General features: G+C 45.0%; 1 protein-coding gene across 1 annotated transcript; it reads left to right on the top strand.

Moving 5' to 3' along the window:
* Nucleotides 1-71,440: 71,440 nt before the first annotated feature.
* Nucleotides 71,441-136,991, top strand: LOC143764471 (tumor necrosis factor receptor superfamily member 5-like). The gene is made up of 7 exons (XM_077250067.1): nucleotides 71,441-71,627; nucleotides 109,688-109,769; nucleotides 111,386-111,514; nucleotides 111,803-111,949; nucleotides 120,176-120,266; nucleotides 122,729-122,892; nucleotides 131,726-136,991. The coding sequence occupies exons 1-7, from the start codon at nucleotides 71,589-71,591 to the stop codon at nucleotides 131,836-131,838; spliced, it is 765 nt and encodes a 254-aa protein (XP_077106182.1). The 5' UTR covers nucleotides 71,441-71,588; the 3' UTR covers nucleotides 131,839-136,991.
* The last annotated feature ends 7,188 nt before the right edge of the window (nucleotides 136,992-144,179 follow it).

Here is a 144,179-nt window from a genome sequence, read left to right as displayed (position 1 = left end):
TTTTCACATTAATGTACACTCTGCACCCCATCTTGACTGCAAAAAAACAGAAATTTCATTTTTGTTTGCAAATTTATTAAGAAAGAAAAACAGAAATATCACATGGTCATAAGTATTCAGACCCTTTGCTCAGACACTCATATTTAAGTCACATGCTGTCCATTTCCTTGTGATCCTCCTTGAGATGGTTCTATTCCGTCAGTGGAGGCCAGCTGTGTTTTTAATTAAACTTGATAGGTCTTGATTTGGAAATGGGCAGGACAAAATTGTTGGCAGCTTTCCAAAATTGTGGGTAGACCACTTTGTTTCAAGCATGTGATGCCCGGTCAAACTCACCTGTGGCAAGTAACAGGTGTGGGCAATATGAAAATCACCTGAAACCAGATAAAAAGTGGAGAAGTTGACTCAGTCTTTTGCATTGAGTGTCTGTGTGTGCCGCACTAAGCATGGAGAACAGAAAGAGAAGAGAACTGTCTGAGGACTTGAGAACCAAAATTGTTTAACAATATCAACAATCTCAAGGTTACAAGTCCATCTCCAGAGATCAAATAAATAAGGCAGCACACTGCGGCGCCAAAACATGCAAACATGAAACATGAAAATTGAACTGCATTACTGCACTAGAAATAATGCAGTTCAATTTTCATGTTTCATGTTTGCATGTTTCAGCGCTGCAGTGTGCTGCCTTATTTATTTGTAAACGAGTTGGTGACTCTAGGTTCAGCACCTGTTCACACTTAGTCTATGTTTGGATGTGACGGTCAGTTTTTTGAAATTTAAATTCATCTTCAGAGATCTTGATGTTCATTTGTCCGCGATGCGCAACATAGTCAAGAAGTTTTCAACCCATGGCACTGTAACTAATCTTCCTGGCACAAATTGGTGACTCGGAGCCATGGAGTCATAGATTGTTCTGAACATTTTAAGTTAAGAAGTTTAGCTGGTTGTGGGAAGCTAAGATGTTCAGAAGTGAAATGTAGCAATGAATGTAGGTGTGAATACTATACGTGGTACACAATAGTCATATCTTGGTGTTTTGTGGTTTACACCCTCATAAAGGTGTAACACTTATACGTTACTGCAGTTTATTCTAGTGTGAAATGTCTGGTAAATTTACGTTTTCTTCTAGTTTGTGTATTTATTTGAGTAACAGGTGTTTCACGTGATTTCAGAGCTTTTTCCTGCTCCTTAGAACCTTTCACTGTATTTTTTTATTTTTCACACAGTCCCTCCTCCAATTGCCGCTGCTCAACTGACTCTGTAACATTTTTCTTTAATCTGTGCTCCTCTCTTACAAATTTCTTCTGGTCTTTGTTGTTCGGCTGCAGCGGTGACATCACGACGACAGCTATAGCCAATCACTCTGCTCACTGGCGCTGCTGATGTAGACAGCATTAGCCACTGACCCTGGTATTGGCTGCAGTGGTCAGTGCACTGTAAGCATGAGATCAACGCTTCAACCTTCCAGTAAAGACAGGATCAGTGGCGGAGACACAACACTGGACCTGGGGAGGGTGAGTAACACTTGAGTCTGTTATTATATTATTGTCTGATGTCGTTTCTATCACATACAAAGTAAAAATGCCTGTAGTGAGTCAAGGATGGTCAATAAAAATGGTTTGTAAAAAAATGAAAATGTTAATGATAAAATTTAAGTGTGAATTGCCGTAAAAACGTCTCCAAGAGTCCGGCTCCCACAGACAGTCGCTGTGCACGTAACGGCATGTTTAAAAAAAGCAGTACGACTACAAATTACATTGCACGGACCGGCTGAGGGTAACGTGACCTGAAATCAACAGCCTCGTATATACCTATAAGTCCACTAAGTTCAGGTCAGGAGCGCACATCTCCTTCCAGAACTAGATCATAATAAACAAATGTGTGAAATCAGCCGCAAGATTTATTTTTCACATCCGTTAAGAAATGGGCTGTTTTTCATGTGTGCTATCGTTTCTTTTCTCATATGCAAAAAAAAAAAAAAAATGGATGAAGGTTTTCTGAGGGTTAATGGCGGCACATGCAGCCCTCAGCGGCTCTATGGTACTCCATCTGCTAATATAAGGGGCTGTATGACAAAGATACCCCCCCATTCTTGCATGGATGTCTCCTTAGTATAACGTCTACTGAAACATGACGTTTATCCATACAAAGTTCCATATGAAATCGGAGCCATGTGGCGGCACCGAAGAGTCCTATGGAAGTCTATGGTGCCTTATTCTGGTTTCCTTACAAAGATGGAGTAAGGTCATGTGCAGCACCCCAGAGTCCTGGTCGTTGCAGTAATGTAGTTATTCCACCAGGGGGAGAGATGTTACGTCTGAAGGCAATAAAGGAGATCTCTTTACCAGGTATCACAAACAACACAGCACACTTCACACTCCAGCCCACCAGGGGGAGCTACGCTCCTATTACTAGGGCACTCCTCACAATTAGGTAAAACTGGTGGTCTGGACAGGAAGTTAGGCAGAAGCTAGCTGGGCTTCACCCAGTGAGCTGCTATCTGAGCTCGGCTCGGGTAGTTTGTCCCTGACGGGGGTGGGATCCTGTCAGGGGCCTAGACAGAGGGCCACGGAGCTGCGCCTGCCCGACATGCGGCAGCATCCTAAGAAAGAGACATAAACAGCGAATTGTATTGTAGAGGGTGAGAAACGAAGTCATAGCACAAGGAGAGGAAACCAGAAGGAGTCCTGCCCTGCAAAAGGCTGCCTCCTTTCTGTGGCGCAGGATCCGGTAGTCGGAACACCGAGGGGGGAATCGTCTCCAAGCCTTGCTCCGGAGACCGGCAGGACAGTTAGTTCCATATTAGCTGACCGAGCTTATACCCAGGAGGCACGGTGGCAACTTGTGGGGGCCGGGGCGTGATAGAGTCCCTGTAAAAAGCCTCAGGCCACCAGTCATATGAGTTTGTCCTATCCTATCCATCAGGGGGACAGAGAGAGAGACTTAACATCTAGAACATCTACAACAGTTGTGAGAACCTTATGAGAGGCTCAGCAGGGAGGTACTACAACACACAGGCGCTAGAGGAAGGCTACTGATTTCCACCTGGATAAGGGGACTCTGGATTTGCCTTCAGACCGGCCGGACTCTGCCTACCCTGTGATCTGGTGCTCTGGATTGTGGATGCTGAAGTCATCAGTAAAGGTAAAGAGACTGCAACCTTGTGTCCTCGTTCTTCCCTGCGCCTCACACCATCCACCATCTACACTCTGGGAAGCCCTGGGGACACACTCCACCTGTGGGAAGGTATACCATCTGGCTGCCATTACATCACCCCAGCGGACGCCTAAGCAGCGTTGGTCACCCTGACCGAATACCACAGGTGGCGTCACGAACATTATCCCTTTAAAGACCTTTCCCCCATTTATAACGGACGTCCCTAGGGCCACAGACCAGGTCAGCCACGTGACATCCCCACTGAGAACCGAAGGACCCGGTACCGAGTACCCCATTGCCCTACTGGGGGCATTCCACATGTGCCTGAGGCTGTATAGTTATTCTAGGGCATTTTTTTTGCTTTTTTTAATGCAAATTTTAGCTGCGTTTTACAGTACAATCAAAGTTTATGAAATTTTGGAAATCTCATCCACACAGCTTGTTTTTTTGTCTTCAGTACTTTCTGCAAAACCCGAGGTTTTGCAAAATAGACCGTGCCACTTCTTTTAGTGTTTTTTCAATGTTTTTCACCCATTGAAAGTAATAGGTGGTGAAAAAAACAACATAAAAACTCTTTTTTTGTGACAACCTGATGAAGTAGAATCAGATTATTTTGTTTTAAACTTTATCAGCACGCACAAGAAACAAATGTAGAATGACAAAAAAAAGAGCAAAAAAGCGCAACAACGAAACAAGCAAAGCATGCTTTTTTTGCAGCAAGTTTCTCACAGCCAAGAGAGCGGGTTTTGCTGCAGAAAAAATAATGCAGCAAAAAAGCAATATAGCCTAAGACATAGCCTAAGGGTATGTGCACACGATGCAGATTTGCCTGCGGATTTTTCTGCCCTCAATCTGCATCTCTTGGCAGAAAACGCAGGTGCGTTTTTTATGCGTTTTTTGTGCTGTTTTGATGCTTTTTTTTGCGTGTTTTGTGATGCATTTTTGGATGCGTTTTTGAAAGCTAACTAAAGATATATTATTGAACAACAAAAAAAAAATTTGTGATGTCATTTCTTGTCCAACCTCTTCTTTTACATATGTCCAACCCACACTCCATTACACACACAGATAGACAGATAGATAATAGATAGATAATAGATAGATAATAGATAGATAGATAGATAGATAGGTATATATAAATATAGATAGATCTATAGGTAGAAGGAATGAGATAGACAGATAGATGATAGATAGATAGAAGGAATGAGATAGATAAACAGATGACAGATAGATCTATAGATAGATAGATAATATCCATTGATCTATAGATAGATCTATCTGTCATCTATCTCATTCCTTCTGTCATCTATCGATCTATTCTATCATCTATCTATCTATCTCTCATTCCTTCTATCTATTATATCTATCATCTATCTATCTATCTATCTATCTATCTCATTCCTTCTATCGATAGATAGATAGAAGGAATGGGATAGATAGATAATAGATAGATAGAAGGAATGAGATAGATAGATGATAGATAGAATAGATAAATAGAAGAAAGGAGCTAGATAGATAGATAACAGATAGATCTATACATAGATCGATACATATTTTCTATCTATAGATCTGTCTGTTATCTATCTATCTACAGTAGCTCATTCCTTCTATTATATCTATCATCTATCTATCTCATTCCTTCTATCTAATCGATAGATAGAATGATAGATAGAAGAAATGGGATAGATAGCTAGATAGATAGAAGGAATGAGATAGATATATCTATTCATATATCTATCTATAGATATATCTATGGATAGATGTAGATATATATATATATATATATATATATATATATATATATATATATATATATATTAAAGAGAGAGATAAATCTATATCCATATATCTATCTAACTATCCATATATCTATCTACATCTATCCATAGATATATCTGTAGATAGATATATGAATAGATATATCTATCTAACTATACAAAAAAAGTGAAGCATCACACTATAAATACCTTTCGGGTGCACAGGCCTTAATTGCAATCCATCCACTATGCATAAATCCAATAAAAAGAAAAAATAAGGCAGCACTAAAGGAGTGCTGCCTTATTTTTTCATTATCTATCTATCTATCTATCTATCTATCTATCTATCTATCTATCTATCTATCTATCTATCCCATTCCTTCTATCTATCTATCTATCTATCTATCTATCTATCTATCTATCTATCTATCGATAAGATAGGAATAAGATAGATAGATGATAGATATAATAGATAGATAGATAGATAGAAGGAATGAGACAGATATATGATAGAATAGATAGAAGGAATGAGCTAGATAGATGAAAGATAGATCTATAGATAGATAATATCTATCGAACTATGTATAGATCTCTATTTATAGATCTATCTGTCATCTATCTATCTCATTCCTTCTATCTAACTATCTATTTCCTTCTATCTATCCCATATCGATCTATAGATAGATAGAAGGAATGAGATAGATAGATATATAGATAGATCTACACATAGATCTATAGATATATGAATAGATAGATCTATGTATCTATCTATAGATATATGTATGGATAGATATATCTATGGATAGAGGTAGATAGATATATGGATAGTTAGGCTACTTTCACACATCAGTTTTTTTCCGTCAGGCAGGATCCATTGCAAATAGTGAAAAACTGATGCAACTGATCCGTTTTGTTTTTTTTTTTTACAGAAAGAGAGAGAACTGAAAATGTGCATGATTTGAAAGGAAAAATGCATGAAAAACCAGATTCGGAGGTCGGATTCATAATTTCACATCTCAGTTTCATACTTTTTCGCCGGATCAGTCGCTGGGCGTTTTTTTGGCCGGACAGAAAAAACGTTCCTCTGTACGTTTTCCTCTTCAGCCAGAAACAGCTTTTTTGATGGATCCGGCAAAAAACGGATGAAACGTGATCAGGCACAATCCAGGGCTAATACAACTCTATGAGAAAAAAACAGATCCGGCGGAAAAAGACAGATCCGTTTTTTTCAAAACTCGCCGGATTGTGCCTGACTGCAAAACCCTGATGTGTGAAAGTAGCCAGATAGATAGATATATCTATAGATACATAGATATATCTATCTATATATCTATCTATAAATATATCTTTAGATATATCCATAGTTATATCTATAGATATATCTATAGATATATCCATATATTTCACAAAAGCAGGCAGCACTCCATGTATAGATATATCCATAGATATCCATGTATAGATATATAGATTTGAGCTTGAGAAAAGCTCATTAGGAGCTGAAACGTTGCCTGAATATGTGGGTAAATTAAACCCTGCACGTTTATATTGGACTAATGGAGTGCTGCCTCTTTTTTTGAAACTAGATTTATACATAGATATATAATAGCAAGGCCGATGTTGATTAATGAACATGTTTAGATTAAAAAAAAAAGGAAAAAAAATGGCGTAGGCTCCCGCACAATTTTCTGAGCCAGAGGGGGAAAGCCGGGGACCAATATTTGTAGCATGGGAAGGGGTTAATACCCATGGCCCCTTCCCAGGCGATGAACATCAGCACGCAGCTCTGCGTAGCCTTTACTGGCTATTAAAATAGGGGGACCCCCCCAAAAAATGATGTAGGGTCCCCCTATATTTTATAGCCAGAAAGGCTACGCGACAGCTGCGGGCTGATATTCATAGCCTAGAGAGGGGCCATGGATATTGCCCCCCCCCCGGCTACAAATACCAGTCCGCAGCCGCCCCAGAAATGGCGTATCTGTAAGATGCGCCAACTGCGGCACTTAGCTCCTCCCTTCCCACTCCTGAGTACCGCTGGGATATGGGGTAATAAGGAGTTAAAGGGAACCTGTCACCCCGTTTTTTCTGTATGAGATAAAAATACTGTTAAATAGGGCCTGAGCTGCGAATTCTGCTTCAGGAAAATGGCCGCCGCGATCTCCATCTGCGCACGTGCGGCATCCCGCGGCCATTTTCCTGAAGCCCCGTGCAGCAGAGCGCTCCATCTGCGCATGCGCGGCCTCAGGAAGATGGCCGCCCCCACCGATCAACAGGGAAATACCGCACATCGCGCTCTTTTCACTCCTCTGTGCAGTGGATTCGGGACCTTGGGCATGCGCAAACCACTACGCCACCAACGGAAAACTAAGCAAGATCTGGGGGAAGACACCACGCCCTTTTGACCAGACCAGCCTGATTGACTGGCGAAAACTGCTACTTTGTAACGTATTTTGGCAGCATAGGTGGGGAAGCGGGGTCCACAAAATACACTATTGCAATGCACAGCTCAGGCCCTATTTAACAGTATTTTTATCTCATACGGAAAAAACAGGGTGACAGGTTCCCTTTAATGTCACCTTGCTAATGTAAGGTGACATTAAGCCTGGTTAATAATGAAGAGGCATCAATAAAAGACGCCTATCCATTATTAATCCTATAGTAGTGAAAGAGATAAAAAAAAAAGACAGCCAGAAAAAAGTATTTTAATATTCTTAATTTCACCAAACTTACCATACTCGATCGCCTGCAAAAAAATAAAAATAATAAACCAATCGTATACTTACTTTTCACCGTAGTCCATTTAATAACGAGTGTCCCACGACGACCTCCCCTATAGAACAGTGACATCGGGTGATGTCACCGCTCTATAGACCTTCAGTGACACACTGACAGGAGACAATGGCTCCTGCAGTGCATCACTGAAGAGGTTACCGGAGTTCAGACGCTCCTACTTTATGGCAAAGCTGCGTGGGAAATTTCCCACACAGCAGTGCCACAAGTGAGAGTAGGAACTATTTCTCACAGTGGCGGAGGGATACAGGATACCTTCTGTCATTGTATTCTGGAGCCCCTGGAGAGCGGTCGCATGCTGATGTGGCTGCTCTCCATGAGAGATCGTCGTGGGACACTCGTATTAGTTGGCTATCTGCGGATCAGGTAGTATATTGTTTGTTTATTATTTTAATATTTTTTTACAGGTGAGCAATGGCTTCGGGGATCAAGATGATGGTGAGTATGTATGTACTGTATGTTGCATGTACTGTATGTTGTATGTACTGTATGTCATATGTTGCATGTACTGTAGTATGTACTGTATGTCATATGTTGCATGTACTGTAGTATGTACTGTATGTCATATGTTGCATGTACTGTAGTATGTACTGTATGTCATATGTTGCATGTACTGTAGTATGTACTGTATGTCATATGTTGCATGTACTGTAGTATGTACTGTATGTCATATGTTGCATGTACTGTAGTATGTACTGTATGTCATATGTTGCATGTACTGTAGTATGTACTGTATGTCATATGTTGCATGTACTGTAGTATGTACTGTATGTCATATGTTGCATGTACTGTAGTATGTACTGTATGTCATATGTTGCATGTACTGTAGTATGTACTGTATGTCATATGTTGCATGTACTGTAGTATGTACTGTATGTCATATGTTGCATGTACTGTAGTATGTACTGTATGTCATATGTTGCATGTACTGTAGTATGTTTTTTTTTTTTCACATTCAACACATTACCGGATGATGGGACTACTACTGTCCCATCATTGGCTAATGTGTCAATCACTGTCACTGTAGCAGGCATAGCCCGATGGGACTTGTAGTCCCATCGGACGATGCCTGCACGCACACACACACCCAAAGACCCCTGCAGACCCCCGACAGCCCCGCACAGACCCCTGACAGCCCAGCAGACCCCCGACAGCCCCGCACAGACCCCCGCCAGCCTTGCACAGACCCCCGCCAGCTTGCACAGACCCCCGCCAGCCTTGCACAGACCCCCGACAGCCCCGGCAGCCCCGCACAGACCCCCGACAGCCCCGCACAGACCCCTGACAGCCCAGCAGACCCCCGACAGCCCCGCACAGACCCCCGCCAGCCTTGCACAGACCCCCGCCAGCTTGCACAGACCCCCGCCAGCCTTGCACAGACCCCCGACAGCCCCGGCAGCCCCGCACAGACCCCCGGCAGCCCCGCACAGACCCCTAACAGCCTCGCACAGACCCCCGGCAGACCCCCGACAGCCCCGGCAGACCCCGCCCGCACACACATACATGCACAGTCTCTGCCCACACTCCCCCCACACACTCCCTCCTCCCGATCTGCAGCGTTTCCCCCGCACCTAAACCGCAGATCTTTTTTACATCTGTGGTTTTGCTGCGGATGTGCCTGACTCAATGCAAGTCTATGGGTATATAAACTCTGCAGATCCGCACAAAGAATTGACATGCTGCGCAAAAAACAATGCTGCGTTTCCGCGTGTTTTTTTCCGCAGCATGTGCACAGCGGATTGGGTTTTCCATAGGTTTACATGGTACTGTAAACCGCATAGAAAACTGCTGCAGATCCGCAGCGTCAAAAACGCTGCAGATCCGCGGAAAAATCCACAACGTGTGAACATGGCCTAAATGTGATTTAACACATGCCACTGCAGATATAAGCCCCAGACACTGAGACATGTGTGTGTGAGACTGTACGATGTCTACCATTTATCCTTTACCCTATGTGACAACATTTCTGTTTACTTTCATCATAAATTCAGGTTATTGCTCCAATGGCTCAGTGGTTAGCACTGCATCCTTGCATCGCTGGAGTCCTGGGTTAAAATCCCACCCAAGATGTGTTTACTAGTTGCTTAGTGCAATTTTGGCAGAGTGAAATCAGAGCCTGCCGGGAATTTGCTTTTGGAGTGTTTCCATGAGGCGTATACATATGGGATTTTCCGTGAGGATTTTTCGCGGGGATTTACAATAGCAACGTTGTAAATGAGCCGTCACGAGATCTCATGCACACGATCCGGATAAAACCTGCAGCATAAACCGCCTGCCTGACAAGTCTAAAATCTGCAACGCGTCGATTCATGCCCCATATGTCATGGCTGATTTCCCTGTTTGCAATGCAAAGGGTTAAATCTGCAACATGTAATTTTCTTCTGCGGCAATTATGCATTTTATTTATGGATTTTCCCCATAGACGTGAATGAGATGAGAAAAATCTGCAGATAAAGAACACATATGTTTGTATTGTATTTCTTTCTAGATTGGTCAATGCACTAAATACGCATGTAATCCACATATGATTTAATCCTTAAAGTTTTATCAAGAAAAATACTGTAACAGGAAGTATAAAAAATAAAGACGTTTTATTTAAAACATGATATACCAAAAATAGAAAAACAAATCCAAAAACGAATGTAATCTAAATTTTGGTGCAGAAATGCTCCAGAGAATCTGCAATATCAAAACCTTGTGAAATACTCATTGTGGGAACGCAGACTTAGGGTAAATTACCTACAGTATATGCAAATGATTTAGTCATGATATTTCATATGGAAAATTTACCGTATTTTACAGTAGCAGCATTGTGAATAAGAGTCCCTAAAGTCTCATGGGCATTTTCTCTAGTGTAAATTGACGAGTGCTGTGGATTTGAAATCTGTGTTCATTTATGCTGCAGATATCACAGGAGATTTTACTACTTTCAATGCTTTCGCAAAGGGAAAACTATAAGAAATGAACTTGAGTATAAGTTGGTAAACATGAAAAGTGTAGGCACATGTTCTCACTGGCCACTAAACAAACAAAACCTGAGATAAAAGCAAAATGAGCAAATACCCTGCAAATAAGTATATAAATAGCAATAGTGCATACATAGAGTACTAAGTTAACACTGTTTTGATAAAAAAAAGCAAACATATAAGCTATCCCACCGAGACAAGGTGACCTTAATTGGGACGGTCCTAACATTTTATAATTTTGCAACCAGTGCAAAGAAAGAGAAGGCTATGACCTCTCTTTTCTTTGAGCTGGACATTGTGTTTATATAGCTTCCCAAGGCTGGGTGTCCAATATTAGAGCCCTGGCCCCTGCTAAGCCCTTATTCACATTTACATCAAATGGTAATACTAGAGGTTAGGACCATCCCGATTAAGGGTCACCTTGTCGCGGTGGGATGGCTTATATGTTTTTTTTAGCAAAACAATATTAACTACGGTAAGTACCCTATTTACATGCATTATTGCTATGTTTTAAATTATTTGCCAGGTATTTGCTCATTTTGCTTTTATCTCAGGTGTCTGTGTAAATGGTAAAATGTGCAGAGTTGTCGCAGCTTTTTTCACAATACAAAATGGTTATGGATTTTACATTGTGGGAAGCACCTCTAATGTCATAGATTAGCGTTACTATACATGTGCGTGAATCAGATTTGTTCATTGTTCTTTTTATTTTTTGCGTTATCTTCTGTGTGGTATTAGTAAGAGTTTGCAGCATAATTAAAAGGATTGGTACATCATCATAAATGGGCATTTTTGCCATTTACCTCATTAAAAATCCACTGTTCTCAAGAATGGAGTGCTTTTTAATGCTAATGTTTCTTTCATGCTCTTGCTTCGGTTAGAATCAACCTCTGCAGTTTATCATCGGTGGCCAGTCTCCTGGGCACGGAATGCAGTGCTTACAACCTCTTTCCAGTAGAGCTTGTAAATGCTGCTCTGTTGCTATCCAGCTTCAGTTTCCCGGTGCTTCTCTGATGCTGCAGAGGCAAAACTGCCTGTACTTATAGCAGAGGAGAGAGCACAGCTCAGGCCAGCTGCGCACCAATGCTGCTTGTCATACCTGCCAATCAGTCAGGATCACACAGACTTTAAAGCAAGCTCAATACTGTGTAGCAGCGAAGTGTTCTGCTCTTGATTAAGAACTCGGGACAACTGTTTTAAGGCTAGAATCACACATGCATGCTTTCTGCTGTTTAAGCCAAAACTAAGACTGAAAACAAATTGAAGCACTCATAAACATATTTGTAATAAATCTATCTCTGCATAAAAGGTGAAAATCAAGACTCAGACCGGGCTCCATGCAGTCATTAACAATGACCATTGAATTATCAATTGATTCCTATTAATATAGCAAAATGACACTACAACTTGCATGAAGCAGCTTCTTATCCACTGCACCTTGGACATGCACTACATGCAGGGTCAGACTCGAGCACCGAGACACCAGACGATTCTCTGATGGTTCCTGGGTCCTCGGCCTGCCCCTGGTGGTTCGAACTGAATGTGTGTCCGATGACGCACATTCAGTTGAAATTTATCGAGGTCAACATGGCCACTGACCTATCAGAGGCCAGTTGCTGATGTCAGTGCACATGTTCCGCATTACAGTGACCTTATAAGCCGGCAACAAGGGACATGGGGCCAGGACATGGGACTAGCACTAGGAACATGGGGCTAGCACAAGGGACATGGGGCCAGCACAAGGGACATGGGACCAGGACAAGGGATTAGCACAAGGAGCATGGGGCCAGCATAAGGGACATGGGGCCAGGACATTGGACTAGCACAAGGAACATGGGGCCAGCACAAGGAACATGGGGCCAGCACAAGGGACATGGGGCCAGCACAAGGAACATGGGGCCAGCACAAGGGACATGGGGCCAGCACAAGGGACATGGGGCCAGCACAAGGGACATGGGGCCAGCACAAGGAACATGGGGCCAGCACAAGGGACATGGGGCCAGCACAAGGGACATGGGGCCAGCACAAGGGACATGGGGCCAGCACAAGGGACATGGGGCCAGCACAAGGGACATGGGGCCAGCACAAGGGACATGGGGCCAGCACAAGGGACATGGGGCCAGCACAAGGGACATGGGGCCAGCACAAGGGACATGGGGCCAGCACAAGGGACATGGGGCCAGCACAAGCGACATGGGGACAGCACAAGGGACATGGGGCCAGCACAAGCGACATGGGCCAGGACAAGTGTAACGGGGTCTGCTGTGCTGGAGTACCTCTTTAGTACCACCCCGTGTTTCAGGAGGTCCACTCTGCTTTGGCTGGATTCTGAATGAAGGACGCTGACTGGAATGGCTTCATTACATGGGCGCATATAAAATATCACTGCTTCTCCACGTATTTCCAGTGTGACAACACTTTATTCACAGGACACAGAATATATCACACAGATACAGAGGACGGGCCAATTCAAAAGTGGCAGGCCAGACATACATTACAATAGCCGCAGGTGGCCGGAGCCTGCCGATATTTACTGTGGGAATTACAAAGGTGGGGGAGGTCAGAAGGAGAATATCTTGTCCCCTCTGCCCAGGGAGCGCAGCCTGTGGACTGATGTATTTCATATGGAACCTATTATACATACATATGACTGCATAACATATTCTGGGTGCTGGGGGATTCTGTAACAAAAAGGGACATGGGGGCAAGGGACATGGGGCCAGCACAAGGGACATGGGGCCAGCACAAGCGACATGGGGACCAGGGCAAGAGACATGGGGACAAGGACAAGAGACATTTGGGTCAGGACAAGGGACATATTGGCCAAGACAATAGACATGGGGGCCAGGACAAGCGACATGGGGGCCCAAGATGGGGGGGCATGGGGTCCTTTGATGGTGGACGTAGGGAACCAAGTTGGGGCAACATAGGGTACCAGGATGGAGGACAGTATTAAATAAAGGAGCCTGGTTGAGAGACATAATTACTGTATGGGGGCCAAAATGAGGAACATATATTTTTAGCTTATAGTGACAAGTGGGGGGACATAATTACTATGGAGCAGGGGTCTCAAACTGTATTCCTTGAGGGAAGCAAACCTTTTTTGTTTTCAAGATTTCCTTAGCATTGCACTAGGTGCTGGAATTATTATCTGTGCAGTTGATAATTTAATCACCTGTGCAATACAAGGAAATCCCGAAAACATGACCTGTTTGCAGTCCTTGAGGAATGCAGTTTGAGACCTCTGCTATAGAGGCCAATTAGGGGACAGTATTACTGCTGTAATTTTTAGAATACTGTTTTCCATGGGGGGGAAAACAAAAGGGAGATCCTATTACTGTAGAGTGCGGCACTATGTCGCTCTTTTTCTTCATCTGGTGTAGTGGGATAAGTGTGGAATGTGCTCTATGTTACGCCGGCGCCTTCTGTCTTACCGGTCCCCGCTGTTGAGACGGCGTCTGGTGCCACGATTGCCTCCACTCTTGGGTCCTCCCGCCTGGTTTCCGCCCGCCGTCCTGGGCATCGGGCTCGTTCCCCGATCAGTCCTCCTGCTGTCCGGGGGTCCCGGTGTGGTGTTCGCTCCTCTTCCTCCCTCCATCCTGTGTCTGCTTCTTGCATGCGCCTTAGGTCGTGGACGCGAGCTCCTCCCTCCTCTTAACCCTTCTTGCGCTCCTCCTGATCCTGGGCTCTCCAATCAGCTAACTGCTCAGGCTATATCAGGCGGTTCCTCCATATTGGAGGCGCCTGATTATTGTGTGCTATCGTGCTCATTTTAGACCTTGCTCTTGTCCAGGTTCTGACTCCTTGTCCGCTCCTGTCTACCTACTCCTTCCGGCTACCTACCCGTCTTATCCTCCTTTCTCGCCCCGTCACCTTGCCCCTTCTCCTGTAGTCCGTCATTGTCATTCCTGGTTGTTTTTCCCTCCCCGGTCCTGTCTTCTGTCCCCTGTCTTGTCCTGAGCAGTCCCTCTTGGTGCCAGCTGTTGCGGTACTTGTCCCCCTCGAGCCTGCTCCTAACAATCCCTGTATAGGGGTTGGTTTTCTGGGCCTGCTCGCTCGTGGGTGCGTCAGTACTGTGACCCAGAGGGTCCACTCTCTTTCCACGTCCCTTTCAGACGTCACAGTATAATCAGGCCATGGTGCCTCTGTGGCAACTCAAAAAGAATTGCTCTTTTTACACGAAAACCAGACCCGGATCATGTCCGTAATAGTCTATGGACACCCGGTTAACTGCTTTACAGACTTCCGATCCTGGGAACGCTGCTCTGCTGGCGGGACTTCAGCAGGAGCTCACGCAGCAGCGTGATACTCCGACTCATGTTCTTTCTTACATGGCGTCCATAGATGACCGCTTACTCTCTCTCCAGTCTTCTGCCATCGCTTCTGCCTCTCATCGCGATCCTGCACCTCACCTGCCTCCTCGTCTGGGAAAGCGCCCTAGATATAGCGGTGATCCCAAATTGCGTTGGGGTTTTTTGAATCAGTGCCATCTACACTTCGATCTCCTGCCCCAGCAATACCCCTCAGATTGAGCTAAGGTGGCCTTTATCGTATCCCATTTCGAGGGAGAGGCTCTGGCTTGGGTGAAACCCTTGTGGGAGAGGGATGACCCAGTTGTTTCTAGCATACAGATCTTTTTGGACACATTCCGTAAGGTTTTTGATGAGCCAGGACGGCTGGCTTCTTCCACTGAGTCCCTTTTTAATCTCCATCAGGGAAACCTTACTGTGGGGCAATACACTATCCGCTTTCGGACACTATCCTCTGAGCTGGGGTGGAATAATGAGGCTTTGGTAAGAGCTTTTTGGAGGGGGCTTTCACCTAAGATAAAGGATGAGCTTGCCAGTCGAGACACCCCTACTACCTTGGAGGATCTTATTTCCCTGGCCACACGTATTGATTTACGGTTCCAGGAACGTTCTCGTGAACTGGTCAGGGAGCGGAGAACCTTTAGGTCTAATTGGGTTCCTGGTCCTTCTCCGACCAGGCCTCCCGCTATGTCTGTTCCTGAGCCTATGCATGTGGATCATGTTAAGTTATCGGAGCAGCGGCGCAGGGAGAGGTTAGCGCAGGGTTTGTGTCTCTACTGCGGAGGGGTTAATCATTTCCTGCATTCCTTTCCAGAGAGGCCGGGAAACTCTTCCACCTAGGTCAGGTAAGAGAGGCCTCCCTAGGTGACCTTAATTCCTCTCTACCCCTTACTATTTCAGCACTGATTTTTCCAGGTCGGGAGCGTAGATCTGTGGAGGCGTATGTGGACTAGGGTGCTGCTGGTAATTTCATTCGACTGGAGGACGTGGACAAGTTTCGGATACCAGTTGTGACTCTTGAGAATCTGCGCGTAATTACTGCGGTGGACGGCAAACCGTTACCCGTTCCCATTAACATGGTTACCCTCGAGTTGGAGATGCAAGTTGGAGCTCTGCACCAGGAGAAGATTGGGCAAAACATAAAAAGCAATCTGTCTCATGCTCTGCCCTGGCTCAGGGCGCCTTGATTGGCGCTTGGGAGAAGTACTACGCTGGGGTCATGGTTGTCATGAACATTGTCTGCTATCCGTCTCTTGTTCTGGTCTTCTTCAAGCACCCATCGATCTTCCAAGTCTTCCTATCACTCTTTTGCTGATGTCTTTGATAAGAAGGAGGCGGAGTCTCTTCCTCCACATCAAACCTACGATTGCCCTATCGAGTTAATTCCTGGAGCCACCCCTCCCAGAGGGAGAACCTATCCGTTGTCCCCGGCAGAGACTTTAGCCATGTCTGAGTACGTCCGGGATAATCTAGCCAAGGGTTTCATCCGGAAATCCTCTTCTCCAGCTGTGGCCGTTTTTTTCTTTGTCCGGAAGAAGGATGGATCCGTTCAGCCTTGTATTGACTACCGAGGCATGAACACCATCACGGTCAAGAATAGGTATCCTCTACCGCTGATTCCCGAGCTTTTCGATTGACTGAGAGGAGCCCGAATCTTTTGCAAGCTGGATCTGCAAGGGGCCTATAGTTTGGTCCGAATACGCGCAGGTGACGAGTGGAAGACTGCCTTTAACACACGGGATGGTCATTATGAATACTTGGTCATGCCCTTTGGTCTCTGTAATGCTCCAGCAGTCTTCCAGGAGTTTGTTAATGACATCTTCCGCGACTTATTGTATTCTTCCATGGTGGCATATTTGGATGACATTCTTATTTTTTTCACCCGACCTATCCTCCCACAGGAAGAGTGTTCGACTGGTTCTGCAACGTCTTCGGGAGAATCGTCTCTATGCTAAATTAGAGAAGTGCCTGTTTGAACAGACCTCTTTGCCCTTCTTGGGGTATATTATATCTGACATGGGGCTGAAGATGGATCCAGAGAAATTGTCTGCTGTGCTCAAATGGCCACGTCCAGTTGGAGTTAAGGCCATACAATGATTTTTGGGCTTTGCAAATTATTATAGACAATTCGTTCCTCATTTTTCTTCAGTAACCAAGCCTCTCGTCGCTCTTACCCGGAAAGGAGCGAGAACTAACGCTTGGCCTCCGGAGGCGGAAGATGCCTTTTTTGCCCTGAAACAGGCTTTCGCTACTGCTCCTGTTCTACGTCGGCCTGTAGCCAGCAGGCCTTTCGTCCTTGAGGTGGATGCCTCCTCCTCGGGGGCAGGGGCGATTCTCTCCCAAAAATCACTCTCGGGGCATCTGGTTCCTTGCGGGTTCTTCTCAAAGTCTTTTTCCCCCGCAGAATGCAATTACACTATTGGAGACCGAGAATTGCTGGCTATAAAGATGGCTCTACAGGAGTGGCGTTATCTTTTGGAAGGAGCAGTTCACCCCTTATAATTTTTACAGACCACAAGAACTTAGCCTATATCCAATCTGCTCAAAGACTCAATTCCAGACAAGCCAGATGGTCTTTGTTTTTTTCTCGTTTCGACTTTAAACTTCATTTTCGACTCGGAGACAAGAATTCCAAAGCAGATGCACTTTCCCGGTCCTTGCAACCCCCAGAGATGGAGGAGGTTCCTTCGCATATTATTGATCCTGCCAAATTCATCACGGTAACTCCTACAAATCTCCTTTCAGTTCCACCTGGCAGAGCCTTCGTCCCGCAAGATAAAAGAGCTGAGGTTTTACTTTGAGGACATTCTTCCAAGATTGCTGGACATGTCGGTACTAAGAAAACTTTAGCACTTCTCTCCCGTTATTACTGGTGGTCTTCTCTTCGGCAGGATGTTTTGGACTTTGTAGCCTCATGCACGACCTGTGCAAGGAATAAAGTACCGAGAGAGTTGCCCTCTGGTATTTTGCACCCTTTACCTGTTCCTGAGGCCCCTTGGCAACATATCGCCATGGATTTCGTTACAGATTTGCCTCGCTCCGCTGGGTGCACAACCATCTTTGTGGTAGTAGATCGGATCTCCAAGATGGCCCATTTCATCCCGTTACCTGGATTACCTTCAGCTCCTGAATTGGCAAAAGTCTTCATCCATCAAATCTTCAGATTACATGGGCTTTACCAGTGAATCGTGTCTGATCGAGGGGTCCAGTTTACTTCCCGATTCTGGAGAGCACGCTGTAAGCTCTTAGGCGTATCTCTGGATTTTTCCTATCATCCACAGACCAACGGGCAAGTAGAACGAATAAATCAAGTTTTGACTTCTTAGCTACGTAAACTTTACTAATGCCCATCACGATGATTGGGTAGCTCTTCTTCCTTGGGCAGAGTTTGCTCATAACAATCACTCTAGTGAAGCTACTTCTAAATCTCAGTTTTTTGTCATCTCTGGTCAGAATCCGGGAGTTCCTCTTCCTATATCCTCTCCTTCTGGTGTATCTGCAGCGGATACTCTCTCTCTGGAGTTTTCTCAGGTTTGGAAAGAAACCAAGGAAGCTCTCATACAGGCTGCTGTCCAGATGAAAAGACATGCAGACAAAAGAAGGAGGGATCTCCCACCATACCATCCTGGTGACAAAGTGTGGCTTTTTACTAAACATATCCGCCTGAAGATTCCTTCTTACAAGTTGGGTCCTCGGTACATCGGTCCCTTTGAGGTTCTTGGACATATTAACAACGTGGTCTATAAATTGAAGTTGCCTGCTTCGCTTCGGGTCCCTAACGCCTTCCATGTCTGGCTCCTGAAACCTCTCGTCCTTAATCGGTTTTGCCCTGCACCGCCTGTCACCCCTCTGTCTTTTGGGACTGACAATAATTTTGAAGTAAGAGATATTCTGGCTATGAAAAAACTTAAGAGGAAAAATCTTCTTCTTTATTGATTGGAAGGGATTCGGTCCTGAGGAGAGATCTTGGGAGCCTCGGGAGAACGTTAATGCTCCATGTATTTTGAAAAGGTTTTTGGCCAACCTCAGGAGGGGGAGTCATAGAAGGGGGGTACTGTTACGCCGGCGCCTTCTGTCTTACCGGTCCCCGCTGTTGAGTTGGCGTCTGGTGCCGCGGTTGCCTCCGCTCTCGGGTCCTCCCACCTGGTTTCCGCCAGCCGTCCCGGGCATCGCGCTGGTTCCCTGGTCAGTCCTCCTGCTGTCCGGGAGTTCTGGCGTGGTGTTCGCTCCTCTTCCTCCCTCCATCCTGTGTCTACTTCTTGCATGCGCCTTAGGTCGCGGGCGCATGCTCCTCCCTCCTCTTAACCCTTCTTGCGCTCCTCCTGATCCTGGGCTCTCCAATAAGCTAACTGCTCAGGCGATATCAGGCGGTTCCTCCATATTGGAGGCGCCTCATTATTGTGTGCTAGTGTGCTATTGTGCTCATTTTAGGCCTTGCTTTTGTCCAGGTTCTGACTCCTTGTCTGCTATTGTCTACCTACTCCTTCTGGCTACCTACCCGTCTTATCCTCCTTTCTCGCCCCGTCACCTTGCCCCTTCTCCTGTAGTTCGTCATTGTCATTCCTGGTTGTTTTTCCCTCCCCGGTCCTGTCTTCTGTCCCCTGTCTTATCCTGAGCAGTCCCTCTTGGTGCCAGCTGTTGCGGTACTTGTCCCCCTCGAGCCTGCTCCTAACAATCCCTGTATAGGGGTTGGTTTTCTGGGCCTGCTCGCTCGTGGGTGCGTCAGTACTGTGACCCAGAGGGTCCACTCTCTTTCCACGTCCCCTTCAGATGTCACACTCTAGAAGCGATTAGCTACTTATAACGGTGTGTTATTTTCTGTAGACAAGAGTCCTGGCTGGAACAAGTGATGGTGGTGTAAGTATATATATATATATATATATATATATATATATATATTTTTTTTTTTTTAAATCTCGACCCAAGCGCTGCCCCCTGCAAGCTATCACTCTAAGCACCGGACCTCCGGTGCCTAGCAGCAAGGCCGGTTTTAGGCAAAGTGGGGCCCTAGGCAAAGTTTAAAATGGGGCCCCAAATGCTAACATATTGCACATTATACAGAAGCATTTTGGTTGTATTTACATGCGCTGATCTCAGGCCGCTAAACGAGTGTGATCGACAATACTGAAGTTGTCCAACTTGTTTCCCGGCCTCTTTCCACCATCTGAGAAAGAATGAAGGTGACAGAACGATCACTAATAGATCACTAACAGATCACCATATAGTATCATTTTATCAGCAGCACATCTACAGTTTATACCGGCGATGTGCTGCTGAGAACAATGATTTTTATTCCGGCATAAACAATCCAATCACCCAATGAATATGCAGCATTTTGCTTGTTTAGTATAATACACCCCATAGTCCTTCATATAATATAATGTGCCCCATAGTCCGCCATATAGAATAATACACTCCTCATAGTCCTCCATATAGTATTATACACTTCCCATAGTACTCCATATAGTATAATACACTCCTCATAGTCCTCCATATATTAAAATATACTCCTCAGTCCTCCATATAGCATAATACACTCCTCACAGTGCTCCATATAGTATAATGCACCACCATAGTCATCCATGTAGTACAATTCACTTCCCATAGTATAATGCACCCCATAGTTCTTCATATAGTATAACGTATTCCCCATAGTCCTCGATACAATATAATTCAGCCCACACATAGTATAATGCAGCCACCACCCCACAGAGTATAATGCAGCCACCCCAGGGTATAATGTAACCCCCCCACAGAGTATAATGTAACCTCCCCATAGAATATAATGCAGCCCCCCATATAGTATAATGTAGCCCCCTCATGTATGATGATGCAATGCAATGATGCAATCACCCCTCATAGAATATAAATATAATACAACCCCTCCCATAGAATATACCCCGAACAGGATATAATACAGCCCACCTCCCCATAGAATATAATGTAGCCCCATCAAAGGGTATGATGCAATCATCCCTCATAAAATCTAATAAAGCCCCCCACAGATTATAATGCAGCCCCCTCCATAGAATATAATGTATAATGTACCCCCCAAATATATAACAGACACATATTATATAACACAGCCTCCCCCATAGAATATAATATACCCCCATAGTATATAGCACAGCCCAATAGCAGTATATAGCACAGCCACATAGTATATAGCACAGCCCACACAGTAGTATACAGCACTGCCCACAGTAGTATACAGCACTGCCCACAGTAGTATACAGCACTGCCCACAGTAGTATACAGCAGAGCCCACAGTAGTATACAGCACAGCTCACAGTAGTATATAGCACTATCCACAGTAGTATACAGCACAGCCCACAGTAGTATACAGCACAGCCCACAGTAGTATACAGCACAGCCCACAGTAGTATACAGCACAGCCCACAGTAGTATACAGCACTGCCCACAGTAGTATACAGCACTGCCCACAGTAGTATACAGCACTGCCCACAGTAGTATACAGCACTGCCCACAGTAGTATACAGCACTGCCCACAGTACTATACAGCACTGCCCACAGTAGTATACAGCAGAGCCCACAGTAGTATACAGCACAGCTCACAGTAGTATATAGCACTATCCACAGTAGTATACAGCACAGCCCACAGTAGTATACAGCACAGCCCACAGAAGTATATAGCACTGTCCACAGTAGTATACAGCACAGCCCACAGTAGTATATAGCACTGTCCACAGTAGTATACAGCACAGCCCACATAGTAGTATACAGCACAGTCCACACAGTAGTATACAGCACTGCCCACAGTAGTATACAGCACAGCCCACAGTAGTATACAGCACAGCCCACAGTAGTATACAGCACAGCCCACAGTAGTATACAGCACTGTCCACAGTAGTATACAGCACAGCCCACAGTAGTATACAGCACAGACCACAGTAGTATACAGCACAGCCCACACAGTAGTATACAGCACTGCCCACAGTAGTATACAGCACTGCCCACAGTAGTATACAGCACAGCCCACAGTAGTATACAGCACAGCCCACAGTAGTATACAGCACTGTCCACAGTAGTATACAGCACAGCCCACAGTAGTATACAGCACAGACCACAGTAGTATACAGCACAGCCCACACAGTAGTATACAGCACAGACCACAGTAGTATACAGCACAGCCCACACAGTAGTATATAGCACTGTCCACAGTAGTATATAGCACAGCCCACAGTAGTATACATCAAAGCCCACAGTAGTATACAGCACAGCCCACAGTAGTATACAGCACAGCCCACAGTAGTATACAGCACAGCCCACAGTAGTATACAGCACAGCCCACAGTAGTATACAGCACTGCGCACAGTAGTATACAGCACTGCCCACAGTAGTATACAGCACTGCCCACAGTAGTATATAGCACTGCCCACAGTAGTATACAGCAGAGCCCACAGTAGTATACAGCACAGCCCACAGTAGTATACAGCACAGCCCACAGTAGTATATAGCACTGCCCACAGTAGTATATAGCACTGCCCACAGTAGTATACCGCAGAGCCCACGGTAGTATACAGCAGAGCCCACAGTAGTATACAGCAGAGCCCACAGTAGTATACAGCAGAGCCCACAGTAGTATACAGCAGAGCCCACAGTAGTATACAGCAGAGCCCACAGTAGTATACAGCACAGCTCACATCCCCCTTCCCTCCCCGCCTCTCTCCTCCCGAGAATGGCCGCACAGTCCAGTTAAAAAAAAAACAAAAAAAAAACACAAGCTCCTTACCTCTCCCCGAGCCCGCGCTGCTCCCTGCTCCTGTGTCAGCGGCTGCCGCCACACTGCCTGGGACACAGTGAGTATGCGATGACGCGCACCCGCTGTGTCAAAGGCAGAGCAGGGAATGATGGGAGAGGGAGCGTCAGGTGACGCTCTCTCCTCCATCATTGCTTTGACCTGTACCGGCAGACACCGGTATAGTTCAGTGCGGCGGAGGAGTCGGCGCTGGCGGCAGGCGGGCCCCCCTGCAGGCCCCATAGCGGCTGCGTGACTTGACGCTAGCTGGGGGCCCCTGGGGGAGCTGCCTGGTCTGCCTGCCCCTAACGCCGGCCCTGCCTAGCAGTAAATACGTGCCTGGTCAGTCCCAAAACATCAATAAGTTATAACCTATCCTTTGGAGCCCACGGATCGGTGAGTTTTAACCAAAGAATTCTTTAAAGCAAACCATCATAATTGTATATCCCAGTTAAGGGGTGCACAGTAGATGTGCAGGAGCCGTCAGCACTTTACAGTCGATGCTCCACTATAACGAGGATAATGGCTTACAGGTATTTGCATTAGGCTGTAGGGTGGGCCCCTGAGGGCAATTACTCCTGTAGGCCCCAGACACCCCAGGCTGACAGAATGCTGTGTGGGACTCTTGCCTTTGGGTAAGGCAACAAAATGCAATTCTACTGCAGTTTGGGTCAGTCCAAACCTGCATGCAGTTTTTTTGCATAGAACAAATATGGTACAGACAATGCGTTTTCTCACTGCCCCAAACGCTGGAGCGCACTGTTAGCTCCTAATGTGGCCAGCCTTGTCCCGTTGGTAATGATGATACTCATCATGCTTCAGAACATTGAGCATGCATTATTGCCATAGAAAATAGAAAAAAAGCGCTATATAATGTACACATGAAATATTTATCTACAAAAATTGCTATGAAAAAAGGAAGGTACTTCGCGCATAAATTGGCCAATGTATGTGAGCCCAATTGTCATGCCAAGGCGTCCTTTCATAATTGGGTCCCTGTCCTGTTTTGTCACCTCTCCTGGGCAAAAAAGCCTAGAATTTATGGGTCAGGAGTGGACCAGCTAACTACTTAAAATCACCTGTGGCTCTTGGGAGTGAGAGTGCACATGTCCAAAAAGGCTTAATACAAATAGAGACCAGCACATCCAAGCTAGTGTGAACAGGCGCCAACCAAAAAAACATATAAGTTGAAAAACGATAAAGGCTGCACCATTATTTACCAAGAATGATTACTCTAGAACATTGAATGTGCATTACTGCCATAGAAAATAGGGAAAAAAACGCTCATTTTTAAACTTGTATGTTTTTTTGGTTGGCGCCTGTTCAGACCAGCTTGGATGTGCTGGTCTTGTTCTCTATATGCATCATGCTTCAGTTAGGGAATTTCTTATCACCCCAATTCCTGGAAACCCAAACTAAAAAAAGAACATGGAACTGCAAAAACATAATGAACGCAGAAGTGATTTGGGAGTACTCCGGTGTCCTCCCACATTCCAAAGACATACTGATAGGGAATTTAGATTGTGAGCCCCATCGGGGACAGCGATGATAATGTGTGCAAACTGTAAAGCGCTGCGGAATATGTTAACCCCTTAGTGACAGAGCCAATTTGGTACTTAATGACCGAGCCAATTTTTACAATTCTGACCAGTGTCACTTTAAGAGGTTATAACTCTGGAACGCTTTATCGGATCCCGCTGATTCTGAGATTGTTTTTTCGTGACATGTTGTACTTCAAGTTAGTGGTAACATTTCTTCGATATTACTTGCAATTATTTATGAAAAAAATGGAAATATGGCGAAAATTTTTAAAATTTTGCAATTTTCAAACTTTGTATTTTTATGCCCTTAAATCAGAGAGATATGTCACAAAAAATAGTTAATAAATAACATTTCTCACATGTCTACTTTACATCAGCACAATTTTGGAAACAATTTTTTTTTTGTTAGGGAGTTATAAGGGTTAAAAGTTGACCAGCAATTTCTCATTTTTACAACACCATGTTTTTTTTAGGGACCACATCACCTTTGAAGTGATTTTGAGGGGTCTATATGATAGAAAATAACCAAGTGTGACACCATTCTAAAAACTGCACCCTCAAGCTGCTCAAAACCACATTCAAGAAGTTTATTAACCCTTTACGTACTTCACAGGAACTAAAGCAATGTGGAAGAAAAAAATGAACATTTAACTTTTTTTTGCAAACATTTTACTTCAGAACCATTTTTTTTAATTTTCACAAGTGTAAAAACAGAAATTTAACCACAAATTTTGTTGTGCAATTTTTCCTGAGTACGCCGATACCCCATATGTGGAGGTAAACCACTGTTTGGGCGCACCGCAGAGCTTGGAAGTGAAGGAGCACTGTTTGACTGTTTCAATGTAGAATTGGCTGGAATTGAGATCGGACGCCATGTCGCGTTTGGAGAGCCCCTAATGTGCCTAAACAGTGGAAACCCCCCACAAGTGACACCATTTTGGAAACTAGACCCCCCAAGGAACTTATCTAGATGTGTGGTGAGCACTTTGAACCCCCAAGTGCTTCACATAAGTTTATAACGTAGAGCCGTGAAAATAAAAAATCGCATTTGTTTTCACAAAAATGATTTTTTCACCCACAAATTCTTATTTTCACAAGGGTAACAGGAGAAATTAGACCACAAAAGTTGTTGTGCAATTTCTCCTGAGTACGTCGATACCCCATATGTGGGGGTAAACCACTGTTTGGGCGCACGGCAGAACTCGGAAGAGAAGGAGCGCCATTTTGGAATTCAGACTTTGATAGAATTGTCTGTGGGTGTTATGTTGCGTTTGCAGAGCCCCTGATGTACCTAAACAGTAGAAACCCCCACAAGTGACCACATTTTGGAAACTAGACCCCCTAAGGAACTTATCTAGATATGTGGTGAGAACTTTGAAAGCTCAAGTGCTTCACAGAAGTTTATAATGCAGAGTAGTGAAAATAAAAAAATATTTTTTTTTCCAACAAAAAAGATTTTTAGCACCCAAGTTTTTATTTTCACAAGGGTAACAGGAGAAATTGGACCCCAAAAGTTGTTGTCCAATTTATCCCGAGTACGCTGATGCCCCATATGTGGGGGTAAACCACTGTTTGGGCGCACGGCAGAGCTCAGAAGGGAGGGAGTACCATTTGACTTTTTTAGCGCAAAATTGGCTGTCGTGTTTGGAGACCCCCTGATGTACCTAAACAGTGGAAACCCCCAAATTATAACTCCAACCCTAACTCCAACACACCCCTAACCCTAATCTCAACCCGATCCATAATCCTAATCACAACCCTAACGATAATCACAACCCTAACCCCAAAACAGCCCTAATCTCAACCCTAACCATAACCCTAATCAAAACCCTAAATCCAACACACCCCTAACCCTAATCCCAACCCTAACCCTAATCCCAACCCTAATCCCAAACGTAACACTAATCCCAACCCTAATCCAAACCCTAACCCTAATCCCAACTCTAACCCTAACTTTAGCCCCAACCCTAACTTTAGCCCCAACCCTAACCATAACTTTAGCCCCCGTCTTCACAAAAAAAGTTCAATGTAACCTTTTTTTTGTACGTCGCATCCGCCATTTCCGTGCATGCGTGGCCGTAACTCTGCCCCCTCCTCCCCAGGACATAGACTGGGCAGCGGATGCGTTGAAAAACTGCATCCGCTGCCCACGTTTTGCACAATTTTCACAACGTGCGTCGGTACGTCGGGCCGACGCATTGCGACCGCCCCGTACCGACGCAAGTGTGAAAGAAGCCTAAGGCTACTTTCACACTAGCGTCGTACTCGGCCCATCGCAGTGTGTCGGGCCGACGTACCGACGCTAGCGTTGTAAGCGCCGCACAACGGGTGCAGCGAATGCTGTTTTTTCAACGCATCCGCTGCCCCATTGTGAGGTGCGGGGAGGCGGGGGCGGAGTTCCGGCCACGCATGCGCGGTCGGAAATGGCGGACACGTCGCACAAAAAAGTTACATGTATTTTTTTTTGTGTTGACGGTCCGCCAAAGCACGACGCATCCGTCGCACGACGGATGCGACATGTGGTAATCCGTCGCAATGCGTCGCTAATGCAAGCCAATGGAGAAAAAACGCATCCTGCAAGCACTTTTGCAGGTTGCGTTTTTTCTCCAATGACGCATTGCGACGGAAGCCAAAAAACGCTAGTGTGAAAGTAGCCTAACCCTAGCCCTAACCCTAACCCTAAATTTAGCCCCAACCCTAACCCTAACTCTAACCCTAACTCTAACCCTAACTCTAACCCTAACTCTAACCCTAACCCTAACTCTAACCCTAACCCTAACCCTAACTCTAACCCTAACCCTAATTTTAGCCCCAACTCGTCTTCTCCTGCCGGCCGGCAGATGGCAGCAGATGGCGGGCGCACTGCGCATGCGCCCGCCATTTTCTTTCCCGACGAAGAAGCCGGCCGGCAAGAGGAGACACAGGAGGACCCAAGGACACCGGGTGAGTATGTTAGGGTCCCCGAATCCCCCTATTTCTCTGTCCTCTGATGTGCGATCACATCAGAGGACAGAGAAATAACTGATCGCTTTTTTTTTTTTTTGCGGTCGCCGGTAAACTGTTAATTACCGGCGATCGCAAAGCAGGGGTCGGTGCAAACCGACCCCGATCATGTTCTTTGGGGTCTCGGCTACCCCCGGCAGCCGAGACCCCAAAGATCTTCCGGGTGCCGGGCGGCGGGCGTACTGCGCATGCGCCCGCCATTTTTTCCCGGAAAAAAGATGGCGGCGCCCATCGGGAGCCACGAGGAGCACCGGGGGAGGTAGGTAAGTATCGGGGGGCTATTGGGGGCCATCGGGGACCACATTTCTCTGTCCTCCGATGTGCGATCACATCGGAGGACAGAGAAATTAAACGGTAAATCGCGTTTTTGTTTTTTTTTGTTGCGACCGCCGGTAAACGGTTAATTACCGGCGATCGCAACTCGGGGGTCGGTAAAAACCCCCCGAATCATGTTCTCTGGGGTCTCGGCTACCCTCGGCAACCGAGACCCCAGAGAAAATCCGACTCTGGGGGGCGCTATTCACTTTTTCCACAGCGCCGTTAATTAACGGCGCTGTGGTTTAAGTACCCTTAGCGGCCGCCGTTAAAAGGCGTATCGGCGGTCGTTAAGGGGTTAAAGCTATATAACAATAATGATTATTATTATTATTATTATTACTAGTCAACTTGCCTTAGACTATAGACATATGCAACAATAAAGAGGATGTAAGTTATCTCAAAAAAAAAAAAAAAAATCTGTTATCCTTAACCCCTTAATCCCATATGACGTACTATCCCATCGAGGTGGGGTGGGCCTTAATTCCCACCGACGGGATAGTACGTCATATGCGATCGGCCGCGCTCATGGGGGGAGCGCAGCCGATCGCGGCCGGGTGTCAGCTGACTATCGCAGCTGACATCCGGCACTATGTGCCAGGAGCGGTCACGGACCACCCCCGGCACACTGCGATCAAACATGATCGCAGTGTTCCGGTGGCATAGGGAAGCATCGCGCAGGGAGGGGGCTCCCTGCGGGCTTCCCTGAGACCCCCGGAGCAACGCGATGTGATCGCGTTGCTCCGAGCGTCTCTTACCTCCTATCCCTGCAGGCCCCGGATCCAAAATGGCTGCGGGGCTGCATCCGGGTCCTGCAGGGACTACTTTTGGGTCTAGTGCAGGCGCTAGTGCAAACTGTCAGATCAGCGATCTGTGATGTCCCCCCCTGGGACAAAGTAAAAAAAAAAAAATTCCACATGTGTTAAAAAAAAAATAAAAAAATTCCTAAATAAAGAAAAAAAAAAATATTATTCCCATAAATACATTTCTTTATCTAAATAAAAAAAAAATAAAAGTACACATATTTAGTATTGCCGCGTCCGTAACGACCCAACCTATAAAAAACTGTCCCACTAGTTAACCCCTTCAGTGAACACCGTAAGAAAAAAAAAAACGAGCCAAAAAAACAACGCTTTATTATCATACCGCTGAACAAAAAGTGGAATAACACGCGATCAAAAAGATGGATATAAATAACCATGGTACCGCTGAAAACGTCATCTTGTCCCGCAAAAAACAAGCTGCCATACAGCATCATAAGCAAAAAAATAAAAAAGTTATAGTCCTCAGAATAAAGCGATGCCAAAATAATTATTTTTTCTATAAAATAGCTTTTATCGTATAAAAGCGCCAAAACATAAAAAAAGATATAAATGAGATATCGCTGTAATCGTACTGACCCGACGAATAAAACTGCTTTATCAATTTTACTAAACGTGGAATGGTATAAACGCCTCCCCCAAAAGAAATTCATGAATAGCTGGTTTTTGGTCATTCTCCCTCACAAAAATCGGAATAAAAAGCGATCAAAAAATGTCATGTGCCCGTAAATGTTACCAATAAAAACGTCAACTCGTCCCGCAAAAAACAAGACCTCAAATGACTCTGTGGACCAAAATATGGAAAAATTATAGGTCTCCGAATGTGGAGACGCAAAAACTTTTTTGCTATAAAAAGCGTCTTTTAGTGTGTGACAGCTGCCAATCATAAAAATCCGATATAAAAAAACGCTATAAAAGTAAATCAAACCCCCCTTCATCACCCCCTTAGTTAGGGAAAAATAATAAAATTAAAAAAATGTATTTATTTCCATTTTCCCATTAGGGCTAGGGCTAGGGTTAGGGTTGGGGCTAGGGTTGGAGCTAAAGTTAGGGTTAGGGTTCGGGCTAAAGTTAGGGTTAGGATTACATTTACGGTTGGGATTAGGGTTAGGGGTGTGTCAGGGTTAGGGGTGTGGTTAGGGTTACCGTTGGGATTAGGGTTAGGGGTGTGTTTGGATTAGGGTTTCAGGTAGAATTGGGGAGTTTCCACTGTTCAGGCACATCAGAGGCTCTCCAAACGGGACATGGCGTCCGATCTCAATTCCAGCCAATTCTGCATTGAAAAAGTAAAACAGTGCTCCTTCCCTTCCGAGCTCTCCCGTACGCCCAAACAGGGGTTTACCCCAACATATGGGGTATCAGCGTACTCGGGACAAATTGGACAACAACTTTTCGGGTCCAAGTTCTCTTGTTATCCTTGGGAAAATAAAAATTTGGGGGGCTAAAAATCATTTTTGTGGGAAAAAAAGGATTTTTTATTTTCACGGCTCTGCGTTGTAAACTGTAGTGAAACACTTGGGGGTTCAAAGTTCTCACAACATATCTAGATAAGTTCCTTGGGAGGTCTAGTTTCCAATATGGGGTCAATTGTGGGGGGTTTCTACTGTTTGGGTACATCAGGGGCCAGTGGCGTAACTACAAAGTTATGGGCCCCGGTGCGAACTTCCAAATGGGGCCCCCCCCGCAGCCCTGCCATACAACTCAAGGTAACCCCCATAGAATACAACGCAGCCCCCCTCATAGTGCTCCATACCGTTGATTATTGCCCCATAGATGCTCCATATAAAGCTGTGCCACATATAATGCTCTGCACCATTCATTATGGCCCCATAGATGCTCCATAGAAAGCTGTGCCATCTATTATGCTCTGCACCGGTCATTATGGCCCCATAGATACTCCATATAAAGCTGTGCCATATATAATGCTCTGCACCATTCATTATGGCCCCATAAGATGCTCCGCACAGCCACTGCCCCTTATAGTGCTGCACAAGCGTTATGGCCCCATAAGATGCTCCGCACAGCCACTGCCCCTTATAGTGCTGCACAAGTGTTATGGCCCCATAAGATGCTCCGCACAGTCACTGCCCCTTATAGTGCTGCACAAGTGTTATGGCCCCATAAGATGCTCCGCACAGCCACTGCCCCTTATAGTGCTGCACAAGTGTTATGGCCCCGTAAGATGCTCCGCACAGCCACTGCCCCTTAAGTGCTGCACAAGTGTTATGGCCCCATAAGATGCTCCGCACAGCCACTGCCCCATATAGTGCTGCACAATTGTTATGGCCCCATAAGATGCTCCGCACAGCCACTGCCCCTTATAGTGCTGGCGCTGCACAAGTGTTATGGCCCCATAAGATGCTCCGTACAGTCACTTGCCCCATATAGTGCTGCACAATTGTTATGGCCCCATAAGATGCTCCGCACAGCCACTGCCCCTTATAGTGCTGGCGCTGCACAAGTGTTATGGCCTGTGATATAGTGACCCCTGTAACAGGTAGGGGGCGCTGCATGGTCTCCCCGGTATGTGCACGGAGTCGTATTGAGGCCGTGAGAATCGACCTGCAGTGATGTCAGGATCACGTGACCAGCCCAGGTGATCCATTACTGTGGGTGTGGTTACAGGTACATAACCTGACCAGGGTGTGGGTCACATGGTCTTCTGTGTGGTTCCTGTGTTTGGATCTGGATGGTCCAAGTGCAATGTCCTTGAAGCCTGTGCTTGGGCTGTGTGCCCCGTGTAGGAAGACCTGGGAGGAGGCTTCCTGGAAAGCACATGGCTTGGACCTGGTGGCCTGTGGTGTTGGACTGTCCTGAATAGCACCCAGACAGGCCACGGCCTCGGTGTTGAACGGTCCCAGGTGGGATGGACGTTCTGAAGAACACAGTGTGATCATGGTCCGGCACAGTCTGTGTTAGAAGCTCCTGCGAGGGGAGTCTTCTTGGAGCACCTGAGAGACTGTGGACCCGGATGATCGGCATTGGGGAAGCTACCGGCCTTCGGTGGCTCTGGACTGACTGATGTGTGCCGGCCAGGCAAGTTGGTGAACCCCGTTAGGCAGTTTCCCCAGGAGAGCGGACTGACAAGGAGTCAGCAGATGGAGCAGGAGCTCCCATAAGGTACCATTGTCTGATGGTGTTTGTTATGTTCTATGAACTGTGTGGTAACCCACTGCAACTGGTCAGGAGAGGACCAGCATGTTTAGTTGCTACAGACTGAGGATATGAAACGTGATGTGATGTCCTGGTACAGAGTGTAAATGGACTGTTCACGATGTGGTTTATGATACCCTAATAAACCAGATAGACTGTTTTGTTTTAAAAACCCGTGCCCATGTGCTGAATGTCGCGGCAAAGCGAGTGTCCCCCAATACACTCAGTAAGAATAGTCTTACATTATCTTACAGGCCCAATAAAATGCTCCGTATAGCCACTGCCCCTTATAATGCTGCACAATTGTTATGGCCCCATAAGATGCTCCGCACAGTCACTGCCCCTTATAGTGCTGGCGCTGCACAAGCGTTATGACCCCATAAAATGCTCCGTACAGTCACTTGCCCCTTATGCTTTTGCTGCCATAAAAAAAATAAATCACATACTCACCTCACCTCTCTCTCTTCGCTCAGGACCCCCGGCACTTTCAATATTTACCTGGCTGCTCCTCGTGCGGCTCCGTCTTCGGCACTGACGTTCAGCAGAGGGCGCGCACTGACTACGTCACCGCGCCCTCTGACCTGAGCGTCACTGCCAGAGGACGCTGATGACAGAGCCACACCGGAACGAGGAGCGGTAAATATCGCGCTGCGCAGCGCTGCGCAGCGCTGTATACTCACCTACTCCCGGCACGGTCCCTGGACGTCCCTGCTTCTTCCAGCGCTGCAGATTCTTCCTGTACTGAGCGGTCACAGTTACCGTTCAAAACAGAAATGAATATGCGGCTCCACCCCTATGGGAGGTGGAGCCGCATATTCATTTCTGTAATGATCGGGACCATGTGACCGCTCAGTGCAGGAAGAATCTGCAGCGCTGGAAGAAGCAGGGACGTCCAGGGACCGTGCCGGGAGTAGGTGAGTATAATTAGAGAGCGATGACGGCTCCCTGCTGCGGGTCACTCACAAATGGTGGATCATCATCAATCATGGGTCATTTCATTCTCCTTCACTCCTGTTAATGGGGCCCCTAAGTAGTCTGGGCCCCGTCGCAGCTGCGACCGCTGCGACCGCGGTAGTTACGCCCCTGTCAGGGGCTCTACAAATGCAACGTGACGCCTGCATTCCAATCCATCTAAGTCTGCATTCCAAATGGCGCTCCTTCCCTTCCGAGCTCTGCCATGCGCCCAAACAGTGGTTCCCCCCCACATATGGGGTATCAGCGTACTCAGGACAAATTGGACAACAACTTTTGGGGTCCAATTTATCCTGTTACCCTTGTGAAAATACAAAACTGGGGGCTAAAAAATAATTTTTGTGAAAAAAAAAATAAAATTATTTTCACGGCTCTGCGTTATAAACTGTAGTGAAGAGGGCGCATGCGCGGGACTTGATGTCGGCGGTTTGGCGGCACTGAGCTCCGCTTCCCATTGAGCCACTAACCACCCAAGAACTAGCCCTAGCCATGAAAACAGTCACTGTACAAATGCAGGAGATATTACAGCGCACCTCTTCATTAGAGGATAAAATGGACATAGTAGCAGATGCGCTTGAGGAAGATCAGGAACAGATGAGACAGCAAATAGAGCGCATACATGAGCTGGAAATAAAATGTGAAGATTATGAAAACCGGTCACGGAGAAGTAATCTCCGCATAAGGGGTCTCCCTGAATCAATAGTGACATTAAAAGAGACAGCATCTGCCTTATTCACTGCCCTTCTCCCACAGGCAGATCCTGCCACGCTACACATCACTAGGATACACAGAGCATTGGGCAAACCGAGATCCGATAACGCACCTAGGGATGTAATCCTGAAGTTACATTACGAGGAGGCCAGAGACCTCATTCTGACGGCGGCGCGGGATTCCCCAGCCCTTCCAGGTGTTCCAGCCTCGGTCCATCTTTATGCTGATATCGCTCCCGCCACCCTTAACAGACGCAGAGAGTTCAGACCACTCACTGCAGCATTGCAAGCTGCCAAAATTAGATATAGATGGGGCTTCCCGTTCGCCCTGTCTTTCTCCCATGACAACAAGCACTTCACATGTCGGTCACTTAAGGAGGGAAGGCGTATGATCGAACAGATGGGCCTCAAGATACCGGATGATCCACAACCATTGCCTCAGAGAAAGCCAAGACCAACTAGGGAGTGGAAAGAGATCCCAAGAGTAACAAGAAGCCAGCGTGCGAACATCACTTGAAAAACAGCGTTGCGAGTTTACTTAACTCTGTCTCTCTCTATGTTTACTACTTGTGAGAATAGAATACCACCCATGAAAGGGTGACCTGGGCTGTCCGCTTGAAGTTTAAGGACCGTGCTGCATTCCAAAGAGTTTATTCACATCCTCTACCCCCCCCCTTTCTTTTTTTTATTTTTATTATTATTTTACACTTCTATTTATTTTTTATTTTTTATATATATTTATTTTTTATCTACACCTGCTCATATTACAATTTAATAAGGGCGGTCGGCATAAAACTCTTTACGGGACCCAAAAGTTTTTTTTCTTTTCTTGTGTTGAAGCTGTTTAGATGCTTTAATATGGGTTCCTGTAACTTATAGAAATTTGAAGGGGTTGGGCTTTTTGGGGTTTTTTTCATGTTGCCCACTTTTGGTGAAATCTGGTTTTTCCCAAGTAATATGGGTCACTAGTTCGCTAAGTTGTTCGGGCTTTTAGCCCACTTGAATATATATGTCTGTTCTATGTTGTCCTGTCTTGTCCTCTACCCTTCCCCTTCTCTTGTATTTACTCTAAGTAGGATCGAAGATGTCCGCTCCAGATGCATTATCCCATTACATGGACTCCACGTGGATCGATGCCGGAGGAGGTGTGGGGTTGGGAGAAAACTTAGGGGTAAGCCTATATATGCAATACTAACTCACTCTCTATATGTGTAGGGTCTTATCCCACAATGTGAGGGGATTTAATTCCCCCATCAAACGTAAAAAAACTTTCCTGGACTATAAAAAACAAAACCCTGATATTCTTTGTCTTCAGGAAACGCACTTCTCCACCTCATCATATCCAAGGTATTTCGATCAGAACTATTCACGTGTATTTACGTCATCAGGCCCAAACAAGACAAAAGGAGTGGCAACACTTCTTAAGAATACTTTCCCAATACAGATTACAAATTCCCTATTGGACGGTGAGGGTAGGTACGGTACCTAATTCTATTTGGCACTTTACAAGGGCAAAAACTCTGTATAGTAAATAGCTACTTTCCGGCCTCTTCTCAGGTCCGGGCTTTTAAATCTATTTTAAATAAGCTGGACACCCACTCATTCCAGCACTTGATTTGGTGCGGGGATTTTAATTTCACGATAAACCCATTGTTAGACAGTAACGCTATAAAACGCACCGACATTACCAAAAATGAGAGGAAAACAGTCCTCCAATTAATGAAGGATCACCACTTAGCTGACATGTGGAGAGAAATGAATGGCAATAATAGAGGTTATACGTATTATTCCCCCGCACACAAAACATATTCTAGGATAGACCTCCAACTGACAAAGACCACCTCACTTCCCACAGTCCTATACTCACGCCATGTACACTCTGCATGGTCCGACCACGACGCTGTACTCTCAGTCTTCAAATTCAATATATCTACCTCTGGCTTATACAGATGGAGACTTAACGAATCACTACTTACTGACCCTGTGATAGCAAATACAGTCAAGGATGATTTAAAGGAATACTTTAAATTTAATAGTTCCGAAGATGTATCCCCCGGAATTGTCTGGATGGCACACAAGAAATACATAACGGGTTCGTTAATTAAGCTAGCAGCCCAAAAGAAAAAAGCAGGAACTGAACTTCAGACCAGATTAGAAAATAAATTGGCTAAATTAGAGCAAGCTAACCAGATGTCCACCTCCCTCTACCTCTCCAAGCAAATTCAGGAAACTAAAATTCAGTTGGATGCCATTCTCACCACCAGAACTGAGAGGACATTGACTTGGATGCAAGCCACGTTTTACAAATTTGCTAATAAACCAAGTAGATTACTGGCCCGTAAGTTACGCTCTAGGGAAATGATCAACACAATTTTTTCAATAAAAGATAGCTCGGGAAAGATATCATCCCACCCCGATAACATATATAGAACATTCCATGAATATTATCAAAATTTATATGCCCAGCCCGAGTCCCTATCACCTCACCCAATACAACAATTTTTACAAAACTTTCACTTGCCAAAAATTACAGACGCATTAGCTAAACAACTCCATTCCGAAATTTCAATAGAGGAAATTCAATCAGTTATTAAAACGCTGAAAAAGGGGAAGGCCCCCGGTCCTGATGGACTTACGGCCATTTATTACCAAAAATTCGCTGAAGTTCTCTCGCCCCACATTAAAAAATTTGGAGATGCTCTTCTCCACGGCTCACAGATGCCCCCAGAGTTCCTGGTTTCTCATGTTACAGTTCTACCCAAACCTAAAAAAGATAATTTATTGACCAAGAACTTTAGGCCCATTTCCTTACTAAACGTGGATTTAAAAATATTCACTGCAATCAGGGTGGATAAAAATCAATGTTTTTTTAAAAAAATCAAAAAAATCGGATTTTTTTGATTTAAATCAGATTTTTTTGATTTAAATCGGATTTTTTTCAATAAACTGCTTTTTGAGGAAAATATTTTACCATCCAAAGGTTCTTCCATCATGAGATAAAGCTGAGTTGTTTAACTCAGTAGAATAAAGGCTGTATATGTGTAACATTCACAATGCCATGCTCTTCCAGAGGTTTCTGTAGGATGCTGACTATCCAACAAGTTTGGGCATGTCAACTGAATGGAAAAAGAAACTAAACCAAAAGTGAAACCAAGCTAGAAGTGTGGAATTAAAGGGGCAGTATGAACAAAATGTGGAGGCTATTAATAGTTTATACAATTAAGACATGCTGCTTTTAAACACCTACCTATTGCCATATAGTAAAACAAAAAAGATTTTTACTTACTTTGGGGTCCCCCCCTCACCCTGGCGTTAGATCGTTGCCCCTAGTTTCGTCCGTGTAACTATGGGCGCACATGCGCACTGCTCTCACTTCTCATTTTAATCGTGATTTATATTAAAAAAAACCTTTTGATTTAAATCAGTGATTTAAATCATGATTAAAATCATGATTTAAATCGATCCGATTTAAATAGAAAAAAATCTTTTGATTTAAATCGTGATTTAAATCATGATTTAAATCGGCGTGATTTAAATCAATCCACCCTGACTGCAATTATTACGAGCAGAATAAATCGCTTATTGCCTTCCCTTATTCACAGAGATCAGGTGGGGTTCATACCGTCTAGACAGGCCCCAGACAATATTAGACGCAATATCAACCTTATCCACACCGCAAATTCCCGTAGGGAACAACTTTTAATATTAGCCTTGGACATTGAGAAGGCTTTCCACTCGCTCTCATGGAACTACCTCTTCCATGTCCTATCTAAGTTTGGTTTCACTCAGGAGTTTGTGGGGTGTATTAAACTACTTTATGACCACCCCACAGCTTATCTAAAACTCCCAACATTGAACCCTTCACCCATATCTATCTGGCGTGGTACCAGACAAGGGTGCCCTCTTTCCCCGGCACTATTCGCTCTAGCCATGGAGCCCCTGGCAGAAGCCATTAGAACAAACCAGAACATTACTGGGCTGTCTGATCTAGGCGAACAATACAAGGTGAGCCTGTTCGCAGACGACCTCCTTTTGGCTATTACCAACCCCCATACTACGATTCCCAATCTCCTTTCATTGCTCCATACATTTGAAGGCATTTCAGGACTTAAAATTAATATAGATAAATCGGAAGCCCTTTTTATCAATACCAGTAAAGCGGTACAGGATACCATCACTTCCCAATTTAAATTTACTAAGAGGGATAATTATTTAACCTATTTGGGAATAAATATCACAACAAGTAGAACGTCTCTTTACAAGTGGAACTACATGCCGCTTATCCAAAATCTTCACACTGATCTATCTAGATGGGCATCACTGAATTTATCCTGGCTAGGTAGGATTCACACAATAAAAATGGTGACTCTTCCGCGGTTCCTGTATCTTTTTAGATCGCTCCCAATACCGGTCTCAGCTAAAACTTTTTCTGGCCTTCACGCTACTATCTCTAAATTTATATGGCAGAACAAAAAGGCTAGAATTCCTCAAAAATTAATGTTCTTCCATAGGAGACATGGAGGAGTCTCACTCCCAAATCTATTTCTATATTATAAAGCGGCACAAATTGCACAACTAACAAATATTTGCGCCCAAAATATTAAGCCAAGATGGGTTCACTTGGAATCGCATCTCATTAAGCCGCTCTCACTACCAGGCCTAATGTGGTCTACAGGAAAAATCCCCAAAGAACTCTTTATCACAGCACCCTATACAGCTCATTCTTTCAATTTATGGAGAAGAGTTAGATTCAAACATTCATTACAATCTGATCCCTCACCTTTGACTTCTATATTAGGCAACCCGGTGTTCACTCCTGGTCTTAATTCACATCTGTATGCGTGGTGGATATTAAGGGGAATTACGACAATAAAACACCTATGCAATCCTTTTAATGTCCTGATGGATAGAGCTGAATTCATAAGGAAGTTCGAGCCCCCGATCAGGGAAACAATGCACATTAATCAGGTATTACATTTTGCTGGTAGTTTAACACAAGGTAGACGCCCCGTTCCTGTCTCCAGTTTTGAACAGAAATGCCTTTCCGATCCAATGGGTAGAGGGACGATATAATTGCTTTACTCAATTATAAACCCACCCCATGATCAGGAGAAATTGGGATTTATGAGGAGGTGGGAAGAGGAGTTGGGTGTCGAGCTGTCGACGGAGGCTTGGAGGAGGTGCTGTGACTCGCTATCTAAAGGCAGTCATCAATCATCATTAGTGGAGACCTCGGTGAAAGTTCTTCACAGGACCTATCTGGTGCCAAATAAACTGCATAGCATGTTCCCGAATGTCTCAAACTTGTGCTTTCGGGGATGTAATTTACCTGGGGATATGAAACACATTTGGTGGACGTGCCCAGTGGTCTCCACTTTATGGCAAAAGATTAATCTACTAGTAGACCAATTGGCTGGGAAAAAACCAGTTTGGACGCCTCTATTTTTCTCCTTGGGGCGAGACACCCGACTCTTCCTAAAAATTTATTTAAGTTGGTTACCTTCCTTTTTATGGCTACTAAAATATATATTGCTTTGAAGTGGAAGTCCCCCGCGTTGTCCCTACGATCGGTTAAGGAAAGAATGAATAAAATCATGCTTTAGGCTGTGTGCACACGTAGCAGATTTTTTGCATTTTTTTCACGGTTTTTCGCTATAAAAACGCTATAAAACCGCAAAAAAAATGCTAACATTAAGCATCCTATGAAACAGAATGCAATCCGCATTTTTTGTGCACATGCTGCATTTTTTTCCTGAGTGGAATCGCAATCCAGAAAAAAACGCAACATGTTCATTAAAATTGCGGAATCGCGGCGATTCTGCACACATAGGAGTGCATTGATCTGCTTACTTCCCGCACGGGGCTGTGCACACCATGCGGGAAGTAAGCAGATCAAGTGCGGTTGGTACCCAGGGTGGAGGAGAGGAGACTCTCCTCCACGGACTGGGCACCATATTAGTGGTAAAAAAAAAAGAATTAAAATAAAAAATAGCGATATACTCACCTTCGGGCGGCCCGACCTCCTCAACGGCTTCTGTGGTGTGTGTGAAGGACCTGTGATGACGTCACGGTCACATGACCGCGGGTCACGTGACCGCTACGTCAATGGAAGGTCCTGAACACACAGCATTAGGAACGGAAGCCGCTGAGGTGAGTATAACCTTTTTTTTTATTTTTTTTTTATTATTTTTAACATTCTACCTTTTACTATAGATGCTGCATAGGCTGCATCTATAGCAAAAAGTTGGTCACACTTGTCAAACACTATGTTTGACAAGTGTGACCAACCTGTCAAACAGTTTTCCAAGCGATGCTACAGATCGCTTGGGAAACGCTAGCATTCTGCAAGCTAATTATGCTTGCAAAACGCTAGTTTTCTGCGGGTATATGCATGCAAATTCTGCATGCGATATACCCGCAGCAGGAGGCGCAGAATTGCCGCGGAAATTTCCGCGGCAATTCTGCTACGTGTGCACATAGCCTTACGAATGCATTGAGGCTACTAGAAATGATAAATGGGATCAGTTCTTTAAGATATGGAGTCCGTGGATGGACCTACAGCCTAATCTACTCCTGGGCCAGACTCTATGTCTGTCTCCATAGTGGCTTGAACCTGTGGAGACAATGATCGATGCAAATTAAAATGTGAATACAGTTCCCCTTCCTCCCTAATGTTTTTTTCCTTATGTTCTCCTTCTGTTGTCTCCCCTCGTGTTTATAATAAGTATGTATTCTTATAATTCTCAGTTATGGACTCCCCTGCGAGGGAGCATATGCATATTTTGTTCAATAAAAATCTTATGAAACTAAACTGTAGTGAAACACTTGGGGGTTCAAAGTTCTCACAACACATCTAGATAAGTTCCTTGGGAGGTCTAGTTTCCAATATGGGGTCACTTGTAGGGGGTTTGTACTATTTGGGTACATCAGGGGCTCTGCAAATGCAACGTGACGCCTGCAGACCAATCCATCTAAGTCTGCATTCCAAATGGCGCTCCTTCCCTTCCGAGCTCTGCCATGCACCCAAACAGTGGTTCCCCCCACATACGGGGTATCAGCGTACTCAGGAGAAATTGGACCCCAAAAGTTGTTGTCCAATTTGTCCTGTTACCCTTGGGAAAATACAAAACTGGGGGCTAATAAATCATTTTTGTGAAAAAAAAAAAAAGAATTTGTATTTTCATGGCTCTGCGTTATAAACTGTACTGAAACACTTGGGGGTTCAAAGCTCTCAAAACACATCTAGATAAGTTCCTTAGGGGGTCTACTTTCCAAAATGGTGTCACTTGTGGGGGGTTTCAATGTTTAGGCACATCAGGGGCTCTCCAAACGCAACATGGCGTCCCATCTTAATTCCAGTAAATTTTGCATTGAAAAGTAAAATGGCGCTCCTTCTCTTTCGAGCTCTGCTATGCGCCCAAACAGTGGTTTACCCCCACATATGGGGTATCGTCGTACTCAGGACAAATTGCATAACAACTTTTGTGGTCTAATTTCTTCTCTTACCCTTGGGAAAATAAAAAATTGGGGGTGAAAAGATCATTTTTGTGAAAAAATATGATTTTTTATTTTTACGGCTCTGCATTATAAACTTCTGTGAAGCAATTGGTGGGTCAAAGTGCATATGGGGTATCAGCGTACTCAGGACAAATTGTACAACAACTTTTGGGGTCCATTTTCTCCTGTTACCCTTGGTAAAATAAGACAAATTGGAGCTGAAATAAATTTTGTGTGAAAAAAAGTTAAATGTTAATTTTTATTTCAACATTCCAAAAATTCCTGTGAAACACCTGAAGGGTTAATAAACTTCTTGAATGTGGTTTTGAGCACCTTGAGGCCGGCGTCACACATGCGTGTTTTACGGACGTAAGAGCGCAAAAACTACGTCCGTAAAACTCGCATTACATACGGCACAATGATTCTCAATGGGTCTAGTCCTATCAGCCGTATATTACGGATCCGTAATATACGGCGTTCTACGGCCGTACAAAATCGCAGCATGCTGCGTTTGTCAGCGTATTACACAAATTATACGCCAATGAAAGTCTATGGGGGCGAGAAAAATACGGATTCCACACGGACCAGCAGTGTGACTTGCGAGAAATACGCAGCGGTGTTAGTGAAAAGTCGGTAATTCAATTGCCGGCTTTTCATTTCTCCTGCCTAAACCTGACAGGATATGAGACATGGTTTACATACAGTAAACCATCTCATATCCCCTTTTTTTTGCATATTCCACACTACTAATGTTAGTAGTGTGTATGTGCAAAATTTCAGCGCTGTAGCTGCTAAAATAAAGGGTTAAATGGCGGAAAAAATTGGCGTGGGCTCCCGCGCAATTTTCTCCGCCAGAGTGGTAAAGCCAGTGACTGAGGGCAGATATTAATAGCCAGGAGAGGGTCCATGGTTATTGGCCCCCCCGTGGCTAAAAACATCTGCCCCCAGCCACCCCAGAAAAGGCACATCTGGAAGATGCGCCTATTCTGGCACTTGGCCACTCTCTTCCCACTCCCTGTAGCGGTGGGATATGGGGTAATGAAGGGTTAATGCCACCTTGCTATTGTAAGGTGACATTAAGCCAGATTAATAATGGAGAGGCGTCAATTATGACACCTATCCATTATTAATCCATTTGTCTGAAAGGGTTAAACACACACACACATGATTAAAAAGTATTTTAATGAAAGAAACAAACAGGTTGTTTTAATAATTTATTGCTCTCTCAATCCATCAGCAACACCCTCGCTTGGCAAAATAATAAACACACAATATACATACCTTCTGATGTCCTATCACGTCCCACGAGGTAATCCATCTGAAGGGGTTAACTAATATTACAGGCATGAGCTGTGCTAAACCACGCGCTCGTGTCTGTAATCCCCGGGTGCTGAAAGGAAAGCAGAGTGATCTATACTTACATTCAGTCGCGGTGATGCGCCCCTGCTGGATGTTCTCATGAACTGCAGCCTGGGAACTTTTTCCCACGCTCCAGGTCATATGAGGACATCTGTTGTGAACTCTGTTTTCGGTCTCCCTCTTGTGGTCACTGGTGGTATGGTGTGACTTTTGCTTTGGGCTCCCCCTGGTGGCTTTGTTTGTTTTCCTGCTGGTCTCTGGCTATCAGCTGGTTCGTTATCCTCTGGGAGGTTCCTATTTAGCTCTGTTTTACTTCCACTTGTTGCCGGCTGTCGATGTAATCAGTGCTACTCAGATTCCTTCTGACTACCTTGCTCCCAGTCCATCCAGGACAAGCTAAGTTTTGTTTGCTCATTTTTTGATCAGCAGTGTTTATCATGTTGTCTTGTCCAGCTTGCTAAAATGTGATTCCCTCGCTTGCTGGATGCTCTAGTGGACTGAGTTTCTCCCCACACACCATTAGTTGGTGCGTGGGTTCTTGAAATCTCAGGATGGATATTTTGTAAGGGTTTTTTATTGATCGCATAGACCCCTGCTCTATTTTCTGCTTTCTAGTACTAGTGGGCCTCTTTTGCTGAATCTGATTTCATCCCTACGTATGTGCCTTCTTCTTACTTCACCGTTAATATTTGTTGGGGGCTTCTATATCTTTGGGGATTATTTCTCTGGAGGCAAGCGAGGTCTCTCTTTCTCTTTAGGGGTAGCTAGTTCCTCAGGCTGGCTCAAGACGTCTAGGAAATTTTTAGGCACGTTCACCGGCTACCTCTAGTTGTGTTGCATAGGTTCAGATTTGCGATCAGTCCAGTTACCATCTCCCTAGAGCTTGTCCTTAGTTTATTCACTTGCTGGTCTATTCGTGATCCTCAGCCACTAAGGATCATAACAGTACAGCCGGCCCATAAAGTGTTAATTGCATGGCAGAAGCAGGAGAAAAGAAGCCTTGAGAAATTTTTTTTTTGTTGTTGTTGTTGTTGTTGCCGTGTGTCTAGCTGCTGTGGCTAGCTTCTCTCCTCCTCTTAATCTTGGTGTGGCTCTGAGTTCAGCTGCTGACATGGATGTCCAGAGCTTGGCTTCCAGTCTGGATCATCTTGCTGCTAGGGTTCAAAGTATTCAGGATTTTGTTGTTCACAGTCCTATGTCAGAGCCTAGAATACCTATTCCGGAGTTGTTTTCTGGAGATAGATCTAGGTTCCTGAATTTTAAGAACAATTGTAAATTGTTTCTTTCTTTGAAACCTCGTTCCTCTGGTGATTCCGTTCAGCAAGTTAAGATTATTATTTCTTTCTTGCGCGGCGACCCTCAAGATTGGGCCTTCGCATTGGCGCGAGGGGATCCTGCATTGCTTAGTGTAGATGCGTTTTTTCTAGCCCTTGGATTGCTCTATGAGGAATCTAATCTTGAGAACCAGGCTGAAAAAACGTTATTGGCCCTCTCGCAGGGGCAAGATGAAGCAGAGGTGTACTGCCAGAATTTTCGGAAATGGTCGGTGCTTACTCAGTGGAATGAGTGTGCCCTGGCTGCAAATTTCAGAGAAGGTCTTTCTGAAGCCATTAAGAATGTCATGGTGGGGTTCCCTACGCCTGCAGGTCTGAATGAGTCAATGACTCTGGCCATTCAGATTGATCGGCATTTGCGGGAGCGCAAACCTGTGCACCATTTGGAGGTGTCTTCTGAACAGACACCTGAATCTATGCAATGTGACAGAATTCTGACCAGAAGTGAACGGCAAAATTATAGACGGCAAAATGGGTTGTGCTTTTACTGTGGTGACTCAGCTCATGTTATCTCAGCATGCTCTAAGCGCAAAAAAAAGGTTGATAAATCTGTCACCATTGGTACTTTACAGCCTAAGTTCATTTTGTCTGTTACCCTGATTTGTTCCCTGTCATCTTACCTGGTTAATGCTTTTGTAGATTCAGGTGCCGCCCTGAGTCTGATGGATTGGTCATTTGCCAGGCGCTGTGGTTTTGATTTGGAGCCTTTAAAATTCCCTATTCCACTAAGGGGAATTGATTCTACACCATTGGCTACGAATAGACCTCAGTACTGGACACAAGTGACCATGTGCATGACTCCTGTTCATCAGGAGGTGATTCGCTTTCTTGTACTGCATAATTTGCATGATGTCGTCGTGTTGGGTCTACCATGGTTGCAGACTCATAATCCAGTCCTGGATTGGAAAGCTATGTCGGTGTCAAGTTGGGGTTGTCAGGGAATTCATGGTGACGCTCCTGTGGTGTCAATTGGTTCGTCCACTCCTTCTGAAGTCGCTACGTTTTTGTCAGACTACCAGGATGTATTTGAGGAGCCCAAACTCAATTCTCTACCTCCTCATAGGGACTGTGATTGTGCTATAAATTTGATTCCTGGTAGTAAGTTTCCTAAGGGACGACTTTTCAATTTATCTGTGCCGGAGCATGCTGCCATGCGGAGTTATATAAAGGAGTCTTTAGAGAAGGGACATATTCGCCCGTCCTCATCCCCTCTTGGTGCAGGATTCTTTTTTTTGTGGCTAAAAAGGATGGTTCCCTGAGACCCTGTATTGATTATCGCCTTTTGAATAAAATCACGGTCAAATTTCAGTATCCTTTGCCATTGTTAACTGATTTGTTTGCTCGCATTAGGGGGTCTAGTTGGTTCACCAAGATAGATCTTCGTGGTGCGTATAACCTTGTGCGTATAAAACAGGGTGATGAATGGAAAACTGCATTTAATACGCCTGAAGGCCATTTTGAGTACTTGGTGATGCCTTTTGGACTTTCTAATGCTCCTTCAGTCTTTCAGTCCTTTATGCATGACATCTTCCGTGAATATCTGGATAAGTTTATGATTGTGTATCTGGATGATATTCTGTTTTTTTCGGATGATTGGGAGTCTCATGTTAAGCAGGTCAGGATGGTCTTTCAGGTCCTGCGTGACAATGCTTTATTTGTGAAGGGCTCAAAATGTCTTTTTGGAGTCCAGAAGATTTCTTTTTTGGGTTTCATTTTTTCTCCTTCTACTATTGAGATGGACCCAGTCAAGGTTCAGGTTATTCATGACTGGCAGTTTTCGCCTGCCGAGCGGAATTATGATGTCGGTAATCGGGAGCTGTTGGCTATGAAGTGGGCATTTGAGGAGTGGCGACATTGGCTCGAGGGAGCTAAACATCGTGTGGTGGTCTTGACTGATCACAAGAATTTGATTTATCTCAAGTCGGCCAAGCGGCTGAATCCCAGACAGGCTCGTTGGTCGTTGTTTTTCTCTCGTTTTGATTTCATGGTCTCGTACCTGCCGGGTTCGAAGAATGTGAAGGCTGATGCTCTTTCTAGGAGTTTTGTGCCTGACTCTCCTGGAGATTCAGAGCCGGCTGGTATCCTTAGAGAAGGGGTGATTTTGTCTGCCATCTCCCCAGATTTGCGACGTGTGCTGCAAGAGTTTCAGGCGGATAGACCTGACCGCTGTCCACCGGAGAGACTGTTTGTCCCGGATAGATGGACCAACAGAGTCATCTCTGGTTCATTCTTCGGTGTTGGCGGGCCATCCTGGAATATTTGGTACCAGAGACTTGGTGGCCAGGTCTTTATGGTGGCCTTCCTTGTCGCGGGATGTGCGTTCCTTTGTGCAGTCTTGTGGAATTTGTGCTCGGGCGAAGCCTTGCTGTTCTCGTGCCAGTGGTTTGCTGTTACCTTTGCCTGTCCCGAAGAGGCCTTGGACGCACATTTCCATGGATTTTATTTCAGATCTCCCTGTCTCTCAGAGAATGTCTGTCATCTGGGTGGTGTGTGATCGTTTTTCTAAGATGGTCCATTTGGTGCCCTTGCCTAAGTTGCCTTCCTCCTCCGAGTTGGTTCCACTGTTTTTTCAAAATGTGGTTCGTTTGCACGGGATTCCTGAGAACATTGTTTCTGATAGAGGATCCCAGTTTGTGTCTAGATTTTGGCGGACCTTTTGTGCTAAGTTGGGCATTGAATTGTCTTTTTCGTCGGCCTTCCATCCTCAGACGAATGGCCAAACCGAGCGAACTAATCAGACCTTGGAGACTTATTTAAGATGTTTTGTTTCTGCTGACCAGGACGACTGGTGTCATGTTCCCAATGGCAGGGAATTAAACACATAACACGGGCAAAAACAGGACGAGCTCTAGGGTGATGGAACCTGAGCTGACCGCGATCCTGAACCTCAACACTCAACTAACAGCAGCCGGGGAACGTTCCTGGGGGGACTCTAGACGTCTCGCGCCAGCCGGAGATCTAGCTACCCCTATCAGAAGAATCACAGACCTATCTTGCCTCCAGAGAAATATTCCCACAGAAATAGCAGCCCCCCACATATAATGACGGTGAAATGAGAGGAAGGCACAAACGTAGTTATGAAAACAGATTCAGCAAAATGAGGCCCGCTTAAGCTAGATAGCAGAGGATACAAAAGGTGAACTGCGCGGTCAGCTTAAAACCCTTCAAAATACCATCCTGAAATTACTTGAACTCATGTGCCAACTCATGGTACATGAGTGGTAATTTCAGCCCACTAGAGCAACCAGCAGCAGAGAATTACATATCTGCAAGCTGGACTAAAAACATGAAAGCAAACATGAAACAGGGAAATCCAGACTTAGCTTGTCTTGAAGGCCTAGGAGCAGGTAGCAAAGGTAACAGAGACACACTGATACATTGATAGCCGGCAAGGGAATGACAGGAAAGCCAGGTTAAATAGGAAACACCCAGCCTCTGATGGACAGGTGGAAACCAGAGACCGCAACCCACCAAAGTCACCCAGTACCAGCTGTAACCACCAGAGGGAGCCCAAAAACAGAATCCACAACAGTACCCCCCCTTGAGGAGGGGTCAACGAACCCTCACGAGAACCCCCAGGGCGATCAGGATGAGCTCTATGGAAGGCGCGGACCAAATCAGTCGCATGAACATCAGAGGCGACCACCCAGGAATTATCCTCCTGACCATAACCCTTCCACTTAACCAAATACTGGAGTTTACGTCTGGAAACACGAGAATCCAAGATCTTCTCAACAACATACTCCAATTCTCCCTCCACCAGCACCGGAGCAGGAGGCTCAACCGAAGGAACAACGGGCACCTCATACCTCCGCAATAACGACCGATGGAACACATTATGAATAGCAAACGATGCTGGGAGATCCAAACGAAAAGATACAGGGTTAAGAATCTCCAAGATCTTATAAGGACCGATGAACCGAGGCTTGAACTTAGGAGAAGAGACCTTCATATGGACAAAACGAGAAGACAACCACACCAAGTCCCCAACAAGAAGTCGGGGACCCACGCGGCGACGGCGATTAGCAAACTGCTGAGTCTTCTCCTGAGACAACTTCAAATTGTCCACCACCTGATTCCAAATCTGATGTAGCCTGTCCACCACCACGTCCACTCCAGGACAATCCGAAGGCTCCACCTGACCAGAGGAAAAACGAGGATGAAACCCCGAATTACAAAAGAAAGGAGAAACCAAAGTAGCAGAACTAGCCCGATTATTAACCCCTTAATCCCGTTTGACGTACTATCCCGTCAAGGTGACCTGGGACTTAATTCCCGGTGACGGGATAGTACGTCATACGCGATCGGCCGCGCTCACGGGGGGAGCGCGGCCGATCGCGGCCGGGTGTCAGCTGCATATCGCAGCTGACATCCGGCACTATGTGCCAGGAGCGGTCACGGACCGCCCCCGGCACATTAACCCCCGGCACACCGCGATCAAACATGATCGCGGTGTACCGGCGGTATAGGGAAGCATCGCGCAGGGAGGGGGCTCCCTGCGGGCTTCCCTGAGACCCCCGGAGCAACGCGATGTGATCGCGTTGCTGCGAGGGTCTCCTACCTCCTTCCTGGCTGCAGGTCCCGGATCCAAGATGGCCGCGGCATCCGGGTCCTGCAGGGAAGGAGGTGGCTTACCGAGTGTCTGCTCAGTGCAGACACTTGGTAAGCCTGCAGCCCTGCACAGCAGATCGCAGATCTGGCAGAGTGCTGTGCACACTGCCAGATCAATGATCTGTGATGTCCCCCCCTGGGACAAAGTAAAAAAGTAAAAAAAAATTTTTTCCACATGTGTAAAAAAAAAAGAAAAAAAATCCTAAATAAATAATAAAAAAAAAATATATATTATTCCCATAAATACATTTCTTTATCTAAATAAAAAAAACAAAACAATAAAAGTACACATATTTAGTATCGCCGCGTCCGTAACGACCCAACCTATAAAACTGCCCCACTAGTTAACCCCTTCAGTAAACACAGTAAGAAAAAAAGAAAAAAAACGAGGCAAAAAACAACGCTTTATTACCATACCGGCGAACAAAAAGTGGAATAACACGCGATCAAAAAGACTGATATAAATATCCATGGTACCGCTGAAAACGTCATCTTGTCCCGCAAAAAACAAGCCGCTATACAGCATCATCAGCAAAAAAATAAAAAAGTTATAGTCCTGAGAATAAAGCGATACCAAAATAATTATTTTTTCTATAAAATAGTTTTTATCGTATAAAAGCGCCAAAACATAAAAAAATGATATAAATGAGGTATCGCTGTAATCGTACTGACCCGTCGAATAAAACTGCTTTATCAATTTTACCAAACGCGGAACGGTATAAACGCCTCTCCCAAAAGAAATTCATGAATAGCAGGTTTTTGGTCATTCTGCCTCACAAAAATCGGAATAAAAAGCGATCAAAAACGGTCACGTGTCCGAAAATGTTACCAATAAAAACGTCAACTCGTCCCGCAAAAAACAAGACCTCACATGACTCTGTGGAGCAAAATGTGGAAAAATTATAGGTCTCAAAATGTGGAGACGCAAAAACTTTTTTGCTATAAAAAGCGTCGCTGGTTTCACACTTGCGTTTTTGTCTGCAGCGTTTTTTGCACAAAAAAACGCATGCGTTTTTTCCCTATATTTAACATTGAAAACGCATGCGTTTTTTTGTACGCGTTTGGTCGCGTTTTCAAACGCATGCGTTTTTTTTCTGCATGCGTTCATTTTCAGAAATACAACCTGCAGTATTTTCTTGCGTTTTTAAGCACATGCGTTTGTTTGCGTTAAAAACGCATGCGTTTTTATTGGAAAAAAACAGAAAACACACTGAAAAGCCACCCACCACCATCAAGGTGATAAAGGGATCCAAACCCTAACCCTAACTCTACCCCTAACCGTTTAATGAACATTTTCTGACAGTCATAGTGCCACGTATTTAAGTGCCACGTATTTAAGTGCCACGTATTTAAGTGCCACGTATTTAAGTGCCACGTATTTAAGTGCCACGTATTTCAGTGCCACGTATTTCAGTGCCACGTATTTCAGTGCCACGTATTTCAGTGCCACGTATTTCAGTGCCACGTATTTCAGTGCCACGTATTTAAGTGCCACGTATCACGTATTTCAGTGCCACGTATCACGTATTTCAGTGTCACATATTTTAGTACCACGTATTTCAGTGCCACGTATTTCAGTGCCACGTATTTCAGTGCCACGTATCACGTATTTCAGTGCCACGTATTTAAGTGCCACGTATCACGTATTTCAGTGCCACGTATTTCAGTGCCACGTATTTCAGTGCCACGTATTTCAGTGCCACGTATCACGTATTTCAGTGCCACGTATTTCAGTGCCACGTATTTCAGTGCCACGTATTTCAGTGCCACGTATTACGTATTTCAGTGCCACGTATTTAAGTGCCACGTATCACGTATTTCAGTGCCACGTATTTCAGTGCCACATATTTTAGTACCACGTATTTCAGTGCCACGTATTTCAGTGCCACGTATTTCAGTGCCACGTATTTCAGTGCCACGTATCACGTATTTCAGTGCCACGTGTTTCAGTGCCACGTATTTAAGTGCCACGTGCCACATATTTCAGTGCCACGTATTTCAGTGCCACGTATTTCAGTGCCACATATTTCAGTCACGTTTAGGGTTAGGGTTAGGGGTAGGGTTAGGGCTAGGGTTGGAGGTAAAGTTAGGGTTGGGGCTAAAGTTAGGGTTAGGGTTTGGATTACATTTACGGTTTGGATTAGGGTTGGGACTAGAATTATCGGTGTGTCAGGGCTAGGGGTGTGGTTAGGGTTACCGTTGGGATTAGGGTTAGGGGTGTGTTTGGGTTAGGGTTTCAGGTAGAATTGGGGAGTTTCCACTGTCCAGGCACATCAGGGGCTCTCCAAGCGCGACATGGCGTCCAATCTCAATTCCAGCCAATTCTGCGTTGAAAAAGTAAAACAGTGCTCCTTCCCTTCCGAGCTCTCCCATGCGCCCAAAAAGGGGTTTACCCCAACATATGTGTTATCAGCGTACTCGGGACAAATTGAACAACAACTTCTGGGGTCCAAGTTCTCTTGTTATCCTTAGGAAAATAAAAATTTGGGGGGCTAAAAATCATTTTTGTGGGAAAAAAAAGATGTTTTATTTTCACGGCTCTGCGTTATAAACTGTAGTGAAACACTTGGGGGTTCAAAGTTCTCACAACACATCTAGATAAGTTCCTTGGGAGGTCTAGTTTCCAATATGGGGTCACTTGTGGGGGGTTTGTACTGTTTGGGTACATCAGGGGCTCTGCAAATGCAACGTGACGCCTGCAGACCAATCCATTTAAGGCTGCATTCCAAATGGCGCTCCTTCCCTTCCGAGCTCTGTCATGCACCCAAACAGTGGTTCCCCCCCACATATGGGGTATCAGCGTACTCAGGACAAATTGGACAACAACTTTTGGGGTCTAATTTATCCTGTTACCCTTGTGAAAATACAAAACTGGGGGCTAAAAAATCATTTTTGTGAAAAAAAAAAGGAATTTTTATTTTCACGGCTTTGCGCTATAAACTTTAGTGAAACACTTGGGGGTTCAAAGTTCTCAAAACACATCTAGATAAGTTCCTTGGGAGGTCTAGTTTCCAATATGGGGTCACTTGTGGGGGGTTTGTACTGTTTGGGTACATCAGGGGCTCTGCAAATGCAACGTGACGGCTGCTGACCAATCCATTTAAGTCTGCATTCCAAATGGCGCTCCTTCCCTTCCGAGCTCTGTCATGCGCCCAAACAGTGGTTCCCCCCCACATATGGGGTATCAGCGTACTCAGGACAAATTGGAAAACAAATTTTGGGGTCCAATTTATTCTGTTACCCTTGTAAAAATACAAAGCTGGGGGCTAAAAAATCATTTTTGAGAAAAAAAATATATATATTTTCACGGCTCTGCGTTATAATCTGTAGTGAAACACTTGGGGGTTCAAAGCTCTCAAAACACATCTAGATAAGTTCCTTAGGGGGTCTACTTTCCAAAATGGTGTCAATTGTGGGGGGTTTCAATGTTTAGGCACATCAGGGGCTCTCCAAACGCAACATGGCGTCCCATCTCAATTCCAGTCAATTTTGCATTGAAAAGTCAAATGGCGCTCCTTCCCTTCCAAGCTCTGCCATGCGCCCAAACAATGGTTTACACCCACATATGGGGTATCAGCGTACTCAGGACAAATTGCACAACATTTTTTGGGGTCCAATTTCTTCTCTTACCCTTGGGAAAATAAAAAATTGGGGGCAAAAAAATCATTTTTGTGAAAAAATATGATTTTTTATTTTTACGGCTCTGCATTATAAACTTCTGTGAAGCACTTGGTGGGTCAAAGTGCTCACCACACATCTAGATAAGTTCCTTAGGGGGTCTACTTTCCAAAATGGTGTCACTTGTAGGGAGTTTCAATGTTTAGGCACATCAGGGGCTCTCCAAACGCAACATGGCGTCCCATCTCAATTCCAGTCAATTTTGCATTGAAAAGTCAAATGGCGCTCCTTCCCTTCCAAGCTCTGCCATGCACCCAAACAATGGTTTACACCCACATATGGGGTATCAGCGTACTCAGGACAAATTGCACAACATTTTTTGTGGTCCAATTTCTTCTCTTACCCTTGGGAAAATAAAAAATTGGGGGCAAAAAGATCATTTTTGTGAAAAAATATGATTTTTTATTTTTACGGCTCTGCATTATAAACTTCTGTGAAGCACTTGGTGGATCAAAGTGCTCACCACACATCTAGATAAGTTCCTTAGAGGGTCTACTTTCCAAAATGGTGTCACTTGTAGGGAGTTTCAATGTTTAGGCACATCAGGGGCTCTCCAAACGCAACATGGCATCCCATCTCAATTCCAGTCAATTTTGCATTGAAAAGTCAAATGGCGCTCCTTCCCTTCCAAGCTCTGCCATGCGCCCAAACAATGGTTTACACCCATATATGGGGTATCAGCGTACTCAGGACAAATTGCACAACATTTTTTGGGGTCCAATTTCTTCTCTTACCCTTGGGAAAATAAAAAATTGGGGGCGAAAAGATCATTTTTGTGAAAAAATATGATTTTTTATTTTTACGGCTCTGCATTATAAACTTCTGTGAAGCACTTGGTGGGTCAAAGTGCTCACGACACATCAAGATAAGTTCCTTAGGGGGTCTACTTTCCAAAATGGTGTCACTTGTAGGGGGTTTCAGTGTTTAGGCACATCAGGGGCTCTCCAAACGCAACATGGCGTCCCATCTCAATTCCAGTCAATTTTGCATTGAAAAGTCAAATGGCGCTCCTTTCCTTCCGAGCTCTGCCATACGCCTAAACAGTGGTTTACCCCCACATATGGGGTATCAGCGTACTCAGGACAAATTGCACAACATTTTTTGGGGTCCAATTTCTTCTCTTACCCTTGGGAAAATAAAAAATTGGGGGCGAAAAGATCATTTTTGTGAAAAAATATGATTTTTTATTTTTACGGCTCTGCATTATAAACTTCTGTGAAGCACTTGGTGGGTCAAAGTGCTCACCACACATCAAGATAAGTTCCTTAGGGGGTCTACTTTCCAAAATGGTGTCACTTGTAGGGGGTTTCAGTGTTTAGGCACATCAGGGGCTCTCCAAACGCAACATGGCGTCCCATCTCAATTCCAGTCAATTTTGCATTGAAAAGTCAAATGGCGCTCCTTTCCTTCCGAGCTCTGCCATACGCCCAAACAGTGGTTTACCCCCACATATGGGGTATCAGCGTACTCAGGACAAATTGTACAACAACTTTGGGGGTCCATTTTCTCCTGTTACCCTTGTTAAAATAAAACAAATTGGAGCTGAAATAAATTTTCTGTGAAAAAAAGTTAAATGTTCATTTTTATTTAAACATTCCAAAAATTCCTGTGAAACACCTGAAGGGTTAATAAACTTCTTGAATGTGGTTTTGAGCACCTTGAGGGGTGCAGTTTTTAGAATGGTGTCACACTTGGCTATTTTCTATCATATAGACCCCTCAAAATGACTTCAAATGAGATGTGGTCCCTAAAAAAAAATGGTGTTGTAAAAATGAGAAATTGCTGGTCAACTTTTAACCCTTATAACTCCGTCACAAAAAAAAATTTTGGTTCCAAAATTGTACTGATGTAAAGTAGACATGTGGGAAATGTTACTTATTAAGTATTTTGCGTGACATATGTCTGTGATTTAAGGGCATAAAAATTCAAAGTTGGAAAATTGCAAAATTTTCAAAATTTTCGCCAAATTTCCATTTTTTTCACAAATAAACGCAAGTTATATCGAATAAATTTTACGACTAACATGAAGTACAATATGTCACGAGAAAACAATGTCAGAATCGCCAAGATCCGTCAAAGCGTTCCAGAGTTATAGCCTCATAAAGGGACAGTGGTCAGAATTGTAAAAATTGGCCCTGTCATTAACGTGCAAACCACCCTCGGGGCTTAAGGGGTTAAGGGCAAATTCGGCCAGTGGCAAAAAGGCAACCCAGTCATCTTGATCAGCAGAAACAAAACACCTTAAATAAGTTTCCAAGGTCTGATTAGTTCGCTCCGTCTGGCCATTCGTCTGAGGATGGAATGCAGACGAGAAAGACAAATCAATGCCCATCTTAGCACAAAACGTCCGCCAAAATCTAGACACAAACTGGGATCCCCTGTCAGAAACGATATTCTCCGGAATCCCATGCAAACGAACCACGTTCTGAAAAAACAAAGGGACCAACTCAGAGGAGGAAGGCAACTTAGGCAAGGGTACCAAATGAACCATCTTAGAAAAGCGGTCACACACAACCCAGATAACGGACATTTTCTGTGAGACAGGGAGATCTGAAATAAAATCCATGGAAATGTGCGTCCAAGGCCTCTTCGGGATAGGCAAGGATAACAACAACCCACTGGCCCGAGAACAGCAAGGCTTAGCCCGAGCACACACTTTACAAGACTGCACAAAGGTGCGCACATCCCTTGACAAGGAAGGCCACCAAAAAGACCTGGCCACCAAGTCTCTAGTACCAAATATTCCAGGATGACCAGCCAACACAGAAGAATGGACCTCGGAGATGACTCTACTGGTCCAATCATCCGGAACAAACAGTCTTTCTGGTGGACAACGATCAGGTTTATCCGCCTGAAACTCCTGCAATGCACGTCGCAAGTCTGGGGAGACGGCGGACAATATTACCCCATCCCTAAGGATACCAGTAGGCCCAGAGTCTCCAGGAGAGTCAGGCACAAAACTCCTGGAAAGAGCATCTGCCTTCACATTCTTTGAACCTGGCAGGTATGAAACCACAAAATTGAAACGAGAAAAAAACAACGACCAACGAGCCTGTCTAGGATTCAGACGCCTGGCAGACTCAAGGTAAATCAGATTTTTGTGATCAGTCAAGACCACCACACGATGTCTAGCACCCTCAAGCCAATGACGCCACTCCTCAAATGCCCACTTCATGGCCAAAAGCTCCCGATTACCCACATCATAATTGCGCTCGGCGGGCGAGAATTTTCTAGAAAAGAACGCACATGGCTTCATCACCGAGCCATCGGAACTTCTCTGTGACAAAACCGCCCCCGCTCCAATCTCTGAAGCATCAACCTCAACCTGAAAAGGAAGTGAAACATCTGGTTGACATAACACAGGAGCAGAAGAAAACCGGCGCTTAAGTTCCTGAAAGGCCTCCACAGCCGTAGGAGACCAATTAGCAATATCAGCACCCTTTTTAGTCAAATCAGTCAAAGGTTTAACAACACTGGAAAAATTAGTAATGAACCGACGATAAAAATTAGCAAAACCCAAGAACTTCTGAAGACTCTTAACAGATGTAGGTTGTGTCCAGTCACAAATCGCCTGAACCTTGACGGGATCCATCTCAATAGTAGAAGGAGAAAAAATGTACCCCAAAAAAGAAATCTTCTGGACTCCGAAGAGACATTTTGAGCCCTTCACAAACAGAGAATTGGCCCGCAGGACTTGAAACACCTTCCTGACCTGTAGAACATGAGACTCCCAGTCATCAGAAAACACCAAAATATCATCCAAATACACAATCATAAACTTATCCAGATATTCACGGAAAATATTGTGCATAAAGGACTGAAAGACGGAAGGAGCATTAGAAAGTCCAAAAGCCATTACCAAATACTCAAAATGGCCCTCAGGCGTATTAAATGCGGTTTTCCACTCATCACCCTGCTTTATCCGCACAAGATTATACGCACCGCGAAGATCTATCTTAGTGAACCACCTAGCCCCCTTAATGCGAGCAAACAAATCAGTCAATAATGGCAATGGATACTGATATTTGACTGTAATCTTATTCAGAAGGCGATAATCTATACAAGGCCTCAGGGAACCATCTTTTTTTGCCACGAAAAAAAAAACCTGCTCCCAGAGGGGACGAAGATGGACGAATATGTCCCTTTTCCAAGGACTCCTTAATATAATTCCGCATAGCAGTATGCTCTGGCACTGACAGATTAAATAAACGACCCTTAGGGAACTTACTGCCAGGAATTAATTCTATAGCACAGTCACAATCCCTATGAGGAGGGAGCGAATTGAGCTTAGGCTCCTCAAAAACATCCCGATAGTCAGACAAAAACGCAGGGACCTCAGAAGGAGTAGATGAAGCGATTGAAATCAGAGGTGCATCATCATGAACCCCCTGACATCCCCAGCGTAACACAGACATTGTTTTCCAATCCAGGACTGGATTATGAGTTTGTAACCATGGCAGACCAAGCACTAGTACATCATGTAAATTATACAGTACAAGGAAGCGAATCACCTCCTGATGAACGGGAGTCATGTGCATGGTCACTTGTGTCCAGTACTGCGGTTTATTCAAAGCCAATGGTGTAGAGTCAATTCCCTTCAAAGGAATAGGAACTTCCAGAGGCTCCAGACTAAAACCGCAGCGTTTGGCAAATGACCAATCCATAAGACTCAGGGCAGCGCCCGAATCCACATAGGCATCGACGGAAATGGATGACAGTGAACAAATCAGAGTTACAGACAAAATGAACTTAGACTGCAGAGTACCAATGGCAAAAGATTTATCAACCTTTTTTGTGCGTTTAGAGCATGCTGATATAACATGAGCTGAATCACCACAATAAAAACACAATCCATTTTTCCGCCTATAATTTTGCCGTTCACTTCTGGACTGAATTCTATCACATTGCATAGTCTCAGGTGCCTGTTCAGAAGACACCGCCAACTGGTGCACAGGTTTGCGCTCCCGTAAACGCCGATCAATCTGAATGGCCATAGCCATAGACTCATTCAGACCTGTAGGCGCAGGGAACCCCACCATAATATCCTTAATGGCCTCAGAAAGACCATCTCTGAAGTTTGCAGCCAGGGCGAACTCATTCCACTGAGTAAGCACCGACCATTTCCGAAATTTTTGACAATATACTTCTGCTTCATCATGCCCCTGAGAGAGGGCTAATAAAGCCTTTTCAGCCTGAATCTCCAGGTTAGGTTCCTCATAGAGCAATCCCAGTGCCAGAAAAAACGCATCCACACTGAGCAATGCAGGATCCCCTGGTGCCAATGCAAATGCCCAATTCTGAGGGTCGCCCCGCAGGAAAGATATTACAATCTTGACCTGCTGAGCAGGGTCTCCAGAGGAGCGAGATTTCAAAGAAAGAAACAATTTGCAATTGTTCCTGAAATTCAGGAAGGTAGATCTATCTCCAGAAAAAAACTCTGGAATAGGAATTCTAGGTTCAGACATAGGAGTGTGAACAACAAAATCCTGTATGTTTTGAACTTTTGCAGCAAGATTATTCAGGCTGGAAGCCAAACTCTGGACATCCATGTTAAACAGCTAAGGTCAGAGCCATTCAAGGGTTAAGAGGAGGTAAGAAGCAGCTAGACAGCAATTAAGGGCTAGGCAGCAAAACTCTGAGGGAAAAAAAAAAAAAAATTCCCTTCAACATTTCTTTTTCTCCTGCTTCAGCCCAAACAATTAACACTTTGTGGGCCGGCTATACTGTCATGTTCCCAATGGCAGGGAATTAAACACATAACACGGGCAAAAACAGGACGAGCTCTAGGGTGATGGAACCTGAGCTGACCGCGATCCTGAACCTCAACACTCAACTAACACCAGCCGGGGAACGTTCCTGGGGGGACTCTAGACGTCTCGCGCCAGCCGGAGATCTAGCTACCCCTATCAGAAGAATCACAGACCTATCTTGCCTCCAGAGAAATATTCCCACAGAAATAGCAGCCCCCCACATTTTATGACGGTGAAATGAGAGGAAGGCACAAACGTAGTTATGAAAACAGATTCAGCAAAATGAGGCCCGCTTAAGCTAGATAGCAGAGGATACAAAAGGTGAACTGCGCGGTCAGCTTAAAACCCTTCAAAATACCATCCTGAAATTACTTGAACTCATGTGCCAACTCATGGTACATGAGTGGTAATTTCAGCCCACTAGAGCAACCAGCAGCAGAGAATTACATATCTGCAAGCTGGACTAAAAACATGAAAGCAAACATGAAACAGGGAAATCCAGACTTAGCTTGTCTTGAAGGCCTAGGAGCAGGTAGCAAAGGTAACAGAGACACACTGATACATTGATAGCCGGCAAGGGAATGACAGGAAAGCCAGGTTAAATAGGAAACACCCAGCCTCTGATGGACAGGTGGAAACCAGAGACCGCAACCCACCAAAGTCACCCAGTACCAGCTGTAACCACCAGAGGGAGCCCAAAAACAGAATCCACAACAGACTGGGTTACTTTTTTGCCGTTGGCCGAGTTTGCCCTTAATAATCGGGCTAGTTCTGCTACTTTGGTTTCTCCTTTTTTTGTAATTCGGGGTTTCATCCTCGTTTTTCCTCAGGTCAGGTGGAGCCTTCTGACTGTCCTGGAGTGGATGTTGCGGTGGATAGGTTGCATCAGATTTGGAATCATGTGGTGGACAATTTGAAGTTGTCACAAGAGAAGGCTCAGCTCTTTGCCAACCGCCGTCGCTGTGTGGGTCCCCGACTTCGCGTTGGGGACTTGGTGTGGTTGTCTTCTCGCTTCGTTCCTATGAAGGTCTCCTCTCCTAAGTTCAAGCCTCGGTTTATCGGTCCTTATAAGATTCTGGAAGTCCTTGGCCCTGTGTCATTCCGTCTGGACCTCCTGGCATCATTTGCTATTCATATTGTGTTCCATCGCTCGTTGTTGCGGAGGTATGTGGTACCTGTGGTTCCTCCGGTTGAGCCTCCTGCCCCGCTGCTGGTTGAGGGAGAATTTGAATACGTGGTGGAGAAGATCTTGGATTCTCGTGTTTCTAGACGGAGGCTCCAGTATTTGGTCAAGTGGAAGGGCTATGGTCAGGAGGATAATTCCTGGGTGGTCGCCTCTGATGTTCATGCGGCCGATTTGGTTCGTGCCTTCCATGTGGCTCATCCTGATCGCCCTGGGGGTTTTCATGATGGTTCGGTGACCCCTCCTTAAGGGGGGGGGTACTGTTGTGAACTCTGTTTTCGGGCTCCCTCTTGTGGTCACTGGTGGTATGGTGTGACTTTTGCTTTGGGCTCCCCCTGGTGGCTTTGTTTGTTTTCCTGCTGGTCTCTGGCTATCAGCTGGTTCGTTATCCTCTGGGAGGTTCCAATTTAGCTCTGTTTTACTTCCACTTGTTGCTGGCTGTCGATGTAATCAGTGCTACTCAGATTCCTTCTGACTACCTTGCTCCCAGTCCATCCAGGACAAGCTAAGTTTTGTTTGCTCATTTTTTGATCAGCAGTGTTTATCATGTTGTCTTGTCCAGCTTGCTAAAATGTGATTCCCTCGCTTGCTGGATGCTCTAGTGGACTGAGTTTCTCCCCACACACCATTAGTTGGTGCGTGGGTTCTTGAAATCTCAGGATGGATATTTTGTAAGGGTTTTTTATTGATCGCATAGACCCCTGCTCTATTTTCTGCTTTCTAGTACTAGTGGGCCTCTTTTGCTGAATCTGATTTCATCCCTACGTATGTGCCTTCTTCTTACTTCACCGTTAATATTTGTTGGGGGCTTCTATATCTTTGGGGATTATTTCTCTGGAGGCAAGCGAGGTCAATCTTTCTCTTTAGGGGTAGCTAGTTCCTCAGGCTGGCTCGAGACGTCTAGGAAATTTTTAGGCACGTTCACCGGCTACCTCTAGTTGTGTTGCATAGGTTCAGATTTGCGATCAGTCCAGTTACCATCTCCCTAGAGCTTGTCCTTAGTTTATTCACTTGCTGGTCTATTCGTGATCCTCAGCCACTAAGGATCATAACAGACATCCAGGGCCGGCCTTTGCCCTGTGCGACCTGTGCGGCCGCACAGGGCGCCAAGGCTCGTTAGCATACAAGGGGCGCATTTATTGAGCTCAGCAGATTAATGTCGGGGCAGCCGTTTTCTAAAATTTCCATCTGCCAGCGTTCCGGTTACCACGCCCCCGGTCATCGGGCCCCCCCTGGCAGTGGCGTAGGAAGGGGGGGGCGGGCCGCCCCGGGCGGCACAATGCGGGGGGCGGCACAATGCGGGGGGGCGGGTCGCCGGCGGCGCAGAATTTACCTGGCTGTTCGCTTCTCGGCTTCAGAAAAATGGCCGCCGCGATCTCCATCTGCGCATGCGCGGCATCCCGCGGCCATTTTCCTGAAGCCCCGGGCAGCAGAGCACTCCACCTGCGCACGCGCGGCCTCAGGAAGATGGCCGCCCCCACCGATAAGCAGATAGAGCAGGATCGCGGTCAGGTAAGAAGAACTTGTTTTTTTTTTTTAATTATTATTGAGAGCGGCGATCGTGAGGGGGGGGGCAGGGCAGAAAGCTGGACACAGGGAGGCAGAACGCTGGACACAGGGGCAGAAAGCTGGACATTGGGGCAGAACGCTGGACACTGATGCAGAACGCTGGACACTGGGGCAGAAAGCTGGACACTGGGGCAGAAAGCTGGACACTGGGGCAGAAAGCTGGACACTGGGGCAGAAAGCTGGACACTGGGGCAGAAAGCTGGACACTGGGGCAGAAAGCTGGACACTGGGGCAGAAAGCTGGACACTGGGGCAGAAAGCTGGACACTGGGGCAGAAAGCTGGACACTGGGGCAGAAAGCTGGACACTGGGGCAGAAAGCTGGACACTGGGGCAGAAAGCTGGACACTGGGGCAGAAAGCTGGACACTGGGGCAGAAAGCTGGACACTGGGGCAGAAAGCTGGACACTGGGGCAGAAAGCTGGACACGGGGGCAGAAAGCTGGACACGGGGGCAGAAAGCTGGACACTGGGGCAGAAAGCTGGACACTGGGGCAGAAAGCTGGACACTGGGGCAGAAAGCTGGACACTGGGGCAGAAAGCTGGACACTGGGGCAGAAAGCTGGACACTGGGGCAGAAAGCTGGACACTGGGGCAGAAAGCTGGACACTGGGGCAGAAAGCTGGACACTGGGGCAGAAAGCTGGACACTGGGGCAGAAAGCTGGACACTGGGGCAGAAAGCTGGACACTGGGGCAGAAAGCTGGACACTGGGGCAGAAAGCTGGACACTGGGGCAGAAAGCTGGACACTGGGGCAGAAAGCTGGACACTGGGGCAGAAAGCTGGACACTGGGGCAGAAAGCTGGACACTGGGGCAGAAAGCTGGACACTGGGGCAGAAAGCTGGACACTGGGGCAGAAAGCTGGACACAGGGGGCAGAAAGCTGGACACTGGTGCAGAATGCTGGACACTGGTGCAGAATGCTGGACACTGGTGCAGAATGCTGGACACGGGGCAGGATGACAGACATGGCGTCATGACTGGAGACACTGGAGGCAGGATTGGAGACAGATGGGGCAGGATGGATACGATGGAGACAGATGGGGCAGGATGGGAAGATCATATGGGGCAGGATAGATACTCATTAGGGCAGGATGGGAGAATATATGGCTGACGCCAGGAATGAGACACACGGGGGCCAGGATGGCGAATATTATTACCATAGGGGCTAATTAAGGGATATTATTACTGCAGTGATGTATTTATTTTATTTTTTGAGTATACTGTTTTAAATGGAGGGGCGGTCCTATTACTGTGTAGAGTGACACTATGTCGCCTTCTTCATGTGGTGTAATGTAGAAGTTGGGAAAATTAAGTAATGTGTTCTGCAAGTGGAACTCGAGATAACTGTGTTATTTCCTGCAGAGACGAGTCCTGGCTGGATGAAGTGATGGCGGTCTGTGCGGGATGAAAGATGAAGGACTTCACCTAGAGATGTCACTGGTGAGTCAGTGTGTTACCTATACACTGACACTATACACTGTATACTATATACTGAGGTCCTGTGTATGTCACCGGTGATCACTGTATTACCTATACACAGACGCTGCATACTAAGTACAGATCTCCTGTGTATAATGGCACTTATGGTGATAGTATTGTGGGTTTTTTTATTATTGATCAGTATTGTAGTATTCAGTCACTATGTGGTGGTAATATGTGGTCTGGTCATGATGTTGTGGTATTCGTTCCTTGTATTTGATATTATTCGATCACTGTGGTGGTAATATGTCATCTGGTCATGGTGTGGCGGTATTTGTGCCTTGTAGATAGTATTATAGGTCACTGTGGTGATATGGTGTCTGGTCTGTCTATTGAACTGGGCGTGGCTTATTAGTATGGGCGGGGTTATTGAAAATGGGCGTGGCCAAAATTTCGGCCGCCGCGACTTAGAGGACCTGTTGTTAAAAATTTGAATCCCACCCCTGATCACAATGTAGACGCTTAATGGCCTGAGGGCGCCCGCACCTCTTGTGGCGCCCCCCGCCGCGCCATTTGCGCTATCTGTATCTGCTGCTCGCCTGCTCCTGCCCAGTGCCGCCCGCCCGGCGCCCGCCCTGTCGCTCGGCTCTCTGCGTGTGACGTAATGTCACACGCGCAAGCCGTTCTCCCCGCTGGGCAGGGACAGCACGCAGAGGAACTTTAGTTCCGCCTTCTGCTGTCCCCGGCGGGAGAGAACGGCTGCACAGCGTGTGACATTACGCCACACGTCCCCGCTCGTGCCCCGCCGCTCTCTTCCCGGCACTGAAGAGCAGAGCAGAGGTGGACCTGAGGAGCCAACTCAGCCAAGCAAAGCGTGAGTAACCACCTCACATGGCCTCCACTATGCTGGCGGTCGCCCCGGGGGGGGGGGGGGGTGTTGGGGTGCAGCTTGCTTTTTTGCAGTGTGCGTGTGGGGGGGTGGGGGGTGGGGTTGGGGTGCAGCCTTATATTTTGGTGTGTGTGGAGGGTGGGGTGGGGTTGGGGTGCAGCTTGCTTTATTTTTTGCAGAGTGTGTGGGGGGGGTGGGGTTGGGGTGCAGCTTGCTTTATTTTTTGCAGTGTGTGTGTGGGGGGGTGGGGTTGGGGTGCCGCTTGCTTTATTTTTTGCAGTGTGCGTGTGTGGGGGGGGTGGGGTTGGGGTGCAGCCTTATTTTTTGGTGTGTGTGTGGGGGGGGTGGGGTTGGGGTGCAGCCTTATTTTTTGGTGTGTGTGGGGGGGGTTGGGGTGCAGCCTTATTTTTTGCAGTGTGTGTGGGGGGGGCGGGGGGGTTGGGGTGCTGCTTTATTTTGCAAACGTATTATGTGTGGGAAGGGGGGCGGGGGGTTGGGGTGCAGCTTTATTTTGGAAACGTATTATGTGTGTGGGGGGGGGCGGGGGGGGGGTTGGGGTGCAGCTTTATTTTGGAAACGTATTATGTGTTGCCGCAAGCAAGGGGCCCAACCGCAAAGCATGGTCGCTGTGACTGGGTCCGGACACTGTGGCTGGGCACCATTGCTGTGACCCTTTTGCTGTGGGGCCCATTGTGTGGCTGGGCACTGTGCTTGTGGCAAAAATAAACAAAAAGGACACACCATGGATGCGGGCGGGCGGCACTGGGCCCCCCCAAGCCACGGGCCTGGGTGCTTCCGCATCCGTCGCATCTATGGTGTGTACGCCACTGCATATGGCTCTAGGAACACAAAAGGGTGTTTAGCCTGATTTTCAGGCGTCCTATGGGTCTACCATGTAACATACTACTATGTCCAGGGCAGAAGGGGCTAAAATAGCCCTATGGTGCCTAACCTAACCATGGCAACCGGGGGGGGGCAATTGGGGGTTAGGTGCATTGCTCAGGAGCCACCCTACTCTCACTTCCTCCCGCTCCTCTCTGCTAAATGTATTCATCCATCCTTCTCCTTCTCCCCCTCCCACTCTTCCCAGACTTTGTGCAGTGTACAGTGGCTTACTTGTTTCTAGTTACTTATCACCTGCTCACCTCTGCCACCTTAGGTTTAAATGAGCAGATAGATGGTTATAGTAGCATGTGGACTGCACTAATAAGACTTTTGGTCCACACCTAACCTTTTCAGGGAAGAATAACATTTGTCAGGCAAGATGAGCCCTAAGAAAGCATCTGGTGCACAGAACAGAAAGCGAAAGGCCTTAGCAGAACAGGCAAATCAAAAGCAAGCAGGGTCTTTAAAAAGACTGTTCAAAAAATCTTCTGAACATGGTGGCACCAATGTACCGAGCACTGCTGAGGAATCAACATCAGATATTCCACAGCAAGAATGTGAAATAAGGAGTGGTATGGATACAATCCCATTGGAGCCAGGGGAACCATCAACGTCATTGAAAATTAGGATCACCCAAGTTGACCAAGAGTCTACCATAGCAGACGTTTATGAGGTTGCAGTAGAACAAGATCAGTCTACCACACCAGCCCTCACATCAGAAGGGGATAACACATGCCAGCATGTGGAGGGCATTGATGAGGCTGAAAGCAGTGAAATTTCTGCAATCATTGACTCAGATCCTGCACTTTGGCCTACATTAAATTCTTCATCAATTGATCTAATCGTAGAAGCAGGCCCTGTGCAACTTAAAAATATAGAATTTAAGAGAGATGAGAGGAATCGACATTTTTCAGAGGACTTTTACTCTAGAATTTTGGACAATGGCGTGAAACGAGCAAGAAAGTGGTTGGTGTACTCCAAAAGTTTGAACAAAGTATTTTGCTTTTGTTGCAAACTGTTTGATAGAAGATCCCGTACGGCACTTGCATTGGATGGATCACAGGATTGGAGCCATATGAGTCAGATGGTAAAGGCCCATGAAACTTCCATTAACCATTACTCAGCAGAAACAAAGTGGATAGAAGTTCAGCTTCGCATGAAAAACAAAAAAACAATTGACCATCAGTTACAGAGCAGAATACAGAAAGAGCAGCAGCACTGGAGAAACGTACTGGAAAGACTCATGCGTATTACTCAGTTGTTGGCTGAACGGAACTTGGCATTTCGAGGATCTTCTGATCGTCTATACACCGCAAATAATGGAAATTTTCTTGCTATAGTACAGTTATTAGGAAATTATGACTTTGTAATGGCAGAACATCTGCGACGAGTCAAGTCAAAGGAGACATCTGACCACTACTGTAGTAAAACTATTCAAAATGAAATAATTAATTTGATGGCCAAAAAGGTTATTAGTGAAATTCTTGAAAGATGCAAAAAGGCAAAGTATTATTCCTTAATTCTTGATTGTACAACTGATCTAGCCCATCAAGAGCAGATGTCTTTTACCATCCGTTTTATTGATGTTAAACTTGGGTTATGCCAGATCAGGGAACATTTTCTTGGATATGTTGCTGTAACAGACACAACTGGTAGAGGATTATCAGATATTATTCTTAATTTCCTAATTAGCAAAGAGCTAGATATTGATGACTGTCGTGGCCAGGGCTATGACAATGGTGCCAATATGGCAGGCAAAAATAATGGTGTTCAAGCCAACATACTAAAAAAAAATCCAAGGGCGTTTTTTGTACCATGTGGATGCCACAGCCTCAATTTAGTGGTTGGAGATGCAGCAGAATCTAACATAGATTCTATAACCCTGTTTGGAATTATTCAGCGTGTATATACTATTTTTGCTGGGTCAGCCAAGAGATGGAAGGTTTTGACAGACCATGTATCAGGTCTTACTGTAAAACCTCTATGTACCACAAGATGGGAATGCCGGATAAACTGCCTCAAACCACTGATCCAAAATCTAGCAGGTATACAGGAGGCATTATTTGCCCTTTCTGAAGACAGCAGTACAGAGCCAAAAACAAAACATGATGCTCTAGAGTTGTCCCAACATATCCTTAATTTTAAATTCATGGTGTCCTTAATTGTGTGGTATGACATATTATTTCAAATCAATATTGTGAGCAAAGCTTTGCAAAACCAGACCGCCAACCTCATCACAGCAGCAGACATGATTGAAAAAACCCATGATTTTCTTAAGAAATTCAGGGAGAATGGTTTTGAAGGCTCTTTCCAAAGAGCAAAGAATATAGCAGAGGAAAATGGTGTGGACCCCATATTTAAGAGTACCTCACGTGTTAGAATTAAAAAACCCACTTTTAGCTATGAAGGACGGGATGAACCAATTGTGGATGCAAAGCAGAAATTTAAGGTTGAGTTCTTCAATGTGTTGGTGGATACTGCTTTAAATTCAATGGAGGAGCGTTTCCAGCAACTCAGTATTCATAATAAAAAATGGGGCTTTTTGTACGATATAAAGAGCCATGAATCACGGGAAGACTTGTTGGCACATAGTGTAGAACTGCAGAAGTCTCTGACTTATGGCAATAAGTCTGACATAAATGGTGCTGAACTTTCTGATGAACTCTGGCACATTCGGAATGTGCTCCCTGATGATGTTGAGACTCCGCTGCAGATACTTGGTTTCCTCACCAAAAATGAGTTTACAGAGCACTTTCCACAAACCTGGACTGCACTTCAGATTCTGTGCACCATCCCGATTTCTGTGGCCTCAGGAGAGCGCAGTTTTTCAAAACTTAAGCTCATTAAGACATATTTAAGGTCCACTATGACAGAGAGCAGGTTATCCTCACTTGCAGTCTTGTCAATTGAAAATGATGTGTTGGCATCTCTAGACTTAAATGAAACTATTGATGAGTTTGCCAAAGTAAAAGCACGGAAAGTTGCTTTTTAAATCAGTTTATGTAGCACGTTATTATGTTCTTGTTGTTGCTGGATTACAGTATAGTGCACTTTATTTTTATTTTTTTGTCTTGAAGGTTGAAAATTGTGCACATATTTAATGACAGTTTTTCTCATGTATGTTGCATATTTATTATATTATTTATATTTGATATTTTAAGATATTTTATTTAGTATTAAGGTGGATCAAAAGTCATAGAATGACTCTTGGTCCGCACGGCACCCGACCTGCTGCCACCCGTCCGGAACTCTTCTCCATGCTGGCCATCATCTCTGCACTCCGATTGGCTGTCAGCATTGGGCTGACAGCCAATCAGAGTGCAGGGCGGTGTTTGGCCTTGCAGGCCGCCACTCTGCACTCTGATTGGCTGTCAGCCCATATGGCTTTGGACCAAGCGTCATTTTTTCCTTTTGGTCCGCTTTAAAGCACTTTATAATTCCCGTTATTGCAATATTAGTGTTTCTTCAAGTGTTTTGCAGGGAAACACAAGTTTTCTAAGTAAACGTGTTGTTGTGAATATTAAAGAGTTATTGTTTTCTTTCAATGTTTGGAGGGGGGGGGGCGCCGTCCTGCAGTCTCGCACAGGGCGCCTTTTGGGCTAAGTCCGGCCCTGCAGACATCCACCAGGGGGCGCATCACCGCGACTGAAGGAAATGTAGGTCAATGACCTACATTTCCTTCATTCGCCGGGGAATTACAAGCACGAGCACAGCTGCATTTGCAGGGCTCCTGCTTGTAAATTATTTTAACCCCTTCAGATGGATTACCTCGTGGGACGTGACGGTTGAACAGAGGGTATGTATCTTGTGCATTTATTGTTTTGCCAAGCGAGGGTCTGCAAATGGATTGAGAGAGCAATAAAATATTAAAACAACCGCTGTGTTTCTTTCATTAAAATACTTTTAAATCATGTGTGTGTGTTTTTTAACCCTTTCAAACAATTGGATTAATAATGGATAGGTGTCATAATTGACGCCTCTCCATTATTAATCTGGCTTAATGTCACCTTACAATAGCAAGGTGGCATTAACCCTTCATTACCCCATATCCCACCGCTACAGGGAGTGGGAAGAGAGTGGCCAAGTGCCAGAATAGGCGCATCTTCCAGATGTGCCTTTTCTGGGGTGGCTGGGGGCAGATGTTTGTAGCCACGGGGGGGCCAATAACCATGGACCCTCTCCTGGCTATTAATATCTGCCCTCAGTCACTGGCTTTACCCCTGTGGCGGAGAAAATTGCGCGGGAGCCCACGCCAATTTTTTCCGCCATTTAACCCTTTATTTTAGCAGCTACAGCGCCCAAATTTTGCATACACACACTACTAACATTAGTAGTGTGGAATATGCAAAACAAATGGGGATATGAGATGGTTTACTGTATGTAAACCATGTCTCATATCCTGTCGGGTTTGGGAAGGAGAAATTAAAAGCCGGCAATTGAATTACCGGCTTTTCACAGATATCGCGCTGAAGTAAATATAAATACAGAATATATATATATATATATATATGTGTCTCAATGACATATATATATATATATATATACTGTATATATGTTTTCCCGAACATTTGAGCACAAAATTCCATTAGATGTCGGTTTTGCAAGCCTGCGCGAAAATCTCGCAGTACGGATGCCATACGGATTACATACGGAGGATGCCATGCGCAAAATACGCTGACACACCCTGACTACGGATCAATATTTTGGGAACATTTCTCGGTATTACGGCCGTAGTACGGACGTATAATACGTTCCGTATTGTCTTACGCCAAGTGTGACGCCGGCCTGAGGGGTGCAGGTTTTAGAATGGTGTCACACTTGGGTATTTTCTATCATATAGACCCCTCAAAATTACTTCAAATGAGATGTGGTCCCTAAAAAAAAATGGTGTTTAAAAATGAGAAATTGCTGGTCAACTTTTAACCCTTATAACTCCTTAACAAAAAAAAAATTTGGTTCCAAAATTGTGCTGATGTAAAGTAGACATGTGGGAAATGTTACTTATTAAGTATTTTGCGTGACATATCTCTGTGATTTAAGGGCATAAAAATTCAAAGTTGGAAAATTGCGAAATTTTAACTAAATTTCCATTTTTTTCACAAATAAACGCAAGTTATATCAAATAAATTTTACCACTATCATGAAGTACAATATGTCACGAGAAAACAATGTCAGAATCGCCAAGATCCGTTGAAGCGTTCCAGAGTCATAACCTCATAAAGGGACAGTGGTCAGAATTGTAAAAATTGGCCCGGTCATTAACGTGCAAACCACCCTCGGGGCTTAAGGGGTTAATTGATATAAACGACAAAACAAAATCAGTATTAGGCCAGTCTCACACGTCCACATATTTCCGGTACGTGAAGAAACGGACCCGGAGCTATCCGTGTCCGTGTGTGCACGTAGGCCATCTGTGTGTCCGTGTGCTGTCCATGTTTATCGTCCGTGTGCTGTCTGTGTATTGAAACAATTTTCTTCAATTTTAACCCTGTGACTTTAAAAAAAGCACACGGACAGCACATGGACAGCACACGGACAGCATCCGTGTGCCGTACGTGTTTACACGCACCCTTTGACTTTAATAGGTCCGTGTGATACGTGCACTCCCACGAACACTGACATGTCTCCGTGTTTTGCACATGGACACACGGTCTGTGAAAACACACTGACATCTGCAGAGACACATTGATTTGAATGTGTCTACGTGTGTCAGTGTCTCCGGTACGTGAGGAAACTGTCACCACACGTACCGGAGCCACTGACGTGTGAAACCGGCCTTAATTGAAGAGGACCTGTCACTATATCTAAAATGTCAGTGTTTTCCACCTATTTTATCCTCACTGGTCCCGATTATACAGTTTTCTTTTATGTCAATTTTTTTAATCTGCCATATGGTTCCAGAGATTAGTGAAAATTGTCTAATTGCCCACTTTGATGCCAGCTCCGATGCTCAGAACCTGTTTGGGCCAGGCTGGAGTGACCTGCGTTTGATAAGAGGCATCCCTCTTTGTATGCAATCTGAGATCAGTGGCGCAAAGTCATTTAACCCTTTCGATAATGCCCTTTAATGCCCACTTTGATGCCCATGTACGTCAAAGGTTGTGTCCCTGAGTTTGATGCGGGCTCACACGCCGAGTCCACATCTTTCCTGGCAGATGACGGCTAATTTAAATGCCGCTGTCATTCTCTGAAAGAGGCATTTAACATGTGCTGACGGGTGTGACGTCATTCCGCCCACCCGAGACGTGTTCGCAGGGCAACGATGAGTTGCCATGACAGCCGAGGGTCTGTGAGATGACCCACTTGCCTGTTATTACAAATCTCTCGTGGCCCGGCGTTCATAGGAGATTGTGATTTCTACTCATGCACTATGTATAGCACAAGCTATCAGGCAATCACAGCTATAAGTCCCCTAAAGGGAATAACAAATACAGAAAAACGTAAAAAAAATAAAAAAAAGTTATGAAAAAATAAATAAATAATAAAACAAGTGAAAATGATCACCCTTTTATTACAGTAAAAATAACCCAATTAAAAAACCTACATATCTTGTCATATTTTGTATCACTGTGTTTGAAAAAGTTTGATCTATCAAAATATAAAGTAAATTAATCCAATCAGTAAACGGCGTATCGAGAAAAAAAAATCAAAATGCCAGAATTACATTTTATTTCAATGTTGTAGAAGCCAAAAAAATGTAACAAAAGCCGATTAAAACATTGTATCTACCCAAACATGGTGTCTGTAAAAACGTCCACAAAATAAGCAGCCTCACAGCACAAAATTCCTAAAAATTAAAACGTTACAGGTCTTGGAAAATGGCGCCATAAGCAAAATTATTATTATTTTTTTTTACAAATTTCAATTTTTTTTTTACCACTTACGTAATTAAAAAAAACTATACATATTGCATATGTGTGTACTTGTACTGACCTTTAAAATCCTATTACCAGGTCAGTTTTACCGTATAGTGAACATGGCAAACAAAAAGGCAACAAAAATTGTGAAAGTGCACTTTGTTTTTTTTGGCAATTTCAATGCACTTAGATTTTGTTTCCTGCTTTCCAGTGCATCACATGATAAAATGAATTGAGTCGTTCAAAAGCACAAATCGTCTTGCAAAAAAAAAAAAAAAGTTCTTTACACGGAGGAAATGTGGAGGAAATTAAAAAAAAAAAAAAAAAAAAGTTATGGCTCTTGCAAGAAGTAGGGGTGGAAAAAAACAAAAACGAAAAAACAAAAACAAACGGAAAATAGCTTGGGATGTGAAGGGGTTAATTGTATTTACATCAGGGCACTATTTATTTGACTTTTTTCTTTTTGTTATTAAATATGAAAGAAAAAATATAAAACTTTTTTTTGCAAATAAATTGTTGAATAAGGCTACGCTCTCATGATGAGCAGGTGTGCTTTTGACACCGCGTGATTTTGTTGCTTCAAAAATGCTGCTTTTTACAGTTTCAGCAAAGTGGATGGGATTTATAGAAATTGCGGGTTTATGAGGGTCTGCACAAGAAATTTCCACAATAGAATGTATTGGATGTTAAAACCTCATTGTTCAATGAACACCTGCGGATTTACCTGTGTGATCAAACGCAGTGTTTTGAATGCAGAGAAAATACTCTGCATCCAAAGCGCTGCTACTTCCCTAAGAAAAGGGGAAAAAAAAAGAATATATGCAAAAAAAAAAAAATCTCACCTGCGGAGCGTTTTTCAAATCCGCAGCATGTCAATTTCTCTTGCGAGTTTTCTGTGTGGATTTTTTCCATTGGATGCGGAAAATGTCATCTGCACCTATGTCAATAAAGTTTTGTCAATGCAAAAAAAAAGTAGCAAAAACAAAGCAAGCTTTATTTAAAGCATGATGACGTACCGAAAACGCATTGTAAAAACGCACACAAAAACGAAAAAAAATATTTTTAAACACTAGATGCAAAAAATGTTGAAATATAAAAAAACTACAGCCTTGCCTCCGCCCCTTGCCAGGGAGGAACAGTCTTGTGACACTGGCCACGCCTCTTACAACTGGTTTTCCGTTTTTCGTTTCGGCTGTTTTGTTTGTTAAATGAATCCGTTACTGCGCGGACCGAGGACGTTTTCGAATTTGACAGAGTGGAGACAATGTGGAATATCGTGACCCGAATACGGTCAGAGCGCGGAAGACATGGGCAGCGGCGGCGGCTTCCTGGTGCCACTACACCTGGTGAGTTGAGGTGCTGCCGCTCCTGAATACCGCGCAATCCTGGTGTTATACCCGGGGGCTCTTCGGGCAGGGGACAGGTATATCTGTGCATTGTGACAACCTCCCTCTAATGACCACACCTGATTAATGCGACTCCTGCCACTTTCACTTTCTCTTTTAGATATTGGTTATTTTATTTATTTTTTGTGAAGTTTTTTTTTTTTAACCCTTAGTCTCAACATTGAAGTACGTTTTCTGATTGTTGGGAGATGAGCAATGGGTCTGTGAATAGCAGAGACTTTCAGTGTTGGGAATAATCCTATAACTTCAGGATATCCAGGAAAAAGGGAAGAAGACTAGGGGTACATGCCCACGATCCGGAATAGCAGCATTTTGGGCACAGCTCACCTGCGCTGCATACAAAATGCTGTGTTCTAGGTCAGAAGTACAGTGGATGGGATTTCTATAAATTCCATGCCCACGGTGCTTCTAGTTGATGCTGCCTAAACTCACCCACAACGCGGGCTTGCGAGTCACAGCTTGTCAGTATGTCTTGTCTCCGCTGCGTAGTTTCCCCCCAGCCATTCATTACATGCAGTAAATTCACATGGTTCATTAAGAAGGAAAATACTAAAACCCTATATGTCATATTTGTCTATACCTATGCCTATGGTAGATTTTACCTATGCCTATGGTAGATTTTTTAGTCATTTTTGTCTGTACCTATGCCTATGGTAGATTTTGTACAGTGTGCGGGAAATCAGCGATTCCGCAAAATTAATGAACATGTTGCTTTTTTTTCCGCGATTCGTTTTTTTCGCGGAAAAAATCGCAACATTTGCACAAGTTTTGCGGATTACATAGAAACGATTGGGAACCATATGTAAGCGTTTTTTTCACGTTTTTATAGCGAAAAAAACACGATAAATACTGAACGTGTGCACATAGCATTACAACTCCCTTCTCTGTGTACCTGAACTGAGAGAGGGAGGGTGATGTTTTCAGTGAGATAAAGGCACCTTCACACTGAACAACTTAACAACGATAACGATAGCGATCCATGACGTTGCAGCGTCCTGGATAGCGCTATCGTTGTGTTTGACACGCAGCAGCGATCAGGATCCTGCTGTGACATCGTTGGTCGGAGCTAGAAGTCCAGCACCTTATTTCGTCGCTGGATCACCCGCTGACATCGCTGAGTCGGCGTGTGTGACGCGGATTCAGCGATGTCTTCACTGGTAACCAGGGTAAACATCAGGTTACTAAGCGCAGGGCCATGCTTATTAACCCGATATTTACCCTGGTTACCATTGTAACTGTAAAAAAAAAACAAACATTACATACTTACATTCCGGTGTCTGTTGCGTCCCCCGGCGTCCGCTTCCCTGCACTGTGTCAGCGCAGGCCGGCCGTAAAGCAGAGCACAGCGGTGACGTCACCGCTCTGCTTTAGGGCCGGCGCTTACACAGTGCAGGGAAGCGGACGCCGGGGGACGCAACAGACACCGGAATGTAAGTATGTAATGTTTTTTTTTTTTTACATTTACACTGGTAACCAGGTTAAACAGCGGGTTACTAAGCGCGGCCCTGCGCTTAGAAACCCGATGTTTACCCTGGTTACCCGGGGCCTAAGGCATCGTTGGTCGCTGGAGAGCTGTCTGTGTGACAGCTCTCCAGCAACCACACAACGACGAAACAGCGACGCTGCCGCGATCGGCATCGTTGTCTATATCGCTGCAGCGTCGCTTAATGTGACGGTACCTATAGGCTAGAAGCTAATGTTAATATTGTCTACCTTGAGATAGTATATAAACCCCCCTCTCACATCCAGTACCCTAGCAACCAGAGAATGCAGAGTAAGTGGACATGCTAGCTGGGGCATATCTTACAGAAGTCAAGCTGCAACACCAGGCTCTCCCATCATCACTTTGGTAAGTATTACGAATAACCGTTTTAAGCTCCGTTTTTTTTTATTGGAATAAGTTCATATTAGTGACAGAAAGTTACTTTCCCAGTTTCATTAAGATCTTTTTAGGGATTCAGTCTTTATGCGCCATATTCTGCCATACCTATGCCTACTGTGTTATCATGGTTGGAAACGGAATAACGGTTTTAAGCTCCGTTTTTTTTATTGGAATAAGTTCATATTAGTCCAACAAGGTTATCTTCCAAGTTTCATTAAGATCTGTTTAGGGATTCAGTCTTTATGCGCCGCCATAGTCTTCCATACCTATGCCTATGGTATTTTTTTTTCTAAAGTTGTATTTTTTTAATGTATTTTTCCTTTCCACTTCACTTTATTTAAAAATAAATTAGCGGAGGTTAAACTTTAATTGCGTTTTCAACAAGGCAAACCCATACATTTCTATATAGTAACTTTAAATTTTAAATAAACACTGAATCCCTAAGAAGATCTTGATGCAACTTTGAAAATAAGTTTGTCATTAATATGAACTTTTTCCAGCAAGAAAAACAGAGCTTAAAAATGTAATTCTGTTTTCAACAATGTTAATTCATACATTCCTATATAATAACTTTACATTTCAAATAAACAGTGAATCCCTAAGTAGATCTTTATCGAAAAATTTTGCCTTAGGCCGGCCTCACACTAGCGTGTTTTACGGACGTATGAGAGGTGCTGAAAATACGGATTGCATATGGTACAATGCTTGTCTATGCCCCAGCTCCTATCAGCCATATTTTACTGATCCGTATATTATACGGTCTTCTACGGCCGTAGAAAATCACAGCATGCTGCGTTTGTCACCATATTGCGCAAAAAAATACGCCAATGAAAGTCTATGGGGGTGAGAAAAATACAGATTACACACGGACCTGCAGTGTGACTTGCGAGAAATACGCAGCGGTGTTCTATAGAAAAGCCGGCAATTCAGTGCGGTGTACAGTAAAATCACACTGACAGGTTACATTAGAATAGCTAAAATGTCTACACATAGTATAGGGATATGTGTGTGCATATGTGTGTGTGTATATATATATATATATATATATATATATATATATATATATATATATATATATATATATATATATATATATATATACACACTCACCGGCCACTTTATTAGGTACACCATGCTAGTAACGGGTTGGACCCCCTTTTGCCTTCAGAACTGCCTCAATTCTTCGTGACATAGATTCAACAAGGTGCTGGAAGCATTCCTCAGAGATTTTGGTCCATATTGACATGATGGCATCACACAGTTGACGCAGATTTGTCGGCTGCACATCCCAAAGATGCTCCATACAAGGCAGGATGGATCCATGTTTTCATGTTGTTTATGCCAAATTCTGACCCTACCATCCGAATGTCGCAGCAGAAATCGAGACTCATCAGACCAAGCAACGTTTTTCCAATCTTCTACTGTCCAATTTCGATGAGCTTGTACAAATTGTAGCCTCAGTTTCCTGTTCTTAGCTGAAAGGAGTGGTACCCGGTGTGGTCTTCTGCTGCTGTAGCCCATCTGCCTCAAAGTTCGACGCACTGTGCGTTCAGAGATGCTCTTAGGCCTACCTTGGTTGTAACGGGTGGCGATTTGAGTCACTGTTGCCTTTCTATCAGCTCGAACCAGTCTGCCCATTCTCCTCTGACCTCTGGCATCAACAAGGCATTTCCGCCCACAGAACTGCCGCTCACTGGATTTTTTTTCTTTTTCGGACCATTCTCTGTAAACCCTAGAGATGGTTGTGCGTGAAAATCCCAGTAGATCAGCAGTTTCTGAAATACTCAGACCAGCCCTTCTGGCACCAACAACCATGCCACGTTCAAAGGCACTCAAATCACCTTTCTTCCCCATACTGATGCTCGGTTTGAACTGCAGGAGATTGTCTTGACCATGTCTACATGCCTAAATGCACTGAGTTGCCGCCATGTGATTGGCTGATTAGAAATTAAGTGTTAACAAGAAGTTGGACAGGTGTACCTAATAAAGTGGCCGGTGAGTGTATATATATGTATATATATATATATATATATATATATATATATATATATATATATATATATATATATATATATATATATATATATACTAGATGGTGGCCCGATTCTAACGCATCGGGTATTCTAGAATATGTATGTCCACGTAGTATGCTGCCCAGCCACGCAGTATGCTGCCCAGCCACGCAGTATATTGCCCAGTTACGTAGTATATAGCACAGAGCCATGTAGTATATTGGCCAGTCACGTAGTTTATTGCCCAGCCAGGTTTGTCTGTCATATACTCACCTTTCCGAGGGCCCCTTGTAGTCCACGGCAGCTTCCGGTCCCAGGGATGGTATGAGCGCAGGACCTGTGATGACGTCGCGGTCACATGACTGTGATGTCATGGCAGGTCTTTCTAGTGCAGGCGCGCAGGGCCTGTAATGACGTCGCAGTCACATGACCGTGACGTCATGGCAGGTCCTTGCTCCCATACCATCTTTGCCACCGGAACCTGCAACGGAAGATGACGGCCGGCGCGAGCGACTACGGAGGGTGAGTATAGTATTTTTTTTTATTATTATTGTTTTTAAGAAACACCGAGATGATAACCCTACACGGGCCATGAAGGTATAAGCAAACAAAATACCAAGAAAAAACCCCTCACACAAGAGCCAAAACATAAAAGAATATAACCTTTATTGATACATGAAAACAGTAAACAACACATAAGGCAGTGACCACTAGTACAGCAGCAACAGTGGGTCCCACACGGGAAAGCCCCCTCAGTATAAGCAGTAAAGAGCCAAAAGTTGGTACATAGATGCAGCTAAATATTACTGTAAGCATGCATGGGATACACAATAGATGCACACATAGCATAAATAAAATCAAGGTGATTGTGTATTTATTAAATAAGACATGTGTCTATATGTGATAAACTGACATAACCCCATGCAAAAAGTGAAAAAGTCAGCTGGACAGCCTAACAAAATACACTAATACACACTGCATAACAATATATAGGCATAGTTACCAATAGGGAGACCCCAGGAGACCCATCACACCCGACGCGCGTTTCGCATTTCAGTGCGAAACGCGCGTCGGGTGTGGTGGGTCTCCTGGGGTCTCCCTATTGGTAACTATGCCTATATATTGTTATGCAGTGTGTATTAGTGTATTTTGTTAGGCTGTCCAGCTGACTTTTTCACTTTTTGCATGGGGTTATGTCAGTTTATCACATATAGACACATGTCTTATTTAATAAATACACAATCACCTTGATTTTATTTATGCTATGTGTGCATCTATTGTGTATCCCATGCATGCTTACAGTAATATTTAGCTGCATCTATGTACCAACTTTTGGCTCTTTACTGCTTATACTGAGGGGGCTTTCCCGTGTGGGACCCACTGTTGCTGCTGTACTAGTGGTCACTGCCTTATGTGTTGTTTACTGTTTTCATGTATCAATAAAGGTTATATTCTTTTATGTTTTGGCTCTTGTGTGAGGGGTTTTTTCTTGGTATTTTATTATTGTTTTTAACATTACATGTTTTACTATTGATGCCGCATAGGCGGCGTCAATAGTAAAAAGTTGGGGACACACAGGGTTAATAGCAGCGGTAACGGAGTGTGTTACCCGCGGCATAACGCGGTCCGTTACCGCCGCCATTAACCCTGTGTTAGCGGTGACCGGAGGGGAGTATGCGGGCGACAGGCACTGATTGCGGGGAGTAAGGAGCGGCCATTTTCTTCCGGACTGTGCCCGTCGCTGATTGGTCGCGGCAGCCATGACAGGCAGCTTGCGAGACCAATCAGCAAATGAATAACCGTGACAGACAGACAGACAGAAGGACAGACGGAAGTGACCCTTAGACAATTATATAGTATACTAGATGGTGGCCGATTCTAACACATCGGGTATTCTAGAATATTTATGTCCATGTAGTATATTGCCCAGCCCACGCAGTATATTGCCCAGCCACGTAGTATATTGCCCAGTGATGTAGTATACAGCACAGAGCCACATAGTATATTACCCAGTTACGTAGTATATTGGCCACTTACATAGTATATAGGCCAGTTACATAGTATATTACCCAGTTACGTAGTATATTGCCCAGTGACGTAGTATACAGCACAGAGCCACGTAGTATATTGCACAGCCCACGTAGTATATTGCACAGCCCACGTAGTATATTGCACAGCCCACGTAGTATATTGCACAGCCCACGTAGTATATTGCACAGCCCACGTAGTATATTGCACAGCCCACGTAGTATATTGCCCAGTGACGTAGTATATTGCCCAGTGACGTAGTATATTGCCCAGTGACGTAGTATATTGCCCAGCGACGTAGTGTATTGCCCAGCCATGTATGACACAGGTTATAAAAATAAAAAATAAACATATACTCACCTTCCCGCAGGCGCGTTGTAGCTCTGTCGCCTGTGTGGGGTGCAGGCGGCAGCTTCCGGTCCCAGGGTGTGATGACGTTGCGGTCACGTGACGACTAGTGTTGAGCGATACCTTCCGATATCGGAAAGTATCGGTATCGGAAAGTATCGGCCGATACCGTCAAAGTATCGGATCTCGCCGATTCCGATACCCGATACCAATGCAAGTCAATGGGACGAAAATATCGGAATTAAAATAAACCCTTTCTTTCCTTGTAGGTTCATTCTACATGAAGGAAAACAACTAAGAATAATGTAGGATGTATTGGGGGAGGTGGCGGAGATATTAAAGGCATAGAGGTTTAGCCCAATCAAATAGAATAGCAGGAATTTTAAAAAAATTTTAAGACGTTCAGAGTTACAAAGATATTGACTGTTAAGTTTTTTTTTATTTTGTCAGATATTGATGTTTCACTACTTCCACGCCCTTCACCCTCTTTTTTACTTCTCCCACACTTTCTTCTTCATCATCACCGTCTTTGACATCAAGTTCTTCTTCACCTTATTCATCTTCTTCATCTTCTACCTATAATTTTTTTTTGTTACATTGTTCATATTCTTTTTATTTAACTCTTATTCTTCTTCATATTCAAGTTCTTCATCATATTCTTATTTGTGACAGGCATTCCCGTAGTTGTTATCTATAAAAGTTTGAAGATTACACCTTCCGTTCTGCCTGTCACAAAAGAGTTACATTTGTCCGCATTCAGTTTGGCCTGCAGCATCAGGCTTTATCCAGGGGCACCACGAGGAGGAACGGACTCACCCCAATACACTGCTTAGTCTTCTTCTGCTTATAATTTAGATAATATCTTTTGCTCTGATATTTAGTGTTATGCTTAATGTTCTTCTGCTCTTTGTTCTGCAGCCTCTTGTTCTTCTGCTTCTCGGTCTCCCATGTCGTCGTCGTCGTCGTCTCCGGGGTCGTCGTCATCGGGGTGGTCTTCAGGGTCATCGTCTCCAGGGTCGTCGTCATCTCAGTGGTTGTCGTCTCTGGTGTCGTCGTCATCTTAGGGGTGGTGTTCCGGGTCGTCGTCTTTAGGGTCTTGAACTTGGAAATGTAGCAGAAGGTACAAGAAGGCTGAGAAAATGCCGAAAAAACAGCTGATGGAACTGGAAGTCGGATGGCTACCCGAAGGTCCAAGAGCCAATGGAACTACCGAGGACCAGCTGACGTTACTGGAACCCGGTTACTAAGCAGGAGGTACCCGTGCCTGAAAGCACTACCAAGGACCACCTGACGTTGGTGGAACTCGGATACCCAGAAGGAGGCACCTAAGCCAAAGGCTCTGCCTGGAACCAGCTGACGTTACTGGAACCAGGATGGGGAGCAGAAGGTACAAGAGCAAAAGACACTGCCGAGAACCAGCTGACGGTACTGGAACCCGGATGGGTAGCCGAAGGTCCAAGAACCAATGGAACTACCGAGGACCAGCTGACGTTACTGGAACCCAGTTACTAAGCAGGAGGTACCCGTGCCTGAAAGCACTACCAAGGACCACCTGACGGTGGTGGAACTCGGATACCCAGAGGGAGGCACCTAAGCCAAAGGCTCTGCCCGGAACCAGCTGACGGTACTGGAACCAGGATGGGGACCTATTCAAGCTTGTCTTCTTACAGCCCCAACTAGTGGGTTTGGAGCAAAGGGTCAGCAGGGGGAGCAGAGTGTAGGCCGAAGCCTGCACTGGAGGCATTTGGAGGTCTGTTGTGTCTGCGTGGCATTTGCAGGACACGTTGCCAGCTACACAGCAGGGGAACAGCTGGCGGTGCTGAACCCCACTGACAGAGTGGCGGGTGTTTTGCTCTGTGCAGCCAGCACTTCCGGGCACCAACTGGCAGTGTTAGAGCCCAGGGACAGCAGGAGGAGAGGGAGCATAGTGTAGGCCGAAGCCTAATTGAACCAATTTTAAAGGTAACCTTTAACCCCCCCCCCTCAGGTGTTACAAACTAGAAGAGCCACACCTTGGGCAGCAGTAATGCTGCCCAAGTCAAAGGTTGCTCTTTTAATTTTGTTCCTTGCACACACTGAGTGAAACACGTACCACATTTAGGCCCTTATACAGTCAAAACTGTCTTGGAGGCGGGAGTTCCCTTCTTAATGAGACGCAGCACAGCTGGCAAAAATACCACCTTGGTGCTTGGCGCGGCCTCCTGAGCATCGCATTTTGCTGTACAGGAGTCTGCGCTGTTGCGTTATCCCTTGGCCATGCGCTGCCCGTCTTCTGACATCATTTCATGTCGGCTGGTGCGGTTCGCGATGCCCATGAATCCCAGCCCAGCAGTGTCTTTACATTGTTTCACACTGCGGGGCTGAGATTCATGGCCTTGCGCAGTACATATGTTTGCCTCTCACTCGGGTCCTTACACCTGCTACAGACTGTGCGGCGTCAGCTGATCCCTTATCGCATGCCACGGCCATGAGGCCGCAAAGTCTGAAGAAGGCGAAAGGAGGTAAGTGCCAGGCGAAGATATGCACTGCTCATGCCCGTCAATCACACCCTCGCAGTCAAAATAAATAAAACACCGCGGGGCGTTGTGTCGGGCAGGGCGGCCGCAGAGGCGCAGCCAGCCAAACAGTGATGTGAGAAGACGGGCAGCGCTACCAAGGGGGGTGCAGCGTGTCATTACAAAGGAAAGTCACACCTGAGGGACGTTTTAATGGTCTCAGGGGACACATTTTAGACGTGTTCAGTTCCACGTGTGCAAGGAGAATAAGTTTATGAGCCACCTTGCACAAATGCAGCATGACTGCTCTACAAGGTGGCTGTAATACATACAAATGCCTGGGGGGGGGGACAGGTTCCCTTCAATTTCAGTTCTTGTGTCTGCGTGGCTTTTGCAGGACACGTTGCCGGCTACACAGCAGGGGAACAGCTTGCGTTGCTGAACCCCACTGACACATTGGCGAGGTGTTTGGCTCTGTGCAGCCAGCACTTCTGGGCACCAACTGGCAGTGTTAGAGCCCAGGGACAGCAGGAGGAGAGGGAGCAGAGTGTAGGCCGAAGCCTAATTGAACCAATTTTAAAGGTAACCTTTAACCCCCCCTCAGGTGTTTCAAACTAGAAGAGCCACACCTTATGCAGCAGTAGTGCTGCACAAGTCAAAGGTTGCTCTTTTAATTTTGTTCCTTGCACAAGCTGAATGAAACACGTACAACATTTTGGCCCTTATACAGTCAATCTGTCTTGGAGGCGGGAGTTCCCTTCGTAATGAAATATATAACACAAGTAGTGCGCTAGTGTTTCATATTTTGGTAGTTCCCTTCGTAATGAGACGCAGCACAGCTGTACAAAATCCCACCTTTGTGCTGGGTGCAGTCTCCTGAGCGATGTTATTAGCTGTACAGGAGTCTGCGCTGTTGTGTTATCCCTTGGCAATGCGCTGTTCAGCCCGTCTTCTGACATCATTTCATGTCGGCTGGTGCGGTTCGCGATGCCCTTGAATCCCAGCCCAGCAGTGTCTTTACATTGTTTCACACTGCGGGGTTGGGATTCATGGCCTTGCGCAGTACATATGTTCGCCTCTCACTCGGGTCCTTACACCTGATACAGACTGTGCGGCGTCAGCTGATCCCTTATCGCATGCCACGGCCATGAGGCCGCAAAGTCTGAAGAAGGCGAAAGGAGATAAGTGCCAGGCGAAGATATGCACTGCTCATGCCCGTCAATCACACCCTCGCAGTCAAAATAAATAAGACACCGAGGGTCGTTGTGTCGGGCAGGGCGGCCGAAGAGGCGCAGCCAGCCAAACAATGATGTGAGAAGACGGGCAGCGCTACCAAGGGGGGTGCAGCGTGTCATTACAAAGGAAAGTCACACCTCAGGGACGGTTTAATGGTCTCAGAGGACACATTTTAGACGTGTTTCGTTCGGCGTGTGCAAGGAGAATAACTTAGTGAGCCACCTTGTACAAATGCAGCATTACTGCTGTACAAGGTGGCTGTTATACATACAAATGCCTGGGGGGGGGGGGACAGGTTCCCTTCAATTTCAGTTCTTGTGTCTGCATGGCGTTTGCAGGACACGATGCCGGCTACACAGCAGGGGAACAGCTTGCGTTGCTGAACCCCACTGACACATTGGCGAGGTGTTTGGCTCTGTGCAGCCAGCACTTCTGGGCCCCAACTGGCGTTGCTAGAGCCCAGGGTCAGCAGGAGGAGTAGAGGGAGCATAGTGTAGGCCGAAGTCTGCACTGGAGGCAGCTTTGTGTCTGCGTGGCGTTTGCAGGACACGTTGCCAGCTACACAGCAGGGGAACAGCTGGCGGTGCTGAACCCCAGTGACACATTGGCGGGTGTTTTTCTCTTTGCAGCTAGCACTTTCGGGCGCAAACTGGCAGTGTTGGAGCCCAGGGTCAGCAGGAAGAGCAGAGTGTAGGCCGAAGCCTGCACCGGAGCAAGTTGAAAGGGAACCTTTAACCCCCCCCCAAGGCGTTTGTAGCTGAAGGAGCCATCTTGTACAGCACTAATGCTGAAAAAGCTAAACTTACCTCTTTTAATTATGGTCCTTGCAAACGCTGAACTTGACACTTATGAAATGTGTCCCCTCACACCGGTAAACCGTCCGGTAGGTGAAACTTTCATTTGTCATGTGACGCAGCACAGCCGTCATTCTTACCCCCTTGGCGCCGTGCGCCGCCTCCTCAGCGTTGTTTGAATCTGTCCCGGAGCCTGCGCTGTTATGTAAGCCCTTGGCCATGCACACATTTTACGCTGCCCGTCTTCTGACATCTTTTGGTGTCAGGCTGGCTGCGCCTGTGCGGCCGCGCTGGCCAAGATCCCGCCTCGCTGTGTCATCTAATGTAATCACTCTGCGGACCTGTGATCCATGGGCATGAGCAGTGCATATCCTCGCCTCTCACTCCCCTCCCTATGGCTTCTTCAGACTGTGTGGCGTCACGGCCGTGGCATGCTATTAGGGATCAGCTGACGTTGCACAGTCTGAATAAGGCGTAGGGAGATGAGTGAGAGGCGGAGGTTAAGATATGCACTGCGCATGTCCATGGATCACAGGCCCGCAGTGGGATTAAATCAGAAGACACTACGAGGCGGGATCTCGTCCAGCGCGGCCGCACAGGCGCAGCCAGCCTGACACCAAATAATGTCAGAAGACTGGCAGCGCTAATTGTGCATGGCCAAGGGCTAACATAACAGCGCAGGCTCCGGGACAGATTCAAACAACGCTGAGGAGGCGGCGCACGGCGCCAAGAGGGTAAGAATGACGGCTGTGCTGCGTCACATGACAAATGAAAGTTCCACCTACCGGACGGTTTAACGGTGTGAGGGGACACATTTCATAAGTGTTAGGTTCAGCATGTGCAAGGAGCACCACGAAAAGAGGCACTTTTTCCTTTTGCATCATTACTGCTGCACAAAGTGGCTCTTTCAGTAACAAACGCCTGTGGGGGGGGGGGCAGGTTCCCTTAAATTTAAGTTGTTGTGCCTGTGTGGCGGTCGCATGACACGTTGCCGTGTACACAGCAGGGGAGCAGCAGGCATTACTGAACCCCACTAACACATTGGCAAGGTGTTTGGCTCTGTGCGGACAGCACTTCCGGACAACAACTAGCGGTGTTGGAGCCCAGGGACAGAAGGAGGAGGAGGTGGAGGAGATAGGAGGGATTGCCACACACACACAGCTGGGGAACAGCTGACATTACTGAACCCCAATAACAGAGGAGTGACTGTTGACTGTGCGGACAGCACTTCCAGGCAACAACTAGCGGTGTTGGAGCCCAGGGACAGAAGGAGGTGGAGGAGATAGGAGGGATTGCCACACACACACAGCTGGGGAACAGCTGACGTTACTGAACCCCAATAACAGAGGAGTGACTGTTGACTGTGCGGACAGCACTTCCAGGCACCAACTAGCGGTGTTGGAGCCCAGGGACAGCAGGAGGAGCAGAGGAACACAGTGTAGGCCGAAGCCTGATTGGAGAAAGTCGAAAGGGAACCTTTAACCCCCCCCCAAAGGCGTTTGTAGCTGAAACAGCCAGCTTGTGCAGCACAAAGGATGCAAAAGGAAAAGGTGGCTCTTTTCATTATGCTCCTTGCAAACAAAGAACTAAATACTTATAAAATGTGTCCCCTGATACCGTGAGAACGTCCCGGAGGTGGGACTTTCCTTCGTAATATGACACAGCACAGCCGTCATTCCTACCCCCTTGGCGCCGTGCCCCGGATCCTCAGCGTTGTTTGATTCCGTCCCGGAGCCTGCGCTGTTATGTTATCCCTTGGCCAGGCACACTTAGCGCTGCCCATCTTCTGACATCATTTGGTGTCAGTCTGGCTGCGCCTGTGCAAAAGCGCTGGCCGAGATCCCGCCTCGCAGTGTCGTCTAATGTAATCCCACCGCGGGCCTGGGATCCGTGGCCATGCGCAGTGCATATCCTCGCCTCTCACTCCCCTCCCTCCGGCTTCTTCAGACTGTGCGGTGTCACGGCCGTGGCATGCTATTAGGGATCAGCTGACGGCGCACAGTCTGAAGAAGGCGAAGGGAGAAGAGTGAGAGGTGGAGGTGAAGATATGCACTGCGCATGGCCATGGATCCCAGGCCCGCAGTGTGATTAAATCAGAAGACACTGCGAGGCGGGATCTGGGCCAGCGCGGACGCACAGGCGCAGTCAGGTTGACACCAAATGATGTCAGAAGAGGGTCAGCGCTAAGTGTGCATGGCCAAGGGATAACATAACAGCGCAGGCTTCGGGACAGAATCAAACAACGCTGAGGAGGCGGCGCACGGCGCCAAGGGGGTGAGAATGACGGCTGTGCTGCGTCACATTACGAAGGAAAGTCCCACCTACGGGACGGTTTTACGGTATCAGTGGACACATTTTATAAGTGTTAAGTTCTGCGTGTGCAAGGAGCTAAACAAAAATAGCTACCGTTTCCTTGTGCAGCATTACTGCTGCACAAGGTGGCTCTTTCAGTAACAAACGCCTGGGGGGGGGGACAGGTTCCCTTACATTTCAGTTGTTGTGTCAGCGTGGCGGTCGCAGGACACATTGCCGGCTACGCAGCTGGGGATCAGCTGACGTTACTGAAACCCAATAACATTGGGTCGTATGTTTTGACTGTGCAGACGGCACTTCTGAGCCTCAACTGGCGGTGTTGGAGCCCAGGAATTTAAGTTCAGGTGGTAGAAAGATGAACACAACAGGAGACCTGGATACTGTAGACAGTCACCTAATTATTTAATCAGGAAGAGGAGTGGCAAATTCCTGCGAGATCCAGGCCTGGTTCATTTTCAGGAAAGTAAGCCGGTCAACGTTATCGGAGGATAGTCGCATGCGACGGTCAGTTAGTACACCACCTGCAGCACTAAAGACACGTTCCGATAATACACTAGCCGCAGGGCAAGCCAGCACCTCCAATGCATACTGGCTTAGCTCTGGCCATGTATCCAGCTTTGAGACCCAAAACTTGAAAGGGGAAGAGCCGTCTGAGAGTACAGCAAGAGGGCAAGACATGTAGTCTGTCACCATCTGACGGAACCGTTGCCTCCTGCTGACTGGAGCCGTCTGTAATGGTGTAGACTTTTGTGGCGGGCACACAAAACTGTGCCACAGTTGGGCCATACTGGTCTTGCCTTGGGCAGAGGCACGGCTTCTACTCCCTCTTTGTGCAGAGCCTCCTCCACTGCCTGGACGCACTGAGCTGCTTTGTAATGCACTAGCAGCACTTCTCTCAGTTGGAATGGAGAAGATGATGGAATTCACCAGTGTGTCTTGGTACTCCCGCATTTTTCGCTCCCGGTTCAACGGAGTGATGAGGCTTTCTAAGTTGTCCCGGTAGCGAGGATCGAGGAGGGTGAACACCCAATAATCAGACATGTTCAGAATGTGGGCGATGCGGCGGTCATTTCTCAGGCACTGCAGCATGTAATCCACCATGTGCTGCAGACTGCCAACTGGCCAAGAAACGCTGTCCCCTGCTTGAGGCGTGATCTCTGCCCGCTCGTCATCACCCCACCCTCGCTATACACACTGAGTACTGGACAATTGTGTAACTCCCTCCTCTGGACGGATGTCTTCCTCCTCCATTGACTCCTCCTCATCCTCCTCACAAAGTGTCCCCTGCCTACGCGTTTGTGAGGAACCACGTGGCGCTGACTGTCCAGAAGATGATGGAAATGGTGAATCCTCATCCTCCACCTCTTCCACAACATCATCCCTTAGCGCTTGCAGTGATTTTTCAAGCAGGCAGATAAGGGGGACAGTCATGCTGACTAGTGCATCATCTGCACTCGCCATCCGCGTGGAATAATCGAAGGGACGCAAAACCTGGCAGACGTCCTTCATAGTGGCCCACTCTGTGGTTGTGAAGTCTGAACGGCGCGGAGTGCGACTTCTTTGCGCCTGATGCAGCTGGTACTCCATTACTGCTTACTGCTGCTCACACAACCGCTCCAACATATGTAACGTGGAATTCCACCTGGTAGGTGGGTCACATATGATGCGATGTTCCGGAAGGCGGAATCGGCGCTGCAGAGCCCCAATGCGCGATTTTGCCGTGCTGGAACGCCGCAAGTGAACACACTCTAGGCGGGCCTTGTGCAGCAGTGCATCAAGATCCGGATAGTCCCTCAAAAAACTCTGCACGAGCAAATTGAGCACATGTGCCAGACATGGGATGTGAGTGAGGTTGCCGAGGCTCAGAGCTGCCACCAGATTTCGGCCATTATCACACACTACCATGCCTGGCTGGAGATTCGCTGCCACAAACCACACATCGCTCTCCTGCTTGATGGCATTCCAGAGCTCCTGTGCTGTGTGGCTTCGATTCCCCAAAGAAATTAATTTCAAGACGGCCTGTTGACGTTTGGCCACGGCTGTGCTCATGTCGGTCGTAACAGGTAAACGTTCACGGGTCCATGTGGAGGTGGACTGTGACGGCTCCTGCAGCGACGATTCTGAGGAACTTGTGTAAGAGGAGGAGTCAATGCGTACAGACTGGATTCCTGCAATCCTTGGCGTGGGCAGGACACGTCCTGCGCCACTCGCACGATCTGTACCCGGCTCAACAACATTAACCCAATGGGCATCGAGGGAAAGGTATCGCCCCTGTCCATGTTGACTGGTCCACGCATCGGTGGTGAGGTGGACCTTGCTACTGACGGCGTTCAGTAGCGCGTGTTTTATGTGTCCCTCCACATGCTTGTGCAGGGCAGGGACGGCTTGCCTGCTGAAATAAAAGCGGCTGGGCACATTGTACTGTGGGACTGCCAATGACATCAAGTCACGGAAGCTGTCAGTCTCCACCAGCCTGAATGACAGCATTTCCAGTGACAGAAGTTTGGCAATGCCTGCAGTCAGAGCCTGTGCTCGTGGGTGGTTTGCCGAGAAAGGCTGCCTTTTCTCCCATGCCTGTACTACTGATGGCTGTAGACTGGCCTGGGAGTGTGAGGATAACTGGGAACGTGGTGCTGCGGGTGGAATTACAGTGGGTCTCTGGACAACAGTGCCAGAGGTTCTTCCACGGCGATCCTGGGAGGAAGCCGAACCAGCTGCGTGTGAGCTGGAGGAAGAGGCAACACGAGCTGAAGAGGTGGTAGCTGCCGCTGTTGGTTTGCCTAGCTCTTCAGTGTGTTTTTGTAACTCCGCTGCGTGCCTGTTCCGCACATGTTTCCACATGTTGGAGGTATTGAGGTTGCTGACATTTCTCCCTCTTTTGACTTTGTGATGACACACCTTGCATTTGACATAGCAAATGTCATCTGCAACTGTGTCAAAAAAGGACCAGGCACTGCAAGTCTTAGGAGCGCCCTTTTTGGCTTTTGGAAGAGACACGCTCCTAACGGGTGCCAAAGTGGAGGCTACAGGATCCGCAGTCTTCCCCCTCCCTCTCCCTCTTTGGCCCGTTCGGGGAATCTCTTCCTCAGAGCTGCTCCCACCACCTTCCTGTCCCTCACGCCAAGATGGGTCAAGGACCTCATCATCTACACTACCCTCTGCCACCAACTGCTCCTCCTGGGTAGTCTCAGCAGCAGAGCACGCACCAGAAAGTGGCACCTGAGTGTCATCAGCAGATGCGTCCTGCGATGTGGTGACCGGAGGCACTGGCCCACCCGCCTCTTCAGACTCAGAGAGAAAAAGCTGTTGGGCATCACTGCACCCTGCCTCTTCTTCCATTTCTCCAATGCTGCTTGGCTGGCCCCCTGTTTGCAAGCCAAGAGATTCAGAGAACAGAAGTAGAGACGGCTCCTGTCCTGGGCTCTCTGTCTGCCTGGGCAATTTGGCAGGTGGTGAAGAGACAGATGGGTGCTCTCCAGTGCTCTGTGTCTGAGAGGATGTGGCACTAATTGAAGTCGATGCGTTAGCTGCCATCCATCCGACAATGGCTTCAATTTGGTCTTCACGCAGCAGCGGTGTAGTGCGCTCTACGACAAAGCTGCGCATGAAGGACTGTTCCCTGCTGAAACTGGGTGATGATGAGTCACCGGTGCCCGCAGCAGGCACAGAATCCCCACGTCCTCTCCCTGCTCTGCGCCCACGCCCACGTGCCTTACTCCCTGCCTTCTTCATCTTGGTTGACTGATAAAGATAAGCAGAAAAGTACTAACGGCTTTGTGTGCTTATTCCTGAACAGCTCCTAACAGGTATAAGAAACACTAATTTTCTAAAGTGTGGACTAGACTTTAATATGAGCTAATGTGGCAACTGTAAAGTGGTGTGTTTGGTGAACTTTATTATTTATTTATTTTGTGGGGGCTGAACTGACAACAGGGAGAGCTGCAGTCACACGGAGACCGTGCAAACAGCCGTTAACGGCGCTACAAGGCCCAAAAACACTCCTCTACGTTATCCTATGTAGTGTTTTTCCACAATTTAGCTGGATACGGGTGGAAAGATACTAATAGGATTTTTTTGAAAAAATGTGCAGCAGCCTGCACTACTTAAAGAAAAGGAAAATGGATTTTACGGTATGACGCAGTGACGCACCCTGAGCTGGATACAACCGGCTATGGCTGCACACAGACTACAGGGCGAGCTGCAGTCACACGGAGACCGTGCAGACAGCCGTAAACGGCGCTGCAAGGCCCAAAAACACTCCTCTACGTTATCCTATGTAGTGTTTTTCCACAATTTAGCTGGATACGGGTGGAAAGACACTAATAGGAATTTTTTGAAAAAATGTGCAGCAGCCTGCACTACTTAAAAAAAAAAAAAAAAAAAAAAAAAGAAAATAGAACAGTATGAGGCAGTGAACCACCCTCCCTGAACTGAATACAACCAGCTATTTCCTATGGCTGCACACACACACACACACACACACACACACACACACACACACACACACACACACACACACACACACACACACACACACACACACACACACCAGACCTTGCAGATCGCTGTGAAAACAGCGCTGCAAGGCAAAAGCAAGGTGATTAGTAGGTGAACACAGCGGTTGCTAAATTAGCCTTGGAAAATAACAATGAAGCAAATCGCTATCTCAACTGGCCCTCAGTCAGCACACAGCGTCCTGTCACTAACTGAATTCACAGCAGAGTGAGCGCAAAATGGCGCCAGCGACTTTTAAACTGCAGCATGACATCATTTCAGCAGCCAATCACAGCCTTGCCAGTAGTTACATGCCCACCATGCTGAACAGGATGTGCCCACACTCAGAATCATTCCTCATTGGCTGAATTCGTGCAGTTTGAATCCTGGGAACTTCCGATTCCGGTATCCGAAATGTGGCAAGTATCGGATCTCGGTATCGGAATTCCGATACCGCAAGTATCGGCCGATACCCGATACTTGCGGTATCGGAATGCTCAACACTAGTGACGACGTCGCGGTCACATGACCGTGACGTCACGACAGGTCCTTGTCGCGCAGGACCTGTGATGACGTCGCGGTCACATGACCGTGTTGCGGTCACATGACCGTGACGTCACGGCAGGTCCTTTCCGCGCAGGACTTGTGATGACGCATTCCTTTCATTAACTGCTCAAACAGATCTGAGTAGTGAGGTCTCGGTAGCATAACTTTTCCTTTTTGGCAGCATTGAGTAAACTGATTGTCAGATGGTTTTTCATCAATGAAATTCAGAGAGTCGCATTTAGAGCAAACTGCATTCATATTCCCACAGTAGTGTTCATGAATTGTACATTCATTGTCTGTTACGTAATGTGCAAGTTGTTGAATATTGTCCTGGTCGTGCCTTAGTTGGTAGAGCATTCGTTTTTTATGAATTTGGCGATAATGTTGTTCCTGTCGTACAACAGTTTGTTGTGGTGTCTCCGGTTGGCGAAGGTGTCTGTGAGATGCCGCATCCTGGGCTTGTCTAGCAGCAGTTTGTTGTGGTGTCTCCTGTTGGCGACGTTGTCTGTGAGATTCCACACCCTCGGCTTGTCGGGCGGCAGTTTGTTGTGGTGTCTCCTGTTCCCGATGTTGTTGTTTTCTTGCTGCTGCTGCTGCTTTTCTGTCATCCTCATTGACGTATTTTCGTTTACGACCCATTCTAAGATAGAAACACAAGGAGATGCCACCCATACAGGGAGACGCAGGCACACACCCTACACAATGGCGGCACTTGACAGCAGTGGAGGACAATGATGATTCCAGAATTCACGGCAGACTGTGCCCGTCGCTGATTGGTCGAGGCCGGCTGGCCTCGACCAATCAGCAAGTTGGGATTTCCGAGACAGACAATTAGACCCTTAGACAACACAATGGCGGCACTTGACAGCAGTGGAGGACAATGCCCGTCGCTGATTGGTCGAGGCCTGGCAGCCTCGACCAATCAGAGACGCGGGATTTGCAGGACAGACAGACAATTAAACCCTTAGACAATTATATATATACTAGATGGTGGCCCGATTCTAACGCATCGGGTATTCTAGAGTATGCATGTCCATGTAGTATATTGCCCATTTACGTAGTATATTGCCCAGCTACATAGTATACAGCACAGCGACGTAGGATATTGCGCAGCTACGTAGTATATTGCACAGAGCCACATAGTATATTGCACAGCTTTGTAGTATATTGCACAGCTTTGTAGTATATTGCCCAGCCTTGTAGTATATTGCCCAGCCACGTAGTATATTGCGCAGCCACGTAGTATATTGCGCAGCCACGTAGTATATTGCGCAGCCACGTAGTATATTGCGCAGCCACGTAGTATATTGCGCAGCCACGTAGTATATTGCCCAGCCACGTAGTATATTGCCCAGCCTTGTAGTATACAGCAGAGCCACGTAGGATATTGCCCAGTGACGTAGTATATTACCGAGGCACGTATAGGGCCAAAAAATAAAAAATAAACATACTCACCTAACGATCCGAGGGCCCCTTGTAGTGTATCATACTCACCATTCTTGTCGCTGCTCCTCTGCGTCCTGCCTCTTCTCTTCCTGGGATCCTGTGCAGATGGTAGTGGTTGGCTTCAGGAAAATGGCCGCTGGATGCTGCGCGTGCGCAGATCGAGATCGCGGCGGCCATTTTCCTGAAGCCGAGTTCCATTGCAAGTGCCAGGGCTGGTGGGAGCAGGACCTATGAAGACGTCGCGGTCACATGACCGTGACGTCACGGCAGGTCCTTGCCGCACACCAGCCCTGGGACGGGACCGGACCGCAAGCTGACGCTTGTAATGGAGCGGTCCGGGGAGCGTGGCGAGGAGTGAGAAAGGTGGCGGAGGGTGAGTATAGCAGGTTTTTTTTTTTTATTTATTATTTTTAACATTACATTTTGTACTATTGATGCCGCATAGGCAGCGTCAATAGTACAAAGTTGGGGACACACAGGGTTAATAGCAGCGGTAACGGAGTGCGTTACCCGCGGCATAACGCGGTCCGTTACCGCCGGCATTAACCCTGTGTGAGCGGTGTTTGCGGGCGCCGGCAGTGAGTGCGGGGAGTAAGCGGCCATTTTTTTCTGGACTGTGCGCGTCGCTGATTGGTCGCGGCAGCCATGACAGGCAGCTGCCGAGACCAATCAGCGAACGAATAACGGTGACAGACAGAAGGACAGACGGAAGTACCCTTAGACAATTATATATATATAGATAGATATTATATATATATATATATATATATATATATTTATATATTATTATAAAATGTCAGTGAGACACATATATGTATATATGCTAATATTTCATACAGCGCTAGATAGGAGAAAAGCCGGTAATTCAATTGCTATCTCCTCCCAAACCCGACATGATATGACACATGGTTTACATACAGTAAACCATCTCACATTCCTTTTTTTTTTGCATATTCCACACTACTAATGTTAGTAGTGTGTATGTGCAAAAATTTGGGCGCTCTAGCTATTAAATTAAAGGGTTAAATCGCGGAAAAAATTGGCATGGGCTCCCGCGCAATTTTCTTCGCCAGAATGGTAAAGCCAATGACTGAGGGCAGATATTAATAGCCTAGAGAGGGTCCATGGTTATTGCCCCCCCCCCCTGGCTACAAACATCTGCCCCCAGTCACCCCAGAAATGGCACATCTGGAAGATGCTCCTATTCTGGCACTTGGCCACTCTCTTCCCACTCCCCTGTAGCGGTGGGATATGGGGTAATGAAGGGTTAATGTCACCTTGCTATTGTAAGGTGACATTAAGCCAGATTAATAATGGAGAGGCGTCAATTATGACACGTATCCATTATTAATCCAATAGTATGAAATGGTTAAAAAACACACACACATTATTACAAAGTATTTTAATGAAATAAATACACAGGTTTTTGTAATATTTTATTATACTGGTAATCCACCTGAAGACCCTCGTCTGTAAAAAAGGTAAAATAAAAAAACAACAATATCCCATACCTTCCGTCGTTCTGTCACGTCCCATGATGTAAATCCATCTGAAGGGGTTAACTAATTTTATAAGCAGAAGCTCTGCTAATGCAGCTGTGCTCCTGCCTGTATAACCCCGGGGAATGTATGGAATGTAGGTCAATGACTTGTAGTTACCTTCAGTCGTGGTGATTCGCCCTCTGCTGGATGTCCTCATATGAACTCGAGCGTGGGAAAATATTAAGAAAAATTCCCAGGCTCGAGTTCATATGAGGACATCCAGCAGAGGGCGCATCACCGTGATCACAGTCATGTGACCGCGACGTCATCACAGGTCCTGCGCTCATACCATCCCTGGGACCGGAAGCTGCCGTGGACTACAAGGTGCCCTCGGAAAGGTGAGTATATGTTTATTTTTTATTTTTTAAACTGTGACAAACCTGGCTGGGCAATAAACTACGTACCTGGGCAATATACTATGTGACTGGCCAATATACTACATGACTGTGTGCTGTATACTACGTCGCTGTGCAATATACTACGTAACTGGGCAATATACTACGTGGCTCTGTGCTGTATACTACGTCACTGTGCAATATACTATGTCACTGGGCAATATACTATGTCACTGGGCAATATACTATGTCACTGGGCAATATACTACGTCACTGGGCAATATACTACGTTACTGGGCAATATACTACGTCACTGGGCAATATACTACGTAACTGGGCAACATACTACGTGGCTGGGCAATATACTACGTGGCTGGGCAATATACTACGTCACTGGGCAATAGACTACGTGGCTGGGCAATATACTGCGTGGCTGGGCAATATACTGCGTGGCTGGGCAGCATACTGCGTGGCTGGGCAATATACTGCGTGGCTGGGCAATATACTGCGTGGCTGGGCAATATACTGCGTGGCTGGGCAATATACTGCGTGGCTGGGCAATATACTGCGTGGCTGGGCAATATACTGCGTGGCTGGGCAATATACTGCGTGGCTGGGCAATATACTGCGTGGCTGGGCAATATACTGCGTGGCTGGGCAGCATACTGCGTGTCCGGGCAATATACTACGTGGCTGGGCAGCATACTACGTGGCTGGGCAATATACTACGTGGACATACATATTCTAGAATACCCGATGCGTTATAATCGGGCCACCATCTAGTATATACTGTGTGTATGTATGGTATGTATGTGTGTGTATATATATATATATATATATATATATATATATATATATATATATATATATATATATATATATATATATATATATATATATATACACACACCCCTATACTATGTGTAGACATTTTAGCTATTCTAATGTAACCTGTCAGTGTGATTTTACTGTACACCGCACTGAATTGCCGGCTTTTCTATAGAACACCGCTGCGTATTTCTCGCAAGTCACACTGCAGGTCCGTGTGTAATCTGTATTTTTCTCACCCCCATAGACTTTCATTGGCGTATTTTTTTGCGCAATATGGTGACAAACGCAGCATGCTGTGATTTTCTACGGCCGTAGAAGACCGTATAATATACGGATCAGTAAAATATGGCTGATAGGAGCTGGGGCATAGACAAGCATTGTACCATATGCAATCCGTATTTTCAGCACCTCTCATACGTCCGTAAAACACGCTAGTGTGAGGCCGGCCTAAGGCAAAATTTTTCGATAAAGATCTACTTAGGGATTCACTGTTTATTTTAAATGTAAAGTTATTATATAGGAATGTATGAATTAACATTGTTGAAAACAGAATTACATTTTTAAGCTCTGTTTTTCTTGCTGAAAAAAGTTCATATTAATGACAAACTTATTTTCAAAGTTGCATCAAGATCTTCTTAGGGATTCAGTGTTTATTTAAAATTTAAAGTTACTATATAGAAATGTATGGGTTTGCCTTGTTGAAAACGCAATTAAAGTTTAACCTCCGCTAATTTATTTTTAAATAGAGTGAAGTGGAAAGGAAAAATACATTAAAAAAATACAACTTTAGAAAAAAAAATACCATAGGCATAGGTATGGAAGACTATGGCGGCGCATAAAGACTGAATCCCTAAACAGATCTTAATGAAACTTGGAAGATAACCTTGTTGGACTAATATGAACTTATTCCAATAAAAAAACGGAGCTTAAAACCGTTATTCCGTTTCCAACCATGATAACACACTAGGCATAGGTATGGAAGACTATGGCGGCGCATAAAGACTGAATCCCTAAAAAGATCTTAATGAAACTTGGAAGATAACCTTGTTGGACTAATATGAACTTATTCCAATAAAAAAAACAGAGCTTACGGCCATGTTCACACAGTGCGTTTTTTACCGCGGAACCGCAGCGGTTTTGCCGCTGCGGTTCCGCAGCTTTTTTCCATGCAGGGTACAGTACAATGTACCCTATGGAAAACAGGAACCACTGTGCACATGATCCTGAATTAAAAAAAAAAAAAGCCGCGCTGAATAGCTGCGGGAAAAAAGGAGCATGTCACTTCTTTGTCCGAAACAGCAGCGGTTCTGCACCCATAGACCTCCATTGTGAGGTCAAACCCGCAGTAAAACCCGCAGATCAAAAATATATCTGCGGGTTTTATTGCGGTTTGTGGTGCAGAACCGCTGCAGCAGGAAGTGCGGGGAAGCGGCCGGAAGTGCGTGGGCGGAAGTGCGTGGGCGGAGAGACATGGAGGCATACCGTCGCATGGGGATCGTGTCGGCCGTTTGATTGATTTGGTATGTGTGTGTGTGTGTGTGTGTGTGTGTGTGTGTGTGTGTGTGTGTGTGTCCCCATGCGACGCTAGTGCCACCATTGTGCTAAGTCGCCGTATGGGACTACTACTCCCATCCGGTATTAGGATGGGAGAGTTGTCCGTGTCCGGCGACTTAGCACAGTTGTAAAGTTACACAAAACACACACAATACACATACATGACACACAGTACATACAACATATAACACAGAGTATATACTCACCAACAGCACACTGGTAGGCGAAGCCCTCGATCCCCTAGAAAAAAATCCCAAAATAAAAAATCTAATTCATACTCCCTGTCCGCAGAATCCATAAAACGAGTGTCCCACGCCGATCGGCTGCTCTCCGGCGATACACTGCCAGGAGCGAAGCTCCTAGCAGTGTATCGCGTACTGTTCCGGAGTTCAATGGCTCCGGCGTCTCACGGCAGTACAGCTGCGTTGAACTTTCCCACGCCGTTAAGCGAGAGTGCCGGGGTCAATGACCGCCGGTAAACTCGCTCGCGCATGCGCAGTGACACACCGACAGGAACTATGGCTCCTGTCAGTGTGTTATACGTTATATATATGTGTGATACGTGGCACTGAAATACGTGATACGTGGCACTTAAATACGTGGCACTTAAATACGTGGCAGTTAAATACGTGGCACTGAAATACGTGATACGTGGCACTGAAATACGTGGCACTGAAATACGTGATACGTGGCACTTAAATACGTGGCAGTTAAATACGTAGCACTGAAATACGTGATACGTGGCACTTAAATACGTGGCAGTTAAATACGTGGCACAGAAATACGTGGCACTGAAATACGTGATACGTGGCACTGAAATACGTGATACGTGGCACTTAAATACGTGGCACTTAAATACGTGGCACTGAAATACGTGATACGTGGCACTGAAATACGTGATACGTGGCACTTAAATACGTGGCAGTTAAATACGTGGCACTAAAATACGTGATACGTGGCACTGAAATACGTGGCAGTTAAATACGTGGCAGTTAAATACGTGGCACTGAAATACGTGATACGTGGCACTTAAATACGTGGCACTGAAATACGTGCACTGAAATACGTGGCACTTAGGCTATGTTCACATTTGCGTTGTGCGCCGCAGCGTCGGCGCCGCAACACACAACGCAAACAAAAACACAGCAAAACGCATGCACAACGCTGCGTTTTGCGCCGCATGCGTCCTTTTTTTGATTGATTTTGGACGCAGCAAAAATGCAACTTGCTGCGTCCTCTGCGCCCGGATGCGTGCGCTGCAGTGATGCATGCGGCGCAAAACGCAAGTGCGATGCATGTCCATGCGCCCCCATGTTAAATATAGGGGCGCATGACGCATGCGGCGACGCTGCGGCGTCCGACGCTGTGGCGCAGACCGCAAATGTGAACGTAGACTTAAATAGCTGGATAGAGCTGGATCCGCGGGCTGTGATCTGGCCTATTCTCCGCACTCTGCGGAGCGCTGTCATTCACAACACGTCCACTCATTTTGGTGTTTAGTCCCAAAATGGAGGATGGAAGAAGAAAAGGGTTGGACAAGGAAATGACATAATTTCTTTTTTTTTTTTCCCCCACTGCAGTTAAAGCTTTATTTGTGTCAAACACAGACAATCTGCAGAGAAAACTGCATAAAAAACCGCACTAAAAACCGCACCAAAAACGCACCAAAACGCACCAAAAACCGCACCTGCGTTTTCTGCCAAGAGCTGCGGTTTTTAGTCCTGAAAAAAAGGAGGGAAATCAGGAACGTGTGAACATACCCTACAACCGTTATTCCGTTTCCAACCATGATAACACACTAGGCATAGGTATGGAAGACTATGGCGGCGCATAAAGACTGAATCCCTAAAAAGATCTTAATGAAACTTGGAAGATAACCTTGTTGGACTAATATGAACATATTCCAATAAAAAAAACGGAGCTTAAAACCGTTATTCCGTTTCCAACCATGATAACACACTAGGCATAGGTATGGAAGAATATGGCGGCGCATAAAGACTGAATCCCTAAAAAGATCTTAATGAAACTTGGAAGATAACCTTGTTGGACTAATATGAGCTTATTCCAATAAAAAAAACGGAGCTTAAAACCGTTATTCCTTTTTCAAAAAAGTGAACCCCTACATTCATGTATAGCAACTTTATGTCAAAATAAATACATAAGTAAATAAATTGGTTACTCTGCTTCAAATAGAGTGAAGTGGAAAGGAAAACTAAATTAAGAAAAACGGTAAAAAAAATCTAAAATAGGTATAGATGAATACGACTAAAATATCTACCATAGGTATAGGTTAATTTGGCACATAGGGTTTTAGTATGCACCCATTAAGAACATGCAGATTTAGGCTACGTGCACACGTTGCGGTAAGGCTACTTTCACACTAGCGTTAACTGCAAACCGTCTCAAAACGTCTTTTTTGCCGAAAAAAACGGATGCGTTGAAAAAGTGAAAAACGGAGACAAACGTATGCCACGCATACAGCATTTCGACGGATCCGTCGCAAATCCGTTAAATGTTTCCGTCGAAAATACTGGATGCGTTGCATACGTTGCATCCATTTTTACCATCCGTTGCATCCGTTTTTACGACGGATCCGTTTTTAAAATGGGAGGCTCCCAAATTTGATTGGCTACTGGAAAATATGGAAAACTATATAGTACTGTATTTACAGCCCATCTTTGTGGGTTTTAGTTTTGTGGCAGCGATGGAAGGTGTTCTTGTGAGGATTGCTAGCTTGGTTACCGACGTTATCTTTGAGACGAATCGCCTGGACATCATAGTGCGGGAGAAGGAGGCGGCAGCGGAAAGGCGTAGGATGCTTCTGCAGCAACGGAGACGGAGGCGACTGTGGATTCATCCGATTAATCAACTACTGATGACCCGGGGTGTCCAGTCCACTCTGTACCTGGAGTTGCGGCACAATCCACACAAATTCTATAACTACGTGCGGATGAGGCTGGAAAATTTTGACTTTTTGCTTGCAAAAATGGAGGATGTCATCCGAAGACAGGACACAAGGATGAGGCTTGCCATCACACCGGCGGAGCGGCTGATGGTGACCCTGCGGTAAGCCTCTATTTTTTTTCCTTTCATTGGTCATTTTTAATGTTATATTACATGCTGCAGACAATACTGCGCTGGCATACTGCGCACTATTTTCTGCAGCATGTAATTTTGGTTTTCTTGGCGGACATTCCACTGCTTTTTTACACCGGTTTCATGCTGGTTTGATTGTGTGTCCCGTCCTTAAAAAAAAAATTAACAGTGCCATATTGAAACTTGTTGGTCTGTGCAATTTTTTCGAACATTTTTTTTTTTTTTTTTTTTAAAGTTTCCCAGCTATGGGTGAATCTATGACTTCGCTCCATTATCAGTTCAGGCTGGGCATTTCCACTATTTCCGGAATAGTGAAGGACACATGTCGGGCTATTTGGACCACTTTGCAACCAGAGTATATCCCCCAACCATCCATGGAAATCTGGTTGCGAAGTGCAGAAGAGTTTCAGCAAATTTGCAATTTCCCTAATTGTGTGGGTGCAGTTGACGGGAAACACATACGGATTGCGAAACCGGCAGGAACAGGATCGGAGTACTATAATTACAAGAAGTATTTTTTCCATCGTCCTTATGGCTATTGCAGATGCCAACTGCAGGTTCCTTGCCGTGGACATCGGAGCGTATGGACGGTCCAACGATTCGCAAGTTTTTAAAAACTCACCAATGGGTCGTTGCCTTTATGGAGAGAGCTACGATTTCCCGTCAGCCAGACCACTGCCAGGAACAAGTGAACCAGCCATGGAATATGTCTGTGTAGGTGATGAAGCCTTTCAACTGTCGCCGCACCTACTGAAACCGTATAGTAGCCGGAACTTAACCCATACCAAGCGGGTCTTTAATTACCGGCTTACTAGAGCACGAAGAATAGTGGAGTGTTCTTTTGGCATATTGACGGCGAAGTGGCGAATTCTGCTGATGGCAATCAAACTGAAAACCACAACTATAGACGAGGTTGTTAAAGCCTGTGTGGTGCTCCACAACTTTGTCCTTTCAAAGGAGCCCGTTTCCTTGGATGACGAAGAGTTGGAGACCACCTTGTGGGACTACCGCAGCAGCTCGGTTCGCTCTACAGGTCCTGTTACAAGGATGAGGGACCAGTTTGCGGATTATTTTGTCTCACCTGTCGGGCGGATCCCGTGGCAAGACATGATTGTGTAACCTGTTTCCCATGTGTTTTGTTTATGTAAAAAATGTGTTTCTACCAAAAAAAAAAAAAAAAAAAGGCCCAAAAGCGTGGTTTTCTTGCTAGTAAAACCAATATGTTATACCTTTCACACGTCTGGTGTTTGTTTTTATTTTACCTTTTTTATTTATATTACCTTAATAAATCCACACACACACAAAGACTAGAATTTAAATCAGAGAAAATTTTATTTTAACTCTTTTTTTAAAAAATATTTTTTTTTTTTTGCCAAAAAAATATTTTTTATTTTCCAAATTTTTAAAAAAAAAAAAAAAATTTGCTAAATTTTTTAAACAAATATTAACATTAACATTTAACATACATTTTTACAGGTCTTCAAAGTGAGGGGTGGAGATACGAGGGGAGGAGGGGCTGGAAGGTTGGACCACGTTGATAGGTGGGGAAACCCTACTTGCTTGGGGTGCAGTGGAAGGGGGGGTAAAACCAGGAGGCTGACCAGAGGGGGGTGGTGTTGGGGTAGGGGGAATACTTATTGGGGAAGGGAAGCTGGGCAAGGAAGAAAACACTGGGGAAGGAATTTGGTTTGGGGGCCGGGATGGGTATGGGGACTGGGTTGGGTATTGTGACTGGGTAGGGTAGTGGGACTGGGTTGGGTAATGGGGCTGGCGTGGGGTTTGTGGCTGGGTTTGGTAATGGTGCTGGTGTGGGGATTGGGGCTGGGTTTGGTAATGGTGCTGGTGTGGGTATTGGGGCTGGGTTTGGTAATGGGGGGTATGGTGTGGAAATGGGGCCTGGGGTTGGGCATGGTGTGGAAATGGGGCCTGGGGTGGGGCCTGGGGTGGAAATGGGGCCTGGGGTGGAATTGTAGTGGATGTGTGGGGAGGTGTGTGGGTCGATTGGGGCTCGTTAATGGCCTGCAGTAGAGCATTATGGCAGGTATTCATTACCCGCATCTGTTGCTCAAAAGAAAGCTTCTCCATGCTCCTGAGCATGGATTGGAAAAAAATATTGGCCGGATCTGGACTTACAGCTGAATGCAGCCTATCCAAGCGACTGCTGGTTTCCTGGCTTGTTTCACTGATGCGTGACTGCACCATGTTGAAACCAGCAGTCACTTGCTCTCCCAAAATTTTGAAAGAGCCTTGGAAGGATGCATTCAGGTGTAAGAACTCAGGAGCATAGCTCCTTTCCTGACCCCTCTGTCGCTGCCGCCAAGAACCTAATGGTGGTCTAGAGGTGGCAGGATCAGAGGGGTGGGGTAAAGGGAACGCTAACTGTTCAGCATCAGATGCGAGCAATGAAGGCTGCAATAATGCTCCACTGCTTGGGGCGGATGAAGTGGAGGGGACAGAGGGGTCAGAGGAGGGGAAAGAGGGGTCAGAGGAGGGGTCAGTGGTGTGGGGCCTACCGACGTGGCCCTCAGTGGCGGACTCAGGAGGGATCGCTCCAGAGGGCGCAGAGGAAGATGCAGGCGCCCGGTGGCTGGAGAAGGTGCTGTGAAAGAAAAAACTAAATAAATTAATACATTGATATGAAAAAGCCCTGACTGAAAGCAAACTAAGTAGACAGGTTAACATGGTTATTAGTGGGCTGTAGAATACTTACACTCTGCTCAGCATGGTTCGCCTCAGGAAGGAGAGGGCCGGGCCATATTTGTATTTGCTCCTCTTCCTTCCTGCAGAGCCACTCGGGGCCTGCATCTCCGCGTTAAATTCCCTCTTAAAGCGATCCCTCAGTGACCGCCACCGCTTCCTAACCTTTCCACCTGTGAAGACAAGAATAATAAAAAAAAAAAAAATTGGTAAATGCAATACATTACAGTCAGCTCAAAACATCACTGGAAAGTGAATACTTACCTAGTTTGCTCAGCTGCTGAGGATGAAGGCTCTCCCACCTTGGAAACAGGTTGCGACACACTTCGTCCCAGAGCCGACGGGTGACACCGGTATCGGCATGCCTGCGGTCAGCCATGTTCCACAGCGGCTCCCGCTCGCGAACCTCCTCGATGAGACCATCTATGTCGATGTCGTCATCATCGTCATCGTCATCTCCTGCGGGAGCACGCTGTGAAGCCTGTGCCAAAAAAAAGAAGAAGAAAAACAAACAAATTAGTACACTGAAACACTAAAGTACCAATAGAATCCCCCTCCCCAAAAAAAAAAAAAACCTCACTGATGGGCGACCGCGGCGACGAGTCCGCCGACTCTGGGAGTGTCTGGGAGAACCTTCAGCAGCAGGAGCAGCAGCAGCAGGAGACTGAAATAAAGGAAACAAATTCTCAGTTAGGTAGGCATATATTTTCTGTGTTTAGTTATGTATGAAAATCTGTTTTGTGTATGGTGCAGTGTGATGTGCGAAGCAACTGTTTCACCACTACTTACACTTGGTTCCTCCTCCACTTGCATCTCTCCACCCGTCTCGCCCCCTTCTGACAGCTCCTCATCTGATTCAGCTTCCTGTTGAAACATAATTTATGCATGTAGTGATCTAAAAAAATGTAAATTAAAAAACCAAAAAAAAAATAAAAAAATTTGTGTTAACTTACCGATACACGCTGTTGCTGTGGAGGAGGGCTGTCAGAAGAGGACATTGTTGCGATAGCAAGGTCGGCGGCTGTGGTCCTGGTGTCTCTGTAAAAGTTAAAAGACACTTGCAATCTGCTCTACACATTGAAGCAGCAGATTTGGGGTCTTCAAAACTTACTTTTAAAGATTTGTGGCTGTGGTCCTGGTGGGCTGCTCAGTGGATGTGGTCCCTGGTGTATCTGTAATATGTATAATGGATTTATAGTTAGACCACCCCCCGAAGTAGGCAATGTTTAAAGATAAACACCCTGCTAAAATGATGTGAGAAATGTTCATTAAAGGTGAACACCAAAATCCAAAAAAAGAGGCACATTATACCATTCATTTCCATGTCCCTAAAAAAAAATTTTGAAATGTGAACCCACCATGCAAAAATATATTTGCCACATTTTATTTTAAAAAATCACCTCCCCCCAAAAAAAAACCTTTACAGTATAACCTTTATTAAAAAATAAGCCCTCAACCAACTCTGTATTGCATGTGTAACCATTGGTACATACACCAGTTTTAAATTTACCTTTATGAAATGATACTACGGACATTTTTTTTAACAAACATTTTATTATTTTCTTTTTTTTCTCTCTTTTTTTTTTTTTAAATCACAATTAGGAGCTGAAATGCTCTTTATTTTAAATACAAGTACATCAACTGCAAATGGTTTTAACAGTAAAATAAAATCAACACTTTTAAATAGAAAAAAAAAACACTCACACATTCAAACCACAAGCTGCAGACCGCTAGATTTTTAAAAAAATACATCAGATTTAAAAAAAACAAACAAACAAAAAAAAAACACATTTAAACCACATGCTGCACAGACCACTATACAGTCAATACATCAGAAAAAGGCAATTAACCAATTAAAGCATGGACAAATGCACATGCAATCAACAAGACGCACACAAACATGCCTGGTATGTGTCCACATTCCGGATCGCATCAGGATTTGGTCAGGATTTCCCATCAGTATTTGTAAGCCAAAACCAGGAGTGTAACAATTAGAGGGAAAGTATAATAGGAAAACAGGCACACTTTTGCATTTATCACCCACTCCTGGTTTTGGCTCACAAATACTGATGGAAAATCCTGACCAAATCCTGATGCGATCCTGAACATGGACACATACCCTCCCACATGAACAGGCATAAGATTGGCAAAGGCATAATAAGGTGCAGGCACATGAAGACATACTTACAAAAGCACACAGCCGTACAAAAATACACACACACACGCACGCACATAGCTTTATGCAAATACACATATGTACAACAAAGGCAGAAAGGTGAACCCAATCAGAAGACGCATACACACACACACATTACACACACATACAAAAGGCTGACAATCCTTTGGCTGGAGCTGCAGGTCTTCACAGTGGTTGGCATCATGGTGGATCTGGACTCTAGCATGGCACTGGCTGGTGCAGGACGATGGCAGGCCTCAGGTTCTCTTCAGGTTTTAAGCTCTTGCTGTAGTCAGTAGTACCTCATACACACAGAAATGCACAGGCACACAGATGCACACAAAAATTGCAATACTCACACTGGCTCTATGGTGGCTGGAGTCTTGTGGCTGGCTCCTTCCTGTGGCTGGCTCCTTCCTGTGGCTGGCTCCTGTGTCAGCCTGGGGTCTTGTGGCTGGGGTCCTGTTGCTGGCTGGGGTCTTGTGGCTGGCTGGGGTCTTGCTGGCAGTCTTCTCCTCTCTGGGTCTTGCAGGCATATGTGGGGTTGAAGGCCCAGGCCAGGTTTATATAGATTTGGGGGTGTCTGGCCAATTGGCAACAAAATCCTGCTTCTGAGCATGCTCAGTGTAAAAAAAAAAACGTATTGCAGCGCTGTATTGCGTCGTACGACGTGTCCCGACGCATCCGTCGCTCATAGGCTTCCATTGCAGCCAACGACGTATGCCGCAGGATACGTCGCGACACGTTTTTTAGGCGTAGACAAAAAACTTTACAATCAACGTTTTTTGCTGACGACGTGTCGCCAAATTTCGACGCATACGTCGTAAAACGGACACGACGTATGCCAATCCGTCGCAATACGTCGCCAATACAAGTCTACGGGGAAAAAACGCATCCAGCAAAAACTTTTGCTGGATGCGTTTTTTCTGAAAAAAGACGTTTTGAGACGGTTTCCAGTTAACGCTAGTGTGAAAGTAGCCTTAGTCCTGCGGATTTTTCCGGACTGACTTTGGTAAATCCGCAGGTAAACCGCACTGCGGATTTACTGCGATATTTTGTGCGAATTCCACTGCGGTTTTACACCTGCAGATTCCTATTGAGGAGCAGGTGTAAAACACTGCGGAATCCACACAAAGAATTAACATGCTGTGGAATAAACAACGCTACATTTCCGCGCATTTGTTTCCGCACCATGTGCACTGCAGATTTTGTTTTCCATAGGTTTACATGGTTCTGTAAACTCATGGAAAGATGCTGCCAATCCGCTGTGGATCCGCAACGTGTGCACATCCCTGAAGTGCGTGATTAGAACCCATCGTTTTAGAGGCAGCAAAACTACGCTGCTAGTCCTGATCGTGGGCACGCAGCTTACAGATCGCTGATCCACAGTTCTCGTCAGCAGCCAGTAAATCGTATAAAGATCTTCTGCTACTGGAGAGGATGACCAAGTGATCTGATAGCGATGGGGAAAGGTCAAGTGATCTGATAGCGATGGGGAAAGGTCACGTGATCTGATAGCGATGGAGAGAGGTCAAGTGATCTGATAGCGATGGGGAAAGGTCAAGTGATCTGATAGCGATGGAGAGAGGTCAAGTGATCTGATAGCGATGGGGAAAGGTCAAGTGATCTGATAGCGATGGAGAGAGGTCAAGTGATCTGATAGCGATGGGGAAAGGTCAAGTGATCTGATGGCGATGGAGAAACGTCAAGTGATCTGATAGCGATGGAGAGAGAGGTCAAGTGATCTGATAGCGATGGGGAAAGGTCAAGTGATCAGATGGTGAAGAAGAATGTTCGTCAATATAAAAGTACCAGAAGCCCCATTTAACCCCTAAAGGTCCAGCCATTGTTTTTTTCTCATTTTTGAACTTTCTTTTTTATTTTTTCTTCCAAAAGGCATAAGTTTTTATTTATTTATTTATTTATTATATTTCTTTTTCCAGAGTTTGTTTTGTGGAACAAGTTGTAGTTTAAAAAAAGTAAATAAATAAACAACATTACTCTCGTTAACCTACGATGTGCTGAAAAAAATATATGGGTAGAATTGTTTAAGCCTTTTTGGGGTTTTGTTTACATAGCATCCACTTTGTAGAATTTATTTTTTTTTATCTGCTAAAAACAATCTTGCAAAAACAAAAATTGGCGTTTTTTTTTCTTTTACTTTTGGAGCTGTCAATAGAGTTTCGGGGGTACATTGCACAGTGTCAGGTTGGCGCCGTTATACTGATTAAAATGATACCTTGGTTGATGAAATCCATCTTGTGGTCACGCAGTAGCAATAGATGCTACTGCACAGGTGCCACCGTCGGCGCCATTTTGCAAGAGGTACAATAAAATCTTGACAGAAACAAATTTTGATGGCGCCATTTTGAGGAAGAATTTTTGTTTTCTCAAGAAATGTATATCACTAAATAAAATGAATATATGGATATTATAGATCTGATCATGCTACAGCGCAGGCGCCAGCATGATGAATGTAATTTTTTTTTACAAACGATAAGATATACAGAATGTAAAATAGGGGGCAGGTCAGTGAAGGATCTGTGACCTGTCAGCAGTCTTCATTATGAATACCTAATTAGAGAACCACATAAGGACCCCCACAGGCCGCCCCACTGCACGAGAATATCATTAACTCAAAACTGAATAATAAAGATTGAACAACAACCACGAGACAGATTTCATCACCAGGTATCATTGTAATCAGTGTAACGGCGCCGACCTGACACTGTAGGTTACTCTGCACAATCCTGCTGACAGGTTCCCTTAAGGCTGAGTTCACACGTAGCAGAATTGCCGCGGAAATTTCCGCGGCAATTCTGCGCCTCCTGCCGCGGGTATATCGCATGCAGAATTTGCATGCATATACCCGCAGAAAACTAGCGTTTTGCAAGCATAATTACGGTAGCTTGCAGAATGCTAGCGTTTCCCAAGCGATCTGTAGCATTGCTTGGAAAACTGACTGACAGGTTGGTCACACTTGTCAAACATAGTGTTTGACAAGTGTGACCAACTTTTTACTATAGATGCAGCCTATGCAGCATCTATAGTAAAAGATAGAATGTTAAAAATAATAAAAAAAATTAAAAAAAAGGTTATACTCACCTCAGCGGCTTCCGTTCCTAATGCTGTGTGTTCAGGACCTTCCATTGACGTAGCGGTCACGTGACCGCGACGTCATCGCGGTCATGTGACCGCGACGTCATCGCAGGTCCTTCACACACACCTCGGAAGCCTCTGAGAAGGTCGGGCCGCCAGAGGGTGAGTATATCGCTATTTTTTATTTTACTTCTTTTTTTTTTTTACCACTTATATGGTGCCCAGTCCGTGGAGGAGAGTCTCCTCTCCTCCACCCTGGGTACCAACCGCACATGATCTGCTTACTTCCCGCATGGTGTGCACAGCCCCGTGCGGGAAGTAAGCAGATCAATGCACTCCTAGGTGTGCAGAATCGCCGCGATTCCGCAATTTTAATGAACATGCTGCGTTTTTTTTCTGGATTGCGATTCCGCTCAGGAAAAAAGATGCAGCATGTGCACAAAAAAATGCGGATTGCAATCTGTTACATAGGATGCTTAATGTTAGCGTTTTTTTCGCGGTTTTATAGCGTTTTTATAGCGAAAAAAACGCAAAACATCTGCTACGTGTGCACACAGCCTTAATCCGAAGTTTCCAAGATGAGTATTTTGTGCTTTTTTTCCTCTCCATATTAGTTTCAGCAAAATGGACCCACTGGAGGTTTGTCGTGACGTGGCAGTGGGCTTCATACAGTCTGATCAGAATGTTAAACTAAAACCTCATGTTCAATTATATAAATTTTTGCCTAGCGGCTTTGGATCAATGTATGATTTTTGGATGTGCGGTTCATCTAATCTGTCTGTCTGTCTGTCGGTCTATCTATCTGTCTATCTGTTTGTGCAAACATTTCTCTTCAATGGCGTATGTAAATGAAGAGGTTGGACAAGAAATGACATCACAACCCCCCCTTTTTTTTTTTTGTTAAATAATAGATCTTTATTTAACGCATGAAAATCCACATCAAAACCGTGCAGATTTTTCGTGTTTTCTGCCAAGAGGTACAGAATCTGCACAGAAAATTCCACATGCAAATATGCAACGTGTGCACATACCCTAACACTTTTTTTTTTCTTTTTGGCAGCTCATTGCCTTACGCTGGTTTCACACTTGCGTTTGGTTGCGCTGCGGATGGCAAAATTTTGCGTTCCCGTGCAATCGCCGCACACCTCAAATCCCCGCATGCGGACACATCCGCATACAACGCATGTCCCTGCGTACCCAATATTAAAGATAGGAACGCAGTAGGCGGAGCTTCAAGGAGGAAGCAAGAGGAAGTACGATGCCATCCGCAGTGCAACGAAACGCAAGTGTGAAACCAGCCTTAGAGATCAAGCACTGTTGCAGTCTAGCTTGTAAGCATTGCACTGAATCTGGCAGGTAATTAGGAGGTAACTGTGATTTAGTTATCCTGGCCAGCTTCAGAGCAGCGCTTACAAGCTCTATAGAAAAGAGCTTGTAAAGACTCTGCATGATCAGCCACAACTGCTGGAGTGCTGTGGTGATAGGTCTTCTAAAGCAACAAGCTATAAAGAAAAGTTAACTTCACAAGAGCGACTGAAAATGTTACCAAACGGTGAATTGCAAAAGTAGCATAATCAATAATATCCATTCATGAAGATATAAATCTATCTATATAATCGTCTAAGGCTACTTTCAAATTAGCGTCGTGTGACTTACGTCGCAATGCGTCGTTTTGGAGAAAAAACGCATCCTGCAAAGTTGCCCACAGGATGCGTTTTTTCTCCATAGACTTGTATTAGCGACGGATTTTCACACGTCGCATCCGTCGTGCGACGGATGCGTCGTGTTTTGGCGGACCGTCGGCACAAAAAACGTTCCATGTAACTTTTTTTTGTGCGTCGTGTCCGCCATTTTCGACCGTGCATGCGCGGCCGAAACTCCGCCTCCTCCTCCCCGGAATTCACCTTGGGCAGCGGATGTGTTGTAAAACTGCATCCGCTGCCCATGTTGTGCTACATTAACTACTACTAACTACTAGTCCATTGGTACATCGGGCCGACGGTTTGCGACGGCCCGTACTGACGGACTAGTGTGAAAGTAGCCTAAGGGGGCTGACTGTTCTTTCTCTTAGGGCTCCTTCCCACTTGTGAGAAATACGTGCGAGTCTCGCATGTTAAAACCAAGTTCTGCCGCCGGCACCCCGGAGCGGAGCGTGCGGTCGCATAGCAATACATGGAGCCGCACGCTCCGCTCTGGGGTGACGGCGGCAGAACTTGGTTTTAACATGCGAGACTCGCACGTATTTCTCACAAGTGAGAAAGAGCCCTTAGTTAGAGCTGCCCACTTCTGTTAAAGGGCTGACTTTAGGCTAAGTTCACACTAGCGTTGTGCGCCGCTGCGTCGGCGACGCAACGCACAACGCACGCCAAAACGCGGCAAAACGCACGCAAAAACGCTGCGTTTTGCGACGCATGCGTCGTTTTTTTGCCGAAAATCGGACGCAAGAAAAATGCAACTTGCTGCGTTTTTTTGGTCCGACGCTTGCGGCAAAAAAGACGCATGTGTGGCACAACGCAACAAAAAAAAACGCATGCGTCCCCCATGTTAAGTATAGGGGGCGCATGACGCATGCGTCGCCGCTGCGTCGCCGACGCAAACCCGACGCACATTAGCTTAACGCTAATGTGAACGTAGCCTTACTCATTTTATCAGCTAAGCCAGCCCTCTTTCAACAGCTGTCAGCCAGACCCTTGAATTAAAGCGTTGATGAAGTTCCATCACAAGAAACTGTCCTATGTCCAGCACAGCGCTGAAGTGAAACTCCCCTGACCAAGGCCGATCATTAGCGATTATGATGGGAATGTCTTTAAAATGTATCCTACACCATGAAGAATCGGTGTCTGGAGTCAACAGTCAGGATGAGGTTGGCAGCGGTCAGAACCCTCCCTGTGTGCTGACGGTGCAATTTTTAGGATGGAAAGGGGCAGCGTAATATACCAGCGGATCGGACCACATGGCGGAGCTCAGCTGTGATGTCTCCTGTAGGAGATGCAGCCCCTTCCTGGTAATACGACGATAGTTTACTGTCTCCTAACTCTGTATTTTACCTTTTCTCTTTTGTTTTTATATCTTGGCAGATATTCATGGTGAATATTATTTCTGCTTGTCTTCCAAGGGAATACAAGATCAATAACGTCTGCTGCCCGATGTGTGATAAAGGTTTGTGATTCTTTAATTATTATTATTATTATTATTATTTTTTTAATGCTTTTCTTCTATTCTGTATTTTCACGTGTTCAGTTTACAAAATGTGACTGTAAATATTTGTTTTGTAGCTTTAACTGGTTTGGCAACTAACTGCTAACATTTTATAGTTCACAAGACAGTGGCCTTCATAACTTACCAAGCCAGAGATCGTTACCATTTAGGCATCTATAGGTGCAGGATCTGTCACATCCAGCCTTTACACACTGTACCCATGGGCTTATGGGCACCAGCGTGCGTCCTGGAATGAGAAAAGAAGTGTTTTAGGGTTTTACATGACATTACACTTCAAGAGAAACTATCTCAATTTTTGGAACGTCCCTGATTCTGCATATTTTTTTCTATTTTGTGCTGCGTCGCTCCATTGCAGAGATATTCATTTATTTCTTCTGGAGCGCAGTATGTGAAATCTCTGCTTGCAGTTCAAGTGGGTGTTTCTTCAGAGTTTTCTCTGTGGGCGTGTGCGGTTTTGCACCTCTCTCCCAGATGCTGCCAATCACAATCTGATTGCTAGATCAGCTGCTGGGCTATGATTGGCAGCATCTGAGAGGGAGGGTTGAAAGCGTACACCCCTAAAGAAGACTTTGAAGAAACACCCAGTTGGCTGCAAAGCAGAGATTTCACATACTGCTGTCCAAAAGCAACAAATGTGAATATCTCCGCAATAGAGCGGCATAGCAGAAAACTGAAAAGAGCAACAGAATCGGGGAAGTTCAAGGATTTTTACAAGTTGTATAACTTTTTTTTTTTTTTTTTGAGAAAGTGACTGATCCTTCATAATTAGTTTACAGCATTTCTGAAACTTTTGAATACGTTTTCTTTGATTTATTCTTTTTTTATTTGCATGCTTAGCATCTGAAAATGAATTGGTTGTATGTCACGTCGCTGATGTTTTTCTGTGCAGTATGCAATGTCACACACTGAGAGAAAGAAACTGCAGCTGCATCTCTCTCCTCCCTACCCTATATTTACTATATTACTGCAGATAAATATTTGTGGTAAGTGAATATGTTCAATAGCCTCTGCTTTCAGACAGGGGAAGAGACTACAAGCTGCTGGAAGGTGAGGAGGACCCCATTATACTCTAGGTTATATATTCATATAATCTAAATTTGTGTAAGCAGAGTAAATTACCCACCACCGTGTTCACCTTCCATCGCCACTGCCACTCCAGCCTGTCTCTACCAGTTTGTGACCTACCTGATCGCTGCAGTGTTTGCTGGGTTAGATGGAGGTCATTTTTCAATATAAGTCTATGAGCGCTTCATTCTGGTTTTCTACTGGCTCTCATAGACTTGCATTGAGAGCTTGTGACCGTTACATCTGAATTCTGGCCAATCAGAAGTTGCGGTCACAAGATGGAGCAGCGCCGATAAAAGGTGAAGACTGCGTTGGGTAAGTACAAGGCTACAGTCGGGATCTTAGATTGGAAGTACCACTCCAGGACTGGAAAAAAAAAACAAACAGCTGTAGTGTTGCTTTAATGTCAGTGCACTTCATTGGCAGGTATAGAATGAAACTGATATAATTTCGAGATATGACAGCTGTTAAGAAAAAAAATTTTCTTGCAGGATCCTTTGTGAAATCTCATTGTACTAAAGAGTTGAGCAGCAGCGTCTGTGTAATCTGTGCGGACACCACGTATATGGATTACCCGAACGGCCTCACAGAGTGCTTCCGATGTAAAGAATGTGACAGTGGTGAGTGAAATAAAAGTATCTGGAATTATAGAAAAGTTTGTTACCACTGCAATGATGCCCCGAAGTCCAGCCGTAGCGTGCCAGACATAAAAGCTTGGAGCGGCGCTGCCATCACCCTTTTTAAAATGCGTCACTTCAGAGCTGCATACTCGGGATCAGTGGGGCTCTGAGCAGTGGGACCCCCCATGCGATCAGATAGTTATCACCTACCCTGGTATTATGAACTGTAATTGAGTTATATACGTCTTGTTCCTGCTGCCGTCCTGATCGTCCTGTTTTATTTTTCAGGGGTCAATCTTATAGTAAAGCAGAAGTGCACAGAATATTCTAACACGGTGTGCGAATGCTTAGACGGTCACTTTTGTGTGAGCCCAGAATGCGACATATGTAAAGAGCACACAGAATGTCAGCCCGGTCAATATGTAAAGAAGTCTGGTAAGGACATTACTATGTGTGACTATATGGACGTCAGTGTTGGAGGAGTCCTAGTCGCACAAACTGCAAATAATACGACACCCTTTGCTTTTTTGTTTGATAAAATGGCAGACAGTATAATGAAAACAAAATCGACCACGATGAAGTTAATGTGGTCCATCAGACGTCTGTGATGAGATGGATCCAGCAGTCGCCATGTTCTGTTGTTGCACTCTCACAACAAAGAGGAACATGGAAACAAAAAATGTACATGTGAGCAGGACAGTGCGGGGATCTAGCAGCGATCATTGTGCTCCACATCTCATCACTGCACAGTGTGGGGTATAAGTGTGAGGCCTATGTGTGACACTAGTCACTACTGATGGACGAGCTGTCAGGCTGGGTAGTCAAGAGGTTTAAGGTCAAAAGCCAGGAGAGTGCATCATAGACAAAGGGGTAAAGGAAAGGTGTAGTCAGTAAACAGTGCAAGGTCAAAATTCCAATACTGTAGTGGATCACGACAAAAGGGCTGGGCAAATGGATGATAAAGGCAAATCTAAGGTCAAGCAGCAAATATCAGAATGCCAAACTAGCAACGCAGAGCAAACGCACATCTCAAGATCAAAGCTATAATTTATCAATGGCCTAACATTGCCAGCTAGTTAAATAGTCTGACAATTTTCTGGAAAGGAGAACACCTGGAGGAAAACCAAACACTACACTGAAAGCCCAACACGCCCCTGCTATCCATAGGGCGACTGTGCTGTCACTATGTCACAGCGAGTGACGGGATCGTGACACTATGTAATGTAAATTGGTACCAGTTCAGGAAATATCCAATCTCTCTATTTGGAAATTCCCAGGCCGGGTTCATTTTCATCTATTTCTTATGTTTTTTCGCTTTCACTTACACTTTCGAACTTCAACATTAAAAGTTCCCTTTTCTTGATAAGTGTAAAAGTACCTGGCAACCCACAGTTTTCTATCGTACTAAACAACTAATTAGTGATACCTTTGATATATTACTTGGGATCATGGTGGATGCAGACATTTCTCACCTTTCTGCTGATCATCCAGTTGAAGCCCATTACAATCAGCTTCTTGCAAATACAAAAGGGCAGATAAGTGAGAACGATAGATTGCACTCTGTTCTTATAGTAATGACCTATAACAGAAAGTGAAGAGCCCTGACACCTAAAGTACATCCTTTACACATACATTTTATCTAAAGGCTGCGATCAGATGAATGTCGTCGGTCATATCTGCATCTTCATCGATCTGTCTGCATCGCTGCATGCCATATAAACAGACGTGCTGCGTTTTTTGTTTCTTTTCCTTGTGGGAAATCTCTCATTTGCATTTGCACATTGAATATCTCGTTTACACAGATCCAGTCCAATAACCACCTACAGTTCGGCCATATACAACTGTCATTGACTGATCACAAAAACGGGAAAGTACTTGTTATCAGCTGCACATCCACTGTTAACATTGGTGCTTCCTATTTAATAATTCTATATATATATATTTATTTATTTTTAAGCTCGTAACGCCCAATGAGCGAGGACTTTCATTAGGTGATTGCCGGATTGTTTACATGGGTCGGTAATCGGGGAAAAATGGTTCATACGCTAATATCTCATATGAATGGACCTTTCTTCTGCCACATCCACCCCCCAAACGGCCTTCTTTCTCCATGTATTAAATATTAGAATCCCTTGTAATAAATTATTAAAACTCATTTGCAATATTAATATTTTATTCTGCACTCTCATAAAATCAAATTCAGGTTTTCACTTTATAGAATAAAATAATTAGAAAAAGAACAAAAATAGAACAAATAAGAGCGTACTTCTTGTATATTAGTTTATACTGATTTTTTTACACTTGCTAGTAGCTAGAGAAGACAGAAAGCTGATAAGACGTCTGTCTGCAAGTGGTGGCGTAAGGAAACTGATCATGCACGTAGCTTGCAGCTCTCTGCAGTGTGCATAGTCCTGATAAGAGCCGGGTCATGAGGACTTGAAAATAAGGCAGCGTTGCTGATCCACCTGTGCCTACAACTTGCAGGTACAGAGGGGACTCTGGGATTTTTACTGCTGATGGACAATCACTCACAACATGGAAACTTTCCGGACTGATCTCTACTAGTGATGAGTGAACGTGCTCAGATGGGGTGTTATCCGAGCATGCTAACCGAGTGTCTTCGGCGTGCTCGAAAAATATGTTAGAGACCCCGTCGCTGTTTACCAAAACATATTCAAGATACAATTCTACAATCAATATGGGCTTAAGTGCAGACCCTCACCTTTAGGCTGGAGTCACACACCACATATAAAAAAATTGGTCCGTTTTACACAGACGAGAATTGCAGAAATGTTCTCTCAACAGTGATCCGTATGTCATCCGTGTGCAGTGCGAGGATGCGGTTTTCTCGCATGTAAGCATCCGTGTGACATCCATATGGCGAGATCTTCTTGCTGGCTTGCAAAATGGACATATAATGGATCCATGGGCTGTCAGTGAGAGGTGTGTGTGTGTGTATGTATGTATGCATGTGTGTGTATATATCTATATCTAATTAATATATATATATATATATATATATATATATATATATATATATATATATATATATATATATATATATATATATATACACATACACACACACACACACACACACACACACACACACACACACACACACACTATATTTCATGCAGAGCTAGATAGCAGAATAGCCGATAATTCATTTGTCGGCTTTTGTTAAATCATTGCAGAACCTGACAGGATATGAGACATGGTTTACATACAGTAAACCATTGCATATCCGTTAAATTTATATATGTCCCTCACTAATGATGTTAGTAGTGTGTGTGTGTGTGTGTGTGTGTGTGTGTGTGTGTCAAATTGTGGAGCTGCAAGTGTTAAATTAAAGAATTAAATCACGGAAAAAACTGGCGTGGGCTCCCGTGCAATTTTCTCCACCGGAGAGGGAAAGCCAGTGACTGAGGGCAGATATTAATAGGTTATTCCCCCCCGGCTAAAAACATCTGCCCTCAGCCACCCCAGAAAAGGTGACATTAAGCCCGGTTAATAATGGAGAGGTGTCAATAAGACACCTATCCATTATTAATCCACTAGTATGAAAGGGTTAAAAAACACACACACATGCAGAATAAAGTCTTTTAATGAAATGGTCAAACACACTGGTTTTCCATCTTTATTGCACTCACAATCCAAGCAAAGCCGTCGTTCTTCTGTAAAAAAACAAAAATAAAAAAGCAACAATATCCCATACCTGTCCGCTGTACAGTCAAGTCCCACGCTGCAGTCCATCTCAAGAGGTTAAATAGTTTACAACCAGGAGCGGTGCTAATGCTACCGCCCTGACTGTAAACCACTGTGTAATGAATGAGAAGCTGCCTGCGCAACCTCCCCGCCTGACTTGACATGAACTCTGTAGCGTGGGAAAGTTTCTGATCATTTTCCCACGCTGTCAGTTCACCGCGGGTCAGGCGGGGAGTCTGCGCATGCTCAGTGACGTCAACGGTAGTCAATGAGGCTGCACAGACTCCCCACCAGACGCGGTAAACTAAACTGTCACTTTGTAATTGCAGTGTACGCGTTCATTTGTTGGCGTTATATATCTAATATATAAAGCTGAATGTGTGTGTGTGTGTATGTATGTATGTATGTATGTATGTCCGGGATTGGCATCTGAACCGTCGCAGCTACAGCCACAAAATTTTGCACAGTCACACGTCTGGACCCCGAGAGCGTCATAGGCTATGTTGTGAGGTGAAATTTTAACCCCGTGCTTTCCAATTCACCAAACAATTTTGCCCCTATCTACATAATGGGGAAAAAGTGAAAGGAAAAGTGTTGGAGGCGTCGCAGCTACAGGCACAAAATTTTGCACAGTCACACGTCTGGGCCCCGAGAGCGTCAAAGCTATGTTGTGAGGTGAAATTTTAACCCCGCGCTTTCCAATTCACCAAACAATTTTGCCCCTATCTTCATAATGGGGAAAAAATGAAAGGAAAAGTGTTGGAGGCAAATTAACAGCTGCCAGATGTGAACAAGGGGGACTTAAAGAATGACAGCGATGGCGCCAAAGAGTATATACTGTACAGTTGCTAAGGTGGTGCCCCAACATGGGATAATCGCCACACCACCACGGGGATATGAACACACACACAAAATGCGCCACAGACTACCATGTGCTCAAACACATATACCACCCTCAGCGCACATTTCACCACACATACACCAACCTCGCCACATAAAAGTAGAAACACAAAAGTCGCCGCTCAAAACTCGCCACGCGCAAAACTCTCCACATGCAAAACTCACCACACGTGCAAAACTCACCTCATGGAAAACTCGCCACACGCAAATCTTGCACACGCAGAAAAATTGCCACATGCACAAAAGTTGCAACACATGCAAAAGTTGCCTCACACAAAACTTGCACATACTCAAAAGGCACCACACATAAAACTCGCCACGCGCAAAACTCGCCATGCGCAAAACTTGCTGCACACAACTTGCTACACTAACCTGTCACATGCAACTCGACACACAAAAAGTTGCTACACGCATGTCGCCACACAAAACTCATCTCACAAAAGTCCCTACATGCATGTCGCCACACGCAACTCAACACACACAACTTGACACACGAAACTCGCCCTAAAACACACACAAGTCTGGTATTATCCTTCAAAAATAAAAATCTGATTAATAAGCAGACAAACTACAAGAGCAACAAATGTACCATATAGGAATCCGGCAGCTGTCAGTCACATGACCAGTCTATTATGTGTATGTGTGAGCTAATATATACTGCCAGGGGGTGGGCTTACTGTTGGCTGGGGATTTATCAGGCTGCCATTTTAGCTTAAAAATACTGAGGTAAAAATACTGACCAAATAACGTGTGAACGAGGGCTAATACAGGAGGAGATGACATACAGCTATATACTATATACAGGAGGAGATGACACACAGGTATATACTATTTACAGGGGAGATGACACACAGGTATATACTATATACAGGAGGAGATGACACACAGATATATACTATATACAGGAGAGATGACACACAGGTATATACTATATAGAGGAGGAGATGACATGCAGGTACATACTACATACAGGAGGAGATGACACACAGGTATATACTATATACAGGAGCAGATTACCTACAGGTATATAGTATATACAGGAGGAGATGACATACAGGTATATGCTATGTATAGGAGGAGATGACATACAGGTATATACTATATACAGGAGATGACACACAGATATATACTATATATAGGTGAGATGACACACAGGTATATACTATATACAGGAGATTACATACAGGTATATCTAATATATAAAGCTGAATGTGTGTATGTATGTATGTGTGTATGTCCGGGATTGGCATCTGCACCGTCGCAGCTACAGCCACAAAATTTTGCACAGTCACACGTCTGGACCCCGGGAGCGTCATAGGCTATGTTGTGAGGTGAAATTTTAACCCCGCGCGTTCCAATTCACCAAACAATTTTGCCCCTATCTACATAATGGGGAAAAAGTGAAGGGAAAAGTGTTGGAGGAAAATTGACAGCTGCCAGATGTGAACAATGAGGACTTAAAGAATGAGAGCGATGGCGACAAAGAGTATATACCGTACAGTTGCTAAGGTGGGGCCCTGACATGGGATACTCACCACACACGGGGATATGAACACAAACACAAAATGCACCACACACTACCACGTGCTTGAACACATATACGACCCTCAGCACACAATTCACCACACACACACCAACCTCGCCACATAAAAGTCGAAACACAAAAGTCACCACTCAAAACTCGCAACGCGCAAAACTCACCTCATGGAAAACTCACCTCATGCAAAACTTGCACACACAGAAAAATTGCCACATGTACAAAAGTTGCACCACATGCAAAAGTTGCCTCACACAAAACTTGCACATACTCAAAAGGCACCACACATGAAACTTGCCACGCGCAAAACTCGCCATGCACAAATCTTGCTGCACACAACTTGCTACACTAACCTGTCACATGCAACTCGACACACAAAATGTTGCTACACGCATGTCGCCACACAAAACTCATCTCACAAAAGTCGCTACATGCATGTCGCCACACGCAACTCAACACACACAACTTGACACATGAAACTCGCCCTAAAACACACACAAGTCTGGTATTGTCCTTCAAAAATAAAAATCTGATTAATAAGCAGACAAACTACAAGAGCAACAAATGTACCATATAGGAAATACGGCAGCTGTCAGTCACATGACCTGTCTATTATGTGTATGTGTGAGCTAATATATACTGCCAGGGGGGAGGGCTTCCTGTTGGCTGGGGATTTATCAGGCTGCCAATAGCAACCAATCACAGCTCAGCTTCTATTTTGCTACAGTTAATTAACCTGAGCTCTGATTGGTTAATATAGGCAACAAAGACATTCTCAGTATCACAAAGCTAATATATGTTGTGAAATTCTTCTATTAGCTTGGTTTTTGCCTTTTAATAATTACATTTCTATCTATTTGTTTTGTGGTTTTTGTGTGCAGAATAAATTTTTGTTAACACATTCTATTTTGCTAACAGCAGTCATTAACCCGGGCGAAGCCGGGTAGTACAGCTAGTATATATATATATATGTGTGTGTGTGTGTTTTGAAGAATGTTTCGTTTGAAAGCGATGTGTAAATGACAGAGAGCTGCTGTATGTAAAAGCTCATGTTAACATCGCATTGCAATCGGATAGCAATCGTACTGCATTTGGATGTAAATCGGATGCTAGATGTGATTAATCGGATTGTACTCGCATGACACTCGAATGTCACTCCTACCACTCTCAACAGAGAGACTCGTAACGATATTTCATGTGGTAAGTGTGACCCCAGCCTTAAAGGGAACCTGTCACCCCGTTTTTTGAAGATGAGCTAAAAATAGCGTTAAATAGGGGCAGAGCTGGGCGTTACATTAGTGTCTTATGTGTGCCTTTATTACCTACCTATGCTGCCAAAATACCTTTGTAAAGTCGCAGTTTTCTGCTGTCACTCACGCTGGTCTGGTCATATGGGCGTGGAGACAGCGCTGTTTCTCCCCCAGAATCCTGCTCATCATTACGTTGGTGGCGTAGTGGTGTGCGCATGTCCAAAAGGCGAATCCACTGCCCAGGTGATGAAAAAGAGCGCGATCTGCGCTATTGAGCCGTTTACCGGTGGGCGCGGCCATCTTTCCTGTGGCCGCGCTTGCGCAGATGGAGCGCTCTGCTGCCCGGGGCTTCAGGAAAATGGCCGCGGGATTCGCGCAGATGGAGATTGCGGCGGCCATTTTCCTGAAGCCCCAGGCAGCAGAGCGTTCCCATCTGCACACGCACGGCCACAGGAAAGATGGCCGCACCCACCGGTAAATGGCTGAATAGCGCAGATCACGCTGTTTTTCATCTCCTGGGCAGTGGATATTCTCTTTGGACATGCGCACACCACTACGCCATCAACGTAATGATGAGCCTTATCTGGGGGAGAAACAGCGCTGTCACCACGCCCATAGGACCAGACCAGCGTGAGTGACAGCAGAAAACGGCGACTTTACAAAGGTATTTCAGCAGCATAGGTGGGTAATAAAGGCACACAAAGACACTAATGTAATGCCCAGCTCTGCCCCTATTTAACGCTATTTTTAGCTCATCTTCAAAAAACGGGGTGACAGGTTCCCTTTAAGTGAACACTACCTGGTTCGGCTGCCATGGAGGACCAATGTGGATTCTGGACCAAAGTAGTTTAATTCTCTGACCAGGACAGAAGAATAATTGATGTAGTTGAGGTAGTGCAAAAATAAAATCTGAGGTTTGCTTCATATATCAGACGTAATATGGCTGCAGTTTACAGGAGAGAATCTCCAATTACAATGCAAAACCGCCGTAGATGTGCTCATTCTAATAGAATAATGACAGCAAAGGGTTTTGCTTTTTTTTTTTTTAATTGAAACCAAAAGAAAAAGTTGCAAGTTACATTTCTCCTTTAATGACAGAGAAGAAAAAAAAAGGAAACTGCCGTTTGACCATTTTATTTTTTGTTAATTGTGCAATTCTCATATTATATTAGAGAATTGAAACTTTAAGGATGTGACTGACTGCAGAGAATGGTGATCGGAAGGTAAAGTTCTTAACGACGCAATGTTTTTATTTTTCTTAAATAGGAACTCCAGTAACGGACACGGAGTGTGACGTATGTCCGGAGGGTCATTACAGCGATACAAACAACGCAGCTGAATGTTCTCCGTGGACCAAGTATGTTGTTGTTGTTGTTGTTGGTGTTTTTTTTTTGTTCGTTTTTTTTTTTTTTTTTTTTAGAATAACATAATAATGGGCCACACAATAACTTGCGGCCGGGCGACTATAGGATTGTAAGCGCCACAATATCAGTTTTCTCTGCAGAAATCCAGCAGAGTTTTATCTCTGCTGACTCTGCCTGAGCGTGCAGAGATGTGAGTAATGTCCCATTTGCATGGGCCGATGTCGGCCAAGTAACGACCTCTGATCTACTATGTTAAGGTCATTTGGAGCTCAGTTACTGGTAATATTGGGGGGCAGAGTAATTGCTAATATGGTTACTCTGCCCCTGTATATAGTGTATGTTATCTGCTGCCGATAGATCCCCTGATTACTCCGGGCTAAGGCTGCTGGTTAGGGCTCATACTCACCTACGAGAAACTCGGATGAGTCTCGCACGTCAATGCCCGGCACTGCACCCGGAACTCAGATCGGAGCGTGCGGCCACGTAGCAATACTTGCAGCCACACGCACCGCTCCTGAGTGCCGGGTGCAGTGCCGGGTATTAACGTGCGAGACTCATCCGAGTTTCTCATAGGTGAGTATGATGACTCGCGTATGCTTAAAAAAAAAAAATCATATTCCCCAGTGAATGATCCTTGTACCGGTTTGTCTTGTGATTGTAACTGGTTTGCTGCTGGTTTGTCTTATTGTTTCTGGTTTGTCTGGTGACACCATTGTTTACAGTGACAGATAATCAACTTGAGTAAAAAGAGCTGAAACTGTTATGAGACCCATCCCGTGATGTCTTATCCCCCCTGGGAACAAAAGGATTGGATGTTGGATGATAAAATGTAATATGCCTGATATTTTCCTCGATTTCCCCCATACACATTAAATACAATTTGAATGTCCAAACTAAAATGGTTTTGTAATTTATATTAAGAAATGTAATGGGGACATGATTTTGTTGCACTTCCTAATGTACAACCCCACTTTCCAAAAAATTGAATTGCTGTGTAAGGCCTCATTCACACGTCTGTATAAAACCGGTACTGGGAAAAAAAAACGTACTGGTGTCATCAGTGTTTTTAGGGTATGGATAAAGAAATAAATATATTACAAAGCTTCTCCTATACAGCATACAGATGCCATCACTGTGCGGTCCGTGTTTTTCACGGATCCATACACTTGTATTGGACCTTGTCATCCACACTGCCGGGGAAAAAAAAACCAAAAAAAATGGACATGTCTCCTTGTGGTGCACACAGAAACACAAACATGTGAAGACCATAGCTTATAATGGGTACGTGTGGTATCCGTGAGAACTACGACTGACACGTGTACCGGAAATATTTACATGTTAGGGGGAGGGGGCGAAGATGTAAAGAAAGCCAGAATGCAATGATTTCGTATCGCCATATTTTCTTCACAACAGAACGTGAGCACAGATCAGAAGGTGAACGTTGGACATTTTTCCTCTTCATTTGAAAAAAATTAATTTGTTTAGAAATTGTTGGCAGCAAAATATCCTAAAAGTTGGGACAGGGTTAACAAAAGGCAGAAAAAGTAATTGGTACTAATGAAAAACAGCCGGAGGGTCAGTTTTCCACTCTGTCAGAGAAGCAGAGTCTCTCAGAAGCAAAGATGGTCAGAGGTTCACCAATCTGTGAATAACTACGTCTATAATTTCAGAAAGATGTTCCTGCAAAAACTTTGAATATCGCAAAATCTATAGGACATAATTTCACAAGATTCAGAAATTCTGGAGAAATTCATATGGACCCGGGGGTGGCGCTGCATTAAAATCAGGCATAATTCGAGGAGGCTGGTGGACAGGTCTGGTCTCATGTTTCTCTATCAGCAGTCTGTGAGGAAGGATAAGAACCTGTAATACATGTATTACTAAGTGCCACAAAATCATGTCCTATTTCATAAATTTAAATAGAGAGCGACTAACCCCTTTAAGTAATTGCTTTTCTCACCATTTCCTACTTATTTCTGTCCTTTATTTCTATGGCTGCCCATCCTTTGGTTGACTTTGCACTTCTGCTGAAGGGTTGTTGACTGTTTTATGTACGGGGCCCATAACCCTTATTACTAGGATCGTCATTGCCCTCCCGATAGCTTTTGGCAAAAATCCATCAGATGCTATATGGGTATGGCCTTTTATATAACAGTACCCCTCCTCTGCACCCAGCAGACTGATTACTGAATGATGGGTGCCTGGTATTCTCCTGGCAGACTTCTGCACCATCATCTCCGCCTTCTCAGGCTTTTCCTTATTGCATACCATGTTTATCTTATTCCTATGTGAGAACTTTCCTGCTTGGGCACCGTTCTGGGACTCACCCTATATGAGCTGCTCACCTGCTTTTTCCTAGATCTATTTTGTGCAAGTTCTTGAATTGTAAGTGAAAAGCAATATAATCCGAGTTCACCATAATACAAGAATCCTGTACATTTTGTGTTTTCTGCAGGTGCGTGGAATTGGGTCAGAGTCTATATAAAGAAGGAAATTCCACAGCTGATTCCATATGTAAAGAAAGGAGACATCGCATTGCAGTTTTGCTGGCATTTGCAGTCATTCCATTGCTTGCAGCGATAACATATGTAGTCACATGTTTTTGTATTGGTAAACCAGGTAAGTCAAGTCTCAATGTCAGCGGCATATCAGGGCCCAGGTTCACACGTGGTGGATTTGTCAAGGATTAACGATGCAGATTCTGCATCCGAAGTCTGCAACAACCTGCAGTGCCTGAGAAAGCGTGCACTTCAGAGCCTAGTACCCTGTTATTGATTTCCCTTACTGTTCTGTAAGAGTTGTCTGCATGTAACTATATGCAGTTTAAATGAGAATGTTTCACTGGCGTTAACCCAGCCTCATCCTATATGTGCAGTGCTTAGCATAAATGAGTATACCCCATTGAAAGTCTTTGGAGCAAAGATAAAGTTTAGACTTCAAAATTCTAATTAAGAAAAATTCCACCACACCACACATATGTCTAATTATTCATTGCTTTGGTGTCCAGCAGACAGTTAGGTGTTGCATAACAGCATTTTGTGCAGTCAGCAATGGCACCACATGGAAGAGAAATGTCACAATATCTGAGAAAGAAGAAAAAAGAAAAGAAGAAAAATGCATGTGTGCCGTCCACGAAGGAAGCCTCTCCTAAATCCCATGCAGAAAAAAGCCACCTACAATTTGTAATGGAACATGCAGAGAAATATGAAGACTACTGGGACTCTGTACACTGGAGTGATGAGACCAAGATAAATGTTTTTGGAACTGATGGCTTCAAAACTGAATGGTGTCACAAAGGTGAGGAGTACAAAGAAAAATGCATGGTACCTACAGTGACACGTGGTGGTGGCAGTGTCCTTATGTGGGACTGCACGAGGGCTGCTGGATTCAGGGAACTACAATTCACTGATGATTTAATGGATTCACAGATGAATTGCTCTATATTGAAAGAAAATATGCTACCATCACTGTGTGCCTTTCGTAGTCTTGCACTTTTCCAACATAACAATGATCCAAAACACACATCTAAGGCCACTGTTGCTTTTCTAAAGAAAAACAAAGTGAAAGTGATTCAGTGGCCAAGTGTCTCCTGATCAGAACCAAACCGAACATTCATAGGGAATTCTGATGATACAAGTTGTCATCAGTCTCCATCCAGCATCCAGGATCTAAAAAAAAAAGTGCTCATTCTTGTAAAATGGAAAAAGATACATGTTGCAAGATATCGTCAACTTGTTCATTCCATACCTGGTGGACTTGGTGCTGTACTTAAAAATTATGGAGATCATACAAAATACTAGACGTAGCAGTTTTTGATGTGGGATGTACTTATTTTTATATCAACTAATTTGAGTTTGTTTTGTTTTGTTTTTTTAACTCAAATAAATTTTACAATTGACATATTACATTCTTGTTTTCAGTACAAAGTTTTCCCCCCAAACGAACCCCGCAATCCCAACTTATCCCGCCCCCCCAATAAGACAGGCCACCTTGTTTAATAGCTCCACACTCAAATCTATAGGATGACTATCCCCTCAGATAGGACCATAGGCCACGTGTTATGTTTTCACCAATTCAGGGTCTTGATTCACCCGGTCTCTATAACAACCCTATCCCATGGCAAGCCACGGAGACCACAGCTTATCGAACATTTAAATTTTCCCTCTTTTCTGATAAAACCCCTTTTCCAGTCTCGGGCCCTGCTTCACATATTGGAGGAATTCTCTTCTTGAAGGCGGCTCGTCCTTAATCCAATTTCACGCTATTACCTTCCGGGCCATATACAGCAATCTGGCAATAGCTGTCTTCAGGTTGTTATCCACTCCAATCTCATCCACGCACCCCAACAAGCACACCATCGGGTCCCTTGGTACCGTGCATCTGTATGCTCCTTCCACACGACTCAAAACTACCAACCAAAAAGCAGCCAGTCTCGGACACGTCCACATCATATGAAATCTATCTGCATCTGTAGATTTACACCTCGGGCACTCAGAATCATCACGCAAGCCTGCCTTATATAACACCTCGGAGATTTGTAAACTCTGTGTATTACATAAAGCTGTGACAGCATATACGGTTCGCTCAGACAGCCGTGGAACCCACTCCAGCACCGACTCCCAAGTTTCATTCTCCATTGGGCCCAGATCCCTCTTCCACTTAGCTCTCGCCAGTATTGGAAACCTTAACAGGAAAGTGTGCAGCAAGTCTTTAAAAGAGTGGAAATAACCCCCCCAGTAGTCCCTTCACCACACACATACTCTAACACTATATCCCTTTGAATTCTGATGCCTCCGTCCCTATTCTGAGCTCCAAATGCGTGTCTCATCCGCAAATATTGATATTCCCCCGCAGGCTCGAGATCAAAATCCACCTGCAATTGGGAAAAGGATTTCAACTCTCCCCGCTCAATTATCTGATAGACATATTGAATCCCCTTGGCCTGCCATTCTGGTAGTACCCCCATTGCCACAAACTCCTTTAAATTATTATTATGCCATAGCGGGGAGAATCTGGTCAGACCCATAATCCCACGTATATGTTTTAGTCTACCCCAGAGCTTACATATCAATAACATAGTCGGATACAATTTCCCCAAAGCCCCCAGGGAGCCATCCTCCAGACATTGTACTGCTGGCCTTCTTTTTATCACCTTTTCCATTAATTTCTGTACCGCCCCGGACGACCCTTCATGCGCCCAGCCCTTTAAGTGCTGACTCTGGGCTGCAAGAAAATATACTTCAGGGTTAGGCAATGCCAAGCCCCCATCTTCCTTGGGTTGCTGAAGTGTCTCCAGTGTGATACGTGGATCTTGTCTCCCCCATACCAAATTCCTGAACAGGGAGTTAATCTGCCGAAATGTCCCGCGCGGTATCCAAACTGGCGCATTATGAAGAACATACAGAATCTTCGGCATCAAAATCATTTTGATAAGATTCACCCTGCCCACCACAGATAAATGCAGCTTAACCCAAGCATCCACTCTTGCCCTAAGAACACCTAAGATCGGAGTCAAATTCTCCTATGTATGTAGTCCGTAACAGGCATAGATACCCATATCCCAAGATATTTAAATTGACTTACCACCTTCAGTCGCCCATCCTCCAGCAGCTCACTCCCCTCCTCCCCTACGTCGTCCACTTTAAACAAAATAGACTTACTCCAGTTTATCGTCAGTCCTGACAGTGAGCCAAATCTTTCAATAATCCCAATAGCCCCCCCCCCCCCAAGGAAGCAACCGGGTCAGCTAGAAACAGTAGAATATCGTCCGCATACAACGCCACCCTCTCTTCAATCATCCCATATTTAAACCCAGACACCTCGTCAGACTGTCGAAGTTTAGCAGCCAATGGTTCCACGGCCAGAGCAAACAAAAGAGAGAGCGGACATCCCTGCCTTGTCCCTCTAGCTAATTGTATAGTCCGTGATAACTCCCCATTCACCCGGACTCTGGCCATCGGCTGCGAATACAGCAGCCGAATCCAGGACACAAACCGTGAGCCAAACCCCATATATTGCAACACCTGCCAGAGATATCCCCATTCCACACTGTCGAACGCCTTATGGGCATCTAAAGATGCAATAACTCTCTGGCCGCAGTTATCAGACCTAAGCTGCAGATTCATAAATAGCCTCCGTAGGTTGACCGCCGTGGATCTATCAGGCATAAAGCCAGATTGGTCTGGGTGCACCAGGCCGGAGATTACACTCGTCAACCTCATCGCCAACACCTTGGCCAGAATCTTGACATCTATAGTGAGCAAGGAGATTGGCTGATATGACTCAGGTTGCCCCAAGTCTTTCCCCTCTTTAGGAATCACCGCTATTATGGCCTCTCTCATGGATGTAGGCAGACACTCCCTAGTCTTAGCCTCCTCTAGGACCGCCTTTAATCTGGGAATTAGCACCTCCCCCATATGTTTATAGATCTCAGCAGGAAACCCATCTACTCCAGGCGCCTTCCCATTAGCCATAGACTGTAATGCCCGACCCAGTTCCTCCTCCGTGATAGGAGCCTCCAAGCCCTCTCTATCTGCATCACTCAACCTCGGGAGCTCCAGTCCCTCAAGGAACGCCACTGTGTCTCCCACCGTCCCATCCACCCGAGAGGAATATAGGTCCTCGTAAAAATCCGCAAAAACCTCCAAAATCTCTAGAGTCTCAGAGACACTCGTACCACTTTTGGAAACCAGAGAATGGACAAACGAAGTACTTCTCTGTGCAGAAGCCACCAGGGACAGCATGTGACCTACAGTTTCACCCTCTTGATAATAAGCCAGCTTCATGAATTCCCGCTTCCTTTCAGCTTTACCCAGCAAAATTTCTTCCAGATGACTTTGAGCTGCCTTTAATCTCTTCCCAGCTTCCGGAGTACCCAGTGTCACCATCTCATCCTCCGCTGCCCTCAACCCATCAATCGCTGCCTTCTCTACCTCTCTCGACTTCCGCTTACATCTACTAATGTCTCTAAACAGCAGCCCTCTTAAGTACGCCTTCGTAGCTTCCCATACAGTAAGAGTATCTACACTCCCATCATTCAGCTCAAAAAATTCCACCAACTCCCGTTTTATCTTATCTAGATCTATACTGTGCAGCCAGTTAGGGTGAATCTTCCACTCTCTCCTGTTCACGGCCCCTGTCCCCATCGGCCGAAACTCCACCTCAATTGGACTATGGTCCGAGAGGGCCCTAGGCAAATATCTCACATCCCCTACCATCGTGTCCAACAGACTGTTGCCCAGTGCCAAATCAATTCTGGATAGAGTACCATGAGCCGGTGAATAACATTAATACCCCCTTTCCTCAACATGCCTAACTCTCCATAGATCAGTCATACCCACTTAACGAATACAAGTCCCAAACGTAGTAATGTGTCCCACTGTCCTAATCTGGGAGTTTTTATTTTTATCCCAAAAGTCATCACATATATTATTAAGATCCCCAATAATTAGAAATGGTATCGGGCCCCAGCTTTCCACCCTCTCCAGCACCTCTCTAATTTTCTTACTTGAGTATGGAGGCGGAATATACATCGCCGCCATACTCTGTATCCAGCGCCTGTTCAATACATCCACCTTTTCCCGCACTAAATGTGTCTCCAGCAGGCATATCATTGAGACCCTCTGTTCTCGAACATACTGCAGACTTGCCGCCCGTTGAGTGTTATCAGCTAGGCCTCTTACATTCCAACTCAATATTTTAATGTGGTCCCCCATCATACGGCTCATCATCCTTCATAGTATCCACTTTTCCAAGTATGAGCTGTCTAATCCCTCCCACCCCCCCTACCAACTCCCAACTTGCCCCCCTAACCCACCCAATACAACACATTCTTCCTCTCATCAAGAGTGGGGCTCCACCGCCCATTGCGAACACTCTCCCTTACTTAACCCTCTCCATGCGCCTCCCGCTGCAGTAACAATCCGAATTTCCCACAGTTTTTGTTTTTTCCAACATTCCAACTTAAATAAACATGTAGAGAAATTACCAAACCAATTTGCAGTACCCAGCATAACCCACCTCCCCCATACTTATTAATCGTTACTATCCCCTCCGGTCAATCACTCAATATGGCACAGCCGAGCCCTCAACCGCTGCTCAACCCTTTAACCAATGTGCCATTAAACGCAAATCCCTCCTCCAGCAACAGAGAAACAACTCCCGTCCCGATCTCGCCGAGATGTTAATCGCCCTTTCCTTTAAGTTTTTTCGAATTAGTATCAATCCACTGGGTAGCGTCCTCTGGTGTCAGGAAAAAGTGGGTCTTATCAAAAGCCATCAGTCTCAACTTTGCGGGGAACAGCATAGAGTATTGCACTCCTAGTTCCCTCAGTCGTCTCTTAACCCCAGTGAATTTCATCCATTGTTTCTGAACTGCAGCAGAATAATCCGGGTAGATAGCAATCTTTTGACCTCCAGCCGTCAGATCCTCCATTTCTCTAGCCTTTCTGAGGATAATGTCTCTGTCCCTGTAGTTCAGTATTTTGGCAAGCATGGTACGGGCATTCGCTCCTGGGGCTGGGGGCTGCGGCGGGACCCTATGAGCTCTTTCAACAGCAAATACTTTTGTCAGCACTGTGCCCCCAATTTTCTCCAGCAGCCAGCTTTCAACAAACTCTGTGGGGTTTCTCCCCTCAGTCTTTTCAGGCAGCCCCACTATACATATATTATTCCTTCTGGATCTATTTTCCAGATCCACATTCTTGGCAGCGAGCTCTGATATTGCTTGGGCAAACTTTTTCTCAGCTTTTTGCAGTTTAACTATGTGGTCTTCTGCCGTGCTCACCCTCTCCTCCACCGCTCCCATACGTCTGTCCATCTTTTGCAGGGCTGCATTAATCTGTGCTGTGTCCCCTTTTACCTCTTGCATCTGCAGGGCTAGGGAATTCAGGGATTGCTGGCACGAGGAGATCAACACAACATCTCTGAGGGTCGGCTCCTCTTTCTGCATTAAGCCTTCAGGCCCCCCTCCTGCCCCCACCATGCTGCCTCTCTCCTTCCCCCTCTACCTCATGCTTTGCAGCCAGGACTGTATCCTCCTCCTTATCAGCTCCGGTTCCTTGCTCTGCCTCCTCCGCAGCTTCCACTCTGGCATACTGCTGAAGCTTCACCGCCACCTCCATACGCCGTTGACATGCGGCGTTCTCCCTGTCAGCTTCTTCTCTGACCTCGGCACCATCTTGGCTGGCTCCTGCATCGCCAGCACCTGCATCCTTCTGCCTTCGTCTGGTCATTGCCTCTGATGCCCGATCCACCACTCAGCACCGCTTTGCTCCCCAGACCTTCAGCTAACCGGTTTGTGGCAAAAAAGTCCGGAAATCAACGTTTGCACAGGATATTTGTCCCTTTAGCAGCGGGAGCACTCTTCCCTGTGTCCACTCACATGGGCAGCTATGACACGCCCCTCAATTTGAGTAAATGTTAAGATTTTGTAATTAAGGTTATATTATTCGCCTGACTTTCATGTTAGGGGTTGAAAAATGTTCTAAGAAACGCAATTTTGTCAAAATTTTGTAAATTGTTCTTGTATTCATTCAGTGAGATACTGATTAAAATGTTACTTTTCAAAGGAGGTGTACTCCTTTATGCCGAGCACTGTATATACCTTACCTAGTAATTTTCTATACTTTTACACAACCTCCTAGATCCAGAAAATTAAGCGAACAAAAACAATGGTGTATTGTAATTGCAGAAAGGGCCACGAATAGGGAACGTCAAAATCCCAAGCAAATATTCTTTCTAAACAAAATTTCCATATGAAAATGTATTCTTCCATTTGTATTAGGCTACTTTCACACTAGCGTCGGGCCGAGGTTCCCGACGCTAGCGTTGTCTCCGCCGCACAACGGGGACAGCGGATGCATTTTTCCAGCGCATCCGCTGCCCCATTGTGAGGTGCGGGGAGGCAGGGGCGGAGTTCCGGCCACGCATGCGCGGTCGGAAAAAGCGGACCGTCGTGAGCAAAAAACGTTACATGTAGCGTTTTTTGGTCCCAACGGTCCGCCACAACACGGCGCAACCGTCGCACGACGGTTGCGACGTGTGTCAATCCGTCGCAATACGTCGCTTAATGTAAGTCTATGGGGAAAAAACGCATCCTGCAAGCACTTTTGCAGGATGCGTTTTTTCGGCAAAACGACGCATTGTGGCGGATTGCAGTTAACGCTAGTGTGAAAGTAGCCTTATGGGCTGAGTTTTATGTGGATATCCATAGAGCAGGTGGGAGGATGTCCACCTTATCTCCACCACAGGGTGTGGTCTGGGGCTTAAGTAGGTGGCCTCCAAAGGCAGCAATGCTCAGTTTCTGGGGAGGAACACTGCAGAGAAGTGGTGGTGCTGGAACCAACCTGAACCATGTCTGCTCTGCTAACGGTGAGCGGGAGGAACCCTCCTCTCAGAAGGGCTGTGCATGGTGCTACCATTTTGTTTTGTTTTCCTGTTTTGCCCAGAGGGCTGTATGTGTTTTACTTCACCTTGGTTTATGCTTCCTATAATAAACCAAAATAAGTTCTTAAAGAGACAGTGTTCACGTGTCTACCTTCATGTACCACTGAGTGAGCGAATCTACCACCGGATATACAGATATACTCAGCCTCCCTCTTCTGTTTCTCCTGACTATGGGTTTACCATGTAACAAAGCAGCATTCTTCCTTCTCCACAAGGGATACACCTGGAGGAACAGTTTAGCCCACATTTCAGGAGATAACTGTGGTTCATCTTGGACACCTTTTATTTTTCCATTTTCTCTGCAGACATTACTTGGGCCGGCGGCTTTATCTCCATTCACTACCATAGTTCACTAAATTGTGTTTTATTTTTCTCTGTATGGAGGGAATGACCTGAAGCTGATGTCCCTCCTGATTTCATGACCATTACATGCGCTCACAGAGCCACCATTGTGTACACAGCACAGTATACCGCTCAGTACATGGCCGCTCATGTTCATGCACAAGCCCTTACCAACCACTGCCACATTAGTCCACCATTCGTGGTCATACGGACGGTCACGCCAGATACATTGCCCTTTTTCTTTTCTTCCATCCCTCTCTAAATAGGAGCTGGAGTCACATCTAGCATATCTTACCCAATGTTTTGTGCTTTTATTTAAAGAGATGTGGGGGCGCTAGAATTATCAGATAAGACCTATTTGTGATTTTTGTCTCTCCAGTTTTACCATTTGATTTACTGTTCATTGATTGACAGATCTAGCTTCATAGGAGGCAGAGAGCGGTGGAGAGAGATGGAAAACAAGTCGCTCCAGAAGGTGGACTGCTCCGCCACCAAAGGGGCACCATGCACCTGTGCTTTGTTTGGACAGTCATTATGTGCTGACCCTGAATAATTACTTTATTTCCATTATATATGGCTATCGGTGGTCCCAACAATATTTATCTATCTGATCTCCATTCTGTCTGTACTGTACATAACATCTACATCTTGTGCTTTTATTTAGAGAAGAACAAAGGAGATGTGCAGGACGACGGTGGCTATAGAGCTCCTCTACAAGCAGAAGACACACAAAATCCAGTCAGTGAAACTTGTCCTAAACACCAGTGTGAACTATGACTTTATCTAAGCCTTTACAGTAGGCAAACACTTCCATCACTTTTCAGCTTGTGCTCTGTACACAGAGGACGTTGTCAGCCGTCATCTCATTATTTGAGAGCAGGATTTCAATGGGAGGTAACTCCTCATAAAGCTGGAGGCAGGATCGCACCGTTTACCAAAAGAGATGGCTCGAGTCCTCCAACCCCTCCACGCACAGTGGAGTCTGCATGCGTCACAGAGCATGCGTCACAGAGCATGCGTCACAGAGCATGCCCACAGAGCATGTGTCACAGAGCATGCCCACAACACTGCCTTATAAGTCACAGCCAGAGAGCTTTGACAACCGGTGGAAATTAAGTGACTGGACCAATAGAAACCAATTATATTCCAGCCCCTGTTAATTTGCTCATGGCTTCCCTGGTTTTTTCTCTTTGTTTAAATAAATTCCCAGAGTCGTGTGCTGGAGACTGTATGACGGCACTGCCTCCTGCCAGCTCATATGTCAGGCTCTTCCATACCAACAATGCTGCTATATTCTGATTTTACAGTCAAAGAAAGGTGGGAAGTGTTTTGTTTTTTTGTCTTTTTTGGGGTGGGGGGTGGGCCGATGGACGTCCCAGTGGTAAGACCCCCTGTAATCCAACCAAATAGACGGGAGATTGGTTTTGTAGACCAGAATACACCTATAGCCTCAGTTACGTAGGGGAGGTAAATGCTCAATAATTCAGCCCTTGGTGAAGCACTGATGACATTTTTCACAGATTTGCGCATTTCTATTTGTAATATTTTACCAATAATCTATTTAAAAGTTTATTTCTCTGTGGCGATTCCTCCGCTCAGTGAGTGATTGATATGCTGTTCTATGGAAACTGTCTAGCTCAGTTGTCTGTGTTTTGATTGACAGCTTGGCTGTCCAATCTGTGACTGGGAGGTGTGGGACTTTCTCCAGGTGTTCAGTGTTCTGGTAATTCCATAGCTACTTAACTGAGCTGTCTGCCCTGATCCCTGCCAGATGTAGTTTGTGCTTCTTGGTGAGTGGACGCCTGATTCTGCTGCCTGACCCTTTGGACCGTGTTCTGACTATCTATTGTCTTGTCCTTTGGCTTTTGATCCGCTAGCTCTTGTTATTGACCCTGGACTGTGACCTGACTTACTCCTTCGTCTTTTCCCTTGGTTATTTACGTACTCTCTTGGTATTGACCCCGGAACGTCTGACTCTTCTGACTGACTATCTGTCCGTGAGTAGTGACCAGTGTCATATTCTCTACATTGACCATTTTCTGCCTGAGGTTGCAGTGGTAGTAAGTAGGTGAACTCTTATCAGCGCCTTCAGGCTGATCCGCTCTGACCCTCGAAGAATTAGTACTGGATGACCCCAGCGGAATCTGGTCACCGGTGGTCTGTGCAGGGGCGGCCCCCTACTGGTGGACAGTGATCTGCCCCCCGGCACTGGCAAGTTTCTGGTGTACAGTAACTCGCGGTATCGGACCCCGGTGTTCAGTGGATTTTTCCTTTCCTCTTGTACCTCGATTGCTTGTCCAGTCTATCAGACAGCTACAAAGAGAATGTCATCAGAAAAGATGAGATTTAAATTAGATTTTTAACATAAGTGTTGGTTAAAATAATCCATTATAATCTTTTCTTTGTGTGTTTTAGTTTTCCATATCACTTTCTGTTTTAGGGGAAAATGAAAGCTTGCAGTTTTCACACTAGCCACGATGCCTAGCGCTAGACTCCTACTTTCTGCTCTTTACAGAAGCCTTTTCAGCAATCTCATTATCATCACAGACAGGTTTACAGTAACTGATTAAAACCTCTTTATACAGTAGATAACCGGATCCACCATTCACAATAGGGGATGTTTTTTACCAGACGAGTTGTACTTTTGAATGACACCATTGATTTTACCGATCGGATTATTTACTTTATATTGTGGTCGGACATTTCTGAACGCAGCGATATCAAATATGTGAGAACTTACATAGGGCCAATATGTAACGGGACAGTTCCAAATTAACATAAATACCCAAAAGGAGGGAAGCAGAAAAAAACAATTGTTAAAATATAACAATCTTTATTAGAAAATATATTAAACCCCTTACTGACATCGGACGTATTAGTACGCCGATGTCAGTATCCTCCCTTTGATGCGGGCTCCGGCGGTGAGCCCACATCTTTCCGGAGACATTTCAGCTGTTTTGAACAGCTGACATGTGCCCACAATAGGCGATGGCGATCCACTCACGGCTATTAACTAGTTAAATGCCACTGTTAAACTCTGACAGCTGCATTTAAATCGTGCTTCCGGCCATCAGGCCGGAAATACGCACACCAGTGGGTCACTGGTGTGTTGGCATTACAACCTGAGGTCTCCTGGAGACCTCTATGGTTGTCGGTGCCAGCTTGCTGTGGGCGCCACCCAGTGGTCGGTGCTCATGGCAAGTAACTAATTCTGCTATATAAAGGGCATCTGAACATCGTCTCTATGTAGCAAAACCAATCGGGCTATGGCAGCTTCTAGCCTCCTGTGGAGACTATTGAAGCATGCCAAAAATTAAAGAAAAATGTTTTTAAAAATCTAAAAAAAATATAAAAGTTCAAATCACCCCCCTTTCGCCCCATTAAAAATAAAACAATAAAAAAAAAATCAAAACATACACATATTTGCCGATTTCAGAATCTTCTGATCTATCAATAAAAAAAGTAACCTGATGGCTAATCAGCGTAACGATAAAAAAAGTCAAAACGCCAGAATTACATTTTTTTTGGTCACTGCAACATTGCATTAAAATGCAATAACAGGCGATCAAAAGAACGTATCTGCACCGAAATGATATCATTAAAAACGTCAGCTCGGTGCGCAGAAAATAAGCCCTCACCCAACCCAAGATCACAAAAAATGGAGACGCTACGGGTATCGGAAAATTGAAAATTGCTCTTTTTTTATAGCAAACTTTGGAATTTTTTTTCACCACTTAGATAAAAAAAGAACCTAGACATGTTTGGTGTCTATGAACTCGTAATGACCTGGAGAATCATAATGGTAGGTTAGTTTTAGCTTTTAGTGAACCTGGCAAGAAAGCCAAACAAAAAACAAGTGTGGGATTGCAGTTTTTTTTTGCAATTTCACCGCACTTGGAATTTTTTTTCCGTTTTCTAGTACAAGACATGGTAAAACCAATGGTATCGTTCAAAAGTGCAACTTGTCCTGCAAAAAATAAGCCCTCACAAGGCCATATTGATGGAAAAATAAAAAAGTTATGGCTCTGGGCAGGAGGGGAGTGAAAAACAAAAATGCAAAACTGAAAAAAAAAAAAGCTCCGGGGGTGAAGGGGTAAAAAACAATGAAAAGGGAGAAACAATATCGACCTCTGGTGGTCGGAGTATGAAATGACAGTCTATAAGATAAATATCAAACAAATACAATGCAGAAATAGAAGTATAAATACATCAAGGACTTCTATATATTCCTAATGTTATCAAATTTTGCATTAGCAATTATTAATTTTGCATGGTGACTTTTGTTTTTTTACTACGTATGCCTCATTTAGTTGATGCACTTGTTCATGTGACCAACTTTTGATATAAGTACCAGTCGTTCATCTACTTCATCACATGATGAATTGAAATTATTTAATTGACAACTAGGAAGCCTTGATATATTTATACTTTTATTGCTGCATTGTACTTGTTTGATATTTATCTTGAAGACCGTCACTTCATACTGTAGCTCTTTTTTCCACACCATAATCATGAACTGCCACTGTGTATTTTATTAGAATTTATGCTCATTCATTAATTGTTAGGGGGTTGTGGATTATTTAATATAAATAATTACATATATTTATTCTTTGGTCTTGGTTACGGGGATTTTTTTTTTGCCTTTTTTCTCCCGATTTACTACCTTTTTTATTGTTTTTTTTTTTTATATGTTCTAATTGTTTTACAAAAAAAAAATTTTCAATACCAAATATGTAATTTTTTTTTATTGTCTTATTTCCAGTGGGAAAAAAAGGGGTGATCTGATCTTTATTTTTTCTTCTTCATATTTTTACATTTTTTTTTTTTTTTACATTACTATATTTAATAGTCCCCTTAGGACACTTGAAGCTGTGATCGTCCGATCTTCTGTGCTGTATATATGTATAGCAGAAATTACGATCTCCTATGAATGCTGACATTTACAGGAGATCAAGGGGGTCGTCTGCAGACCCCCAGCTGGATTGACTGCCCATCGGTGCCACCCGATCACGTGACAGGAGCGCCTATGGGCGGGATTAGTGATGCGCTTCCGGCTGGTGTGTGTTTAAACCCTCTGTCATTGTGTGACTGACAGTAGCCCACTAGAGCCACCTCTGGCAGTGTCTGATGGGCTGTAGCGTGTAGCTGACCTGTACGCCATTGTCAGGGCTACAGCTGACAAAGCATCCTATTGTTACCCCGCACTCGCACTGCACAGGTGCCCATGGGCTGACAGGGAGCGCTCATCCTCTGTCAATCCCCTCCTGTGCCGCGGTCACAATTATCAGCGACATATGAGAAGCACTTACTGCAGGAGCTCTGCCGTGTAGATCGGTTGTGCTCCTGTGACTGATCGCAGCGGTACAGTAGCAGTACCCATACTATCAGCATGACTGACAGATACATCACATCGCATGAAGGCCTAAAGACAAACCTGTTTTATTTCCTAACTGTAGAATATATTCTGCTTCATCTCCAACAGCAGCTGCAGAATTTACTTTAAAAGAGGCGCCTAACATAACAAGAAAATACTACTGTGATAGAAGAGTGTTGTGATCATGCTCTGTGACCTGTGATCATGCTCTGTGACCTGTGATCATGCTCTGTGACCTGTGATCATGCTCTGTGACCTGTGATCATGCTCTGTGACCTGTGATCATGCTCTGTGACCTGTGATCATGCTCTGTGACCTGTGATCATGCTCTGTGACCTGTGATCATCTTCTATTGTTAGCTTTGTGATCTGACTGTTTATAAAAGAGATGTCGCCTTTCGTTGTAATTCTGCCTCTGATAAGGTGAACACGGCAGAAGCTGAAAAACAGGAATTGTCAGTGTATTGTGAGTGCCTATTGGACAGCGTAAAAATTATTTTAAGGATTGACTTTAATAATTGTACAATCGTTCTAGCATTAAAAACATTTTTTTCATATATTTTGTTTCTATGTGTGCTGTTACTAATCTGTACTGCTGGGACAGGTCCTGGACAGAGGCTTCTTCCCCCTCTGGCAGCCGGCTGTAGAGTTCCTTTTCTAATGAAGTACATAATCAAATTGTCTCTTCAGAGAGGAACAGGACTAGAACTCTATAGCGCCGCCTGTTGGAAGCAGTGATCCTAAAAGTCACTATTGAATCTCTAACAATTTTTCAAATATGATTTGGGCTAAAAGGCAAACCAGAATCTCAATGTGAAGAGTGTTTCGGGGTGTTGCCTCTCATCAGAGCAAGGTATGAAATAGGATTTGATTAGGGAGGAGGCTCTGGACTGGAGTCTAAGGGGTAATGTTTCTCCTTCTGGAGAATAAAATGTCAGGCCTGGCATGTCAGAGTGAGGACACTTGTAAGCCATGCATGCTCCTCTGTGAAATTAAATATGCAGATTCTCTCGAGAGCAGAAGAAGACAAGAACTGTATAGCGCCTCCTATTGGAAACAGCGATCCTGCAAGTCAATATCTACTCTTTAAAAAGTCTTAACATATGACTTAGGATAAAAGCCAAACCAGAATCTCAATTTGCAGACATTGAACTTTGGCTATTGCCCCCCATCAGTGCAATGTATGAGATCTGATTTGCCTGTATGATAGACTCTAGACTAGGGTCTAAGGGGTAACGTTTCTCCTTGTGGAGAGCAATGTACCGGCTCTGGCATGTTACAGTGAGGAGACTTATAGGCCATGCAGGCTCCTTTGGGAAATTAAATATGCACATTGCCTTATGAGACGTACAAAATGTGTATTCTCAATTGTACGCCATGTCCATTCCCTGACAAATGGGGCAGAAAACAATATATATTGGCACTCTGCAATAAGCAAGAGGATCACTGTGCAGAGACCTGGCTGTGGAGAGAGTGACTGCGCATGTGTGACCACAAGCACTGCGCTCACTAGGTGCACATTGCTATATAATGCTGAACACCAGGTGGCGCCATAATATGTAAATCCCATTGAACAGCAGGTAAATGGCATCGTTCATTTTTATGGTTTTGTAAAAATGTTTAATGATATCAAACTGTTTATTACATTTTTATTCCCTGTATGTATAATCTAATTAAGTTATGCTGTTTTCTAATATATTGTGTATCCGTTGCATGATCTCTGCGCCTGTAGTCATGGAATGGGAATCTACATTGTGTGTTTATAAAGGCTGTAAATCTGTCCTATTCCTGTGCTGACCGTGTCCTGTGTGGGTGGGGGTCTCTGGCTACAGGCAGATGGGGGAAACTCTCTAGGAAGGATAAATAGGGGTACGGCAGTAATGACTGCTAAGATTGTGGCCGGTCGTAACTTACGAGAGAGAAGAGAACCTCGGTGCTGTGATGAGATGTTGAGCGCAAGGGAAGGTGAGAAAACATTCCAATAGAATTATGCAGCCATAATGGATTTTCATAGTAAGTACACTAGCTTCATCTGGTCTGAGATATTTATTACTTGATGTAGTTTGTATTTCGCTCATTACACGGTCACCCCAGACTTTACAACAGCTTTTCAGCATCCACTGCCGGCCGCTTAATCTGGTTAGTGTCTGCACAGCTTTAGAGCGCTATTAATCTGCATATTAATAATGTTAGTTTTTTTATATATATATCTAGTTCTCTTAAAGTGAAATATTCGATCGTTCTTAGTCACAAAGGTACACAGCCAATTACACAGAGAGTCCAGTAAGCGGATCACCTTCCCGTAACGATCCGTGACCCTGTGTACACATCACAAGACCAGGGCTGATTTTTATACATCTGGAAGGAAATCAATTCCTCAACATTGAAATTGCAATACCAAGAAGGAAACTTTGTGGAATTCTTGGAATCAACAGATGGCATGTTATTATTGGTTGTCAGAGGAAAATTCTGCTGCACTGAATACACTTGGGCAATAAATCATCAAGATCCGCTGCTGGCAGCTCCCTTTGCATTTCCCGACCAATGACATCCCAGATGTGCTCGATGGGAGACAAGTGTGGAGACGCTGCAGGCCATGGTAGCACATTTAGGTTACACAGGCTACTCACAAGAGCACGAGGAGCAACATGTGGCCTGTTCTTGTGCTGAAAAACTGCTCCTTGGACACTTTGGAGAAATGGCTGCACCTCTGGTTCCACAATTGATGCTTTCTGTGAAATTGGACATCACATACAAAGAATAAGGCATCAATAGGTGTCAACACCAAGCATTCGAAGGAGTTTGCACCACATTGGGCTACAGGCCAGATGTCCAGCTACAGGTGAATCATTGACGTCAATCCACCACTCACAAAGGCTATCATGGTGCAGAGCAAAATGGCAATGGAGGCTGGAATGGAGGTCTGTCCTCTTCAGTGATGAGTCCTGATAGTGACCCAAGAAGTGGAAGCTGAACATATGGTCAAGAAATATGGGAGCAATTAGGTTACATTAAAATACCTTTATTGATACAGAAATATGGTAGGTGGTAACACCATGACACAAGGGTGCCAGCACAGTAACAGATAAAATATTTGTACACAATAAACATTTTTTAAGCCAAAAAGAGAACCACCAGGTGAAGTAATGTGAATTCTAAGATGTAAAATATTATTAATGATGTAATGCTACTACAGAGAGAGAGAGCATTCAATAATAATTCAATAGTATAGTATTGCATAATATCAATATTTAGCAACCACTGAGTCGGTGTGCAGGCTGCCTACATGTATAAACACAAGTCTTATGGTCCAATAGCTTGCTGCAACCCCATTAACAATGTATAGAAACAGAAAAGCAATATGCTTGCAAAAAGGAATTCACTATAACATAGTAGGAGTTAGAGAGGTACTGAAATAACCTGGTAGATGGTGGCTGTTGGTGCGGCACACACCCCGACGCGCGTTTCGGATCACAGTCCTGCACACCCACTCAGTGGTTGCTAAATATTGATACTATGCAATACTATACTATTGAATGCTCTCTATCTCTGTAGTAGGATTATGTCATTAATAATATTTTACATCTTAGAATTCACATTACTTCACCTGGTGGTTCTCTTTGGCTTTTTAAAAAAATGTTTAATTGCGTGCAGATATTTTATCTGTTACTGTGCGGGAACCCTTGTGTCACGGTGTTACCACCTACCATATTTCTGTATCAATAACGGTATTTTAATGTAACCTAATTGCCCCCATATTTTTTACCATATGTTCAGCTTCCTATTCTTGGTTCACTTAAGTTTTTCGAATGGTCTGCTATTTATCTCCTTTGCAGATATATGTCACATACACTGTAATTGATGCTATATACCACTTTGGTTTGGTGAGTGTATATATATTTATTGCAATGTCCAGCAATTGTTTTAAACCATTTTTGTAATGATAGGCAGAAATTTTCTGGAGACCACCATAAATAATAAAGAGGCCTTCAAGAGGGAACATCACACCAGTCCTACTCCTGGGATTATGGTGTGGGGTGGCATAATATACGGTAGTCGGACCCCTCTAGCTTTCATTCCAGCTACAATAACAGCTCGGTGTTGCATTGATTTGGTCCATTGATTGGCATCAGAGTTGCGACCATTTCTACAAAGCATCTTAGGACCTGTTTATCAACACAACACCACCAGGCTGCATGTTGCTTGCGCTACTGTGATCAGCCAGTGTGGTCTAAGTGTGCTACAGCATCTCCCGACTTGTCTCCCATCGAGCTTATCTGGGACATCATTGGTCAGCAATTGGAGCTGCCAGCAGCGGATCTTGATGATTTGTTGCACAAGTATAGTCAGTTGTGGTTCTGCTGATCATCCAATGAACAACTAAAATGCTTGGTCGTCAAGTGAATTGATCTTTGGTGCTGTCCATAAGCACATCGTTCTCAGCAGCACAGTATCCTGTGCAGTAACCGAACTATTACAGATCAGAAGATTGCCTCGAGTATGGTTTAGCTGGTAAACGAGCTACAAAACGACCGATCGGGTCAGTAAATATTTAATGGTTTTTTAATGTTGCAAGCGGAGATTGTGAAAAACAGTCAGTAATACATCTGTATAATCTAAAATTGAGGCTGTTGCACATTTCTTTGTAAAGAGCAACTTAAAGTAGATGTTCACTGCCTGATGACCCGAGAGCCATGCGTTTTTCTATTGTAATCACTTGGTGTTTTAGTTGTATGTATTAATGTTTAACATGAATTTTTATTTTACAACCTGTTCAAATTATTTTGTACCAATTTTATCTTTTTTTTTAGATCTTATATTTGACCACCTTTTATTCAATAAAAATGGTTTTAAATTTGTTTTCATTCCCCCCCCCCTTTCCTTTGTCACATTATCAAAATTACACTTTAACCCTGTTGCTCCACCCTGATATATAAGTAGGTCAGCGTTTGGGTGCTGGTGTATGGAGCTGGCTCATGCCTTGAGCCCACCACATTTAGGACAGTTGCCAGCTAACAGCAGTGACGGGGAGTTAGCTGTGACCACTGCTGTTTAACCATTTACGGTGCCTTGAAAAATGATCTATACCCAATGAACTTTTGCACATTTTTTCACATTAGATCCACAAACGTAAATTTATTTTATTGGGATTTTTTGTGATACCAACGCAAAGTAATGTGTATTTGTGATGTGTAAAGGAAGTGATACATGGTTTTCTAATTATTTTAAAAATCTAAATCTGGAAATTGAGAGCTGCATTTCTATTTAGCCCCCTGTAGTCTGATATCCCTAAATAAAATCCTGATTGATCAATTACTAGTTAGTAAATTGAGTCCACCTGTGAGTAATGTATTCTTGGTATAACTGCAGTTGTTCAGTGAAGGCCTGAGAGATTTGTTTGAAAACATTAGGGATCAAACAGCATCTTGAAAACCAAGAAACACATCAGACAGGTCAGGGATAAAGGAACAGGTTAGTAACACATCAGACAGGTGCGGGATAAAGGAACAGGTCAGGAACCCCATCAGAAAGGTCAGGGATAAAGTTGTGGAGAAGAGTAAATCAGGGTTACGAAATGTTTTACCGCTCCAGAGTACAATGCATTCTTGTTGTTAATATTAAAGAGGTGCTCTGCAAAATTTTCTTTTACAATTTTCTGGTGGTGCAGCCATTATATATTTTACATGGCAAAAAAATGCATTCAATAAAATACGCCACATGATGCAAGTCACAATTGATGAATGCTTAATCTGTACGACTAAAGGCTGGGTTGCTGCTGGAAATGCGTAAGAAGCATTTATGATGAAGCAACACCAGTATTTTTTTAATGAAGGAATCAATAAAGATTAATTAAGTTTACTTACGGATGTGCCGGCTTCATTTTTCCTTTACGGGACTAAACCGTAATACAGTGGATCAGTTCTGTGTTCCAGCGCTTTACTATCTGTCAGTGTAAACAAGGACGTGTACTCGCAATATCTCATGTGTCAGCTCTTGTTCATTTAACATCTTATTTTCAATTTACAAGTTTGAGTGTATTTTACCTACGTGGTGACTAGGGGCAGTGCTGCATTGAGTATAAAGACTGAAACACTAGTCAAACACAACAAGCCGAAGAGTCAAGAGCGACTGAACATAATTGTACAGGTTCATCGTCATTATGACTATAGTGAGCGCTTGCACTTTGCTCTGACACTTGTTAAATAAAATAGCAAGACACCTACATGGTGAAAATTGTAAATGCAACAGTTCTTTTTGAAATTACCAAAAAAATGAAAATGGTGAGTCCTTCTAGTTCCAAAATATCTCTGCTGCTGTAATTATAACTCCCAAATAAGGCTACTTTCACACTAGCGTCGTGCACTGCACGTCGCTATGCGACGTTGCAGCGCACCGACACATAGTGTGGAAGCGCCGCACAACGGGGGCAGCGGATGCTGTTTTTCAATGCATCCACTGCCCCATTGTGAGGTGCGGGGAGGCGGGGACGGAGTTCCGGCCGCACATGCGCGGTCGGAAATGCTGCAGACGACGCACCAAAAAACATTACATGCAACGTGTGTTGGTGGCGATGGTCCGTCGCAACCGTTGCACGATGGTTGCGACGTGTGGCAATGCGTCGCTAATGCAAGTCAATGGAGAAAAAACGCATCCTGCAAGCACTTTTGCAGGATGCGTTTTTTCTTCAAAACGACGCATAGCGACGTGCAGTGCACGACGCTAGTGTGAAAGTAGCCTAAGCTGCTCATTAAATCAGGCCAAGAATTACCATACACAGATCTGCATCATAAGCTCTTCTCCTCCCCACAATGCTAGGATATACTATATGCCCCCAATTGCTAGCCATTTTTCTTATTTGTGAATTAAAAATTTTAGATAACATATTTACGGCTCCCCAGGGTCCTGGTTGTCGCAGTGGTATTGCTTTCCTCTTGGGGAGTGTGATGCTACGTTTGGAGGCAATTAAGGGCGGCGTCATACTGGCGTATTGCATCCGATGCGAGATCATTGGATGCGATATGCTAATGACACTCGGCTCCTGCTCACAGCAGAGCAGGAGCCGAGTGTCATGCGTCTGTGCTCCAATTCTCTCGCACAGGGAGAATCGGAACACAGCTGCTCAGGAGGCGGAGAAATGAATTTCTCCATCTCCATTGCTAGGGTCCGCTTATAACACACATCACTTGGATGATATCCAAGTGATGTGTGTTGTCTCACTCGCACCCATAGGCTTATATGGGTTCGAGTGAGCTGAGAGTTTTCCTTGGTCCGAGACAATCGCAGCATGCTGCGATTGTCTCGGACCGAGGAAAACGGCCGACAAAAAGTCGGCTGGTGGGAGCTGCCCCATAGCTTAACATTGGTCCGAGTGCAATGCGATTTTTTTATCGCATTGCACTCGGCCGTTTAAAACGCCAGTGTGACGCCGGCCAAAGAAGGATAACTGCATCCATGCATCACAAACATGCAACACATTTCACACTCCAGACCACCAGGGGGAGCTTCTGCTCCTATTTATTAGGTCACTCCCCACATAGGTAAAACTGGTCGCCTGTAGGGAAAGTTAGTCAGTTGCTGGCTGGGCTCAGCTCAGTCGGTTCCAGACCAGAGTCTGAGGAAGACAGAAGGTTAAAGGAGCTGTGCATGCCCTCAGAGCTGCAGCTCCCAGAAAGATACATTGAATTGCAGAACTGTATTGCAGCGAGCGTGAAGGAAGTCGTAACAAAGGAGAGGATACCAGAAGG

This window comes from Ranitomeya variabilis, chromosome 4 (assembly GCF_051348905.1).
Source record: "Ranitomeya variabilis isolate aRanVar5 chromosome 4, aRanVar5.hap1, whole genome shotgun sequence".
Classification (NCBI taxonomy): domain Eukaryota; kingdom Metazoa; phylum Chordata; class Amphibia; order Anura; family Dendrobatidae; genus Ranitomeya; species Ranitomeya variabilis.
This window is presented reverse-complemented; position numbering and strand designations above follow the sequence as displayed.

Bases quoted from the DNA above. Each gene is read 5' to 3' on its own strand.
- LOC143764471 (XM_077250067.1), top strand. From the start codon at position 71,589: ATGGGCAGCGGCGGCGGCTTCCTGGTGCCACTACACCTG. The intron at 120,267-122,728 runs GTATGTTGTTGT...TGTTTTCTGCAG, and splicing joins GAATGTTCTCCGTGGACCAA to GTGCGTGGAATTGGGTCAGA. The intron at 122,893-131,725 runs GTAAGTCAAGTC...GCTTTTATTTAG, and splicing joins TTTTTGTATTGGTAAACCAG to AGAAGAACAAAGGAGATGTG.